This window comes from Poecilia reticulata, chromosome 17, assembly GCF_904066995.2.
Source record: "Poecilia reticulata chromosome 17, P_reticulata-male-v2, whole genome shotgun sequence".
In the NCBI taxonomy this organism is placed as follows: Eukaryota; Metazoa; Chordata; class Actinopteri; order Cyprinodontiformes; family Poeciliidae; genus Poecilia; species Poecilia reticulata.
Window position 1 is genome coordinate 2682711 of NC_088846.1, and position 101115 is coordinate 2783825.

General features: G+C 37.6%; 1 protein-coding gene across 6 annotated transcripts; it reads right to left on the minus strand.

Annotated features, from left to right (window-relative positions):
* Positions 1–1187: 1187 nt before the first annotated feature.
* On the minus strand, positions 1188–93280 carry pik3r2 (phosphoinositide-3-kinase, regulatory subunit 2 (beta)). 6 transcript variants are annotated; one of them, XM_008433459.3, is made up of 16 exons: positions 92819–93280; positions 52984–53793; positions 21172–21264; positions 19308–19376; positions 18813–18962; positions 17701–17911; positions 17496–17581; positions 17310–17412; positions 16567–16665; positions 16307–16487; positions 16091–16210; positions 11172–11314; positions 10915–11091; positions 10748–10819; positions 10489–10659; positions 1188–10088 (listed from the first exon to the last, which is right to left on the minus strand). In XM_008433459.3, exons 2-16 carry the CDS (start codon positions 53300–53302, stop codon positions 9893–9895), a joined length of 2190 nt encoding a protein of 729 aa, XP_008431681.1. In that variant the 5' UTR covers positions 53303–53793; positions 92819–93280; the 3' UTR covers positions 1188–9892. The 6 variants fall into 6 exon arrangements, with proteins under 6 accessions (XP_008431681.1, XP_008431685.1, XP_008431680.1 ...); XM_008433463.3 differs by lacking the exon at positions 92819–93280 and adding an exon at positions 55747–56493 and having other exon boundaries at positions 18813–18959; XM_008433458.3 differs by lacking the exon at positions 92819–93280 and adding an exon at positions 55747–56490.
* Positions 93281–101115: the final 7835 nt, after the last annotated feature.

The window sequence follows — 101115 nt, forward strand, 5'->3', positions numbered from 1 at the left end:
CAGTAAAAAGCACATACTGTATGCTCCAATACAAAAAAAAGAAATGTATGTTACTTGAAATATATTGTGTATATAACACTGTGAAGTAAATCACACTACTGATAAAGCCTATCTGCTGTGTGTTAGTTTCAGAGTGCTGGACTGTGTGTACAGAAGTAAACGTGCAGTCAAAGTGTTGGTCCATCAAACTAAACTAAGAAAATGTTCTGCTCACAAAGCGTATAAAGTAAAAGGCTGAGGAAGGCTGCATGCATCATGGGGGTTCTATTCATGCGTAAAGTACTTATGAGCAGTCAGTTACCTGTAATACCTTCAGTAGACAACAGTAATCACCATCCTAGTAAAGAGAATGTGGCACACAGGCCTTTTTGATGAAATAGTCAATGTAAATTAATACTGTTTTGTGTTTGTGTGTGTGTGTTATTTACTAGTTCTGTTGCAATTTGACGCGGTTGCGGAGGGGGGCAGTATCACTCTGCTGTTGCTAGGAGACGGGTGTGGAACGGATGTGTCTTTTTTTCTAATGGCTTTGTAGCGACACTGCTAACTGAGTTACTTTGTAACAATTATTAAATAAAAATGTTACGGACTCAATACAACATATTGCTTGATGCTCATGCTCCCGACGCAGGGGGAACAGATTTTCACAAAGGAACAGAATTTCAATCCGCGTTTCCCCATCAGATATGGTCCCCCCTGCATCTTCTTGCCGCTCCGCCCCAAATCACAAGCACACGCTTGTTCGGCGCGCTTATCTGGGGAACTACGGACACCGTGAAAGCTCAAACAACATCCTTCGGCAAAGTTGTCACAATTTCTTTACGATTTTGCGTGAAATTATTATTAATAATAATAAATTATATATATATATATATATATATATATATATATATATATATATATATATATATATATATATATATATATGAACTGCTCAAAAAAATAAAGGGAACACTCAAAATAACACATCCTAGATCTGAATGAATGAAATATAATTGCCAATAATTTACATCTGTTGTCTATTCCATTTGCACAACAGCAGGTGAAATTGATTGTCAATCAGTGTTGCTTCCTAAGTGGACAGTTTGATTTCACATAAGTTTGATTTAGTTAGAGTTATATTGTGTTGTTTAAGTGTTGGAGTTATATTGTGTTGTTTAAGTGTTCCCTTTATTTTTTTGAGCAGTATATATATATATATATATATATATATATATATATATATATATATATATATATATATATATATATATATATATATATATATATATACGGAACCCCATACCAACTTATAATTAAGTTGGTATGGTATAATTATTATAAATATAACATATATTTATTTATTATTATTAGTAGTAGTATTAGTATTATTATTAATTTCGCGCAAAAACGTGAAGAAAGTGTGACAACTTTGCTGAAGCATGTTGTTTGAGCTTTCACGGTGTCCGTAGTTCCCCAGATAAGTGCGCCGAACAAGAGTGCTTGCTACGCGCGTGTTTTCTCAGTGCTCATCACGAGCACGCGCGTATTTTTGCCGCGTGGACGGGGCGGAGCGGCAAGAAGATGCAGTGGGAACCGTATCTGAGGGAGAAATGCCGATTGAAATTCTGTTCCCTTGTGAAAATCTGTTCCCCCTGCGTCGGGAGCATGAGAGGTGAATCCGGCGGATCTGACCATTTTCACGGCACTTCTGATCGATTTCTCGATAAAAACTAATCATATCAGTATTGTAACTTTTAGTTTAATCGGGAGCTACAAAATAAAAATACATAAGTAAATAAACGAGGTCTTGTGTGGAGGTCTGTTTTGTGTTTTAAACGCAAAGAGAATTTATCTTTTTTCAGCTTTTGTCTCTTAAACCTGACAAATCAGTCAACAAACATAGGTTTCCAACAAACATAGGTTTCCAACACGTATTGTGCATTTATAATTTTTCATTTCTGGTACAAGAGGAGGGAAGCTGGCTTATAGCAGGGCACAAAAATAAAGACTTACAGAAAAGATCAGTGTAGACTTTTTGGTAAATCCCGTTCTAATGTAAAATATGACAGATTACTGGATTAAGGAAATGTCTAGTATGCTATCACACATAATTTTTGAGAATTTGAAAAGTTACTTTTTATTTCCCAAAGTTATGGGGGAAGAGGAGAGAATGGATATTTCAGCTGCCTGAAATAATCTGTTCCCCCTCTATAAAATGGAAACAAATTTACCTGCAAATCTTTAACTGTGTTTAATCCTCTCACTATCAACAATAAACCCTGTGATTTTGATAACAGTTGCTCTGTATTTGTCAAAGTTAGGAGGGCGGAACAACATATTTTAGCTCTTTCAGCCGCCTGAAATAATCTGTTCCCCCTACATAAAATGAAAACAAATTAATTTACCAGCAAGTCTTTAACTGCGTTGATTCTTCTCATCATCAACAACAAATCTTGTGGATTTGGTGACATTTGATCATTGTTTGCCAAAGTTAAAATAACAAAACAGCGTAAAAAGACCTCCACACAAGACTTCGTTTATTTATGTATGTATTTTTATTTTGATAGCTGCCGATTAAACTGAAAGTTACACCACTGACATGATTATATGAGTAGTTTTTACCGAGAAATCGATCAGAAGCGCCTTGAAAATGGTCAGATCCGCCGGATCCACCTCTCTGGCTGCAATGCGTGCTCCCGGCACAGGGGGAACATGTTTTCATGGGGGAACAGAATTTCGCACAAGACCGGAACACCAGAACAGACACAAGCTGACAAAGGTGAATTAAACTTACTAAAAGTCAAGTACAAGGAATTGCGGGAGGAACATAACAAAGCCCGACAGCGTATAGAGGAGGAAATTGGGGTTTTATAGAAGAAACTGAGTATGATGGTGCATATGGAGGAGACTGAATCACACTGTGCTCCATCACCTCAAATACCAGAAGTGACCCTCAGGTGGGAGTTTCGGATTTGTGGGCAGATTGGAGAAGCTGGTCAGAGGGATAAATTGCCCTATACGAGCCTGATCAATCAAAATGAATCTGGGCAGAGGAAAGGATATTCAAAGACTGAGATCCTGGAAGCAGTCATACATGCCATAAGCCCAGGGCTCCACCTGAGAGAGAAAGTTGACTCTTCCTCTGACCTCCTTCATCAGCTGATGAACATTTTACAAGATCCAAAAGAATCGGCACAGAACTTCCTATTTAGAGCTATAGAACTGAAGGAAAAAATGTACCCCCACACAAAACACTCAGTCCCACCACAAACAAACCAAGTTCCTATACAGAACTTTCACCTACCCCAACACCTTACTACATGAATCCACGGAGCAGAGAAAAACTTCTGAACCTCATAGGTAAGAGATGCATTGTTCATTACTGGCTGTGCCACTCCAATAGAAGTATTATGGGACACTGGTGCTGAGGCATGTCTCATTAATGAAGAATGAAGACAATTACACTTACCACACCAGCGAGTTAGACCTCTGAATGAACTTCTGGAGGTGAATACACTTATTGGGCTTGCAGCAAATCAGACACAAATTCCTTTTCTGGGTTGGGCGGAAGTGGAATTTAGACTGGGTAAAGACTCGCTCTCAGCAGAACCCCTGTTGGTACCAGTTCTTGTGTCAAGTGACTCCAGTGTGGCACAATAGCCAATAATTGGCTACAGTGTTATAGAGGAAGTGCTAGGAGACAACACACTTCAACACAGAAAACCTGAAGTCATCCAAAATGTGTGTGTGGCCTTTGGTGTAATGTCCAAACTGCAGAGACAATGGTCAAACTAATTCAGACATCAGATAGCCAGGTTGATGTGGATTTTGTGAACACAAGGAGAAGTCAAATTAAGTTAGCAGCTGAGCAAATCACCATCATACATGTTAAAGTGAATACTGGAGCTCAGTTCAGAGGGGAGGATCTTCTTTTTGTTCCCTTGGAGGAATCAGTACTGCCAGAGGGTGTCAGTGTTGAGGAGGGTCTCATGACTGTTAATACAGAAAGGTCAGGATTTGTATCAGTCCCAATTTCCAACATAAGTATAATGTTACTCTGTATCAGCGTGCAGTCCTGGGGTATCTAGTAGCAGTAAAGACAGCTTATACTGTAAATGCGCAACAGTTGAACATCACTGATGGTGAACAACATAAAGATGACACTTCAACCCAGAACAAAGTCTCTGATTAGCAACAGCAAAGCAGAAAAACAGAAGCCAATACGGTGGGATCCTCAGTTGACCTCAGCCACTTAACGGAAAGCCAAAGACAGACTGTGAGACAGATACTGAGAGAAGAGTGTCATGCATTCGCTTATGATGAAGGTGACATAGGTTTAATTCCCTCCCTGAAACTTCACATCACTCTGTATGACACCACTCCAGTGAAGAAAACATATGTCAGTTCCCAAGCCATTACATCAGGAAGTTAAAGAATACCTTCAAGATCTACTGAATAGAGGCTGGATAACTCAGTCAACCTCCCCATATGCATCACCAGTGGTGTGTGTGAGCAAGAAAGATGGGGCTCTGAGGTTGTGCTGTGACTACTGGGAATTAAACAGAAAATCTGTCCCTGACCCCATTCCCTGGATTCAAGACATGCTTGATTCTCTCACTGGTAGCTCCTGGTTCTGTGTATTGGATCAGGGGAAGTCAAGGGTTTCTGGATGAGAAAAGTCAGCCCTTAACTGCTTTCATAACACCATGGGGTCTGTACCAGTGGATCAGAATCCCCTTCGGTTTGAGTGCTGCCCCAGCAGAGTTCCAAAGAAGCATGGATAAATGTCTGGTTGGCTTAAGGGATGTGATATGCCAGCCCTATCTGGATAATAATTTAGTTCACAGCCCAAGTTTTGAGGCTCATCTCAACCACATGAGAACTGTGTTGCAAAGATACCAGAAGCATGGCATGAAGTTGTGCCCAAAGAAGTGTGTGGTGTTCAAAAGAAAAGTGAGATTTCTGGGACGTCTTGTCTCTGGTGAGGGCTACATGATTGATCCGGAAGAAGTGGCACCAGTTCAAGCTTTGAAGGAGAGAACCCCAACTGTAGGAGATCTGAGAAAAATGCTGGGATTTATCTCCTAACATACATACCAAACTTCTCAAGAATAGCTAAACCTGGACTGACCAGCTTCTGGTCAGTCCACCTGAAAATCAACCTAAAAATTCACCATCATGAAACCATAAGGCCAGGCGGAACATCAGCACTGCAAGAAATAAAGGTAACCTCCCATCAAACACTCCCATTCACTGGACACAGAACCATCAAGAGACATTAAACACACTCATTGACAAACTCACTGAGCCTCCCATCCTTAGGTATCAAGATCTCACCCAACCAACCTCCTTCCATGGAGGTTGGTTGGGTGCACCCTACCTGGGAAGCATGTTGATGCTTCCCAGGTAGGGTTGGGAGCAGTTCTATATCAGAGACAAAATAACAAAATGGTTATCATCGGGTACGGATCTAGAACATTGACCCCACCTGAGAAAAATTATCACATGCATTCAGGAAAATTGGAATTCCTAGCACTTAAGTGGGCAATATGTGAAAGATTCAGAGATTATCTGTACCATGCACCTCACTTCACTGTATATACAGATAATAATCCACTGACCTATATTCTCACCACAGCCAAGTTAAATGCCACAGGTCATAGGTGGGTTGCCCAACTTGCAGATTTCAATTTCACCATTAAATATCGACCAGGCAAATACAATATGAATGCAGATGGCCTCTCTCGCATGCCACTGGAGATAAATGATTTATTGCAGCAATGTACAGAGGAGGTGACTCAGGATGTGATTAGTGTGTCAATTCAGGGAGAGACTGAGCTTCGAGATGCCCCATCTGTCTGCAGCTCACATCAAAACACTGGATTTAGTAAGTCAAGAACCAGAAGATTTGTGACCCGTTATTGAACTGGGAGCCACCAGCAGAGTAAGTGAACTAACAACTAAAATGTCTTACATTTTGATTTCTGCATTTACTCCACTGCTGCAAATGTAAACCATTGGACCACAAGGCGTTTTGGTTGACCCTGATCCATACACAGAATGGATTGTATAAAATGAATTTCATCTGTGCTTTTTCTTTGAAAGTGGGTGCTACTTTTTTTGTTTGTAGGCATTGTTCCAGCTTCGTTAGTCACCTTATGTATGTGCCAGCAGAGGCAGCCTTTGGAGATGTCAATTGAGAGAGTTCAAAGGAGTTCTTAAGTCATGGTGATGTCTAAGTAGAGAAGCATGGAACAATCAGCTGGTGACCAGAAAGGAGAGTGCACCATATCACTAACAGACTTCACTGACAACACTTTTCAGAGTGGAAGTTGTTGCTGGAGGAAGAAGACCTAGTAAGCAGGGCTGCATGATATTAGGAAAACATGCCATATGCAATAATATTGGTGAACATTTCAATAAATAAACAAAAAATTAATGTGTTATTGTCTTTCTGCATATTTTCAAAGGACTTTGAAGATTAAATGATTTGTCTAAATATATGTTATATATACTGAATATGTGAGAAAATCAAACTAAACTTAGTGGTCTACAATTTGTCTTAGAAATCTCATTTGGGAGAATTCTTTTTAGTTGGGTTTTGCTCATACTGAAGGATGACATTATGCATTTCTATATTTCACAAACAAACGCAAAGCTGATTATTGGTAATCCTGGTTTTATTTAAAAATGAAAATTTTATTGTGAAGACAGTCAAACTGTCAGTTCATCCAAGAAGTAGAAATATATGTAGTTCATTTATAGTGAATCAAGAGACATCAAAAGTAGCATTAATTGGCTATAGAAGGTCAGAGCTTAACAAAATGAAAAATCTAGATATACGTATTTATTTACTGAGTATAGCTTTCTAATAACTTTGAAAAGGAGAGGTTCATATTTTAAGAAATAAAATTTGAATCAGCATTATTGTACTCAGAAAAATGAAGAAGACTCCAGAGAATTTTCAGTCAAACAAGAACAAGGCAAGAAACGTCTTTTTAAATCATTCAAATTTTTTTGACTCTTCGTGGGTATTGGATAGTTACGTTAATTGTTGATAGAAGGATAAAATTTAAAGAAATGCATGCAAGGCAGTTTATTCTCACCAATGCTGAGCTTATAAGATATATATTTGACATATAGAACCATTTTTATTTATTCTCCAAACTGGGATGTTGCTGCTGCTTGTTTATGTCAGGTCAGTCCTTTGCTGTCACATGTACTTCACACAACCCACTTCAAGATATCCAAGAAAAAAAAAAGAATATTGCTGGAACTTGGGAGGCTAGCAAAGAACTGCATAAGGCTAAAAATGGATACTGTTCACATTTCTAACTCATCTGTGTTTCATTCCAGATAGTTATAGAAAAAACCCAAAGCTTTAGTACACAACGATAGAGAACCAAGCTACTGTACAGCTGCAACTGAACAAAAAAGGATGTAAAAACCTCAGATGTTACAGCAAAGCCGGTCATTCTCTCCACTACACATACACACAACAACTAGGCTCATTTGCCAGATATTCCTTAACCTTAGATATGGCAAATGTGTGACACGACAACATGGTGGCGATGGCACCATCTAATGGTGACAACAAGCACAACACAAACCCCTCAGGATAACAGAAGGCACTCCCTCAGCACTGTAGACCTCTAACCAGAAGCTTGGCTGCTGCCTCTGCTTTCATTCCTGGGATCTACGCCGTACAAACAACTATGCAAATGACTCTATAGTACAATGGATCCATCTTAATTTGAGCTTCCCAGGGTCAATTCAGCTCAGTAAGCGGCGACACTCAAAGAGCTGTGCTCAAGTTCGAAGCAAAGGTCTTCACAAACAACTTCTGATGCCACCTCTTCGCCTGCTGTTAGGAGCAGAACACTGGTGAAGATCGCATATTGGAAACATTTCTAACCCTGACAAAAACACATGAAGCAAAGAGTATTAAACACTCGATCATAAACGACTGGTCTGCTCCAGGTTACAAAAATATATATTTTACCATTCTCAGTCATTTGTGTAAGAAATTATGAAAGATTTGTGTCTGAGAATCAAATTTAAAAGCAGCCTTGTAACTTGTCTCTGCAGTGCCTCCACTGACCACAAAAGGAACTGCATATCTCTGTATCTGTACAACTGTCATTTAAAAGCGATGGTGGTGACAACAATTAGTCCCTTGAGCCAAACGCACACAGAAACAGTAAGAGGAGATCAAAGCCACAGTACAGAAAAGTAGACATGGACTGATCTGGAGATGGATCCTCAATCTAAAATTTAGTGTGCCTGGAGTACCACACAAATGATTTTCAACCATTTGTCCAATTAAAAAAAACAAAACAAAAACAAATGAAGACCTCCATACACGTCATAGCGGGTAATCTCTTAGCTGAATGGCAAAAGGATGTGTTCTTTTATTCCTGTTGTGCTACATGAGAACACTTCCTGACATTTGACAGATCATCCAAATCCTCAAACAGAACCTAAGAAAACAACAAATTTTCTGAAAACATAAAGGAAACTAGGGAACTCTATAAAGTCACATACATCTAAAGCATGTGTGTCTAAAATATACTGTACACAACATATATTACTGCCTTCTTTTCTCTCTTTTTTGTACATTAATGTTCTCCAGGTTTGAATCAGATGAAAAGCATCAGATTAAATGAACAGTCAGGTGCAGCAGAGATGTACCATCATAAACTCTGTTTATCTGAGAGGGGATTACACCACTGGGAGTCTATTCCAACTTTACAGGAAACTAATTCAGTACCGATGGTAGAAGAATCACAGAGGTCGATACTCAACAAGCGCTGGTACCGCAGTGAATCTACACGCAAAAGAAGTTGTTAGTGCTAACAGTGCAGAGTGTCAATAGCTACGGGTGCTACAGTATTAGAGGAGGAAAAACAGGAAGAGGCGTCAGATGCAGCACACCTGAATCATAGAACTGTGTTTGTAAATGTACCTCACAATCTAGCGTACTGTGATTCAAAATGTATATTCTGCCATTGACAAAATAGCAAATATGTACCTTGCATTTGCTCCTAATCATCGTTTAATGTTTTTTTTCCTCATTAGTTCAAAAAGAGACCTAATGAGAGAGCCACACAGCAAAGCAGATGGAAATAAATGAGTCTATAAAAAATATACCTGCCTGTATATCTTTTAAAGCTGTAGCCACATTGTTATTATTCCCAGTCCTCTCCTTTCAACCCTTAAAATGTAAAGTGACAGAAGCTTGTGGTCACTCAGTACTATTCCTGTGTGCTTCTGGAAGGTAAAACCCTTAAAAACCCACAGCCCAGCCCCGACCTGCTGGATCCTCTCAGGTGGCTGACGGTGGCTTCAGGTGGGAAGTGAGCAGCCATTCCTTTATGGAGTTAAAAAGCATACTTTTGTCTGTGTTTCCAGAAAGTCTGGAGTTTACACATAGGACATTTGTTTAAACACAGATACTTTGTGCTCAAGACAAAAAAAAACAAAAACAAAAAAAAGTTCAATATTTCCAATAGTTTCACTACATGCTCTTTCCATCTCTTTTGTGCAGCCTTAAAAAGACTTGTTTGTGCTTATTTTGTTCTCCTTTAACACATGTTGTCTCTAACATCTCTGTGTCCAGTCTACCTTCCTGTGGATGTTTGGGGCCTTTTGTAGATTTTACCCAGTAGAGCTGTGACTGGCTAATGTAGAGGCTCACTTTTACTCTCTCAGCCAGTAGCTCTGTGTCAGTAGTGATGTGCTTTTTGGGAGGAGTGTTTTTTAATGGACTGGGTTCTGTTAGGGAACTATAGATGTTTCAGGTTCCAAACAAAAATACACTTCTTTCCCTGAAACAGTTGACACTGTCCTGGACTCCAGAGGCTCGGTGCCCCACTGCTGGTAAATCTACAGATCATCTGGGCTGCTGGTTCTACTTCAGGTTCTGGGAGCGGGCCAAGACTGGATAAGCTAGATTTACATTCAGATGGTCGTTGTGTTGGGCCAAGGAGACGTTTTTGTAGTGGAGTATCAGCTCTTGGAGAGACGAGTACAGATTGTAGGGCTCAGCAAATCCATAACCTGTGCGTGTCTTGTAGATGACGCAGTGCTTTGTGTCGCCATCAACACTGAAAGGAAGAGCAGAGTTATTACCAGGTTACAGTAACGGTGCAGTACAGGAGCACTAAACTCAAGCAGTTTCTAGGTTCCCAGTATAAAAGATTCATAAAAGATTTTTGTGCCTGATAAGTATTTCAAGGGACAGCATTATGTGTTTTTCAGGCACATAGTAGCATTTTATAGCATAATCAACTATGAGGGAGTCATGGGGGAGGGCTGCTCTGTGAGGCAGAAGCTTGGAAACCGCATCTTACAGGAGGAGCTGAATCTTGAAGGCGAGGCTAGGTCCACCCAGGTGTTTCACATTTTGTCATAATTTTTTTTGTACTTTAATGTGATAGTACACTGGATCTCAGTGTCAGATCAAGGATGTGAAATCCATTCTTATTTAGAAGAACACAAACTTACACAACAGAACAGGCATAAGAGCCCTTCTGTGATTGGCTTTCCCTGATGAGAAAGGTTCCATCACATTTGTCTCTCAACATTTCCTCCGCCTGGGAGCGCCTGATGTCACCTACATACCAGGTACAATCGTCATGGTGAGGTGAGCTGTCATCTTCCTCCAGAGAATAGGAGCTGAACAAAAAAGTCAAGCGTTAGTGTTGTAGTGCCACTCTTAATGGCTGGTTTTACTAAGCATCCAGATCTGAGCTGGAACACTTACTCATCAGCATCGATCTTTATGCCCAGCCATTCATTGATCTTCTTCTGCCTTGTTCCCTTCTGTGTCAACCATCTGAAAAACAGAAACCCCCCAAAGGCTGCTGAGCGTGTCTGCAGTATGTGTGTCTCCTGCATGCCCTCATTGGCCAGAAGAGAGCTGGTGCTTACATTAAGTACTGGTCCCTGATCTTGCGAAGCTGCATGAGATCTGGCTTGAGGCTGTTCATCTTCTTGTCAATCTCTCTGTTGTCAGACACCTGCTCCTTCAGGTCTTGCTCCAGTTTTCGCTTGCTGTCATGGATTTCCTTCACGCGGGACTTCAAACGCTCAGAGTTGCTCTGAATCCTGATTTGAAAAAATATCACAATTGTTGCCTAAAACCACAAGCTGGATGAGGATGAATAAGAATGCAAGTCTGAACATACTTTTGAATTTCCTTCTCATTGCCCTCTCTTTGGAATCGCTCCAAAGACTCTCGGCTGTATTTCTCCTGGGTCTCAAACTGTTCTTCAAAGATCTTGATGGTTTCATTGAAGGCTTCAATGGCTGTTCGCTTCATCTGCAGCTCCTGCAGGAAGTGTTAAACCAGTATTGCAAACAGCTACAACTTCAGAATGATTGAAATTTTCCACCACACAATGATTTCAAGTCTTCAGCTGAAATGCCAGGAAAAGTTCTGGAGTCACTACTGTTTCTCTGGCTGTTAGAAGGGTCACTAAGTCCTCATCCATCCCTTAATTCTACACATATACATCACAAAGGTTTACCGTCACTCAAAGATGAGGAGGAAATGATGGTGTTTTGTTGTTGCCTTGCATAAATGTCAGTACAATTATAAATCTACAAATGAAACCAGCCTCTCCTGGTGTTGACAGGTGACTGACAGAAAACTGCTACGATGTGTGTTGCTATAGTAACCGGATTGTAGCGCATACGTAATCAAATAAACTAAATAAATCTTTGCTGTTCTGTTTGAATGACTGAACAGAAAATAATTGCTAGTGGTTACTCTAAATGGAGTTCTCATAAAGGTCCCAGATAGCACGCGATGTTAAATCAACGTTGAAAAATAGTTAGAATCGTTGATGTTAGGTTGAAGTCAACAAATGACGGTGGATCAACCATCAAACAACCATCCAATCAAACCGTTGAAACTGTGTCATTAAATCAATGTTGAAATCTGATGACTGAAATGTCGAGGTCTGATTAATGGTTGATTTTTGGTTGAAGTCGACAAATGACGGTGGATCAACCATCAAACAACCATCCACCTTTAGCCAAGTAACTAACGTTGAAACTGTGTCATTGAATCAATGTTGTTTTGTCGTTGAAATCTAATGACTGAAATGCATTTGTCTGATCAACATCTCATCAATGTCAGCTGTTTTGCTGCACCACTTCCCCTCCTCTCCCCCTTATCCGTGCTCTGGGTCAGAACATTTTATTACTGAGCGGGGGTTATGTTTTAAATTGAGCACTGTAGAGGATAGTCGGTGCTGATTCCTTTCTGTACATTTCTAACTTGTTCATAATAATTCTCATTGACTGTTTGCGTGGGATATATTGACACAAAAACATCTACAACTTACTACAAGGAGTGGAGCGGTCCACCCCCACCATTTGCATGAGTGGGATGGCCCAACCACACAGCTGCTTCGCTGTTGGCTTGTTGGCAAAAGATGTTAATTCAATGTTGAATTATTATCACAAAGGTTGCATGTATGGTTGATGTCAACAACTGACGGTGGATCAACTATAAAACACACTCTAAAAAGAAAATAGTTGAACCAACTTAATTGAATTGCTTCTGCAGGTAACAAGCAATTTAATTAAGTTTATCGAACTGAATTTATTAAATTTATCCAACTTAATTTATTAAGTTTAACCAATTCAATATATTATAATCATCCAACTCAATTTGTTAATATATTTTTTAACAAATGTATTAAGTATGTTTAAGATAACAGATTTAAGTCAGTCTTACTCAAATCATTTAGTTTACTTCAAAAATGGTAAATAAACTTACATAGCACTTTTCCAGTCATTTTGACCAATGAAAGCACTTTACACTAGAGTCACATTCACACATTTATTTAATGCACAGATCAGTTGGGGTTAAGTGCCCAGGGGTCACATTGGCATGTGGCAGGAGGGAGCTGGAATCGAACCATCATCCTTCCGATCACAAGACAACTGCGCTACCCACAGAGCCACGGTGGCCTACCAGGGAATCTGTCCCTGTTAGCTTGAGTCATTGTGTCAGACAAGGGATACAAACGTATTGCACTTAATTATTTCAAGTAAAGTCAAAGTGAATCCAGTGTGTTTCAGCACTGGTCCTCCAAGCCCTGCAAGTTTAGACATTTCCCTAATTGGGCATACATGATTTTAATTGATGTCTGATTAACGGGGTTTTGCTAAAATGAAATGTTCAATCAATGTAAGCTGTTTTTCACACCCCTCTACACACACCCCTTTCCCCCCACCACCCACCCCTCTCCTGGGCCCATCTACCCCTCAATCTCCTCCCCCCTTTCCACTCTCCTCCCCTAAAAACCAAAGTCATTTTTAAACTTTTGTACACAGTTTACCCATCATCTGCCAATGATATTGTGTTTAACACCAGTGAAGAAACTTTTAGTGGTATGTTATGTAGACCTATCAGACCTAAAAATGTACATAAATCCTTAGCTTTCATTCAATATGAAATCAACCCAAATCTGCATGTAGATCCGCATTCAGATGATGGTTGAGTCAACGTTGATTCCTGACTGATTCAATGTAGAATCAACACAAATATGCATCCAGATCCACAATCAAATGAGTGTTGAATCAACATTGATTCAATGTAAAATAAACAGAAATATGTGTGCAGAACCACATTCAGATGAAGGTTGAATCAATGTTGATTCCTAAATGATTCAATGCAATATCAACACAAATATGCATGTAAATTGACATACAAATGATGGTTGAATCAATATTTATATAATGTCAGTTATGGTTGAAACCCTAACGTTGATTCAACATACAAGTCACCGACCACTTTCAATGTTGTTTCAATGTCAGCATTCAACGTTGATTCAATGTTTCTGGCTGACATTGATTCAATGTTGTTTCAATCATTCTGTGCTATCTGGGGTTACACTGATTTGACAAGATAATATAGTTAATGAGAAAGATGTAAAATTTGAAACAATTATCAAAATTATGATTGTAAATTAACTGGTAGTCGACAGTTTTGGGTTGTTTTGCATGGAGAAAACTGAAAAACTATAAAAGCACAAATGCAACAGGTGGACAGGTGTGTATTAGTGTTATCAGGTGATATCTGTCACCTGATAACACTGTTTCACACAAGGAGTACAGGGTTTCCCCTAGAAAACTTGCTAAGCCCGGTAGTCAGGGCGCCGAGGCGGTCCACTGGCAGTCCATCGTGTTTTTGTATTAAAAGATGTTAAGTAGACAATAAAAGTAAAAATATCACTGGCTAATTATATGTTATGGGAAAACATCATCAGTGAACTGCTATATAAACCCACAACTAGCCTTAAAAACAACTAATCAAAAAATACAATTAAAATAAATATCAATTATGTCCACTTCTGTCAAATACAAAATAAGTCAGCGGCTCCATCAGGCCCTCCAGAGCTTCAGGGGTCCCATAAATGCTAATATTTTAACATAGACAACAGATATATAAATGTAGCATTTGTTTATTGAGATTATCATTGCTGTTAAATTTGACACAATGGTTTTAGCATATATAAATTAAAATACTTTAAATTTTTTAACATTTATATTTAAGATTTTAAGGAGCTGGCAAGTTTACTTTGTAGAAGTTTAAAGAACAATATTCATAGTCAGATTGGTTTGTTACCATAGCTACAATCTGATGATGTGAGTTTAATCTTTGAGATTCAGCTCCGTTTGTTCACAAATACAAATTAGTAAGCTACAGTTATAGTTTATTGCTTTTTAGGTTTGCCAGTTAAACAACTCCCCCTGTCCTAGGTTTCACTAAATCTAACACAGAAGTTGTTAGAGGTGCTGATGTTTTTAGCAACAAAAGGGGCCCCTAAGTCATATTCTGCTTCAGGTCTCAGCCGATTTTTTAAATTTTATTTTATTTTCCTAAAAAAATAAATAAACAAGAGAGACTTAGCCTGGCGGTGGCGGGTCGCCAGGCCTATACTGGTGTTAGGATTCGGGTTAGTGTGGGTACTCTTTCCTATAGAGGATCTTCGGGGGAGAGTTCTGACAGGCTGACGCACCGGCAGCGGATTCCGAGTGATTGACTGGTGGACCTTTAAGAAGCAGTGGAGCAGTCACTCATCGCTCGATGGTCCCACTTGTTGGTCAGAGTCTAACCGGAAATCATGTTGAGGATGTTTTTAAGTGACTTCAAGTAATATTTTGGTCTTCCCTCAGAAACCGATGAGCTGAAGGAATCAAGCCAAGAACCAAGTCTGGACTACAAGCGCGTTTCCTGCCAAGACCGAACATCTCCGCCTGCCGCTCTCCTCCCTCTCCATCACTGATCATCAAGAGAGCTCCCGGATCCTAGCCTTTTCCCTCCGTGCAACCACCATCCAAAAGACGGTAAGCGTATCCCTCTAAACCAATCAAGATCTCTCAACTCCGGTCCCTACTAATGTCTCCCTTCTCCGAACAGAACCTGAGCTGACCTGCCTACCCATCCTCTGGAGCACAATCAGACTGTACCTTTTGAAATGCATTAAACTTTCACTGAACAGTGTTCTCTGGTGTTGTGTGAACTTGCATGTGGGTCAGGAAACTGAAATCCAACATGATAACTGGGGGAAACCCTGGAGTATGCTAAAGTGTTCTATCAGTCAATTCTTCAATTTTATCTGCCTTATTTAGTGCTTCCAGTTACCGTTAAGCAACAGATTCTTTAGGCTTGACATTATTAGCCATTTCTTTATTCTAAATTCACTTATACACTGTAGTAAATAAGGGAAATCTTTTTTTTCTTTGTTTGGAGTAAATCTAGAGAATTTTACAACTTGTTGGTCCGAATTTGTATAAATTGTACACAATAATATATTTACAACTGGAAGTAAGAGCAAAACACAGAATGAAATAATGTTTGCTACTCTGTTACTAAGCCACACCAATTCCCTCTGGTGATTTCAGCAAGTTTTGGATTATTGAGGGTTTCATACCTCAGAGAGAATATTTCTCTTTTTTTGTTATATCTTGGGGAATATTTTACTTGGCTAGAATGTTCTAAACAGCTCAGTAAGCGTTTGTCAGGAGCATAGTTCCATTATCTGTAGAAGATAATGGAACTCACTGGAGTTCACTGAACAAGCGCTACCTGTGAGGTGCGAGTGTACTCCTCATACAGAGAGTCGTACTCGCGGCTCTTCTCTTGGTATTGCTCATGGTAGACCTTGAGCTGCTCTCCCACTTCCTCTATGCTGTTCTCCTTAACCAGCTGAGCAACAGAAAGCAGAGGAAGAAGATGAAATCAGTGGTTCAATGCTGAAAATCTAAATGTTTGCTTTAAACTTCAGTCACCAAATGGACCAACCTGCTGGAACTTGGAGATGGGGTAGAGCAGTTTGGTGTCCAGTTTGGCGTTGTACTGAGCCAGGGACTCATGGTGGTAGTGATTGATGAGCTCCACCACAGACTGGAAGGTCAAAGGCTCTGAGAAGCCATAGCGACCCTCCTGGTGATAAATTTTGATCAGTTTATTGTTCCCTCCTTTTCTGCAGGGGGAGACAGAAATCTGATAAACAGGATGGAACTGAACCTTGGATGTGTGTGTGTGTATCTCTGCAGCTCTACCTGAGAGTCAGAGTGTATTCGCCCTCCAGTTTGCTGGAAGCGTCTCGCACCAGAAAGGTTCCATCTGGAGTGTCTCGCAGTTTCTCATTCACCTCCTCTCTGCAGACATGGAAGCAGGTTGGATCTGTGAACATCAGTTTTCAAGTCCTGCCACAAAGTCTCTATTGGACTGGACTTTGACTGGGCCACTCTAAGCCCATGAACATGCGGCATTCTATTGCAGCTCTGGCTGTATGTTCAAGGTTGTTGCCCAGCTGGAAGGTGAGGCTTTGTTTTCCAGGCACATAGTGCCATTTTATAGCACAATCAAGTAACTGTGTTACTTCCAGTTGTTATAAAAATGCTGTAGATATCAAATAGGTCTTAAAAAGAAATTTGACTTTTACATATTATCACTTGAAATTGGGCCTCTGTGTCAAACTCCTGCTCTTTCTGAAACTCCACCTTAATAAAGTCATCACAATATGGCTCCTCTATTAACCCTTTAACAAAGTTTTTACTGTATACATTTTCCATAATACTGCCCCTCTAAGTCAGTTGAATCCTATAACAGCTCAATCCAAGTTCCAACAATTCTGACCAGCTTTCTGAGAAGAAGCCTCCATCATATTGCCCCATGGAAATGATAGAAAAGTCTTATAAAAACACCGCTAGCTTATATATCAAAATATATAATTTCCTTCGACTTCACCAATATGTCAATCTGTCAAATAACATACTGAATATCTGTTTGGCTTGCTTACCTGGAAATATCTCCCCAGTACCACTCAGCGTCGTTCAGCAGGCTGCTTGTGTCCGTCATATCTGATGGGGTTATTTTTGATTTGGTTGGTTTCGCTGGAAGAACTGGAAAAAAAGCAGAAATTCTTATTGAAAGCTGGTCAATCTGATGGAATCCCAATTTATGATCCTAAAGATAAAGAGTTTACCAGGAGGAGGGAAGTCTTGCTGTGCAGTTCTCTCCACCAGCAGCCTCTCCACCACTAGGATGGGAAAATCCTCCTCCCATGAATATCTGAAGGTCAACAAATCAGTCAGCCTGGCTTCTATCTCAACTCCTTTCCTTTGCTTACAGTAGCACAGAGGCCCAATCTAATATACTGATCAGCTTCAATTCAGGGTCAAAGAGCTCACCCTTGGGCAGAGGGGCTTGTCCGAATCAGGAGGGGGCCAAAGATCCTTCCCAGAGTGTGAGTGTCCAGGCCGTTACTGGCCTGTGCCTGGAGCACCTTGGTCAGATGTGTGAGCAGATACTGCAAGGTGAGATGATGGTGGAGCGGGACCACCGTGGAGTTCTCCAGAACCAGACTCACCTCTCTGTCATGGCTACCAGCAACAGCTCCATCTGCCAGATATTTAGGCAATTATCAGTAAAACTTAATTGCCTTATGTAGAGCTACTAATTGTGTAAGTATATTTGACTGAATGATTTTTAAACTACCAGAAGATTATTTCATTATTAGCCTTTATTTCACTAGGAAAATCCTATCGAGATTATAAATCTCTTTTTTGTGTCACTTTTAAAATTTCCAGAACTTCAGCTGTAGTAATGACTGGAAGATATTTACTTTCAAATGACTCATTAGAAAACAGCATCATCTTTGACATATCTGCATTTAAAACAAGTTTAAGGTGATAAAGACTTGTTTGTAAATTAAAGCTGACTTTATTTCATTAAAAACACTTTAGATACTAAGAGACCAGAACCATCTAAAACAGTATCACCAGCATGTATATATCACCAGCGCTTTTAAATGCTGTTGTTTTATAATGAAGAAAAGTGTCCCAAGATCTGATCACTGAGGAACACCAAGATGAAGTTAAACCTCCTACTTGAACATACTACAATTTATTAGTTAAACAGTTGTCAAACTACATAAGAGTTTGATCTGACAAGTCAATAGAGTGAAGTCTGTAATAAAATCTCATGATTCACTGTATCAAATGCTTTAGAAAATTTGATAAAGAGGGCTGCACAGTGTTGCTTATTATCCCAAAAAAAGTCAATAAAATCACTAACCACTTTTTGTAGGTAAAATTCATTATGTATCAAATTTTATGATAAGTTGATGCATAAAATTAATTGTGCATTACATTTGAGCAGAATGAGTGAAGAGTCCTTGTATACTTCAAAAACATGAAGGTGTTTTCCAAAACAAAAAATATTTTTACAATACAAAAGCTATCCTTTAGGAACTTTCATCAGTAGAACCATATACCGCATGTCTACTCAGTGTGGGACCCACCTAGAAACTGCTGGTGAAGCAGCTGCTGCATGGCTGCAATTTGAAGTTGCGGATAGACGCATGCAGGGATGACAGGTGATGGGAGGTCTCTCAAGTAGCGCAAGACGCTCTCAGACAGGAAACCCATGTCACTCTGAGCAGCATCGCCTTCTGAAGCAGACAGAATGTCAGGGAAACTATCAAAGAAGGAAGTTTATGACTAACTACTGGTAAACATGAGACAGAATATTAGAGCTTCAGTGACATCTTCATTGAATCTCTATGACCCGGCCACCAGGTCACGTCTGCTCCTGTGCAGGGAACAATATTAACATTACTATTGCAACTTAGCGTCTTTGTTGCTATATTCAGAAAAGTTTCAAAATTAGTATTGGCAGCTCATGCTTTTTAAAGATCAGCCAGAAAACTGCGATCAGTGCACCCCCAAATCCAAAAATGAGATTTGAGTAAGTATGTATTCATTTATATATTTTCCAATCCAATCACTGTACTCACCAGTGCTCAGGGTGTATACTGAGCTGTCTGATGTACTTGCTGTTCTGTACAATATTTTGCAGTCCAGACCTAAGAAGAATAGAAAGCACACATCAGTAAAAGTTCAAAGAAAGAAGCAGAGAAATAAGCTCAAGAAGAAGAGAAACTGATGGCTTGAATTGGAATAGTTTAAAATATTATCTTCTAAAAAAGATGGATCCAGGGCATGTGGTTTTCCCTTTGGTGGTTATGTAGCAGCATACACAGTAGGGCTTCAACAGAGAAACTGGTCATTTGACAACGTTAATAGATCAGAAAGTATTTCTGACCGACTAGCTTGAAAAAAATGGGTTTAGAAAGTTTGCATCTACAACAACACAAACCTCAGGCAGTTCCTGGAGACAGGTCTGTCTTACAGGTAGGAGTGAAAAGCACACAGCGTGTGTGGAAGAGGCAGTTCTACAGCACAGCTCTGGTATTTCTGTTTTGAATTCAGAGACAGCTTTGTTGTTTTTTGTTTTAAACACTATTTCTTTTGTTTCTCAAGAAGCATTTGTCTTTAAAACTGAGTAAAAATATCAATAATAGGGTCATTAAAAATAATTTTCTATTTATTTTTGTCCCACTTCTTGAGAATCACTGATTTAACATAATATAACTGACTGGGTTAGTATCAGAATACATTAAAGATCTGCTGTTGTATTAACCTTCCAGACCTCTTAGGTCTCCTGGTTCGGGGAAGGCAGAGCAGACCAGACATTAAGAAGCACCATTCAGCTTCTATGCACCACAAATCTGGAACAAACTTCCAGAAAACTGCAAAACAGCCAAAACACTGAGTTCATTTAAATCTAGACTAAATATATACTGTTTAGAGCTGCTTTTGATCCATAATAACTGAACTATTGACCAGTATGTTTGATGTGTATTGATGATTTATGAAGAATTGTTTAACTGTAGTACACTCTAAAAAATGTTTTTTGGGCTGAAGTTCATCTGATGGACTTATTTACATTAATTTAATTATTTTGCTTTTGCTATGCCAACTTACCTTTTTGTGTTCATTTAACTTAAAACGTACACTAAATAGTTGAATCAACTTAATTGAATTGCTTCTATGGGTAACAAGCAATTCAATTAAGTTTATCCAACTTAATTTATTAAGTTTATCCAACTTAATTTAAGTTTAACCAATTCAATATATTCTAATCATCCAACTCAATTTGTTAATTTTATTTAACAAATTTATTAAGTATGTTTAAGATAACAGATTCAAGTCACTCTTACTCAAATCACTTATTTTCTTCTAATAAACATTTAAAATCTCTTTGTCTCAATTCTACAGAAAGTCAACTCAAACTTTTAAGTAGTTCCAAACTAAATATTTTGGAAAACTCTTTTTACAGTGTCCTCTAAATATACTCTAATTTAAAAGCTACAAATCTTTTCCTTAAAGGACCTTTTTGCTTTAACTTTACTTGAAATAATTAAGTTCAATATTTGTAAACTATAAAAACTTGGGCTTACATCGCTGCGAGGGGAAAAAAATGGCAGATTCACAAAACTAATTAGCCGGAAGTCATGATCTTGTTCAGAAGTTATTGCATCTTTCATATTTGCTTCCTTCTAACAGATTTGTTTTCCAATTTTATTGTACAAGATGAATGCCTCATTAAAGTAGAAAAAGACATGATCATTAATAATACACTGGGTGGCCCTTTTCATTTCAAGAGTGTGTCAAGAGAAAAAGAACTAAAGAGTCCAAAAAGGAGGAGGCAGAACTGCAAATGGAGTCCTGCTGGGCTACACCACCCTCAACTTAAGGTGGATGAATAGTGTCAGCTTGGTCACAGGGTGAACAGACAGCCGGATGACGTGGATGCACCTCTGTGTTCGATGGCTTGGATGAGTCTGACCAGGGCTGGGGGAGCCGTCTCTGGTGGAGTGAACTGCTGGCTGAGGTCTGGCACTGGAACAGCTGAAACAACAACACAAACCTGTTACACTCCGCCCTACACGAGCCTGCTGCTCACTACCACAACTTCCACAGATTTCCCTGTAGAGAAAACCAGATGAAAGATGAGTTTTGTGTCCCCCTTTTTCTCCTTAAGAGGTGGACACACTGGATTTCATTTGAAGAACAAAACTGGATTTCATATCTGCACCTTGCTTGGTAAAAAACAACAACAATGCATTAAAATGATCTAATGTCTACGAAGAAAACAATTGAATCTTCAAATTCAAAACTTCTTTATTTCAGGATGTGTGGTGTTGGTGGTGAGGGAGAACGCAGGCAGACCCAGGTTGTAGATAAGAAATTATGAATTTAATAATGAAACAGCTCAACAGTCCAGACAAGGCAGGCAGCACAGAGAGCGAGGAAAACTGCAACTCTGGTAGCAACAGATCTGTAACGACTGCGAGAGAGCTGACGCTGGCTCAGGACTTAACAGTACGACTGAGTAGACACTGCTACGACAACTACAACATTAGACAAGGACCCGACAAGAGACAAAGACAACAGGTAGGCTTAAATACACAGGGAGGGTAATCAGGGAACGAGACACACCTGGGAACAATCAAGACAGGACGGCACAGAGACTCACAGAAACAAAACCAAAATAAACACAGAAAAACTCAAATCCTCACACTTTATTGATCTCAAAGGGAAATTTAATTTACTTGAGTAACAAATTAGTTTGCTGCACGTAAACTGATGAAAGAAACAACTCGCTAACAGGAACAGCAGGAAAAGAAGAGAAAAAACTGCAGATGGTGGGGAAAAAAATCGATCTACTTCACAACTCCCTAAATCAAACCTTTTCAGCAGGGAGAAAAGAAGAAAGAAGAAAAAAAGAGAAATCTCATTCACTCCCTGTTCTTCCCCTCCTTTTTCTTTTCTTTTTTCCACTCTGGCTTTCTATCTCTCTTCCCCAGCGCTCCATCCTGTTCGGGGTTTCACCTCGGCTCTTTGCGTGAGTGAAGCACAATAAAGGATTAAACCTACTGAACAAGCAGAAGCCCGGTGCCAGGCCCGGCTCAGCCCAGTCAGAACAGCCAGAGTCTCCTGCTCCATTCAGGACTTTGGGTTGAAGGGTTGTAGAGGGAGTGGGCTGCTCCACTGGATGTGGGCAGTGGTGCCGGCCTGGCCTGGCTGAGGCTTGGCAGCCGACGAATGTTCCTGGCTCTGCTAAACCGCTGCTGATTATTAATTTGGGGAGTTCAGAGGAGAAATGCCATTCAGCACATTCCCTCCACATCCTCTCTCTTTTTCTCTCTCTAAAAGCCCCCATTTCATTTTCTTTTTTACTTCTTTTTCCTCTCCCTTTGCCTGGCTCCATATTGGCCAGTTAACTCTGAAAACTCTGCTCTGAACTGCCTCTGCCTCACAGCAGACCTCACTTCATTCTCAACATCATGTCACAGGATATGCTTCTAGATGCATTATACCTTCTGCTCAGTGTTAGCAAAACACAGGAAACCAAAGAATCATACACTTTTAACTAGGGATGCACCGGTTCACTTTTTTCACTTCCAATACCAATACAGATATCTGAAGTTTAGTATCAATCAATACTGATACCAATCAGATACTGAAAAACTGTTGGTTAACTTAAAAGGCTTTTTTTTACAACACAGACTTAAATGTACAGACTTACAAATTTATTTAATACAGTAACTCTGCACCAGGACAAACACTTAAATACATCAACAGTTTCACAAGCTTGGTCTAACATGTAAAAACAACAACTTTCATTTGTTCAGACAGGAGTATAACAATCAATGTTAAATAAATGATGAAGAAACTGAGACAGGTTGACTATCTTGGTCAAACATGTAAAAAATAAACTTCACCAAACCTTCTTTCAAATGGTTCAGAAAGTCCAATGAGGAATTCTAAATATAATGTAAAATAAATAATAAAGCATGGTGTTGCCCAGAGCACAAAGCATAGAAATTGACTGAATAGATTTGTCTCTATGGCTTTAGCACACAGTCACTAATACCCAATCTAGAATTGTTTTCAATATCAGGGCCGACACATATATTAATATTGGATCAGTGCATCTCTACTTTTAACTCCAAACCTAAGTAGGGACAGAAGTTTAACACATTACTTTTGTTTAATTTTGTTTCATTAATTACATAGATTTTAACATGTTAAAAATCTGAATGCAACCAATTGTACTTCTCTGTTTAACAATAAATATCTTGAGCTGGAAATTTTGTATTTGTATGAACACCCTGTGCTTACGGTCTTACTGCTTTAGAGACCAAAGCATCACAGGAAAGTCCTGACCTTAATCAGAATCTGTGCTGAGTCTCAACAATTGCTCTCCATCCAATGAGCTATAACTTGAACTATTTTACAGAAGGAGTGTACAAAATTTTCTGCTCTACAGATGTTCAATACTGTGATGGCTTATATTCAAAAGCTAATATATGAGCCTTATTAGAACACTATTCTAATGCATAACATTTTATTGTTCATGGTATTTAAATAACCAGCTTATAAATCTAAACATTTAGGAGTTAAAATTTTGATTCCTCTGTAAGCCATGATATTCAGCTGCAAAACTTAGTTTCTGTAGAAGCTAAGAATGCTTACATTTTCAGCCTTTTTTAAAAACTTGGACTTAGAAAATGATGGGTAAAACACAAAAAGGAGGATAAAACCTGCCAAGCATTTTAAAACCATGTCAGTGACTCCATGAAAGTTGGCAACAAGACCAGTTGGCGTCTGGGTCATGAGTTGATACTCAGGTTTCACTACTCCATGTCTTCAGTACATCCCAACTATGTCGACAGGCCTAACCCTATCCCTAACCCTAACCCATCACAATGACCGGGCACACTGTAAAGCCAGAACAGAATACATCAAATACCTTAGGCATTGGAAAAAGATGCCACAACTGTGGCAAACACAGAAGAGGGTTACAAAAAGTCTTAATACTCGGACGAATAATCTTTTAGAGAGTTAGTAGCTGCATTTCCATTATAAATGTGAAAAACTATCAATATTCTGCTAATGTAAAAAAAAAAAATAAATTTCCAACTGCAGTTTCCGTTAAATAGAAAATTTAATTAAAATCAATTAAAATCAGATTGTTTATAAAGTTAGTTATTAAAAATGATGGTATTGTTACACAAGATATTGTAAAGGAGCAGTAATATGTAAAATCTACTTTATTGAGCTTTACATTATGTTATGTTATTCCCTCATCAAAAACATACTTGGAGCTTTGATTCTTTTCATCAATGTTGCCATCTCCCATGGCAACCATTCAGCCTTGCAAAACTGCAACTCCTCCTCCAAGATTCTGAGCTTTGGACTCATAGAGCAGGCCTTCCCCTGTGATTCCACCTCTCAGCTCCTTCAGACTAGTAAGTAGCTATTAGCAAAACACCTGATAGAACTGCACAACTGCTGAGTTCATTATTGCCGCTACGTCTCAGAGCAATGTTGGTAAATACATTGTTAAAGGGTTAATAGACAAGGGTTTTTAGCCTTGATTTAAAACTCAGGGTTTTAGATGTTTTGCAGTTTTCTGGAAATTTGTTCCAGATTTGTGGTGCGTAGAAGCTGAATGTTACTTCCCAATTAATGCACACTACAAAGCTGCTTACTCATGTAAGTGAACAGCAAAAATGAAGAGAAGTTTCAACAATTCTTAGAAATATTTTAATCCCATATATACTAAATATTCAAGTGTATATCATTGTTAGGGGTTTTATTTACTGCTTCCTTTGCCGTCTCTGACATGCTAAAAGAAACAGAAATAAAGAAGAATTAGATAGCGGTGTGCTGGGTCTCAGGATGTTTGGTGTTGGTGGTGAGGGAGAACACAGGCAGACCCAGGTTGTAGATAAGAAATTATGAATTTAATAGTGATGGGTCCGGCAACACCGATGCATCGGCGCATGCATCAAGCCCACAGACCAAAACCCGTGTCGGTGCGCGTATTGGTTTCAGCAAGTCACGTGACCGATACAGGAACTGTTTCAAAATGACATTAACGCGCCAAACTGTGTTTATAAGAAAGCGAATCTGTCAATCTGTCAAATGCATTTGCCAAACAAATTCTTGATCTTTTACGGAACAGCGTCAACTATGGAGCAGCTTCAAAGGAAAGGTTTCCACAGTGTGGGACCATTTTTGATCTTATATTGGAAAATAAATGTTTTCATTTTTGTTGTTTCATCCTGTTCTTGTAAGTTTCTACTTGATCTATCTGAACCCAAATTCAGCTGAAATTGACTCTTAGTTTACTTTCATATTATGTTCTGCAGTGTTGCATATGTTTCACTAAACTGTCTTATTTAAATAAATCCACATTTTCAATGTTGAGGCATTATAAGGCCAGGCATGAGAATGAAGTTCCAGATACACATAGATAAACTCAGAAATAGGCTACAGCCATTCTACAAATGACTCAGTTGCATTTTATAAATTATTTCATATACAGTGATCCCTCGCTGTAACGCGGTTCACCTTTCACGATATCGCTGCTCTGCAGATTTTTTTGTGCAGTTTTTTTTTCACAGTGTTCTGCCTCCTGATTGACCATGTGATTGGTAAAAACAGTCTCCGCGCTTCTTCTCTACCTGAGTGCCAATAAAGTTACAGTATTTAATACAAATTGGACATTCAGGAGATGGAAACTGAAACTTTGAATGTCAGCTGGAAAAAAACTGTGGCCAGAGGCAGCAAAACCGGACCGGAGGTTAGACAAGATCCATCGCTCTGCCGTAGATACAGCTGTGAATCTCACGGGGCAGGTTGGAGGAGACGCTTTAATGACATGACTCCGGATCACATTAATGCCCGATTGATGCACATGCACATCAGCTGCTCTGAAAACAGGCTTTGATCTTTGTTTTCAATGTAGAGTATTTCATTATGATGTATAATAATTGTAAAAACTAAAGGTAACTACTTCACGGATTTCGCCTTGTTATTTTTGGAACACAACCCCTAAGAAAAACAAAGTTCGCTGTAAATGTAGTGTTCACTTAATTTTTATATACAGCAGGAGAAGTTTTGTCAAAAAAGCTTAACAGACTAAATTTCAAAATGTTGTAAAAACTTTTTTTTAAATAAAAATTTGTAGAAAAAGAAACAGTTTATGCATCCTCATTCCAAACACATTCACTTAATTTTTCACTTTATGGTACATGTTCACATTATTTATTGACTGTATATTAAATATATTTTTAATTTAACTGAAGATATGACATAATACAAAATATTATATTCAATAAAATACAAAGACTTAAATCTTATTGTATAGACTAGGTTATCAAATCACTACAATGCCTGTAGGAATTTTTAATGTCCAGCAGGTGTCAGTATTGAGTGACACAGTATCGACACAGAATCGACACAGTTTTGCTATGTGTCGAAACGATACATGACGCCTCATCTACCCATCACTAGAATTTAATAATGAAACAGCTCAACAGTCCAGACAAGGCAGGCAGCACAGAGAGCGGGGAAATCTGCAACTCTGGTAGCAACAGATCTGTAACGACTGCTAGAGAGGTGATGCCAGCTCAGGACTTAACAGTATGACTGAGTAGACACTGCTACGACAACTACAACGTTAGACAAGGACCCGACAAGAGACAAAGACAACAGGTAGGCTTAAATACACAGGGAGGGTAATCAGGGAACGAGACACACCTGGGAACAATCAAGACAGGACCGAGAGACTCACAGAAACAAAACCAAAATAAACACAAAGAAAACCTCAAATCCCCGCACTGGGAAAGTGAATCCATCTGGTTCTGTAAGTGGGCGACACTCTTGTCTTGTCCCCTTTAAGCCTCTCTGTATAACTTTTGTTTTTTTCTGTCTCTACCGTCTCAGGACCCTCTCTCAGTCTCCTACATCAGCTCTTTGAAAATGTTTTCTCTATAGCGGGGTGAGATCAGGGAAAATAGGGAGAATGAGACGAGGCCTCTCCTTTCAGAGCGCTGCCTTGCTAACACGGTTTATGAGCTGCCCAGAGACAGTACAGACTGTGTGTATGTGAATCAGGGAGAGAGCTGGGAGGACAGAAGAAAGAGAGGAGCACGTTAGGCAGCGAGAAGGAGGACAAAGGGAGGAGTTTGCAAAAATGCCAAGGCCTGGTTCACTTCAGCAGGCATTTAGAGGGAGGCCAGGGAGGGGAGAAGGAGAGGAAACAGCTCTCCCTAGGTTACCAAATCTGTTTCTGTAGAGTCAAACTGTTGGGCTGTTAAATTTACATCTGTTGCTACGAGAAGTATTGAAAATGCCTGTATGAAAGATAAGATGATTGTGTGTGTCAACCTTTGACATGATTGTCACTTATTAAAGAGCACACTTTTCATTTGGTAGGTTTCGCCCCAGCAAATTATCTTAATGAAGCCTATTGGCAGTAGTGATGCACAATTCACTTTTTCACTTCCAATTCTGATACTGATACCTTAAGCTTAGTGTCAGCTGATACCGATCCGTGTTTACTCTTTACACCATGGTTTAGACTTAGATATGTGATTCTATGCATCATAATTTCAGGGATGGAAACATCTTGCCTCCTGTCCTAACATAGCATGAACTTCACTTTTTTTGCCTCTCGTGGCATTTATTTAGAAAGAAATAAAACAGAAAGGCGGGGGAGGACATGCAACCAAGGAGCCAAGTAGCAGTGTTGTAGTCAAGACCACATAAACCGAGTCCAAGTCAAGACCAAGACCAGCACCCCGTGCTACATGACAATAAAATTAAGTGTACCTATCAAAATGGCTTCTCAAATTGATCTGAAAAGTCCACAATTCCATAAAAACACCTAAATATTAAATATTTAGAGCTGAAATAAATTTAACCAGTATTAATTCAAACTCTTCTTCATTCTGCTTTGTTCCCATCTCTGTGCTACAATCCACGGTGGTCTCCTGCCATCCCTAAAAAGATAACGCCCTGGGTGGTTGCCCATATTGCCCATGTCAGAAACCACAACTGTCTCCACCATTAAACATAGCAATTAAGGCAATACATTAACGGTAAACAACGCTCAACTATGAACACTGTCCAAGGCGCAATGAGCAAGAAGTAACCAAGCAGAAGGAGCACCGTGACTGTTCTCTGCAGACATTGCAGCCAATGTCTGCCATGACAGGAGACGAAAACAATCAATGAGCAATGAGCATGCGCTGCGTTCTCACGTTGTTGTTTTATTTATTTGTCAATTAAATAAATCTATATATTTTTTAATGAAATAAAATAATAGCTACTGCAGTGTAAGCAGAGCATGACGAGAACAAAGAACGGCTCTCAGTGAAGCTTCAGTCCTATAAGACTTAGTAAAAATCAGTCCAGAAGGTTCCTGAATGTCATATCACTATATTGCAGACTTTAGTTACAGCGTTGTCCCATGCGACATGTCAGTCAACACCTCCGCACAATAATTCAGCGCATGAGTGACAACTTTTTTTCATCGCAGATGCAACATGTGTGTCTCTGTAGCTTTGCTAACATCATGTCCACAGAGCTTGCCTTTTTAAACTTCCTTTCCAAGTGACGCTAAAGTTGGACAAAGTCTGTGAAAGCGAAGCGCTGCTGAATTTGCATGTCGCCATATCTTATGATTTATGTAGCAGAATTATATTACTGATGATTAGACATACCGCTCAGAGAAAACCCCTGCGCATGTCTTCTAGCTCCGCGTGCGAGTAAAGGGGGAGGCGATGGATGACAACAGACACACGTAAGTCATGTTATTGTTTGGATTTTACGGCGCCACCTTAAGACCCTGAACTTCACATTTTAACGGAAAAAAAAGTGCAATGCGACTTGGATGTAACAAGTAACGTGACAGTTTTGTAGAAATGTAGTGAAGTAGAAAGTACATATACTTACTGTAAAATGTAGTGGAGTAAAAGTAACAAGTATCCATTATTAAATCTACTTAACCCTTGTGCATGCGAGGACTGAGCAAACGTAGAGGACTGTGGCAAATGATACAAGTTTTACGTGTGGGGTCTGTTGGACCCCATTTCTAAACACAAGGGTTAAGTAAAGTACAGATACACGAAAATTATACTTAAGTACAGTAACGAAGTACTTGTATTTTTTGTAACTAAGTACTTGTACTTCGTTACTTCCCACCACTGCTGAACCGATACAGAAAAACAGGGCTGAATGACTTAAATGTTTCTTTTTTTTAAAACGCAGACATGAATGCACTGAATTACAAATTTATTTGGTAACTCTGCACCGGTACCGCACACTTAAATGCACTAACTTTGGTCAAACATGTAAAAACAACTTTCATTTGTTTAATACTCCAATTAGGAGTAGAACATCCAATGTAGAATAAATGATAAGAAACGGACAAAAACAATAGGTTCACTATTTTAGTCAAACATGTAAAAAACAAACTGCAACAAAGTATCATGATTTGCAGTTGTTGTTGATTCTGACCCAAAAGCAGAGAGGCAGAGGCGCCGTATAGGGGTAGAAAGTTATGACAATTCTAATGGCCCCTGACCGACAGGGGACCCTCCACAATCTATTTATATTTTGTTCATAGAAATAAAAAAAATTGGGGCCTTGTCAATTACAAAATTAATCATATTGTAATTTTCTAATCAGGGCAGAGAAGAAATGAAATGTTACCCCTCCCAGACCAAAAAACACATATCCATATTTGCCCTGAACCTCCCCCAGATCTGCATAAAATGGTTCGTTCCTGCTTCGCTTGGCGGTGATGGTGTTAAGCAGTAGTCTATAGAAGACAAGAACGACTGTGGGAGTTACTATGCTGCTAAGAAAAATTATAAAATTAAGTTTTCAAGAAAAAAAATAGAGGGAGAGAGAGAAAAAGGTAAGAGTGTCAATTTGTAACCCAGTTTTTCTCCGAGAGGTGGGTTAGACTGTGTGAGATTATCAACCATTCAGCAGTTAGCTTAACTACAGACTACTGTTTGCCTCCATTTCACTAGCATTTAATGAATGAAGGAAAAAAATATCAAGATATTCATATATTAACGTGTCCCTTGTAACCTTTACCACACTTAACAGATGAGTCAGTCAGTAGCAGCTCTAACCCACGTCCCTCCTGACCTGCCCTTTCCTAAGTGAAATTAAAGCTGCAGTATGTAACTTTTCACATATTTGTTAAAACTGTCATTATGTTGTGACAGTATGGTTTGAGAGATAAATGTGAAAAATCTACTTCCTCTGCCTTCTCCCAGTGCTCCCTAGTAACAACCAGTCAGTGGCAGGAGAGTTTCAACGCTGTCAATCACAATTTCATGTGGCTGCTCATCCACCCTGCCCCTAGCTATGTGCTATGCTGTAGCTAGCATATCCTGTTGTGAATGCTCAGTCTAGTTAGCATAGCTACCAATGACGGCAGATAAACGATTTTCCTGTAACGATATGTTGTTTCTCCACCATTAGCACATTTAGCAGTGAGTGAATGAAGTTGATTGACAACACTAAGACCCTCCTCCTGGTTCTGATTGGTTGTTTTGATCGGATGTAGCATTTGTAGCACCGGTATCACACCGCTAACTGCGCCACTGGACCAGTTCTAGGCTCTAAGGAGTGGGGAGGCAAGAATAACAACACTTTTTAAATAGAAAAAGCCGGCAATTTACTGAATGCAAAACACACACATAAAATACAATACATGAAACCCCCCCAAAAAAGGAAAAGTATATCACTCCTTCTTTTTACTCTTTAGTTCACCTAGTTTATTTTAGTAAAACTAATCTAGTTTAATTAGACCAGTCTCTATTCTCCTAGGCTATTTTAGCCGGACTAATTTAAGTTAGTTAGACCAGTCTCTTTTCCTAGGTTACACCTATTTTAGGATTCCTATTTTTTTCCTGAGTTAACTCGTTTTCTTGTCTTTTACAGGTAAGGAAATACCTTCAAACACAATTAAATCAAAGTGGACCACAATTATTCAAATCACATTCAGAGACATAACATATGAAAATCAAAGTATGGCACTTTAAATTCAAGTGCAAGTCCAAATATAAGTTCAGGTACTCAGTTCAATGAAAAGCTTCTGTTTGATTCAGTCCAGAAAAAAAAAATTCAATCAGTTCTTAATCCTGTTCAGTTAGGTTTGAACTAGTTCCTGATATTCCTACCGTTCCGGCAGCGAATTACCATACGCAGGAGAGTCCCTCCCTGATACTACTCCTTTCTTTAATACCTTCACACTCTCTCAACATGCTTCTTCTCTCATTTTCATATTTATAACACTCTAAAATAACATGCTCTATTGTTTCAAACTTCTCACAATAATACAATAATCACACTTACCAGTTTTATGCTTTTGTATTTTAAAAAGTGAATAATTAAGCCCTGTATGTCCAAACCTTAACCTTGTTATTATTCTTTCCTCCTTCCTATTTCTTCCTCCCTTTCTTTTCCTTCCTACAAACTTTTGAATTTTATAAAACCATCTTCCTGTTAAACCTTCATCCCACCTTCTCTGCCATATTTTCATCAGCTCCTCATTGATTTTACTTTTCTCTTCAGATTTACTTGTCCTAACAGTAAAACTAATAGGATTATGTATTGCCTTCTTTGCCGTTTTATCAACCCTCTCGTTACCTACTACCCCTATATGTGCTGGAACCTATACAAAAACAACTACTAACCCCATATTTTGTATTCTAAATAGAGTATGATATATTTCTAATAAGATGTCCATCCTACAATCCGTATTGTTATATTTTATGCTTATCAAAGCCGAGCTAGAATCGGAGCAAATTATTGCTTGCAGTGGTTTTACATCCTCTATCCATTGTAATGTCAATAGTATAGTTATATTTCTCCTGTATAAATTGATAACCCATCCGTAATTCGCTTTCCTATTTTCAAATTAAATTCTGGGATTGCAAATGCTATTCCTATTTCTCCGGCTATTTTTGATGCATCTGTGTAAATTTGGACATGTCGATAATACTGATTTAAATGTGACTGCACTGAATATCTATCTACCACATTTGATTTGTCTTGTTTCTTTACCATTAATGATATATCTACTATTGTTTCTGGTAGAATCCAGGGTGGTATAATTGATATTGGTTCTGTTTGACTAATTTCTAAAACATCCATTTTAAATTCCTTTACGTCCTTTTCAATTTTCCATCTATAACTTCTTATCTCTTTCTTTTCCTTTTCCCAACATGACTATAAAATTTCCCGAATTGGATGATCACATTTATTACCTATCAAATTTAACCAATAATTAATTCCTAGTTTAGTTCTCCTTAGATCTAATGGCATTTCTCCCGTTTGTATTTCTAATGCTGCTGTAGGTGTTGTATTGAATGCTCCAGTACACAATCTTAATGCTTGATGTTGAATATTGTCTAATTTATCTAGATGAGTTTTAGCTGCTGAACTGTAAACTAAACAACCGAAATCAAAGTCAGATCTTATCATTCCTGTATAAATCTGTTTTAACGATTGTCTGTCTGCCCCCCATTCACTACCAGTCAAACACCTTAATATATTCAACTTTCTCTTACATTTATCAACAATCTTTTGAATGTGAATATTCCATTTTAATTTTTCATCAAACCACAAACCTACAAAATTTATACTCTTTACCTGCTCTATTATTTGATTATATAATTTTAAATTCTATTACTTTGTTTGTTTTTTTCTGAGAAAATATAATTACTTTTGTTTTATACACTGAGAATTTAAATCCCCATTTCAGAGCCCACACCTCTGTATCAATAATGACCTTTTGTAATTTCTTTACTATAAACTCAACATTTTTCCCTCTTTTCCATATTGCTCCATCATCTGCAAAGAGTGAACAACCCATATCCTTTCCAATATTTTTGAATATGTCATTTATCATAACCAAAAACAATAATGGACTTATAATACTACCCTGTGGCATTCCATTTTCCACTACATATTTATCTGAAACTACTTCTCCAATTCTTACCTGTAATTTCCTGTTTGTTAAAAAAATCTTTAATCCATTCATATATTTTTCCTTTAACCCCCAATTTGTGTAACTTAATTAATAACCCCTCTACCCACATCATATCATATGCTTTTCAATATCGAAAAATACTGCCTCTACACTTTCTTTGTTTACTTGAGCTCTTCTAACTTCATGCTCAAGACATAATGTTGAGTCATTAGTGCTCCTCCCTTTACAAAAACCACTTTGATAATTAGAAATATATCCATTTTTATTTAAATAATACACTAATTTATTATTAATCATTTTTTCCATTATTTTACATAAGTTTGAAGTTAATGCTATGGCCTACTTCTGGTTTGGAATATCTTTTTTCTGGTTTAGCTATTGGTACAATAATAGATTCCTTCATAACCTTGTAATTTTCCCTCCCCCATATTTATGGAATAATTGTTAATATATTTAACTTATCACTTAGTTGACTTATCTTTCTATACCAAATTTTATCTTTACCTGGCGCTGTATTTTTGGTCTTTTTAAGCACACAATTTCACAGTTCACAGCAGACATGCTTAGTGCCACTGAGTCCATCTGTCATACAGCATGTAAGGCAGTCCAAATCAAATCTCACATCATGGCATAGGAGAGATAGACATTTTTATGCTGATAAGCTCACAATAACTTTGGGTGACAAAGACACATGTTAATGTTTAATGTGACTGGCCCCACGGATGGACAAATTCAATGCCAGATCTCTAGAGTCCAGTACTTTTCAGTAAGCAGATGGATTAGCCCTTTATTAGCTGTGCCTCCAAAGAGATAAGGCTTATGATATGTTGTAAGAAAAGATTAAAGGGTTAACCCAAAGTCACAGCCAAAAGGGAGTACCTTCTAAACTACTGGAAATTGGAGGGTGACAGTTAAAGATGTAGTTCACCAGGTTCAGAAGTAAGAACACAGACTAAATTAAAAAGCTTCAGAAACTACCTGTCTGACAACATCAACTCAAGTTTATTTGTATAGCACATTTTCAGCAACAAAGCAGTTCAAAGAAATTTACATCACAAAATGATCATACAGTCATCGATTATGAAACAACCAATAAATTTACATTTTGTAAAATGCCATGATCCAAATGATCAAGCAAAACTACATCAAATATGAGAGAGGTACTGCCAGGTAACATCAGTACTTAATGGCGGCTATTGTTGGTGTCCTGGTTGTCCACAATCAGGTACTAGTTTTTTCAAGGCTATTAAATTATTGACCCAGACTAGGTTGGTTTGGGGCGATATTTTTTGTCTAATAAAAGAAATTATAAGCTTTTAAACGAGTTTTTGATTTTACTGAAGTCATTTTTGTCTGACAATAGAACGTGTTAAAAAGATTTGAAACATTTCATGACAGGCAAAACCAGAATAACTCTTTAAGGAAGGAAATGTGGCACTGTAAAGGAGGCAGTACAATACAGTCTGAGTGGGGATTCAAATTTGCCAATTTAATTTGAGCATAAGACATGTTCAAAGTCTGGAAGTGAGTGCTTTCCTTCTGTGGCTATTTTGAACAACAGTCTTATGAAAATGTTGGAACTTCTCATTAAATATTTATTTCTTTTAAAAATGTCATTTTGATATGTAATTTCATTTCTTATCTCTGGACAAGAAACTAATTTAACAGCACCTTACACAATTAATCTTGCTTTATTCATTAAACAAAGGAATTAAGCAAAATGTATATTCTAACCGAGGAGAACATCAGGAAAGGTCACAAAGGTTGAATTTAGGGTTAAGGTTGATGACTGATGGTCGATAAACCATCAAACAATCGTCCAATTCTAGGCAATTAACTAATGTTGAAAATATGTAATTGAATCAATGTTGTTTTGTAGTCAAATTTTAATAGTTAAAACGCCAACGTCAAATCCAGTGTTTTCCAACACTGGTCTTCAGGGCACACTGACCTGCAAGTTTTAGGCATTTCCATTATTAGGTACCATAATTTTAATTGATAGCTGATTAACAGGGTTATGCTGAACTGAAAACATGCAGGTCAGTTTGACCTAAGAACCAGGGCTGGGAAAAACTGCTTATCAATTTTGAATCAAAGTATGCTGTTTGTCGCACCCTTCAAAGTAGATTCAATGTCTCTGCCTGACATTTTTTCAATGTTGTTTTGCTCATATTGTGCCATCTGGGTAGCCAAATAAAGCTAGTCTTAGCCTCTGTTCTGCTGAAAGAATAATTCAATTTTAAGCAAACCTGCTTAAAATTAGGCAAGTTTTAGTTTTGACCATATCATCATTTTATGCATATTTTCCAACTCCAAGCTGTATAAACTTGAATGCTTATCGAATATAAACTTATTAGCTTAATGTATTTGCTTTATGAGGGAGAGTGGGACGTAAGGAGACCAACACCCAATATCAAGGTGTGCATAATTATTAGGCAGCTTCTTATCCACAGGCAAAATGGGCCAAAAAAGAAATGTGTCTCTGAAAAGTCCACAATTGTAAAGTCTTTCAGAAGATATTGAGGCAACCATCAAACGTTTTGCTGCAAAGTCAACAGGATCACAAGAAACGTGTTGAGAAAAAAGACATGCATGAATTGAGAAGAATAAAACGTGAAGCTACCAGGAACCCATTATCGTTCAGTGTGGTCATATTCCAGAATTGCAACCTACCTGGAGTTACCAGAAGGACAAGATGTTCAGAGCTCAGACACATGGTCAAAGTTAACAATGAAATGTCTTAAAACTTACATGGAGGTTCAAATATTTACAATAATCAATAAACAAAAGAAAACACCATAAAGCTGTGCATTCAAAGACGACCAAGGCCAGTCTGTACAGATTGAGGAGACACCATAACATCTACCAACAGAGCAGGTTAACTACTGTAGTAGTTTGAAAGGCGTCTTGGTCCAGTTGACGGCTCAGTTTGAAGCTTCAGGTTTTGGTGTTGAACCTCCCAGAATCTCAGCTGCTGCAGATTGTCTGAAGATACAGAGGAAAGTACAAATAGACAGTTAGTGTTAGAAAAATTTATGTTGATTTTCCTGAACAGCTGATGCACTGACAAACCTGACTGTGACAGTAAATTAGTGAACCTGAAAATTAATTGAATCATCACAATGTATGTAGAAATTTTTCTTTTTATGTGGATCAAATATGTATGCATTAAATGTTTTGCTGTGGAGTCTATTTTTGCAGTGGTGCTTTAAATAAATGCATAAAATATTTATTTTCTTAAGTATGTGTTTATTAGCTGTCAATTGTGTCAAAATATCAATTAATAAATTTACTGCTTGTGAAAATCTAAACCATCTGAATATATTTTACCATCTACATTAGTCAACTGGAAATGAAGACGAATAGGAACAGCAGGTTTGTCCTGGTTTGCAGATGAGGTATATATTTGTTTAAGGGCTGATGAAATGGGATCTCTGTGGATTTCAGAGATCCAGACACAAACAGTTTAATCTGAAGATTCTGGAGGATGTGTGAATAGGTCTGTCACCATGAAAAATGTTACTGTATGATAAATTGTTCCAGAAGTTCTAAACAAATGATAATATAGTTCTTTTGAGGCCATTTTTGAAAATAATATAATGGTAATGACAAAACAATAATGCAAGAACACATTCTCAAAGGTCATTAAACTTTAAATTCAAATGAACATTTAACACTGGAAGTGGAAGACATTTTTAATATCCAAAATAAATAAAACCAATGAATTTTGAAGTCTTTTTAAACAAAATTGCTTTTCAAAATAAGGTCTAGTTGAGACCAAAGTACCAAACTGAAGACTTTTATCATCCAGTTTTTGGTAGAAAGAGAGAAAAAAAGAGAAACTATAAATCATGCCAATGGACATGATTGAGTGTTTTAATGTATCATTTGATTAATTGATTATTCTGACAGGCCTATGTATGAACATTAGACTAAATCCTTAAGTATGTTGAAAAAGCAACATAAATGAAATACCTTTCATTATGTTCTGGTGAATAAAGTCTAGCAGCAGATGATGTTCCTGCAGGTCTACTTCTACCTTCATTACTGCTGAAGCAACAAAATACGGTTTCAGTGATAGTGACCAATATCCATTACTGCACTAATCTCCTGAAGATGCTTGCCGACTTCGGCATCATAAAATTAGATCAAAATGGGTTAAAGTTAAGACTGAAGACAGACTATCAAACTGTGCTGAGTGACAATAAAAATCCACGCTTAGCTGCGAAGAGCTAAAGTAGCATAGCTGACATAAACATTAGCTCCCTCCAACAGAAATATATGAGGAGGGCAGAGTATCAAAATACCAGACATATAAAACGGAACCTGAAATCATTTATAATTACTCTATGTCTCATTATAATAGGAGAGCAAAGCCTGCAGGTTTAGCTTCTACTTACTTCAGAGGGCAGACCACCGGGACACTCCATCTTGCTTCTGGGTTTGCCTGCCTATTTTTCCGGCCAGCCAACAATTCCACCACCCATTGGTCGTTTTTCAGACCACTGAGTCTCCTGTATCGCTCAAAATTGCACAATCTGTTTATAAATAATTTTAGGATATTATAAGGAAGTGCTGAGATATACCATTTTACACCGAACTAACGTATTTGCCACTTTGGCACAAGCACAGTGAAAAACTTTAGAGGCTAAAAACACTAGTTTACTGATATAAATTTGTTATAAAAGTATTACTGACTGCACTTTAAAAATTAGATATCTTTACGTCATTAAAGGTAAATTTTAAACAGTAAAGATTTCTTGGTTAATGCCAAGTTGTCATAACAAAGACATTTTGAATAATGTCAACTTTGTATTAAAAATGTCATAATTTACCGACTGACGCTTTATGAAAACAGTCATAAATATTCATGAAGGCTTATTCAAGTTCATGACAGGTGTTATGTCATGTTTATGAAAGTGTCATGACAGTCTTATTCACCCCCTTCAAATAAAGTGTTACCGAGAATTGTTCTGATGTTTTGCTATGTGAATGTGCTCCTGTTCATGGAAATGCAGAGACTATTTCTTTTCATGAATGAGATGAGAAAGATTTTTCTTTGATAGTACACATCCAAGGTTTCCCCCAAAAAACTTGCTAAGACCGGTTGTTGGGAGCGATAGGGCAGTCATTCATCCAGCGGTCCGTCGTCTTTTTGAATTAAAAAATGTTTAAAGTTGGCAGGAAATTTGAAAATATCACTTGATAATTATGTGTTATTGAAAGATTGTAAGATTAATCCCTTAACACCAACTACAAAGTCTTAAAAATTGTAAACATTTTAAAAAGACTTTAAAAAATAAGCAATGCTTAGCCTGGCGGGGGCAAAAGTAAAGCCTGGTGGCTCGCCAGGCTTACAATGCACTATGGAGACACCATGACATGCAACAATCGCCAATAACTGTTTATCTGCTGCAGTGTGGTTAATGCTAATATTTAACTTTCCTTGAGTGAAAGGCAGCATAGACCATTTATAGATCTCCAGTCCATCACAAGGCAACATAGGCGGACACAGGACAAATAAAGAAACACACTGAAATATGGGGGAATTTTTCTGCCATAATCCAAGAGTACACACATTCAGTCTGAAAGCAGAATTTCATGTCTTTTGTTCTCAAAACTTGTAATACTTTTGCTTAAATTTTTATTTTGAAATCAGGACTTCATGTCTTTCTTCTCAAAACTTGTAATGAGTGTACTGAAAACTTCTCCTCACGCTCACACTTAGTCTCTGCTCGGTGCAAATCTTCACTTGTAAAACTCTCTCCTGGCGGATGTGTAGTGTACTACGGAATAGAAAGCTGACGTCGTTTTTCTCCCTACAACCAGTGGGTGGCGCAGGTTACTACAATCAATACTAGCCACACAGGTATGGAGAGCCATTTCAGCCAAAATTAAATAAATAAATAAATGGGTGAAATAAATAAAAAATGAGTAAAATAAATCAAAAAATGAAGAAAATGAGTGAAATAAATAAATAATTTGTTAAATAAATAATTTAGCTTTTTCATTAACCCATTTTTTCATTTATTTATTTTTCATATTATCAATTTCTCAATTTCCCTTTTTTCATTAATCCATTTTTCATTTACCCACTTTTCATTAATCTATTTTTCATTTAACCATTTTTTAATTTAACTTTTTCATTAACCCCATTTTTCATTTCTTTATTTTTCATATTATCAATTTCCCAATTTCTCTTTTTCATTTATCTATTTTTTATTTATCCCTTTATCCATTTACCCATTTTTCATTAATTTATTTTTCAATTAACCACTTTTCAATTTCCCTTTTTTATTAACCCAATTTTTTCATTTATTTATTTTTCAGATTATCAATTTCTCTATTTCTCTTTTTCATTTATCTATTTTTCATTAATCTATTTTTCATTTGTCCATTTTTAATTTATCCCTTTATCTATTTACCCATTTTTCATTAATCTATTTTTTAATTTAACCATTTTTTGATTTCCTTTTTCCATTAACCCGATTTTCTATTTCCCAGTTTCATTAATCAATTTCTCATATATCCCTTTTTTATTTACCCAATTTTCTTTTATCTATTTTTCATTCAACATTTGTTTGAAAAATCTTTACTTTTCCCATTTTCCAATTCCCCTTATTCATTTAGTATTTCCTTATTTTCTTATTTATCACATTCTATTTCCCCGCAAAACTTAGGAAAAAAATAAATGCAAATGAGGAGAGGCACGTCATCAGGCTACAACTTCCCCAATTGGTTGGTTAGCGTCACACCCATACTTTGCTTCAAGAAAGATGGCGACCTACTAACGGGTTATCAATAAGCTGAAGCGCATTAACTTCATTAGAAAATAGTGTTATTACTGAGTTTATTTTTCGTGTGGCCGCTCAGACAGTGCGTGTTTCAGTTGGCGGCTCTCATGGACTCAGAGCTTCACCGTCGGGAGTTTTTATAGTTTGAACGAAGCGGCCGCTGAAGTTGGCTTACGATTGAAGGTTCGGGACACCTTCGTAGCTACCAGCTGTGATCCAACTATAAGGAGCAACTTTACTGTACATCGTAAGTGAACTGCAATATCCAGAGGCAGCTCTATGGAGCATCGAGCTGAAAGAATGAGAGTGGAGAGCCTTGGAGATCTGCATCGGAGGCCATCTTTCAGACATGCACCGCTGCTGTCCGTCCAGGATCCTCCGGTTGCCCAGACGTTGCACGGTAAGCTACTAACGCTGATGTTTGTTTTCCAACTACAGTCATATTTAATCAATAGGGCTCAATTACGATCGTGGAAGGGTTTGAGTTGATCTCGGCAGTAGGTGACAAGCTGAACGTCTCCAGGATGTTGAGACCAGCACGTCCTCTGATCCAATACATCTTATTAAGGAAAAAATCAACAAAACGTGTTCAAATTAATGGCCCAACAGGTTGATTAAAGACAGTAAAAAGGTAGGAGTGGTTTCGAGTCATCGCCTTGTTTTACCTTTGTAAACAGACAACCTGAATACAGTGACCTTTAGTGAGGGTTCAGAATGGAGAATGGATAAAAGCTGAACTCCTGCTACAATCTTTGCGTCTCTTGGTTACATCCCTGAGGTGTGCCAAGTGTGGCCCACATGCATATGCACTGTTGAAAATGAGAAGCTGACATTCACAAATGACATTGAAATAAATTCTAGTCCAACTTCTGGTTTGTTGCTATTCCTCTGGATCCTGTTGGAGGAAAAATATCCCAACTTCACAAGATGTGGCTTTAACCCAACTCCTGTCAGTCTGAAGCTTCTCATATTTAGGTCATCAAACCAAAGTTCAGATCTACCATAACTGGTTCCATCGCCACCAGGTCAAAAGTACAGCTTTTTGGTGCAGCACATTCATTAATGTTTCCATCATGTATGTTTTCAGATGCAGACCATCCTGCAGGCCTCTGGTCTCAGTGTTTTCCTTCAGACTCCCAGTGGGCTCACAGCTTCAGGATGACCAGAGACCTTCACCTTTCTGGAGCAGGAACACTCGGCCAAATGCACTGGTGACACATTCATTTAAAAAAATGTGTCTGTTCTTATACCATTGATATGCATTAACCGTCTGTATTTTACCGTTTTGAATAAACAAACTGTTTGATTATTATGAAATCTGTGTTCCTTCTAATATGTGAAGTTCTAATTTAATCAAATCTCATGTTTTCATGTCCCAGAGACAATAAAATGGTTCGTTTGTTTGTGGCTTAAAATAAACGAAACAATCTTAATAGAACAAAGCTACAAAAATAGAATACAGATTGAAAGTTTTGGACCCGTTTTATTTTTTGGTTTCATTACACTGAAGATTCTTCAACATGAAGCTAAACGTTGTCGTACCTTGTATGTACGACAACATAGAAATGAACAAACATGACATATTGGGTTCTTAATAGCAACCCTAACAGTTATTTTACACAGCTTGGTTTATTGAATATTGATTGTGTTCATTTACGGACGCCTTCAATTGGAAATCTGCAATCTGAAGCGTCAGTGAAATAGTTTAACCAGTCAGTCCTCAGGTCGTCTGCCCTGCATGTTTCAGGTGTTTCCTTCTGTCACACCAGGCCTCAGTAAATGTCTGATGGATGAGCTAATGCTATCGTTTGTATCAGGTGCTCTGGAAAACACTTTAAAATGTTAATGTCCTGTATAACAGAGTGATATAGACAAAAGTTTTCATCTCACTGTGTCATTTCCACTCTACAGCTGAAGTTCATCACATTTCTGGATGTTCTGTGTTTCAGTTAAATTGAAGTTAGCAGGTTTTTAATCAGGGCCACAACACCCTGTGTGTGTTGGGTTTAAGAAAAGAGGCTGCTCTGTTTGAGCAGCATTCATTTTTCCTCTGATGTTTGGGTGAACTCTTCTCTGTGGAGGTCGGCCGTCTCTCTGGTTCTTCCTGAAGGAGACCCATCAGGAGTTCTGGTGCTGCTCACAGTGCAGACGGTTCTCCTCACTGTCAGCCCTGGTCCCTCTCAGCCAGGATCTCCAGTCATTCTGTTCCTTCACCCTTGAATAAACATAACAGAATATGTTCTGGGTGTTATGATTCATTTGTTAATTGAAACAATGTTTAGTATCAAGATTAATTTATTTCCTTAACAGTTCCTTCTCCTGTTCCCTCAGAAGGGCAGAGTTTAGGAGTGACTAATTACATTTACTTAAATATAGTTGAGTAACTTTTTGAAACTCAAATGAACTTTTAGGAATACTCTTACTATGTGAACTTTTTACTTTTACTCAAGTCATTTTATTATGAAGCATCACTATTATTTAAACTAATTTTTCATTTTGTCTTTAAAATACCAAAATTTCCACTGAACTTAATATTTTGGGCCTTCTAATTGTGTAATTTTTTTTAGATATGAAATAATTGATAACTTGATCAGTTACTCGGTACTGAAACTTTTTACCAAATGCTTCTTTACTCTTGTTTAATTTCTTATTCAGCTACGATTTACTTTGAGTAAAAACATGTTGAAGTGCTACTGTTATTCCTAGAGGATAAATTGTGGGTCCTCTGTCCACCTCTAAGGAACAGTAACCACATGTTGAGGCACACGTTGACCAAAAACAGGGAAACTAAGGTGGGCAAGTTAAACATACAAAGAAATACTTAAATTAATAGTCATATTTACTTTAAATGCATGTGGGCCACACTTGGCACACCTCAGGGATGTAACCAAGAGAGGCAAAGATTGTAGCAGGAGTTCAGCTTTTATCCATTCTCCATTCTGAACCCTCACTAAAGGTCACTGTATTCAGGTTGTCTGTTTACAAAGGTAAAACAAGGCGATGACTCGAAACCACTCCTACCTTTTTACTGTCTTTAATCAACCTGTTGGGCCATTAATTTGAACACGTTTTGTTGATTTTTTCCTTAATAAGATGTATTGGATCAGAGGACGTGCTGGTCTCAACATCCTGGAGACGTTCAGTTTGTCACCTACTGCCGAGATCAACTCAAACCCTTCCACGATCGTAATTGAGCCCTATTGATTAAATATGACTGTAGTTGGAAAACAAACATCAGCGTTAGTAGCTTACCGTGCAACGTCTGGGCAACCGGAGGATCCTGGACGGACAGCAGCGGTGCATGTCTGAAAGATGGCCTCCGATGCAGATCTCCAAGGCTCTCCACTCTCATTCTTTCAGCCCGATGGTCCGTAGAGCTGCCTCTGGATATTGCAGTTCACTTACGATGTACAGTAAAGTTGCTCCTTATAGTTGGATCACAGCTGGTAGCTACGAAGGTGTCCCGAACCTTCAATCGTAAGCCAACTTCAGCGGCCGCTTCGTTCAAACTATAAAAACTCCCGACGGTGAAGCTCTGAGTCCATGAGAGCCGCCAACTGAAACACGCACTGTCTGAGCGGCCACACGAAAAATAAACTCAGTAATAACACTATTTTCTAATGAAGTTAATGCGCTTCAGCTTATTGATAACCCGTTAGTAGGTCGCCATCTTTCTTGAAGCAAAGTATGGGTGTGACGCTAACCAACCAATTGGGGAAGTTGTAGCCTGATGACGTGCCTCTCCTCATTTGCATTTATTTTTTTCCTAAGTTTTGCGGGGAAATAGAATGTGATAAATAAGAAAATAAGGAAATACTAAATGAATAAGGGGAATTGGAAAATGGGAAAAGTAAAGATTTTTCAAACAAATGTTGAATGAAAAATAGATAAAAGAAAATTGGGTAAATAAAAAAGGGATATATGAGAAATTGATTAATGAAACTGGGAAATAGAAAATCGGGTTAATGGAAAAAGGAAATCAAAAAATGGTTAAATTAAAAAATAGATTAATGAAAAATGGGTAAATAGATAAAGGGATAAATTAAAATGGACAAATGAGAAATAGATTAATGAAAAATAGATAAATGAAATAGAGAAATTGATAATCTGAAAAATAAATAAATGAAAAAATTGGGTTAATAAAAAAGGGAAATTGAAAAGTGGTTAATTGAAAAATAAATTAATGAAAAATGGGTAAATGGATAAAGGGATAAATAAAAAATAGATAAATGAAAAAGAGAAATTGGGAAATTGATAATATGAAAAATAAAGAAATGAAAAAGGGGGTTAATGAAAAAGCTAAATTAAAAATGGTTAAATGAAAAATAGATTAATGAAAAGTGGGTAAATGAAAAATAGATTAATGAAAAAAGGGAAATTGAGAAATTGATAATATGAAAAATAAATAAATGAAAAAATGGGTTAATGAAAAAGCTAAATTATTTATTTAACAAATTATTTATTTATTTCACTCATTTTCTTCATTTTTTGATTTATTACTCATTTTTTATTTATTTCACCCATTTATTTATTTATTTAATTTTGGCTGAAATGGCTCTCCATACACAGGCACACCCGCTAGAAGGAAATCAGTCCTCATTATGGACTCTCTGGCTGAGAGGTTGCCAGGCAACTGTGCCAAGCAGAGAATCTGAGTAGAGCCTGTGAGCGAGAGAAGTTTTGAGTACAAGCATTACAGGTTTTGAGAGGAAAGACATGAAGTTTTGCTTTCAAAATGAAAATGTAAGCAAAAGTATTAAATGTTCTGAGAACAAAAGACATGAAATCCTGTTTTCAGACTGAAAATGTTTGCTCTTGGATTATGGCAGGAAAATTCCATTAAATGAGCAAGTGAAGATCTGCTCCGAGCATAGACGAAAGACATGAAGTCCTGCTTTCAAAATAAAAATGTAAGCAAAAGTATTACAAGTTTTGAGAACAAAAGACATGAAATCACTGTGCAAATATGATCAACTAGAGATGTGCCGATCGATCGACCACGGATCATAATCGGCCGATTTCCATGAAAAAGTGTATGATCGGTGATCGCTGATCACCGACTCTTGCTGCCGATCACCTGCATCTCATTTTGCAGCCTGCATGTGCAGCTCATCTCCTCTTTCAAGCGCGCAGCAACAAGTCCTAAGCGATGTGGCGAGGAACTATAACGCTCTGAAACTAAATAGGATAGTTTGCGTAAATACCTCGGGGAGGAGGAACGTCAAAATGCACCAACTCAACAAATCTAATATGAGGTTTAAAAAATAAACATTTGATCAAGTGTGTCCAAGGGCGTAAATCCCATATCATTATTTCACCATAAACAGAAAAAAATTTTAAGAGCAATTTTGGGGGGTCAGCAAAGTTACAGTAAAATGTGGTTTAATTTTTTTGTGTGTATTCAAGGTGCACCATCAAACATGACTAGTAAGAAGCAATGAATAACAAAAGTGTTTTTCTCATTAATGTTGAGACCCATATAAGTCAAACTAAGATTCAAATGTTGCTTAGATATGAGTTTGGTTCAGAGTCACAGATCTAATCTCTGCTACACCTTTACAAAAACGTATGGCTCTAAATAAAAAGTTTTAATAAGTAACTCCACTTAATAAAATTCCTCATAAATATTGATTTATTGCAGCGGTTCTGAATACAAGTCATGTGTTATTTAAATTATAAGTTGCTTTAAACTTTTCTTTTTGTTTTTTCATGTTAAACCCTATAAATATGTAGGAATTGAACAATTGGGAAGTATCTTAACTTAAACTTAAAGGTCAGCTCCACAGTTTTCTAGAAAAATATTCAGATTTTATTTTGTGGTTTTAAAAGCTCTACATTGAAGATGGTAAGAAATAAAGGCATACTTTTTTTTTTACTGTCAGCTCCAATAGCCCCTCTGCTCTCGGCTCCCATACAGAACTGTCAGCTAGTGCTAACGCTCCAGTTTCAAACGCTTCTTATTAAAGTAAGAGTTAGAAAGCTAAATATAATTGAAATATTGGCTACCTTCGACAGAAAAATGAGCCAAGTTATGAAAGCAATGTAGAGTTTTGCTAGTTTTGATTTCCAAGGCATAAGATGGCAGTTTATTCAGCCAAAGTAATAAAATAGCGAACTGTTTATTGTCAATGTATTTCTTCCCATTGAGCAGTGAAAGTAAATAAAACGTGTTACATGTCTTTTGCCTCAAGAATTTACTTACTGGAGGGGTTTTTGTTTGTGCTGCAGAGCCACAGCAAAAGCTAGCTCCTCACTTCAGCGGCTCTAGGAGCCTCTGCCGTTCAGCAGTGCTGCTGTTGCTCCTCCTACACTTTGTACTGAACCATTGTTCTAACAATGGTGGGGGGGTACCTAAAAATTAATTCTTATTTTTTTCTTAGAGGAATGGCAGATTTTCTTCATTATTGGGGCCTGCCTATGCAATGCATGGCAGGAACCTATTGTTCCCAATAAGCAGTCTCTTTATTTATTTATTTATTGGGGCCTGCCCATAGCAATGCATAGAACCGCGATGCATACACAGCTGCCTAAAGATCGGTGAGATGAGCTGGAGGCATTAGATTCAACGTTTAAGACACATTAAGTCAACGAAGTATTAACCAAAAGTTGTGAATATTTACATAAATGCGATTTCTTGTTTTTCTTTGCTTAACAAATTTGTGAAATACTCAAAACCTTGGAGGTTTTATTTAGCAAGTATCAGTTATTATTCAGATACAAGACTTCTCTTTTCTCTACTTCAGGGCTGCATCTTTCAAAAGCCTGACCTACCAATTCCAATTCTGGTTGATTTTTTTTGTCTGAAATGTCTCTAAATACTGCAAGAAAGTTGATGAATTGGCAACAGGGGGATGACTATTGTTAACCTCGAATGTGCAGACATGACCTGGTGGGCCGGCCTGTCAGTCAAATCTCTGTCACAGGAGAACAAAAGATGACAGTGGTTGATTTTTAGACCTTTGATGAGGTAGATAAGATCAGTGGATAAGATCAGCTTCACATGTAAGTATCAGCCGATCACCAATCTCCCAAAATGAAGGAAATCAATACTGATAAAATGGCTGGCTGATAAATCGGTGCACCCCTACTCCATGATTTCCTCAAACTAGCCCAAGCTAACTGGCCCTGGAAACCAACCATTCTGTAAACAATCACAGGACGAAAAGTGGGATTTTTGACCCTGTATTCTGACGCGAACGCAGCTTGTGAGCGACAGATCTCGACAGCAATCAACAGTTTGCATTTTCAGTGTCTCACGACTCACGGGAGTCGAAATCTTTCGATTGCGGAATCCCAGGGGGGGGGAGTGGAGGTTCGGGGGAACGGGCAGGCAGGAGGTGTTAACGATTCTACTTAGCATACGAATAGCCTAGCATATGCAAAGGCGCTTCAGCAGACCCATGTGGATTCTCAGTCATTGGATGAAAAACAATGACATCACAGTTCATCATTGACATGTGATTGATTGGTTGGTTGATGTGTGCCCATTGGATAGCACTTATGTCTTTATAAATAAACCCAATCATTAATATTTTTAATGCTGTATTTTAAAAAATCTATATAAAAAATAAATGCTGTATTAAAATATATTCCTTTTATATTGCTTATATGCAACATGTTTATATATGAGGAACATAAAAGAGGCACAGAAGTTTTTTTTTCTCTTTATTTCATTTTATTTTTTTTACTGTTTGCACACAAAATAAGACATAAATGCTTGTCCATTTCTGGACCATCTGGCAGTGTTTTTTTCGTCCAAACACAATCCAACATTATGTTGCATTCAGGACAGGCCCAATGTCTCTCCTGTAGTGTAGACCTGACGTATCTTCCTGTAGTGTAGTCCTAATGTCACTGAGCTCCTGGTTGGGGGTACTTGGGGTCCATCCTGACACCGCCTCATAGCTGCCATCCTCCCGGAATGCCACCTCCTCTGCTGCCAGTACTCTCTGCCTTCCTCCATCAGCTGTTAACACAGAACAGACAATCATTATGAGCTACAGGCATATTTTAGTCATTATGAAACTACAATGAAATTGTTTGGCAACTTCCAGCTTAGTATGCGCACATAAGACATTAAAACAAAAACAACAATAACAAAAAAAACACATTAAATTAATACATTCTTACAGAAAATAAAAACTTTAATTAAAAAGAGAAAACACTTGGAAACAATTGGAAGAAAAAAGAATTAAAAGCAGTTAGTAAAACATAATTCAACAAACTCAGAGGTATCTGCCTTGATGGATTTTAATAAATCACAGTACTTGAATCATTCAAGGAATTGTGTCATCTCTAGATCTTACTTGCTTCTTTCTTGAGCTACATCTGGATGACTGGCAGTAGGTCCTGGATGTAGCTGGAAAACATTTTTGTGCATTGTCAATACATAGCATTATTACATTATGTACATAAACAATATTGAAGCATAAAATATAATCAACATTCTTAAATAGTAAATACTCACACACAGTTGCATCTCTGTCCTCATTACGGACATCAGAACATTCGTGAAGAGTTCTGATTGACACAAATGTGACTCCCATTCTGTGGAGTGTCTGTGGAAATAAATGTAAAATTAAAAAAATATTGTAGCAAATATATAGCTTTCTCAAAAATACATAAGTAAATAAGTTAAAATTATTCTCAACCAGCCATTGTACAATCGGGAATCAACGGAGTGATTGTACATAATATATACCGACTACATGGCTCCGTCCTTATATCCGTCCGCCATGTTGTCGATCTCTACTGCTTAAGACACTCTGCCTTGCTGTACTGCATTATAACAAAATAAATAAAATAACCGGAAGATCAGTTTTCCTTACAAATATTCACTAAATGTGAAATCATAACTTAATGAATTTCACTTCGTCTTGGTGGACTACGTAAGAGCGCCTCGGCACCGTGGGCTGAGGCCTGGCTGTTGAGGCTTGGCCATTTTTCAGGTCTGAAAAAAATAAAAGAAGATGCGAGTATTTTTAAGAGTTCAGAACATCACAAGTAATAAAAAGTAGATTACGAAATCTCACCCTACACTTGTTTTGACATATGAAAACGACAGACCGCTTTCTATAAGAAACAAACAAAGCAACTCACCTCGCTGCACGTGCTCGCTATTCATAAAAGCTTTCTTACCGTGAGAGTCTTGTGTCATCTGTTGTTTTCCGCCGGGACATTGCTTAATATCAAAACGATACTGAAAAAGTAACTCCGTGAAATAAGTACTTTTTCCACCATTTCACACAACGCACTGGCATTTTCGTTCATGTTGGGTTTAGCAGTAGCACCGGCGCAAATCTTCCTCTGGAGTTTAATGGCGGCTGCTTGACCGACTATGAAAGCGCATTACTGCCATCAACTGGACTCTGGAGTGTTAAATGAAAGTTGACAGAAAAAAAATACATTCTAAAAAGTTCTTTTTTCAAAAGTTACGTGACAGTATATTTTATTTTTCTTATAATTAATTGCTAAAATGTTTTTAAATGTGTAGATGCTTATTTACTCAATTCTACTTTTAGCTGTCTTCTTTTTAGTTTATACAGAATATAATGATTCATCATCCATTAGTTATATTTAGTGCTTAACTAACAAAACTTTAAAAAAAGAATACAAATGTTTCTACTCTATCAGAAGGTATCACATACTTTCAACCATTTTGTTCTTCAATTTAAACTCGAGAGTAAAGCAACTGAATACTGATAAATCTGTAGTTTCTTAAGTCCTGTATTGTGATGTGGAATGGTGTCACTAACACTCCAATATAGCATGACTCTGGGTCCAATATAGCATGACTCTGAGTCCAATATAGAATGACTCTGGGTCCAATATAGCATGACTCTGGGTCTTTAAAGCAATCAGTGAACATTAACATTAGTTTGAATATAATTCACAAAAATACTTTATGTACAATGAACCACTCCGGAACATGCTTTTTTATTATTATTTTTGTTTAAGTTGTGCAATTCCTCCCATCACCAGATAAATCTTCAGATGGGAGGAATGTCAAAGTAAGATCACGTTTAACAAAAGTCTATTGTATGTATTCATGTATATTCTTCTTTTATATCATCAATTCAACGAAAACTAAGTTTTTCAGTGCTCCTAACACACGTGTAATATATATTATAATGGATAAGATAGATTATTGTTTTAATATTCTTTCTCCAAACACCAAACATACTTCTTCATGGCATACTTCTATAACTGAACCATACCTACAGACGTCTCAAAATGTGTTAAACTGTTTGGCCCATTGCACTGCAACACCAACATGTATTTACATCCCCATTTGAAGGAGTACATGTTGGAAGACAGGTTTTTTTGAGCCAGTATTCCAGTATTTGAGAATATTTCATCACAAAGTCCAGATTAGGAGACAATTTCAGAAGAGTCAACAACAACTCAGTGTTGTTTGTTCTGAAGATCCTGCAGCTTCCACTTCTCTTCCTAACATGGCGCCTCCTCACCCTGACTCTCATACTGATGGGAGGAACCACAGAGCTCTGTTGTTAAAAGCACATCTTCTGAAGTTGGGATATTTTTTATCCAACAGGTTACAGAGGAATCACCTGAGGGCTATCAAACCAGATGTTGGACTGGATTTTATTTCAATGTCATTTGTGAATGTTAGAGCCTCATTTTCAACAGTGGGGCTATAAAGGTTGAAAAAGGTTATCATTTTGGAGAATGTCTCATCAACATCAATATTTCCAAAAAGGCAAAAATAAAATTTGTTTGATAAAGGAAAAGCCTATCAGACTCTGAGCCCGACAGCACCAAACTATTTTTTATATTAGACATTTCATTTAATTTCACACAATTATCGCAGTAGAAGCCATTTGTTTGTTAAATACTTAATGAAACATATTTACTGTATTTGATGTTTGTTGTAAATGATGTATACTCACAAAGAACAAGGTAATTAGTCCAAGTTTGTCGTTTATTGAATGTTCAGAAACTACAGCGGCTGTGATGCACCAAGACAAAGTTAAAACAACCCGAACAGAGGATCAACTCTAAACCACTCACACATTTTTACTCTTCGTCTCTCTCTGTCATTCCTGCGCTCCACAAGCCAACCAGAGATTATGTTAAAAACATTCAGCCCGTTACAATATTAGGTTTGCAGGCTTGATATTTAGTTTTGCGAATATTAATAAACACTCCCTGAACACAGCGGTGGTTGATTAGTTAATTTTAAACTCCTGCTCTGCTAGTTATTTTGGCATGGAACCGAAACGCACAGAATTACGCAACACCTTGTTGAAACAATGATCACTGAGCATGACTCTGGGTCCAACATAGCATGACTCTGGGTCATGCTATATTGACCCAGACAATAAACAATAAAGTTGCTTTATTGTTCTTTAATAAAGTTACGAACGTTTTAAACGAGCCAGAGGAGGACGTGCTGGTCTCAGCGTCCTGGCGGCGTTCAGTTTGTCTCCTAATGCCGAGATCGACTCAAAACCTTCCGTGATCGACGTATTGCAGCCCTGCTCTAGCAAAGCACGAAGAGTTCAGAAACAATATGAAATGGGAAATAAGTTATTTATTTTGTACAAGCATGTGACGCGGCTGCACAGTGGCGCAGTTGGTAGAGCTGTTGCCTTGCAGCAAGAAGGTTCTGGGTTCGATTCCCGGCCTGGGGTCTTTCTGCATGGAGTTTGCATGTTCTCCTTGTGCATGCGTGGGTTTTCTCCGGGTACTCCGGTTTCCTCCCACAGTCCAAAAACATGACTGTCAGGTTAATTGGCCTCTCCAAATTGCCCCTAGGTATGAGTGTGTGTGTGCATGGTTGTGTGTCCTGTGTGTCTCTGTGTTGCCCTGCGACAGACTGGCGACCTGTCCAGGGTGTACCCCGCCCCTCGCCCGAAACGTTGGCTGGAGATGGGCACCAGCACCCCTCCCGACCCCACTGAGGGAAAAAGGGTGCAAGAAAATGGATGGATGAAGCATGTGACGCATTAATAAGGCTTCGTAATAACAGACGGCATACCGAGTTTTCATTTCGACTCTGTTGGACAGCACGGACTTCAAACTTTATAAAAGTGGTGTTTTTATATTGGTTTTGTGGTTATTTACTTCAAAATAAAGCCAGAAATAAGATCGATCATTTCCGCCTTATTTTGTGGGGTCTAAATGTACCACATTTCGAAACAACCAATGAAAATGTGTTGACGGTCTGTTCCTAGGTAGAACGGAGACACGCGGAAAGAGACGAGGGGGGGGGGGATTTGCATACGGCAAGAGACTAGGGTGCAGTGATGCTGTGGATTTTACTAAGAGTGTTTCGATGAGTTTTTGAGACTATAAGTGTGTTAGTTAGAGTTTGTGGTGTGTGTAGGGTTAGTAGTAGTTTTGCTAGCTATCGCTACATGGCTTCATAGCGAGCGCTGACGCACAGTGAAGAGAGACTGGGATGGCCATTTAGACCTCGACTGCAAAGGGTTAAGTCGTGTTTTAGATTGTTCTTGAATACTGCGTACCCCCGCTAAATCTTTTAGGGGTACGCAGTGCCCTGCCGTATCCCCTTACTTTCACCCCTGGTTATAGGGAAACATGGACACACAGTGTTTTTGACCATTCTTGGCAGTGCTCTACAATTTTCCACTCTGACAAAAACCTCTTGCCGATAGCCCTCAATCTCCATGCGCACGGCAGAACTAGGTGTCAATAGCTGTCGAAAATCCCACTTTTCATCCAGTGAATAAATTATTAATAATTTGTTGTTTATTATTTTGTTTTAGTGAGATACACTGATATAGTAGTTTATAAACACCTACACTGGTTCAGTGCAACACCCATCAAAACAGAAACATCGGTAGGTTGGCTGATAAACAAACCTGTTGGATTTACGGTATGTTATACTGACAGGGCATACCAAACCAACAGAACACCAGCATCAAGCAGAGATGGACTAAAATCTAACATCTAAAATAATGTGAAAGATCTTACTGTGAGATGGTTCTGGTATGGGAGTAGCTGGGAGAGGTCGCTGGGACCTTGGTTGACTTGATGGATGGGCCATTTTGATGGGACCAACAAATTCGACGAAGGTCCCTGGGAAGTCGCCTCTCTGCTTGGTGCGTTCGTTGTATCCTAGGAGCCAGCCTAGATGCTCCGGGTGCTCCTCAAAGCCGTCCTCAAAGCTCTGCACTGACATCAGAGAGGCCTTGCTGACGGTCAAGAGGTCCCCTGGCTGCAGGTCCAAGTCCTCTTCCTGGTCCTTGGTAAATGTGTAGAGCACACGGTATTGAAAACCATCTGTCGCCATCGGAGGAGTTCCTTTTTTCGAAAATTATGGAATCCTGCTCAGAAACTGAAGCTGCTGCTGAGTCACTAAAGGGAGGTGTTGGCGCTGTGGTTTCTAGGCTGGGGGGGGCTGAAGGAAGGAGGGGAAAGTCACCCAAAGCTTAGAAGCATTTTTACTAGTTTATAACGTAGCTGCTGTAATGACTGCAGTGGCAGCAGCTTCAGAGCTGGCCAGTGTTGCTGGACTGCTGTACTTTCCTCAGCTTGATTCCGCGGTTCAGCCAAATGATGGAGCAGAGGGAGAGCATCGGCAACATACTCCTTTAAGCAGCAAAAACCTTGAGACTTGTCCTACTTTTGTGTTCTGATGAAAGATTACAAAAAGCCAACAGCCCAGTGTTGGTGGATCTCCACGCTCTAAATAGCTGTCGAAAATCAGGAGGAAAAATGTTTGGAGTAGAGAGCTTTTTAATCCTTTAAGTTTGCTGAAATTCAGGAGAAGGAATAACTGATCTGCGTAACAGAAACAGGAAACAAAGAATAAAAAAAAATAAGTTAAACAAGTGATACTAATTTGAAAATAATAAAAAAAGATGTTACGAAACAATCACAGTTACGGCTAAAAGGATGACGCTGATCGATAAATACCCAAAGAAAGGCGGCACAGACCTACGTGAAATGAAGCTAAAGCGATGCATGAAAATGGCGAACTGCGACAGCTCCATGTATCTGTGCAGTCTACACTTATGAAGGAGAGATCGGATGATGATGCTGCGTCATAGCCAACAGCAGACTGCGACCTGGACTGGAGCCTTAGCTAAATTCATTCCCTCCGCAGAACACCTTCCACAGGAACGACAAGTTTCACTATGAAATAACCTTTCTTTCAAAACGCACACCAACAAGGCTGATGAACAGAAGTGGAAGGAAGGATTTTGCAGTATGAGCATGCAACCAAAGACATGAACCACAAATCAGCTAGAATGTTCCTAAATTGGCAGGGCGCTTTGCCACAGTTGTTCCTACACGGGACAGAAAAGCAGTAACTGTGTTGATTCAGATCTATTTTGGTTTGCTTTAATCAAAACACTTCAGTCACTCTCTATCACATTTATTCTATGCAACATAAAGCTAGTTAAAAACAAATAGTCATTAATGTGTAAAGATTTCTATATGTAAATGCAGCAAATACATCATCAGGGGTTATGTGTAATTGAAAACCACAATATACATAACTGCAAAGCCAAATGAAATGCACACAGCATATATAGTTTGTGCCGAGCATCTAAAAGAAAACAGCTTAAAAAGGTTGTTTATAGTCATAAATAAGAAATCTCTTCTAACTCATCCATCCATCCATTTTTTAACACCTTTGTCCCTTAATGGGGTCGGGAGGGGTGCCGGTGCCCATCTCCAGCTAACGTTCCGGGCAAGAGGCAGGGTACACCCTGGACAGGTCGCCAGTCTGTCGCAGGGCAACACAGAGACACACAGGACAAACAACCATGCACACACACACTCACACCTAGGGGCAATTTGGAGAGGTCAATTAACCTGACAGTCACGTTTTTGGACTGTGGGAGGAAACCGGAGTACCCGGAGAAAACCCACGTATGCACAGGGAGAACATGCAAACTACATGCAGAAAGACCGGGGCCGGGAATTGAACCCAGAACCTTCTTGCTGCAAGGCAACAACTCTACCAACTGCACCACTGTGCAGCCCTCTTCTAACTCATTCTGCCTAATAAATGAAAGACGATTATTTTTAAATTATCAGTCTAAAAATCACAGACAGAAAACAATATTATAGAATCCCTTATGGACCAATCAGAAGTCTATTTAGCAATCTAAGAATGAGACTCAATACAAACTGCTGCTGCATTACATTTCAAAATAGAAATTATGAGACAGATGAGAGATTACCATTTCCAGATTAAGTACAACATCTGTAGTTTGTGGACCTGGCAAGGACAATGGTCCTATTAAAGTCTAAACAGAATGAAATGATGTCTGAGGAGCAGGAACAAGTAGGAATAAAAAGTGTGGCAAAATAGTGACTGCGATCATCCGGTTGTTTTGGTTTATTTGCTAAAACGAAATTTGGGGTCTTTTCCAAAATGGCTAAATCCGACAACCTGAAGGCCTGGTCTGCGAGGCCTGGTGTACTCCATCGTTTCAGAAATCTCCACGAATGGACAACATTTGCAATGATAGTGCACAAAATAATCAGCTAAACGTCCAGTCTGCATGCATGAATATAAAAGTGCATGCTTCTAAACCTTAGACTAGTTATTCTCTCTCCCCCGTGGCATTCCAAATGAGCACACACGTTTACTGAAAACGCCTTGTGAATATGAAAAAAAACTATATATATATATATATATATATATATATATATATATATATATGAAGAGAATGTTTAAGGTTAGTGTAATACCCAGATGCAGGATCGTGCAAAACTCACCCCACTTTTTTGCTCAGAGAGAAGCTGGACAGGCTCAGCAAGACTCTCAGTCCCACATCCTCCAGATCGACAAGCAAGAAGTGCCAGGCTAGACACGTGGCACTGGCATACCCAACCACAGCCCGTAATCCTCACACCACCATCACCCCCCCAACACCCACCCAGAGCCAAAACTCCTCTGCCTCATCTCTCCACCTGCTCCTCACCCCCCTAACCTGAGCCCATAAAACATGCAAAAAGTCCAGCCTTCTACTGTCCCCTCTCCCTTCGCTGTCATCCTGAGAAAAAGTCCTGTTGTTTCTCCAGTTGCCATGTTTTATTTGTTTACGGTCAATGAAAGCCAGCACAAAGACGGCAAAAAAGAAAAAAAAATCAAAGATTTCAAAAAAGCTTAGCACAAGTTTAATAGTAAGTTCCAGAGTAAAACAAGTCCTGCGAGGTTGTAAAGAGTCTGTTACGGTCCAAGTGTCTTATTTCTGCATTACTGGTCAGCACAGCAGCTTGTCAGCTCGGCGTCCACAGATCCATTCCCTTTTAGACACCTTCAGTCTGGGTAGAGAGCAGCTAAAAGCAGGAAAACGGCAGAGTGGGACACGAATGGAGCACTTTCCTACCAGCAGTAGAGGGAGACCACAGGAAAATAAATAATGAATAGGCAGCAAGAAACTCACTGTTGCTAGAGAGAGGGAAAGCCAGTCCTGCACTCTGATTGGTCAATGGTCTGGCCATGTGCTCCACAGTCACCAAAGAAGCCGGGCAAATCAAGAAAACGTTCTAATATTAGAAAATGTTTCTAGGCAGTGATCAAACATCCAAGCAAAACAACTCCCAAACTGAGCTTCTTCAAGTCTTTCACACCTAGGTGTCAGCTCATGATTTCAGGAGAAATGGTAATTTTAAATAAATTCAACTATCCAAGGCTTGGAATGTGAAACATAACATGGAAAGACTCACGCCTGCATGTGATTTGAGAAATCTTCATGAGTCTTGCTGTAATCATGCAGTAGAGACAAATAGACTTTGTCTGCAGTAACAGTAAAGTGAAAAATGCTGCACAAATAATCAGTAAGATCAAATTTAAGAATAATATAAATCAGTGTTTCTCAACCTTTTTTGGGCCAGCGCCCCCCTAGCCTTTATCCAGGTCCCTCACCGCCCCCTGATAAAGAATTTGCAGGCTAATTTGCACTGACCATTATTTTATTATTAATATTACTATCACTATTGTAGATATTTTGATTTTTATGCTTGTTTCTGTATTTATCATCAAAAATAATTTCCCAGAGAACAAAAAAGCCATTGGAATAGAAATTATTTTCACAGGTGTCTACGAAAAATGCAATGAACATTCAAGTTAAAATTGGTAGGCCTAACAGCAGCCAATCAGAGTGGAAAAAATATTCTTATTTTGTGCCATTTTCTAGTTGTTAAATCTTGCACAAAATGAGCAGATAAAAGATGTACAACATGCCAGTTTAAACTTTTAACTATTTGCAAAATGACCGAGCTCTGCAACATTAAAACATGGATTGAACTGTAACTACATTAATCATAGCTCTTCTTCTCTTCAGTGTTTCTGTCGGTTTCTTGTGGTGCAGCTCTGTGCTGCCTTCAGGAGAATGGGACATCAGAGTATTATCCATAAAATTTCACCCACATGGCATTTACTGTGCAAACCAGAGCTTTCAGTGGAAAAACAAAAGTTCCAGGTCCTTTTAATGCCATACAAATATGAGACAGAAACATGGATCATATCTTTATATAGACCTGTCGATTGATTTATAGATTAATAGTTTTACTGGACTCCGGTTTCCTCCCACGGTCCAAAAACATGACTGTCAGGTTAATTGGCCTCTCCAAATTGCCCCTAGGTGTGAGTGTGTGTGTGCATGGTTGTGTGTCCTGTATGTCTCTGTGTTGCCCTGCGACAGACTGGCGACCTATCCAGGGTGTACCCCGCCTCTCTCCCGGAACGTTAGCTGGAGATAGGCACCAGCAACCCTTCCGACCCCACTGAGGAACAAGGGTGTTAAGAAAATGGATGGATGGATGGATGGATAGTTTTACTGGGCAGAAATTACAAAGAACAAATCTGGTTCTTAATCAAATCCTAATGAGTCAAATTCAAAGTGTCATAGAGTCATCAGCTTCATGACATTAACATTGACATGAAAAATAATATTGAAGAAATGAATATATCAAATCTAATTAAAAACATAAATAAATGATAAGTTATTTACTGTTATGGTCTGTAAGATATATTTATTCTCAGTATTAGATGTGGTCTCAACAGACCAATGACATCTCAACAATATTATTTTACCTGGAAATAGTGTCTGTTTATTATTGCCATACAGTCCTCTATATTAATTATTGCTCGAAAAGTCTTGCCATACCAGTTTATTCCTCTGTATTTACTTTGGTTTCTTAGTTTATTCTTGCATTTTGTTCTTCATTCATTTCCATTTAGTTTCATTTGATTAGTATTATCCTCTCTTGGTTTATTGTTGTCCACTTTAGTTTCTTTCCTGTTAAAGAAGAGCTACCATTCATACAGTTGTGCCATGCATGTTTTAATGTTACGAAATACAGTTTTAGCAAGTTGTTCAAAGTCTAAACAGGGGCATTTAAGGTGTAAAGTTTACCTTCGACCAAACGCCCCCCAAAGGCATCCCAGCGCCCCCCTTTTGTAAAAATGTCTGCCAGCGCCCCCTGCCGTCCTCTGAACGCCCCTTGGGGGGCCGTACCACCCACATTGAGAACCGCTAATATAAATAAAGCTTTTCAGATAAACATTTGTTTGATTTGCTCTTATGATTTTATAAACTCCAAGCTTGAATCTTTTTAAATGTGCTATTATGAATAGCAAATTGATTGTGTGCTTCATTGAAGGGATCAACTGTTTTATATACCAATATTCCTGAGATTGAACTATTCTCTTTCACTGGATGATTTTTCTGTTATATGGTATCCTCTGAGCACAGAAATCAAGGCGGGAGGCGCTAATTACAAAGGTACAAAAGCTAAACCAACCTGATGAAGGAAATATGTGCAGAATCAAAAATGTTTCCAGTCTGAGCCACAGACTGGTATGTTCATTTGTTCATAATTTAGGTTAGTATGAGACGCATAGCTGACAGCACAGTTAACTGGATAAATACCAGTGGTCTTTCTGTGTGGAGTTTGCATGTTTCACCCAGGCATTTGTGGGTTCTGTTTCAGGTTCTCCAGCTTCGTCACACAGACTGTTAGGTTAACAGGAGCACCCCCCACTGACTTCTGGAGATAGGCAACAGCCCCCCAGCTGGCTCATCTACCTGCAACAATAAGCAGGTAGAGACAATGGATGGATATGAAATAAAAAAATGCATTTTGTAGGAGTGAGGCTGGCTGCTACAGAACTGACTGGAGATTCAGTTTTGATTCTTTTTACTTAAAGGACAAGCTGGTGTAGCCACTGAGAATACATAGATTTTTTTTTTTTTTACAAATCCAGTATACCATTCAGATGTATATGAATGGACCATAAAGCGGAGCTGTTGGGAGATCTCTTCTGTTCAGAAGAGCTTTACAAGACAGTACCAGTCTACTGTCACATCTCAAATGCTGTGCGGTGTTTAGAACCAACAGAATGCCCAGGCAGCTGCATGTGGACTTAAGCTGATGTTTCTTTCAGTACCATTGAAATAGTGCTGAGAACTTGATGTCATTTAATTATTTATTTGTACAAACTACTGGTACCAGCACTCTGCATACAATCACTGGATTATCAAAAGAATTTATAACATTAATTTAAGTTTTAAGTTGTTGCAGCTCTGCTTTTTGTTTTAAGTCCTAAAGAAATTTCCAACTTTAGTTTATTAACTAAATTTGTAACATTTAATTTCTAAGGAGAACATATCCCAGATAGCACACAATGTTAAATCAACGTAGAATTATAGTTAGAATCGTTGATTTTTGGTTGAAGTTGACAAATGATGGTGGATCAACCATCAAACAACCATCCAATCAAACCGTTGAAACTGTGTCATTGAATCAATGTTATTTTGTGGTTGAAATCTGATGACTGAAATGCCGAAGTCTGATTAATGGTTGATTTTTGGTTGAAGTCGACAAATGACGGTGGATCAACCATCAAATAACCATCCACCTCTAGCCAAGTAACCAATGTTGAAACTGTGTCATTGAATCAATATTGTTGAGGTCGACAACTGATGGTGGATCAACCATCAAACAACCATCCACCTCTAGCCAATTAACTAACGTTGAAACTGTGTCATTGAATCAATGTTGTTTTGTGGTTGACATCAGATAAATGAAATACCAACGTCGCATCCAGTGTTTTTCAGCACTGGTCCTCCAAGCACTACAAGTTTTAGGTATTTCCCTAATAGACCCTTTTCACAGTGACGTCAGACAATGGCCGCAATAACTCGAAGCGGTGTATCTTTACTTCCGGTGTGATTTTGCCTCAGGAAACCTGACTGAAAAATTCACGGATACTCATTATCTTAAGGATATAATAAAAGGTAAGGTTAATAATAACAGCATTTAAGTGTTAGATAGCTGTTATTACTCATTGTCAATTCACCATTCTCTGACTGTGTATAAAATAAACAGCCTCCGATCGGAGAGTAAACCAACTAGCAGCAGCTTTAGCCACAATTTGGAAAATATATACACCGCTGTCAGTCAGTGTTGTAACGTTAAAAAGTTCACTTTCTGTATCAACTTTAATAAAACAGCATTTAAGTGTTAGCCGTTATTAGTCATTGTCAATTTACCATTCTCCAAATGTAATTAAAGGAACCAGCCTCCGATCGGAGAGTAAACCAGCTAGCAGCAGTTTTAGCCACATTTGGGAAAATATTTACACCGCTGTCTGTCAGTGTTGTAACGTTAAAAGGTTCACTTTCTGTATTAACTGTAATAAAACAGTATTTACATGTTAGCTGTTATTAGTCATTGTCAATTTACCATTCTCCAGCTGTATTCAAAAGAACCAGCCTTCGATCGGACAGTAAACCAGCTAGCAGCAGCTTTAGCCACAGTTAGGAAATATACACGTACACCGCTGCCTTTCAGTGATGTGTTGTTAAAAGTTTCACTAAAATCACTTACATCTTCCAACACTGTTGCTAAGAAAAGCATTTTAACTATTGATTTAAGCGCTATCTGCCAACTAATTTACATATTCTGATGTGATTCATAATTTCTCCATTTGTTTTGTTGTCCATCTTTCTCAACAGTAGCCGACCTAACAACCTACCATGTCTGAGATGGTCTTGTCAATCAGCTGTGGGACATCTGCTGCCTAGTCAAACTATCATGGGCCTCTTGATTTAAAAGGAGAAACCAGTACAGAGCTTCCCTGCTCCTGCAAGTCACACTGTAGCTGTTAGAAATGAAATCTTTGTGTATCAATTCTGTAATTAATATCTGTATGTATCTATTAATAAATGAATCGATGTTGTGTAGAGTTCTGTAAAAACTATTGCAAATAGCTTCTCTTGAGTAACCTACATATGTGCAACTTTTACATTTAAATTGCTTCTTTTTGTAAATTTTACACATCTGGCAACGAAGTATGTGGAGGAGAGGAAATGCTAAAATTAAAGCTGCCATTGTGGAACAAAGACATACGGTTTGTGGCTGTTTCTTTAAAACATCTATTTAATAATTATATTAAACACTGTACATGATTACTACATTACACAAACATAATTACCGCAGTTAACAATTTAAGTTATTTATAGAGAAAATGTATTTACAAAAGGCATATCAATTTTATTTCAACAGTATGTACTCAGGGTTTACAACTTAAGAAGACATCCATGTAGGGTCCTTGGCGTGTGCCAGTCTGCAGTGAACTGGTGGATGACAGAGACAATGGTGTACTGTAGTGAGCAGTTTGAAGCAGAAGTCCCACCATGTGATCCACAGGGTTTTCCCACCTGAGCACAAACTTCATGCACTTTGTTTCCACAGGCACCACAGCAGAATCAAGTGTAATCTGTTAAAAGGGATATAAAGTTGTTATTCCTATGTTATCAATTTTGTACTGCCAAGTCTACAACTGCAGGAAGACAAAGTAAAAGAAACAAGAAACTTAACCTTCTAATCATAATTTGCTAAATATTCATTGGAGAAATGTGAAGTTAATGAGCTTTTATATATATATATATATATATATATATATATATGCAGTGCAGTTATGCACAGCCAAGATACTGCGCAGAACCCTCAAGCTCCCAGGCTCTGGTAGAGGACCCGAGCTCAGAGAATGAAAGAGAGAGAGACCACCCGCGGAGGGTGAGAAGGGAATTTATATTTTTAGATAGATAGATAGATCATCACATTGACAGCGTCTTCCTCCTCATGTCTTGATCGTAGCAAGAGTTTAACTTCTCAGGACGTGATGGAGTAGCGGGTATTTGGCATAACTGTCAAGTTTTGGACTTGTGGCTACAGGTAATCTCGCTACTGAGCGGGTGTTGAAACTAGCGTAAGTGATGAGGGTGTAATACGATGATGCATTTTACATGACGGGTGGCAATCCCAGTCTATACTATAAAAATCTGATTAAGACTAGAGCCTAAATATGTTCTATTTCCAAAACAGAAAGGCTATGTAATGTTAGCCAGCTAACAAATTACTATTGCTATCCTATCATATCAACTAACAGCTAGAAAAAACCAAAACACGTACCTTCGTACACCTGTCCAGGGTGTACCCCGCCTCTCGCCCGGAACGTTAGCTGGAGATAGGCACCGATGTTGTGACTTTTTTACACTTATATGTTGTTCAGTATGATAAGTGACTGATTTACAATTATATGTTAAGCATAGATTACATGATTATTATTAATTGAATTGAACATGATTGTATATAATTACAAGGATGAAGTGAAATATACAGTATTTAAGTGCAAGACATGATTTATTTGAATAGAAGAAGTCTTTTATTTTGAAGAATGCTTAAGTATCTGGTTCTGTTTTGTCACTATCTTGCTTTGTTGATATTTTGGTTGTCTTGGTTACGAACAGCTGTTGCTGTTATCAGCTGTCGCCGTTTTCTCTCATCAATAAAAAACTGAACAGAAAGGTTCAGTAAAAGACATACGAGCCTCCGTTTTGTTTGAAGAAGCTTCACTCCGTAACAACCAGCAACCCTCCCGACCCCACTAAGGGACGGGAGAGTTGCTGGGCAAAGGGTGTAAGAAAATGGATGGCAATTCAACATTGAATTGACACCCACTGGTGTCAATCAGCGAGGAATTTGTATAGTTTAGATTATGTTGATGAAGAAAAACTGTTTGCAAATAGTGATATATCTTCAAAACGTATTTGTGGCAGCTGCTTTAGAGTCCAGAAACAGCGTTAACTACACACACCGGAACTAAAGATACACTGGATCAAGTCAAAACGGATGTTGTCTGATATCATGTGAAAAGGGTCTATTCAGCACACAAGATATTAATTGACGTCTGATTAATAGGATTTTGCTGAACTGAAAACAACTAGTAATCTAAATGTTCAATCAATGTAATCTGTTTTTCACACCCCTCTCCCTCCACCCGCCAAAGACACACACACACACCCCTGTGCCCCCACCGCTCACCTGGCCCCATCTACCCCTCAATCTCCTCCACCTTTCCACTCTCCTCCCCTCCTCCTTGGGCTCTGGGTAAAAGAACTTTAATTTTAGATGAGGGTTTTTCCTTTTCACATTTAATTTTTTTAAAGATTTTTTTGGCTCTAGTGGCCTTTATTTGATAGTTAATTGACAGGAAAGTGGGTAATGAGAGAAGGGGGAAGACATGCAGCAAAGGTTGCCAATTGGAGCTGCGTTGAGGACTAATGCCTCCTTAGGTGGGTTGTGCTTAACCAACCACTGTGCCACCACAGCACACCCCATTTTAGGTGAGGGTTAATCACATTTTAACTTAAGCACTATGTGTTGACAACATTGAGTTGTGATTCGTTCTGTACCCAGATTGCACATGATGGCAATTCAACATGGCTGCACAGTGGCGGAATTGGTAGAGCTGCTGCCTTGCAGCAAGAAGGTTTTGGGTTCGATTCCCAGCCCAGGTCTTTCTGTATGGAGTTTGCATGTTCTCCATGTGCATGCGTGAGTTTTCTCCGAGTACTTCGGTTTCCTCCCACAGTTCAAAAACATGACTGTCAGGTTAATTGGCCTCTCCAAATTCTCCCTAGGTGTGAGTGTGTGTGCATGGTTGTTGGTCTTGTGTGTCTCTATGTTGCCCTGTGACAAACTGGCGACCTGTCCAGGGTGTACCCCGCCTCTCGCCTGGAACGTTAGCTGGAGATAGGCACCAGCAACCCTCCCGACCCCACTAAGGGACGGGAGGGTTGCTGGGCAAAGGGTGTAAGAAAATGGATGGCAATTCAACATTGAATTAACATCTTTTGCCAACAAGCCAACAGCAAAGTGGCTGTGTGTTTGGGACATCCCACTCATGTAAATAGCAGTGGTGGACCGCTACACTCCTTGTAGTACGTTGTAAGAAAGTAGTAAGTAAGAAAATGTACAGAAATGAATCATCACCCACTATCCTTTACAGTGGTTAATTTAAAATGTGATAACCCCCACTCACTAATAAAATGCTCTGACCCACAGCTCTGATAATGAGGAGAGGAGGGGAAGGGGTGCGGCAAAACAGCATAGATTGATTCAACATCGATTGGACATCGGCATTTTATTCATTAGATTTCAACCACAAAACAACATTTATTCAATAACACAGTTTACATTAGTTACTTGGCTAGAGCTGGATGGTTGTTTGATGGTTGATCCACCGTCAGTTATCGACATCAACCAAAAACCAACCATTCTGACTAAAATTCAATGTTGATTTATCATTGTGTGCAATCTGGGCAGTTTGTTGCACCCCTCATCACCTCCTCATCTCCTCCTACTCCCTCCCAAACCTCCCCCCACCCACCCGCTCCTCCCAACCTTCCCCTCTTTACCCCCTCTCATCCCTTCTTCCCTCCCCCATCCTTGAGCTCTGGGTCAGAACATTTAATTACTAAGTGGGGGTTAATCAAGTTTCAAATTAAGCACTACAAGTTGAGACCAGTGGGTTGTGATTCCTTTTTGTACATGTTCTTGTCTGTAAATATTATTACTCACTGTACATAATGTGTTGACACAAAAACATCTACAAGTCTCTACTAGGAGTTGTACAGTCCGACTCCCTGTTTTTACGCTAGTGGTTTGTCCCAACGAAACAGCCACTTTGCTGCTGGCTTGTTAGCAAACGGCTTCTGAATTGAATTCTCCTCTGAGCAGTTTTATGGTAAGTTTTTCAATATTACTTTGATATTAAATGTGTTTATTGAAAATTAAGGGCATTGTTTTGTGCACATAGTAATCCTGGTTATTTTGGGGCAAAACAGATATTTTTAATAATTGAGGTCATGTCTCCTTTTGTATTATTTTGATCCCACCCACCACTCCAGGCCTAAGTATGAAATCCTGCGAGATTTTGTAGGGCCCCACTCTAGATTTTTTGTTTGGTCTGGGAGAGCATGTGGTGGACAAGGAAGTGTAAAGCTGGCTGCTCCAGGTGGGCTTTAAATTGTGATAGTAGTCACCAGTGGTGGGAAGTAACGAAGTACAATTACTTCGTTACTGTACTTAAGTACAGTTTTCGTGTATCTGTACTTTACTTAAGTAGATTTAATAATGGGGACTTTCTACTTTTACTCCACTACATTTTACAGTAAGTATCTGTACTTTCTACTTCACTACATTTCTACAAAAGTGTCGCGTTACTCGTTACATCCAAGTCGCGTTGCTCTTTTCTTCCCTTAAAATGTGAAGTTCAGGGACTTAAGGTGGCGCCGTAAAATCCGAGCAATAACGTGACTTAGTGTCTGTTGTCACCCATCACCTCCACCTTTACTCGCACTCGGAGCTCCAGACATGCGCAGTGGTTTCCTCTGAGCGGGAGGAGATGTTTGTCTATAATATAATAGCGCTGCATAAATTGATATGGCGACATGTAAAATTAGCAGCGCTTCGCTTTCACAGACGGTGGGGACTTCGTCCAACTTTTAGCGTCACTTGGAAGGAAAGCTTAAAGAAAGGTAAGATCTGTGCTAGCAAAGCTGCTGTACTGAGACACATGTTGCATCTGATGAAAAAAAGTTGTCAGTCATTCGCTGAATTATTGTGTGGAGGTGTTGACTGAGGTGTCGCATATATGGGACAACGCTGTGACCAAAGTCTGCAATATAGTGATATGACATTCAGGAACGATCCGATTCTTCTCGACGGATCTTTACTAAGTCCTAAGGACTGAAGCCTCACTGAGAGCCGTTCTTTGTTCTTGTGTACACTGCGGTAGCTATATATATATATATATATATATATATATATATATATATATATATATATAGACATTCATTTAATCGCTGAATAAGTAAAAGTTGAACGTATGAACACAGAGCATGCTCATTGATTGATTTCGTCTCCTGTCATGGTGGCAAACATCGCAGTGGGAGGGAGGATGAAAACAGTCACGGTGCTCATTCTGCTTAGTTACTTGTTGCGCCGTTGGACAGTGTTCATAGTTGAACGTTATTTACCATTAATTGCGATGTTTCAGTTGTGGTTTCTGACATATGCAATATGGGCAACCGCCCAGGGCGTTATTTTTCTAGGAATAGCAGGAGACCTCTGCGGATTGTAGCACAGCGATGAAAGCAAAACAGAATGAAGTGAGTTTTAATTGATACTGGTTAAATATATTTCAGCTCTAAGTATTTAATATCTAGGTGTTTTTATGGGAATGTGGATCTTTCAGATCAATCTGAAAACCAATTTTGATAAGTAAACTTAATGTTATTGTGTCATTTAGCGCGGGGCGCTGGTCTTAGGTTCGGTGGTCTTGACTACAACTCTGCTACATGGCTCCTTGGTTGCATGTCCTCCACCCCGCCCGCACCTTCTTTACATCCCCTTTCAGTTAGATTTCTTTCTAAATAAATGTTGACTTAGGAAGTTCATGCTATGTTAGGACAGGAGACAAAATGTTTCCATCCCTGAAATTATGATTCATAGAATCACATATCTAAGTCTAAACTGTTACAGAGAATAAACACAATAAGAACATGTTTAATCTGTGGTAGTGTTCATTAAAATGGCACATTTCTGATGTATTAAAATTAAATACGATCGGCACACTTAATGATATTAGCGATTAGGTAATGCATTCAGCGAGTACTTTTACTTTTAATACTTAAGTATTTTTAAAAACCAGGACTTTTTTACTTTTACTTAAGTAAAATGTTAATGTGGTACTTTGACTTTTACTTAAGTACATTTTTGACTGTGTATTTGTACTTTTACTTAAGTAAATTTTTTGAGTACTTTCTCCACCACTGGTAGTCACTTGTTTTTAACTTTTTATTATGATGTGCTTAGATGTGCCTCTGTTCCAGAACAGCTGAGTTAGATGATTGCATGACCGTCTGCAGCCATCAAAAAGTGCAGGAGGTTGTTAATCATCCACAGATTAAATCCAGGTGAGGCAGAAAGGAAACACTTAAAACATGTAAGGCAGGTGAAACACTGAACTAATGACTGATTCAGACTGTTGATTCTTGGATTGGTAACTGGTTAAACTGAACTGGACTATAATTACTTGTGTGGGATCTTTATCAGCATATGGACATTTTTGAATGGATTTAATCAACATATTTGGAAATATTTGTAGTTGACGGAAGATTGAACCAGCTAACATGAGTGCAGCATCATAAACGTGCAGCATCATAAACACTACACTATACTGCAGCTTCATAGGTAAATGTAGTTGTATACATGAACATCCATCCATCCATCCATTTTCTTGCACCCTTTTTCCCTCAGTGGGGTCGGGAGGGTTGCTGGTGCCCATCTCCAGCCAACGTTTCGGGTGAGAGGCGGGGTCACCCTGGACAGGTCGCCAGTCTGTCGCAGGGCAACACAGAGACACACAGGACACACAACCATGCACACACACACTCACACCTAGGGACAATTTGGAGAGGCCAATTAACCTGACAGTCATGTTTTTGGACTGTGGGAGGAAACCGGAGTACCCGGAGAAAACCCACGCATGCACAGGGAGAACATGCAAACTCCATGCAGAAAGACCCCAGGTCGGGAATCGAACCCAGAACCTTCTTGCTACAAGGCAACAGCTCTACCAACTGCGCCACTGTGCAGCCTGTATACATGAACATTAAGATGAATATTAAGATAAATATTAATTTAACAATGAGTGTACATGTATATGGTTTGTATTTCTCAGACCTGTAACCAGTACACTGTTTAATCTTTCAATGTCTTTCAGAACTTTTCAAATGTTTATCATCTTTCTAACCGGCACCTTCCTCACTTTGATTTTTGTGTTTTTCAGCCACTGCTCTGCAGTTTGACCAAAAGCTGACTCTTGAGGACTGCAGCTAAATTGTCAAGAAGTATCTTCATTACATGCCAGATTGAGAGGAAGACATCGCAAGGAATCAAAGTGACGCCAACCAGAGTCAAACTGGGGTTATCACCACTTCTACTGTTTCCCTAGTTCATACAGTACAAAGCTTAACCTCATGGACTTTGTTCTTCTGTGGACCATAGACTGTTGTTTTGACAGTCAAAAAGTAGTCAAATATATTTAAAGAGCTGTCCCTCTTTTCTTAAATAAAATGTTATATCAAACCCATGTTGTCATTTTTAACCTTTTGTACAGTTTACCCATCATCTGCCAATAATATAGTGTGTTTAACACCAGTGAAGAAACTTTTAGTGGTATCCCAGATAGCACAAAATGATTGAAACAACATTGAATCAATGTCAGCCAGAAACATTGAAGGATGTTGAACGCTGACATTGAAATATCAATGTTGATTCAACCATCATTTGTATGTCAATTTACATGCATATTTGTGTTGATATTGCATTGAATCAGTTAGGAATCAACATTGATTCAACCTTCATCTGAATGTGGCTCTGCACACATTTCTGTTAATTTTACATTAAATCAATGTGGATTCGACACTCATTTGACTGCGGATCTGCATGTATATTTGTGTTTATTCTACATTGAATCAGTTGGGAATCAATGTTGATTCAACCATCATCTGAATGTTGATCTACATGCAGAATTGGGTTGATTTCATATTGAATCAAAGCTAAGGATTTATGTACATTTTTAGGTCTGATAGGTCTACATAACATACCACTAAAAGTTTCTTCACTGGTGTTAAACACTATATTATTGGCAGATCATGGGTAAACTGTGTACAAAAGTTAAAAATGACAACATAGGTTTAACATTTTATTTAAGAAAAGAGGGACGGATCTTTAAACATATTTGACTTCTTTTTGACTGTCAGAATAACAGTCTATTGTCCACAGAAGAACAGAATCCACGAGGTTAAGCTTTGTACTGTATGAACCAGGGAAACAGTACAAGTTGTGGTAACCCCAGTTTCACTCTGGTTGGTGTCACTTTGATTCCTTGTGATGTCTTCCTCTCAATCTGGCATGTAATGATGCCACTTCGACAGTTTTACTGCAGTAATCAAGAGTCAGCTTTTGGTCAAACTACAGAGCAACGGCTGAAAAACACAAAAATAAAAGTGAGGAAGGTGCCGGTTAGAAAGATAAACATTTGAAAAGTTCTGAAAGACATTGAAAGATTTAACAGTGTACTGGTTACAGGTCTGAGAACAAATACAAACCATATAGTTCCCCATGTACACTCACTGTTAAATCGAAAATGTAATGTTTATGTATGCAGCTACATTTACCTATCAAGCTGAAGTCTAGTGTAGGATTTATGATGCTGCACTCATGTTAAAATGAGGGAATCAATATTTAAAATAAAGGCTGTTTATCAGAAAACCTAAAGATAAAACTCAGGGAGGATCAGGGTTTATTTAACACACCAGAGACAGATAAATAGAGCAAAAGGTGATTTATACTGTAGTTGGAAAAATTTATAATTTATGCAGAATAAACTTACATCAAATAGCTGGTTTAATCTTCAATCAACTACAAATATTTCCAAATACGTTTATTAAATTCATTACACAATGTCCATATGCTGATAAAGATCCCACACCAGTAATAATAGACCAGTTCAGTTTAACCAGTTACCAATCCAAGAATCAACAGACTGAATCAGTCATTAGCAGGTTTAGTTCAGTGTTTCACCTGCCTTACATGTTTAAGTGTTTCCTTTCTGTCTCACCTGGATTTAATCTGTGGATGATTAACAACCTTCTGCACTGCTTGAGGGCTGCAGACTGTCATGGGCACAAAACAATGCCCTTATTTTTCAAATTTATACTGCATCAGTATAAATTTGAACATATTGATAATAATTATTTAAATATAATTGTACTGAATAACCACCTATGATGTATGATTTATCTTGTTTCTTTTCCATTATTGACATATCTACTGTTGCTTCTGGTAGAATCCAGGGTGGTATAATTGTTATTGGTGTTGTTTGACTAATTTCTAGATTATTCATTTTAAATGTTTTTATTTTATTTTCAATTGTCCATCCAAAACTCCTCATTTCTTTCTTTTCTTTTTCCCAACATGGATTTAAAATTTCCAGAGTTGGATGATCACCGTTATTTCCTTGCAAATTTAACCAATAATTACTTTCTAATTTTGTTCTTCTTAAGTCTAACGGCATTTCTCCCATTTCTATTTCTAATGCTGCTGTTGGTGTTATTTTAAATGCTCCAGTATATAATCTTAGTGCCTGATGTTGGATGATGTCCAATTTAGCCAGATGTGTTTTAGCTGCTGAACCGTAAACTAAACTACCAAAGTCTGTTGGATCTTATGCCTGTGTAAATCTGTTTTAGTGATTTTCTATCTGCTCCCCAGTCACTGCCAGCCAAACATCTCATAATGTTCAAAATTTTCTTACTTTTGTCAACAATTTTTTGAATATGTATATGCCATTTTAATTTTTCATCAAACCATAATCCTAAAAATGTTATACACTTTACTTGCACTAACTCTTGATTATATAATTTCAATTTTATTTCCTTGTTTATTTTTTTCTGAGTAAATATCGTTACTTTCGTTTTATCAACTGAGAACTTAAATCCCCATTGCAATGCCCATTTCTCTATTTCAATGATAACGTCTTGTAATTTTTTAACAATAAAATCTACGTTTTTCCCTTTTTTCCAAACAGCTCCATCATCAGCAAAAAGTGAACAACTCATGTCTTTTCCAATTTCTTTAAATACGTCATTTATCATAATTGAAAATAGTAATGGACTTATAATACTCCCCTGTGGAGTCCCATTTTCAACTACATATTTTCCTGAGATAACTTCTATTCTAACTTGTATGTTCCTGTTTGTTAAAAAGTCTTTTATCCATTTAAATATTCTCCCTTTAATACCCAACTTGTATAATTTTATTAATAATCCATCCACCCACATCATGTCATATGCTTTTTCTATATCAAAAAATACTGCCACTACATTTTCTTTATTTACTTGAGCTCTTCTAACTTCATGCTCTAAACATAACGTTGGATCGTTTGTAGTCCTCCCTTTACGAAAAGCACTTTAACATTTTGACATATATCCTTTACTATTTAAATAATATACTAGTCTATTATTAATCTTTTTTTCCATTATTTTACATAGATTTGATGTTAACGCTATTGGTCTGTAGTTTTCTGGGTTTGAATGATCTTTTCCTGGTTTGGCTATTGGTATTATAATTGATTCCTTCCAATTTAATGGTAATTGTCCCTCCTCCCAAATTTTATTAATTGTACATTAATTAATTGTACAAAATATAATTGTACCAATACATCTTTAGATTTTTCACTCAGTTGCCTTATCATTCTATACCAGATTTGATCTTTACCTGGTACCGTGTTTTTTGTCGTCTTAAGTGCATTATTCAATTCCGTTTTTGTAAACTCAACATTCAACAAATTATTTGTTTCTTCATCGCTCTGTAATAAATCTTTATATATAATTTTTGTATGTTCTCTTCCTTTTCTTCCCTTTTTTCTAATATTATTGGAACTATGAATTTTACTAAACGTTCTTGCCAATATTTCAGCTTTGTCTTCATCTCTTATAATATTTGCATCATCTATTTTTAGTATAGGATATTCAAACTCTCTTTTTATACCATTCATTCTTTTGATTACTTTCCACATTTTCTCAATTTTTGTTTCTTTCCCTATCGTATTACAAAAATTTCTCCAGTATTCTCTTTTATTGCTTCTTTGCAACTCATTTGGCCACCAATTGCACCATTTTCTTATCATTGTTACTCCCTGATTTCTTTATGGAAAGATCTGCTACTTCCGTTGATGCAAATTATTAAATTTGCATCATTTATATCCATATTTATATCTACTTTTTCCAAGTTTAATTGACTCAAATATCTAAATTTAACCCTCCTATTATGTTGCGGGTCAAATTGACCCATTTCAAAGTTTTAAAATATTTTAAAAATAGTTGCAAGTATTTTTATTGCATGAAACTTTTTCTATTTGTCTTAATAGGTGAACTGTACATATAAATTGAAAATGTATTCATTTTACACATTTGCAGCCCCCCCTGCGTCTACTTGTTACATCGATACTGTTCGGGTCAATTTGACCCGGCAGTCAAGTTAAAGTGCAAAAAAAGATTAAAAATGTCCAATTCTGTTTGTTTCCTTACAGCTATGAACCTTATTTCACCACACACACACAAACACAACACACCACACACACATACACACACACGCAGACACACACAAACCCACTTTCTCCCTACTCTCTTTACTTCACAATAAACTGCGAGAAAGCAGGTGTTCATACAACTTTTGACGGGAACCTATTCTGTTCCCGTGGGTAAACTCCACCCACACTGAGTGGGCACTCAGTAGAAGTGGAGGGGAACATAAATACTCTCTGCATGACTCATTTATCTTGATTTTAATTGGCGGGTCAATTTGACCCGGAACAGTATGTGTGTCTCAAATTCAATTATAAAGATCACCCTTTGAAAAAAAATAATTAAATGTAATATAAAAAAATTTACCAAAGATCACTTTCAAGGAAATTATTGTTTTTTTGTGTCTAGGTTTTTTTCAGTGGACATAAAAAATGTAAAGCCCATTTTTTATGTCCAAATGAGTAATTGAGTAAGTTGTCGTCATTAATCCTTAATTTCTGAGAAATAAAAAACATAATTGCACAAATTTTGATTGAGATGGTTAGTATTAGAGTTAATAATCAGATAAAAAAAATGTTTTGGAGGAATTTTTTGGTTCCTGACACTATTGCATGATAAAACACTCCCCGGGTCAAATTGACCCACGAACATTATTGCTATACCTCAGAAACGAACATAACAGGAGGATTAATCCAGTCTGCTTTATTAAAATTTAACTTTTTCCCAAGCTTTATATTCTTATTATTTAGATTTAGTCCTACTCTTACTATTATGGGGTAATGATCACTACCTATTGTAGATTTTTTATCAATGAACCATTCACAAATACCAGCTAAAACATCCGAAACAATTGTTAAATCAATAACTGATTCCATCCCCGTTCTTATATTGATTCTTGTTCCCCTTCCATCATTAATACATACTAGATTTTTCATTTCCATTAATTCTTCTATAACTTGTCCGTTTTTATCATTACATTTACCCCACAATGTACTATTTGCATTAAAATCTCCACACCAAATTACTTTCCCTTGCAGATATTCAGTTAATTCCTCCATTATATCAATCGTTAATCGTTAATTACATGGATTACAAAAATTTATTATTTTGAATTTACCTTCTTCTTCCCATATCTCAATTACTACATATTCTAGTTCTTTCCCTTTTCCTAATACCTGATATTGTATTCCTTGTTTTATAAATATTCCACATCCTCCTCCACCTCCTTCTGGTCGATCTCTTCTTAAACTATCATATCCTTTGATCACAAAATCTAATGTTGTTTTTAACCATGTTTCCTGTACACAAATAATTTCCGGTTGTTCTTCAAGCTTATTGACAATCTTTAAGTTCCTGTCTGTTAGCGATTAGACTTCTTGCGTTCCATTGTAATATTAACATAACCCGTTTTCACCTGATGGTCCTGGTCTCCTATCTTCCTCCAACTTTTTATTTATGTTTTCACATGATCCTTCTTTAAAGCCCAAAAACTTTTCAGCTCCTCTCACTATTATTTTAATCTTCTCAGTTTTGTGTTTGGCTTGGTCAGTGCAGTTGATAACATAGGCTATGAATAATATTAATTTTTCCACTGGTATTGTGACATCTTCAGTCTGTACTTTGCTTTGCTGTGTAGTTTGACACACTGTTTGTTCAATCTCTCTTGTTTTCTGTTCCTTCACATTTTTAACTGCTTCTGCATAGCTTGTTTTTAGTTGTTTTAATCTGTATGATTTCTTTTGCTCTCTTCCTTACTTCACATCCTCCAAACGTGACTATGATTCCCTCCACAGTTACAACATTTTTCTTGTGCTTCTTCTTTACATTCTTCTAACTTATGATATTCCCCACATTTTGGACATCTCTGCTTCCCTTTACATACTGCTGCTATGTGTCCATACCTTTGGCATTTGAAGCACCTAAGTGGTGGAGGTACATAGGACCTGACCTGATAATTGAGGTATCCTATTTTGATGTTTTTTGGTAACTCTTTTTCTTCAAACTCAATAAGGATTGATAAACTTCCAACTCTTTCTCCATTCACTGTTTTTGACTATCTTTTCAAGTTATTCACTTTTGCTCCTGCAACACTTCTCTTAATTTTATCAAGATCTTCATCTAGAGGGATCCCATAAATCACTCCTCTAATTTTTTGACTTTCTCCCATGATTTTTTTCTCCAGCACAGATCTTTTGCTAATATTATCCACACTTAAAGCCTTATTCTTTTGTTCAACATCTTTACATACTACCATTAGGTTTCTGTCTCTCAAAATCTTTACCATTTCAACATCTCCAATTTTCTTTTTAATTTCCCTTGATACCACAATGGGGCTGATTTTATCCTGTTCTTCCTCGTTCTTAAGTTTTAATATTAAATTCCTCCCTCACCACTTTCCTCCTCACTATCCCTTCTTCTTCTGAGCTACTTCCTTCCAGTTCCCGTTTATTGCCTTGGCTATCACCAACTCCCTTTCTTTCACCTTTTTTATTTCTTCCATGACCTCTCTCTCTCCCTCTTCCCACTGATGTCCACCCTTCAAACTCTCCTTCTTTCTCATTTCCTACTTCCATTTCCATCCGAACCATTCACATACCAGTTTATGCCAAAACCACCTTTTCCACAAACAATGTTTCTATTTTTGATTTTTCCGCGTCGCTCCAACACACAGCTCTCCAGGTTCCGCGTCTCACAGGTGCAACCAATCATCGAGCCGCCAGAGCCCGCCCTATTTTAAAAACTCAAATCTCACAAAATCTCGCAAGATTTCATACTTAGTTAGGCCTTGAGTGGTGGGCAGGATGAAAATACAAAATGAGACATGACCTCAATTATTAAAAATATCTGTTTTGCCCCAAAATTACCAGGATTACTATGGGCACAAAACAATGTCCTTATTTTCAATAAACAATTTAATATCAAAGTAATATTGAAAAACTTACCATAAAACTGCTCAGAGGAGAATTCAATTCAGAAGCCAGTTGCAAACAAACCAGCAGCAAAATAGCTATTTGGTGTGGACAAACGACTAGTGTAAAAAGGGGGAGTCGGACTGTACAACTCCTAGTAGAGACTTGTAGATGGTTTTGTGTCAACATATTATGCAGTCAGTAATAATATTTACAGACAAGTAAGAAAATGTACATAAAGGAATCACAACTCAATGTTCTCAACATGTAGTGCGTAATTTGAAACATGATTAACCCCAACTTACACAGGACGAAAAGTGGGATTTTTGACCCTGTATTCTGACGCAAACGCAGCTGGTCAGCGACAGCAATCGACAGTTTACATTTTCACTCACAGGAGTCGAAATCTGTCGATTGCGGAATCCTTGGAAGGGCGAGCGGCGTTAACGACTCTACTTAGCATACGACTAGCCTAGCATATGCAAAGGCGCTTCAGCAGACCCACGTGGATTCTCAGTCATTGGTTGAAAAACAATGACAGAGTTAATCATTGACATGCGATTGGTTGGCTGATGTGTGCCCATTGGATAGCACTTATGTCTTTAAAAATAAACCCCGCCCCAATCATTAATATTTTTAATGCTGTATTTTAAAAAATCTATATAAAAAATAAATGCTGTATTAAAATATATTCATTTGATATTGCTTATATGCAAAATGTTCATATATGAGGAACATAAAAGTGACAGAAGTTTTATTTTATTTCATTTTATTTTATTTGCACACAAAATAAGACATAAATGCTTGTCCATTTCTGGACCATCTGGCAGTGTTTTTTTGTCCAAACATGAACATTATGCTGTGTTCAGGACAGGCCCAACATCTCTCCTGTAGCGTGGACCTGACATCTCTCCCTGTCTTGTAGTCCTAATGTCACTGAGCTCCTGGTTGGGGGTACTTGGGGTCCATCCTGACACCGCCTCATAGCTGCCATCCTCCCACAATGCCACCTCCTCTGCTGCCAGTACTCTCTGCCTTCCTCCATCAGCTGTTAACACAGGACAGACAATCATTATGAGCTACAGGCATCTTTTAGTCATTATGAAACTACAGTGAAATTGTAACCAGTACTTCCAGCTTAGTATGCACACATAAGACATTAAAACAAACAAATACATTAATACATTCTTACAAAAAATAAAAACATTAATGAAAAAGAGAAAACACTTGGAAACAATTGGAAGAAAAAAATAATTAAAAGCAGTTGGTAATAAATAGTAAAACATAGTTCAACAAACTCTGAGGCAGATAATTTGCTTTGATGGATTTTAATAAATCACAGTACTTTAATCATTCAAGGAATTGTGACATCTCTAGATTAGTAATACATCTTACCTGCTTCTTTCTTTAGCTACATCTAGATGACTGGCAGTAGGTCCTCCTTATAGCTGGAAAACATTATTGTGCATTTTCAATACATTACATAATTACATTATGTACATAAACAATATTGAAGCATAAAATATCATCAACATTCAAAAATAGTAGATACTCACACACAGTTGCATCTCTGTCCTCATCACGGACATCAGAACGTTCCTGAAGAGTCTGATTGACACAAATGTGTCAATCAGACTCCATTCTGTGGAGTCTGTGGAAATAAATGTAAAATTAAAAAAATATTGTAGCAAATATGTCGGTTTCTCAAAAATACATAAGTAAATAAGTTAAGTTAAAATTTTTCTCAACCAACCATTATACAGTCGGGAATCAACGCAGTGATTATACATACCAGCTTCATGACTTCGTCCTCATATCCGTCCGCCATTTTGTACCCAGATAGCACAGAATAATTGAAACATTAAATCAATGTCAGCCAGAAACATTGAAATCAACATTGAACGGAGACATTGAAACAATATTGAAAGTGGTCGCTGACTTGTATGTTGAATCAATGTTAGGGTTTCAACCATAACTGACATTATATCAATGTTGATTCAACCATCATTTGTATGTCAATTCACATGCATATTTGTATTGATAATGCATCGAATCAGTTGGGAATCAACATTGATTCAACCTTCATCTGAATGTGGTTCTGCACACATATTTCTGTTTATTTTACATTGAATCAACCTGAGTGAAGTTGGCCCCCCCACCTTCTTCAAATCAGACAAAATTGGTGTCAAACATTTGTGCTATGTTTGTGCTGGTTTGTGCCGCTATCATTTTAAAGATGTAAAGAAATTTTTCTAGAGGTCATCCAAGGTCAACACCCCACACCTTCTTCAAATCAGACAAAATGGGTGTCAATCAAGATCCGCAGTCAACTGTGTTGGTTTGTGCAGCAAAAGTTTTTGTTTGTGCTGCTTTGGCTTTGAAGATATTAATGAAAGTGTAAAGGGCAAAAGGTCAACCAGCCCCTCAACTTTTATGAAATCCAACTTTCTTTATATCTTTAAAATGATAGAGGCACAAACAAAAAATTTTGCTGCACAAACCAGCACAAAAGTATCACTAACGTTTGACACTAATTTTGTTTGATTTCAGGGTTTATTTAACACACCAGAGACAGATAAATAGAGCAAAAGGTGATTAATACTGTAATTGGAGAAATTATTTATAATTTATACAGAATAAACCTCCATCAAATAGCTGGTTTAATCTTCAATCAACTACAATTATTTCCAAATAAGTTTATCAAATTCATTACAAAATGTCCATATGCTGATAAAGATCCCACACCAGTATTAATAGTCCAGTTCAGTTTAACCAGTTACCAATCCAAGAAACAACAGACAGAATTGGTCATTAGCAGGTTTAGTTCAGTGTTTCACCTGCCTTACATGTTTTAAGTGTTTCCTTTCTGCCTCACCTGGATTTAATCTGTGGATGATTAACAACCTTCTGCACTTCTTGATGGCTGCAGACTGTCATGCAATCATCTAACTCAGTTGTTCTGGAACAGAGACACATCTAAGCACGTCATGATAAAAAATGAAAAACAAGTGATTACTATCACAACAATTTAAAGCCCACTTGGAGCAGCCAGCTTTACACTTCCTTGTCCACCACATGCTCTCCCAGACCCCCGCCCTATTTTAAAAACTCAAATCTCACAAAATCTCGCAGGATTTCATACATAGGCCTGAAGCGGTGGGCAGGATGAAAATAATACAAAATGAGACATGACCTCAATTATTAAAAATATTTGTTTTGCCCCAAAATAACCAGAATTACTATGGGCACAAAACAATGCCCTTATTTTTCAATAAACACATTTAATATCAAAGTAATATTGAAAAACTTACCATAAAACTGCTCAGAGGAGAATTCAATTCAGAAGCCAGTTGCAAACAAGCCAGCAGCAAAATGGCTGTTTGGTTGGTACAAACCATTAGTGTAAAAAGGGGGTGTCGGACTGTACAACTCCTAGTAGACTTGTAGATGTTTTTGTGTCATCTAGTGATGGGTCCAACAACACCGACGTGCCGGTGCATGCATCAAGCCCATAGACCAACACCCGTGTCGGTTCGCGTATTGGTTTCACCAAGTCACGTGACCAATACAGGAACTGTTTCGAAATGACAGAGGATGCCAAACTGTGTTTATAAGGAAGCGAATCTGTCAAAAGCATTTGCCAAACAAATTCTTGATCTTTTACATTGTCATCTATGGAGCAGCTTCAAAGGAAATGTTTTTGCAGTGTGGGACCATTTTGATCTTATATTGGAAAATAAATTTGTTTTAATTTTTGTCGTTTCATCCGGTTCTGTCAGTTTCTACTTAATCTATCTGAACCCAAATTCAGCTGAAACTGACTTTTAGTTTACTTTCATATTATGTTCTGCAAGTTAAGTGTCGCATATGTTTAACTAAACTGTCTTATTTAAATAAATTCACCTTTTCAATACTGAGGCATTATGAGGCCAGGCATGAGAATGAAGTTGCAGATACTAGATAAACTCAGATATGCAGCCATTCTACAAATTACTCAGTTGCTTTTTATAAATTATTTCATGAACCCTCGCTGTAATGCGGTTCACTTTTCACGGTATCGCTGCTTCGCAGATTTTTTTGTGCAGTTTTTTTTCCACAGTTATTTGTCCTAATTGACCATATGATTGGTAAAAACAGTCTCCGTGCTACCTGAGTGCCAATAACGTTAAGGTGTTTAATACAGATTGGCCACTCAAGAGATGGAAACTGAAACTTTCAATGTCTGCTGGAAAAAAAAAACTGTGGTCAGAGGCAGCGCAAAACCCGACCGGAGGTTCGTTTGATGAGATCCGTCGCTCTGCCGTAGATACAGCTGTAAATCTCGCAAAGCAGCTTGGAGGAGACGCTTTAATGACACGACTGCGGAACACATTCATAAGGCCCGAGAGATGCACACGCACATCCGCTGACCTGAAAACAGGTTTTGTTCTTTGGTTTCAATGTATTTATTTATGCTGTGTAATAACTGTAAAAAATAAAGGTAACTACTTCACGGATTTCGTCTATTATGGGTTATTTTTGGAACGCAACCCCCCCAAAAAAACAAGAGTTCGCTGTAAATGTAGAGTTTACTTAATTTTTTTCTACAGCAGACGTTTTGTCAAAAAAGTTTAACAGGCTTAATTTCAAAAGGTTGTAAAAACTTTTTTTTAAATAAAAATATGTGGGGAAAAACAGTCCATGCATCCTCATTCCAAACACATTCACTTAAATTTTCACTTTATGGTACATGTTCACATTCTTTATTGACTGTATATCAAATATATTTTAAATGTAACTGAAGATATGACATAATACAACATATAATATTCAATAAAATACAAAGACGTAAATCTTATTGTATAGACTACGTTGCTTGTAGGAATTTTTTTTGTATAGATATTTTTATTCAGAAGGTTAATCCATACAAAATCTACATCAAATGTACAATACTACCTTCTGTTTTTTTGTTTTTTTTGTGTGTGTGTGAAAACACTTCAAAAATAAAACCCACCCCACCCACTCTCTCCATGTAAGAACATATACAGTAATATAATTTAACACATAACATATTTTTGAAAGGCTAAAGTCAAGAGAAAAGAAATTCAACAAAAATATTGAGCAAAAATTAAACATAAGAATTGAAATAAGACAGTGAAAATCAATACATATCAGTTTCTCAGGTCTAGTCTGGTAAGAAGGTCCAGAAACTGAATCCAAATCTGGTTGTACTTAACCCATGTCCCCCGTATTGAGTGAGAAATGTTTTCAGTAGTACAGTATGACAACAGTTCATTGATCCAATGTTTCTGGTTTGGAGGCTCCATAGCTTTCCAATTTTTAAGTATACCCTTTTTTGCTGCAGATGATGCTAACAAAACAAAGTATTTCTTGCAAGGATACAATTTCAAGGACATAAGATCCCCAACTATCCAAATCTTGGGATCAGCATCTAAAGAAAGTTCACAAACTGCTGATGATATCTGAATTACATTATTCCAATAGGTTTGCAAGTGTATACAACTCCAAAGCATATGAAGAAGATCCCCTACACACATTTTACACCTTTGACATTTGTCAGTGGTGTTGGCATTCAGTTTATTCAACCTGTATGGGGTATAATATATGCGGTGCAAAATATTAAATTGAATTTGTCTATGCTTAGTTGATATCAATATTGTTTGAGATGAATTTAGCAATCTACTCCAGTTTTTGTCATCATATTTGCAGTTTAAATCTGACTCCCATTTAGATTTTATTTTGTTTTCATAAACTGGTAAGTAATCAAGAACAATTTTGTAAACACAGGAAATAAGTCCTTTTGTGGTGGTACGTTTAGTATCTAATAAACATGTTTCAAGTAGAGTTTCCTCTGGTTTATTTGGGAATATCTCTGTTTGGCTCTTAATCCAGTGTCTGATCTGCAAATATTTGAAGTAATTGTGCCTATGTAAGTCATAAAATTCAGATAATTGACTAAAGCTGGCAAAGACATTGTTGGTATAAAGATCGCCAACTAATATAATGCCTTTTCTGACCCAAGTTTGTAATATACCATCTGCTATAGGCTGAGGAATGTTAGGGTTACCTATAAGTGGAGCCTTAACCAAAAATTCTATGTTTAGATTTAAGAGGGCATGTAGTTGAAGCCATGCATTAAAGGTAGCTAAAATTAAAGGATTTGATGTGATTTTAGAGAGTTGTTTTTTAGAACCCAGAAAGGGGACAATTGATAGTGATGTGGATTTTAGTTCTTGTTGTTCAATTGAGATCCACCTAACATCGTTACCATTTGAATGCATCCACATCCATAGTATACGGAACTGAGAGGCCAAGTAATACACTCTGAAATTTGGGAGATTTAATCCACCTTTAGCATAAGGTGCCTGTAAAGTGAAAAGCTTAACTCTTGGGACTTTCTTTTGCCATAAAAATACAGATATTGCTTTATCCAAATCTTTAAAAAATGTCATTGGTACTTTTAAGGGGACACATTGAAATAAATAAATAAATTTAGGTAATATAGACATTTTAATTGTATTGACTCTACCAATCAAAGACAGTGGGAGATCAGTCCATCGTTCCAGTTCCGCTTTAGTTTTATTTATTAATGACGTGTAATTCTTTTGGTAAATCTGCTCATACGATGAGCTAATATTAATGCCAAGGTATGTAAAACCATCTGGGCACCATTTAAATGAACCAGGAAGTAATTGTGTCTCCTGCTTTGTCATATTAAGTGGAAACGCTTCACTCTTGGAATAATTGATTTTGTAACCAGAAACTGAGCTGTATGACCCAAGGCATGTCAGTAAAGATGGAAAAGATTTAAATGGTTGAGAAATAAATACTAATAAATCGTCCCCATATAGCGCAAGTTTATGTTCATCTGTACCTACCCTCACACCTGTGATAGATAAGTCAGAACGGATAGCAATTGCCAATGGTTCTATGGCAATGGAAAATAGGCTAAGAGAACTTCCTCTTTCTTTTAGTAAAATCAATAACATGCAACAACCTCCTAATATTGTCTGCTCCCTGTCGATTCTTAACAAAACCCGTTTGATCTGAATTTATAATTTTTGGTATTATTCTCTCCAGTCGAGATGCTATAATCTTAGACAAGATCTTGTAATCTGCGTTAAGAAGGCTGAGGGGCCTATAGTTACCGCACTTTTGTCTATCCTTTCCAGGTTTGGGGAGTAATGTTATTGTTGCAAGTTCTAAGGATTGAGGAAGTTCTGTCCTTTGGAATGCCTCTTTGATCATGTTTGTAATAGGGATAAGTAATTTGCTTATAAAGGTTTTGAAGTATTCAATTGGGAAGCCATCTGGTCCTGGAGCTTTATTATTTTGTAATGATTTTATAGCAAGACAGACCTCCTCTTCACTTATCTCGCTATCCAATATGTCTTTGTCAGTTGTGTTAATCTTAGGTAAATGTAATCTTTTCAAAAATGTATTTGTATCTATTTTACCTTTGTTAAGTTCAGATTTATATAATGTTTGATAATATTTTTTAAATTCCAAATTTATATCTTTTATATTTTCTAAATGTCTACCATCATCTATTTTAATACTCTGAATAAATTTTTCATTATCTTCCTTTTTTATCTGCCACGCCAGTAATTTGCTTGTTTTGTTGCCAAATTCATATTAGTGATATTTAGTCCTTGCCATTGCTGCTTCAGCTTTACTTGTACACAGATTATCATATGAAATCCGTTTTTGCTTTAAGATGCTCAGTAATTCTGGTTGTTTTGTTCTTGCATGGTCAATTTCCAAAGTCCTTATATCTTTTTCTAATTGAGAAATGTGTTCCCTTTTTTGTTTGTTTTTATATGAAACATATGAAATTATGTGCCCCCTCATGTAAGCCTTGAGCGCTTCCCATATATTTGAATGTGAGGAGGTATTTGAATTTACTTCTAAATAGATATCAATTTTGGTATTCATGAAAGTGACAAATTCAGGGTCCCTAAGAAGATATTCTCTGAACCTCCATATAGAGGAAGAAACAGGTTGATGAAATTCTAATTTCATTTGTATGGGGTTATGGTCTGAAATTGTGGCTGCTAAGTAAGTACATGTTTTAATTTGTGATATAAGTGGGAGAGAGGTCAAAAACATATCGATTCTTGAATATGAGTTGTGGACATTAGAATAGAAAGAGTAGTCTTTGCTGGTTGGGTTACATAGCCGCCATACATCCCCCAATCCCAGTTCCCTCATGCCTTGAGCCAGAGCTACCGCCGATCTAGATAGTGCAGCAGATTTAGTAGAGGAACGATCCATGAGTGGATCTAGAACCAGGTTGTAATCGCCGCCCAATATACATGGAGCTTCAACCATTGCTAGTTTTAGAGTTAAATCTTTAAAAAATTCTGGGTTGTCTAAGTTTGGGCCATAAACAGATACACGTATTATTCTGTTTGTATTTATTTCACAGTCTGTCAAAATCAATCTGCCAGTTCTGTCTTTTTCCATATAATTTAACCGGAATCTAAGGTTTTTATTAATAAGTAAGGCTACACCTCTGGCTTTAGATGAAAAAGAAGAATAAAATACTTGACCAACCCAATCTCTGCGTAACTTTAAATGTTCTACATCTGTGAGATGGGTCTCTTGGATAAAGGCGATGTCTGTGTTTTGCTTCTTAAAGAATGTTAGAACTTTCTTCCTTTTAATAGGGTTATTAATCCCTCTAACATTCAGTGAAATACAGTTTAGTAGTCCTGTCCTATTCATTTTAAATATTGTGAGAAAATGCTCTGACTAGGTGATAACATGAGATGTATAATTTGGAGCAAAAAAAAAAAGAAAAGAGAGATCTCTGACTCTTGCTAATAGTTTACAGGCTTCATACACCACAAATTGAACCTCATGGAGAGAGTGTCCCACAAACCCCAAACTAAAGAAAAAAAAAAAAAAAAAAAGAACCCACATTTAAACCCCAGTAAACCAAAAACTGAAAAAAACAAAAACAAAACAAGTAGAAAACAAATCGTGGGTTAACTCTGCTTCTAAACATTTATGGTATCCCCAGCAGAGAACAATTTTTCTGAAAAAGAATGTTACGCTTGCTCCATCAAGAGAGACAAAAAGGAAAAATACTCACGGCTATAACGCTACTTAAAATCTACCGTTAACAGTCTTGGTGCGTGGTCATCTTGAAAAGGAAATAGTCTATCCCTCATCCTGAACAGTGGACAGGAAGGTCTCCACCTCAGATGGACCTGAAAACAGTTTAAATCCACCTCCGTGTCGAATCCTCAGTTTAGCAGGGTAGCGGCTGGCGTATTCAATGTTTTTCTCCCGTAGTTTTTTCTTCACTTCGTTGAAAGCGAGCATTTTGCGTTGGATCTCAATGCTGTAATCCGGATAAAATGAGACTCGATTATTATCCAACTGCACCGTTCCCTTGTTCCTGGCCAAACGAAGTACTTTGTCTTTATCCCTGAAGGTCAGGAATTTCACGAGGATAGGTCTGGTCCGCTCCGACGGCCTCCCCAGGCGGTGTGCCCTCTCGATAGTAACCGGGGTTAGGAAGTGTTCCTCCCCAAGAAGCCGCGGGATTAGTCGTTCCACATATCCAACCATATCGGTACCTTCTGACTGTTCTGGGATATTTATGATTTTGACATTTGACCTCCTGCTCCGGTTTTCCAATTGCTTGTTACCTACAGAAGCAATTCAATTAAGTTGGTTCAACAATTTTCTTTTTTAGAGTGTGTTTTATAGTTGACCCACCATCGGTTGTTGACCTCAACCATACATGCAACCTTCGCAATAATAATTCAACATTGAATTAACATCTTTTGCCAACAAGCCAACAGCGAAGCAGCTGTGTGGTTGGGCCATCCCACTCATGCAAATGGTGGGGGTGGACCGCTCCACTCCTTGTAGTAAGTTGTAGATGTTTTTGTGTCAATATATCCCACGCAAACAGTCAATGAGAATTATTATGAACAAGTAAGAAATGTACAGAAAGGAATCGGCACCGACTATCCTCTACAGTGCTCAATTTAAAACATAACCCCCGCTCAGTAATAAAATGCTCTGACCCAGAGCTCGGATAAGGAGGAGAGGAGGGGAAGAGGTGCGGCAAAACAGCTGACATTGATGAGATGTTGATCAGACAAATGCATTTCAGTCATTAGATTTCAACGACAAAATAACATTGATTTAATGACACACTTTCAACGTTAGTTACTTGGCTAGAGGTGGATGGTTGTTTGACGGTTGATCCTCCGTCATTTGTCGACTTCAACCAAAAATCAACCATTAATCAGACCTCGGCATTTCAGTCATCAGATTTCAAGCACAAAACAACATTCATTCAATGACACAGTTTCAACGGTTTGATTTGATGGTTGTTTGATGGTTGATCCACCGTCATTTGTCGACTTCCACCTAAAATCAACTATTCTTACTATTTTTCAACGTTGATTTAACATCGCGTGCTATCTGGGATGTTATAATGCAGACCTATCAGACATAAAAATGTACATAAATCCTTAGCTTTCATTCAATATAAAATCAACAGGAATCTGCATGCAGATCCACATTCAGATGATGGTTGAATCAACGTTGATTCCTAACTGATTCAATGTAGAATCAACACAAATATGCATGCAGATCCACAGTCAAATGAGTGGTGAATCAACACTGATTTAATGTAAAATCAACAGAAATATGCGTACAGATCCAAGTTCAGATGATGGTTGAATCAACGTTGATTCCTAACTGATTCAATGTAGAATCACCACAAACATACATGCGGATTCAAGTTCAGATAGTTGAATCAACGTTGATTCCTAACTGATTCAATGTAGAATCAACAGAAATATGCGTGCAGAACCACATTCAGATGAAGGTTGAATCAACGTTGATTCCTAACTGATGAAATGTAATATCAACACAAATATGCATGTAAATTGACATACAGATGATGGTTGAATCAACATTGATATAATGTCAGTTATGGTTGAAACCCTAACGTTGATTCAACATACAAGTCACCGACCACTTTCAACGTTGTTTCAATGTCAGCGTTCAACGTTGATTCAATGTTTCTGGCTGACATTGATTCAATGTTGTTTCAATCATTCTGTGATATCTGATAATGATACACTGGGATGTGCATTTCTAGACTGAACTGAGTAACATTTAAAACAGTGTTTACATTGATTTCTTGTCAGCTTCTTTAGTTCTTTTATTTTCAAAAAAGGTATATAACCGAAAACTTTTTGTGCAAAATTTGCAACAATATTGCTTATATTTTAGTTTATCAGAAGATATGAAAAGTGAATAAATTTTTACATTCACAGTACCGAAGGTGAAAGTTTGTCGTATCTCCTGGTCGTTTGTTATATCTCGTGGTCTTTTTCTGATAGCAATTTTTCTGGTGCCTCCGCCATTTTTCTTTTCAATGTCACAAACATAGACACAATATAAGGATAGACGCCTCATGGACCGTTCCCGCCTATTGTCGCTGACGAGATTTAGTTCGGCCATCTTGGAGCGGTACACCACTCCACTCAGCTTATGTGTTTAGCAGGCACCATGACGTATCAGCGCATTTAATCGATCATAAAACGCTTTTTTGTTACTGGAAACCATATTCAAACATCTATCAAAGCTACATTTATAATTAATTGTATTATTTAAGTATGTTTTTAATACATAGTTCAGCATATTTAAATATGCTTAGTGGCTATAACAATAGAATAGGAATGCAATATTCTGATACTGATGTATGATGAGCATATTAAAAAGCACAGTCGTTCATAATTTATTTAATAAATTATTTAGTAATATCAATACATATTTATATAACTATATAAACACAAATAAATAATGATTAATAATGGCATAAAATAAATAATGATTAATACTGAATAATATCCCAGATAGCACACGATGTTAAATCAACGTTAGAAAATAGTTAGAATTGTTGATTTTAGGTTGAAGTCGACAAATAACGGTGGATCAACCATCAAACAACCATCCAATCAAACCGTTGAAACTGTGTCATTGAATGAATGTTGTTTTGTGCTTGAAATCTGATGACTGAAATGCCGAGGTCTGATTAATGGTTGATTTTTGGTTGAAGTCGACAAATGACGGAGGATCAACCGTCAAACAACCATCCACCTCTAGCCAAGTAACTAACGTTGAAAGTGTGTCATTAAATCAATGTTATTTTGTCGTTGAAATCTAATGACTGAAATGTATTTGTCTGATCAACATCTCATCAATGTCAGCCGTTTTGTTGCACCCCTTCCCCTCCTCTCCACCTCATCCGAGCTCTGGGTCAGAGCATTTTATTACTGAGCGGGGGTTATCACATTTTAAATTAACCACTATAAAGGATAGTGGGTGCTGATTCCTTTCTGTACATTTTCTTACTTGTTCATAACAATTCTCACTGACTGTTTGACACAAAAACATCTACAACTTACTACAAGGAGTGGAGCGGTCCACCCCCACCATTTGCATGAGTGGGATGGCCCAACCACACAGCTGCTTCGCTGTTGGCTTGTTGGCAAAAGATGTTAATTCAATGTTGAATTATTATTACGAAGGTTGCATGTATGGTTGTGGTCAACAATTGACGGTGGATCAACTAAGAAAATAGTTGAACCAACTTAATTGAATTGCTTCTGTAGGTAACAAGCAATTCGATTAAGTTTATCGAACTGAATTTATTAAATTTATCCAACTTAATTTATTAAGTTTAACAAATCCAATATATTAGAATCATCCAACTCAATTTGTAAATTTATTTTTAACAAATTTATTAAGCATGTTTAAGATAACAGATTTAAGTCAGTCTTACTCAAATCATTTAGTTTACTTCAAAAATGGTAAATAAACTTACATAGCACTTTTCCAGTCATTTTGACCACTGAAACCACTTTACACTAGAGTCACATTCACACAATTATTTAATACACAGATCAGTTGGGGTTAAGTGCCCAGGGGGTCACATTGGCATGTGGCAGGAGGGAGCTGGAATTGAACCATCAACCTTCTGATCACAAGACAACTGCTCTACCCACAGAGCCACGGTGGCCTACCAGGGAATCTGTCCCTGGTTAGCTTGAGTCATTGTGTCAGACGAGGGATACAAATGTGGTATCGAACTTAATTATTTCAAGTAAAGTCAAAGTGATTCCAGTGTGTTTCAGCACTGGTCCTCCAAGCCCTGCAAGTTTAGACATTTCCCTAATTCGGCACACATGATCTTAATTGATGTCTGATTAACGGGGTTTTGCTGAAATGAAAACACGCAGGTCAGTTTGCCTTGAGGACAAGGTTTGCGGAAGAACTTGTGATTTAAATGTTCAATCAATGGAAGCTGGTTTTCACAACTCTTTCCCCCCAACTCCCACCCCTCACCTGGGCCCATCTACCCCTCAATCTCCTCACCCTTTCCACCCTCCTCCTCTCCTCCTTGGGCTCCGGGTGAAACAATTTTAATTTTAGGTGAGGGTTTTAAATTTTCACATTTTATTTTGTTAAAGATCTTTTTGGCTCTAGTGGCATTTATTTGATAAGTTAATTGACAAAAAAGGGGGAAGACATGCAGCAAAGGTTGCCAAGGCCAGGAATCGAGCCTTCAACAGCTGCATCAAGGACTAGGGCAGGGGTGGGCAACTGTGTCTCTACTTCAACACACTTGAGTCAAATAATAAGGTCGTTAGCAGGACTCTGGAGAACCTGACTGCACTGAGGAGGTGATTCAGCTATTGGATCCAGGTGTGTTCTACAAGGGAGACATCTAAGAGTTGCAGGACACCGGCCCTCGAGGACCAGGATTAGCCCACCCCTAAGGCCTCTATGTGTCCAATCTGTGCAGTTTGTTGCACTCCTCATTACCTTCTCATCTCCCCCTACTCCCTCCCATAACTCTCCACACCCACCTGTCCCAATCCTACAGCCGTTTTGCTGCTGGCTTGTTTGCAACTGGCTTCTGAATTGAATTCTCCTCTGAGCAGTTTTATGGTAAGTTTTTCAATATTACTTTGATATTAAATGTGTTTATTGAAAAATAAGGGCATTGTTTTGTGCCCATAGTAATCCTGGTTATTTTGGGGCAAAACAGATATTTTTAATAATTGAGGTCATGTCTCATTTTGTATTATTTTCATCCTGCCCACCACTCCAGGCCTAAGTATGAAATCCTGCGAGATTTTGTGAGATTTGAGTTTTTAAAATAGGGCGGGGGTCTGGGAGAGCATGTGGTGGACAAGGAAGTGTAAAGCTGGCTGCTCCAAGTGGGCTTTAAATTGTTGTGATAGTAATCACTTGTTTTTCATTTTTTATCATGACGTGCTTAGATGTGTCTCTGTTCCAGAACAACTGAGTTAGATGATTGCATGACAGTCTGCAGCCATCAAGAAGTGCAGAAGGTTGTTAATCATCCACAGATTAAATCCAGGTGAGGCAGAAAGGAAACACTTAAAACATGTAAGGCAGGTGAAACACTGAACTAAACCTGCCAATTACTGATTCAGTCTGTTGTTTCTTGGATTGGTAACTGGTTAAATCGAACTGGTCTATTATTACTGGTGTGGGATCTTTATCTGCACGTGGACATTTTGTAATGAATTTAATAAACTTATTTGGAAATATTTGTAGTTGTTTGAAGATTAAACCAGCTATTTGATGGAAGTTTATTCTGTATAAATCATACATTTTCCCAACTACAGTATAAATCACCTTTTGCTCTATGCAGATCCACATTCAGAGGATGGTTGAATCAACATTGATTCCTAACTGATTCAATGTAGAATAAATACAAATATGCATGCAAATCCACGTTCAGATGAAGGTTGAATCAACATTGAATCAACATCTTAGAATTTCTCATTATTTATTTTGTAAAGAGGAATGGTCAAAAATACCTTCATCCAGGATCCAGGAACTCATTAAAGGCTACAGGAAGCAACTAGAGGCTGTTATTTTTGCAAAAGGAGGATCTTAGTCCAATAAACCTAATTTCAATACTGAAATATTACTGTGTCCATAAGTTATTGGTCGTATCAAACTGAAATATCTGTTACAAACATCCAAATATTTAGAGATAAAAATAAATAAGATTAATAGGGGTGCTCAAACTTTTTCATATGACTGTATATTTGTATATCCAACTACAGAGAAGACGGTGCCTTACCAGCCATGATGAACCTCGCCAGTCTACTAAATATTACTGATCTAGGCATCACAAAATACAAGACGGCATGTAATTAACATCAAGTGATCTAACTTAAAAACAGTCATTAGACTTTATGAGCAAAATATTAGGCAGCTACTTTATCCTTATGTTGCCTTGCCGATGGATACATGTTGGCCTCAGTCTAAAATGTCCATATGGATCTGAAAAACCTGCTGCAATGCCGGTTTTTGGCCTGTTCTTCAGGCTGTTGGCCTGAAGAACAGGCCAACAGCACCAGACGTGACTATTCATTGTTCCTGCCAGAAATGTTGACATGACCGTACCTGAGATTTCAGTTATGGTACTGTTTTTCAAAAAGACAAATTAAAAATGAAAACTTGAATCTTTAAACAAAGTCGCTGTTTTTTGTAGAGGACATATATACATCGTTAAAGTTTATTTAGGTTTAAATGTTATCAACTCGTATAACTAGGCTCTTTCACTTAAATGTGTTCATGGCAATGAAAAGAAATGCCCAACTTAGCACCCTTTTCCAAGTATCAGTTAAAGCATCAGCTAACATAGGGCCCTATGTAATACGTTTTATTTTCCAAATTATGTTGTTTCCCCCAAAAAAACGTAATTTTTTTGGGGGGGGGGAATTAAGTTTTTTTTTTCCCAAAGTGAGGTAATGTTTGGGGGGAAGAATTAACCCACTTTTTGGGAGAGGTATCCCAAAAAAAGTCTGTAATTATGGAGTAAATAAAAAACAATCCAATAAATCAATAGCCTGAGTTCCACATTTTTCTGTTTAGGTTCTACAGAAATGTGGTTCAATAGGGCAGATATTAAACCTTTTTACAGTCAATTAATGCACTGTATGTTCAAAACGGTAGTAGTTACTATATATACAGTTCCTAAGTCAAGAAAATAGATGCCATAAAAAATATTTTTTGCAACATGTCCAGGCTGCTAGAGAGCAAAAAGGGTGAATAGAGTACAGCAAATGTAATTTATTTAATCTTTTTTAACTTTTAAAATCTGGAGGTGTGAAACTTCCTGGGTTATGAAACCCAGGAACCTCAGAGGTAAGGATCTAAGTTCTATCAGGAATACACATAAAACTACTGCTAATCATGCCAGAATCCGAAATGGTAAAAATTACTAATTTCACTCACATATGGCTCCTCAGTGCTCATGCCCGGAAATAGAAAAAAAAAACAACAAAAAACATTTTGATGCTATTTTTAATTGTTTTTCTTATAGTTCTTTAAGAAAAAAAACAGAATAGGCCAAAATTGGTATGAAACTGCTGCTACAAATCTTGATAAGTGCAACTTTTAAATAATCTTCAGTGTCCCAATAATACATAGAAAAAATGTTGAAGCAAAAAATGTCACTGCCAAAAGAGCTAATAAATTTACACTAGTTTTCTAAATGAAGTACTACAAGTTAAATTTTCTATTTATACATTAAGATAAAACTACGTTTTGCCTCAGGTCATGTTTTACAGAGAGCAGTAAGAGGGAGCAGTGTGAAGGAGGATGGACTTTTTGGGTGCATTCTGGCTGACTCGGTAATTAAACCACATACAGCTCAGTTGTTTTATGCAAAAAATAGCACGATATAGAGTCACTGTTACTGCTAGACGGAAACCATATCCAAAAAACAATCATCTTCTCTACTACGCAAGGCCTACATCATGTTCTCGCATGAAGTATGTGCATGCATCTTAGTATAAGACACACGCACGCACGCTACAGGCTGACTAAATGGGATTAAATGTAATTTTACGGTCGCAAAAAAAGAGCAAAAAGCTGAATGTTAGCAGTATGAGGAAAAATACGAACAACAAACACCAAACGGACAACTTTAGCAACTACTTACACTTGGTTAATGATTTATTTGGTTATTGGAGCCATGCTTATATAAATACACAAACTCAACGGGGTAAACATTTAATTTTAAATGTGTTTAAAGTACTTTATTTAGCTATTAACTGTAAATCAACATTCTATACACGTCATTGTCGAGAAGCGCTAGCACAGAGGAATGTGCGAATAGACCAAATTATACTTTTTCCAGCAAAAATTTTAGAGCAACAGAAAAAAAAAACACAGGGGGAAAATGTGGAAAAATAAACTTTAGCATTGACAAACGACGCAAGCATGGCTCTGCGTCCACACGGCACAGTAACAGAATTGAACTTCCACCATTTTTCAGTACATTGGCAGCTGCCTTCCCTGCTGTACTGGAAATGTGCAATAAGTTGAGGAAAAACTCACCCGCGGATGGTTTGTTGAGTCTTCTCGCTTTTTCTGCAGTGGGGCTTTAACAGACTCGATGAAACCGAGAAGAAATTTCCTGTGTCCCTGCTGCAAACGGTTGTGTTTTTGGTGTGTCCAAATTTCCTGTCGACAACTCTGATTTAACTTTTAACTGCACCGTACTTCTCCGGTCCATAACTCCCTGGCCCTATGCTCAGCCATTTTCCAGCTCAGCACGGCGCAGGGAAGGAGAGTGCGTGGGAACTACTGAGCTGTGAACGAAAACGAACGAAACCACGCGGAAAAGACCGAACGATTTCGGAGAGCTCCATCTTCTAAGCTGGAAACCTGAAACTACCAATCAATCTCCATCTGTACTTGCCTGCACTTTATTTAACGTCACTGTAAACTACCTCGTACTACAAAGAACTATTGTTTGTATACGTTTTTGAGGTCTGTGGTCTATTGCTTTTCTTAATGCTCCATTTCTACTCCTGTCTACAAAAGAAAAACAGATTTTTTTTGTGTGTGAGTATTTATAACTATTAAAATAATTAAAATTAAAATCAAACATGTTAGTTAATATGTTTGATCATAAATGATAAGTGCTTTCGTTTCTTGCCCCAAATCATACCTAAACATTTTCAGTAAGATGATTCTTTGTCAAAACATAAGAGCCAGATGCAACTTCATAAACTCTAATAATAATAAAGCCACCATAGCTTTGACAAGGTAATTGACCCTTCTGTTTTCCTGTAACTCAATAGAATATTCCTTATCTGGGGTCTATGTTTGCAATGAACCTAAAGCAGCAATATCTTAACAGGTTTTAGTTGGGTATGCATTACTTGCAAGCATCGCAGCACTCTCTAGCATAATGTTTTTCCTAATATCACACTTTTCCCAAACGCACATGTGACACAATTATCAAGAACACCGGAGCTCCTCAAGGGTGCGTTCAAAGCCCCTGCCTTTTACCCTGTAAGATGCCATGCAGGGTCACCCACAGCTCCATCATGTCTGGCATCACCACAGCACTAAAGCCCTAACACCGAGGAGTCAAGATGCAGGAACTAACTAGAATACATTTAGAGAGCAGTGACATGATTCCAAATGTTGATTCAGTCAACAGTTGTTCTCATTTGTTGTGAAGTGTCCAACAGAGAACATCCAGGGGTGAAAGTAGGCGGGTACGGTCGGGTACTGCGTACCCCTAAAAGATTTAGAGGGGGTACGCAGAATCTGCAAGAGAGGGGAGCGGCTGTCTGCTGTAAAAAAAAAAAAAACAAAAAAAAAATCAATGAGTGCATGTGCAGCCACTAATCAGCCAAGACTGATTAGTTTTTCAAGAACAATTTAAAACACGGCTTAATCAGTTAATAAATAGTTCCCGCCCACCCCCAATTTCATATTGTTTCTGAGCTGTTCGTGCTTTACTAGAGCAGGGTGCCATACGTCAATCTCGGCGGTAGGTCACAAACTGAACGCCGCCAGGATGCTGCATGAGACCAGCACGTCCTCCTCTGACTCCTTATCAAAACGTTCGTAACTTTATTAAAGAACAAGAAAAACAAAAAATCAACAAGGTGTTCATATTAATGACGCAACAAAAAAAATATCAGTAATTATTGTTTCTACAAGGTGTTGCGCAAATCTGTGCGTTTCGGTTCCATTACCAAAATAACTAGCAGAGCAGGAGTTTAAAATTAACTAATCAACCACCGCTGTGTTCGGGGAGCACTTATTAATAATTGCAAAAACAAATATCAAATCTGAAAACCTAATAGCTTAACGGACTGAATGTTATGGCTTAAATGACAAATAGAGACAGAGAATAAAAAGGTGTGAGTGGTTTTGAGTTGATCACCTGCTCGGGTTGTTTTACCTTTGTTTACCTTTGCTGTGACGCATTACAGCCGCCACAGTTTCTGAACGTTCAATGACAAACTTGGACTAATTATCTCATTCTTTGTGAGTATACGTCTTTCACAACAAATAAATATGTTTAAGTATTTAATAAACAAATGGCTTCTACCGTGATAATTATGTGAAATTAAATTAATTGCCTAATATTAAAAAAAACAACCAGATAGCACAGAATGATTGAAACGACATTGAATCAATGTCAACCAGAAACATTGAATCAACGTTGAACGCTGACATTGAAACAACATTGAAAGTGGTCAGTGACTTGTGTGTTGAATCAACGTTAGGGTTTCAACCATAACCGACATATCAATGTTGATTCAACCATCATTTGTATGTCAATTTACATGCATATTTGTGTTATTGCATTGAGTCAGTTAGGAATCAACATTGATTCAACCTTCATCTGAATGTGGTTCTGCACACATATTTCTGTTTATTTTACATTGAATCAGTTAGGAATCAACATTGATTCATCCATCATCTGAATGTGGTTCTGCACACATATTTCTGTTTATTTTACATTGAATCAGTTAGGAGTCAATGTTGATTCAACCTTCATCTGAACGTGGATCTGCATGCATATTTGTTTATTCTACATTGAATCAGTTGGGAATCAATGTTGATTCAACCATCATCTGAATGAGGATCTGCACACATTTCTGTTGATTCTACATTGAATTAGTCAGGAATCCACATTGACTCAACCTTCATCTGATTGTGGATCTATATGCACATTTGGGTTGATTTCATATTGAATGAAAGCTAAGGATTTATGTACATTTTTAGGTCTGATAGGTCTACATAACATACCACTAAAAGTTTCTTCACTGGTGTTATATTATTGGCAGATCATGGGTAAACTGTACAAAAGTTTATAAATAACATAGGCCTGATATAACATTTTATTTAAGAAAAGAGGGACGGATCTTTAAACATATTTGACTCCTTTTTGACTGTCAGAATAACAGTCTATTGTCCACAGAAGAACAGAGTCCATGAGGTTAAGCTTTGTACTGTATGAACCAGGGAAACAGTACAAGTTGTGGTAACCCCAGTTTCACTCTGGTTGGTGTCACTTTGATTCCTTGTGATGTCTTCCTCTCATTCTAGCGTGTAATGATGCCACTTCGACAGTTTTACTGCAGTCTTCAAGAGTCAGCTTTCGGTCAAACTGCAGAGCAACGGCTGAAAAACACAAAAATAAAAGTGAGGAAGGTGCCGGGTAGAAAGATGATAAACATTTGAAAAGTTCTGAAAGACATTGAAATGTTAAACAGTGTACTGGTTACAGGTCTGAGAACAAATACAAACCATATAGTTCCCCATGTACACTTACTGTTATATTAATATTTATCTTAATTGTTCATTAATATTTATCTTAATGTTTACATATACAACTACATTTACCTATGAAGCTGCAGTCTAAATCTCACAAAATCTCGCAGGATTTCATACTTAGGCCTGGAGTGGTGGGCAGGATGAAAATAATACAAAATGAGACATGACCTCAATTATTAAAAATATCTGTTTTGCCCCAAAATAACCAGGATTACTATGGGCACAAACAATGCCCTTATTTTTCAATAAACACATTTAAGATCAAAGTAATATTGAAAAACTTACCATAAAACTGCTCAGAGGAGAATTCAATTCAGAAGCTGGTTGCAAACAAGCCAGCAGCAAAATGGCTGCTTGGTTGGGACAAACCACTAGTGTAAAAAGGGGGAGTTGGACTGTACAACTCCTAGTAGAGACTTGTAGATGTTTTTGTGTCAACACATTATGCATGGTCAGTAATAACATATACAGACAAGTAAGAAAATGTATATAAAGGAATCACAACCCAATGTTCTCAACATGTAGTGCGCAATTTGAAACATGATTAACCCCCACTTAGTAATAAAATGTTCTGACCCAGAGCTCAAGGATGGGGGGAGGGAAGAAGGGATGAGAGGGGGTAAAAAGGGGAAGGCTGGGAGGAGCAAGTGGGTGTGGGGAGTCTTAGGAGGGATTAGGGGGAGATGAGAAGGTGATGAGGGTTGCAACAAACTGCACAGATTGCACACAGGGAGGCCTTAGTCCCTTTCGCAGGTTCGATTCCTGGCCTTGGCAACCTTTGCTGCATGTCTTCCCCCTTTTTTGTCAATTAACTTATCAAATAAATGCCACTAGAGCCAAAAAGATCTTTAACAAAATAAAATGTGAAAATTTAAAACCCTCACCTAAAATTAAAATTGTTTCACCCGGAGCCCAAGGAGGAGAGGAGGAGGGTGGAAAGGGGGAGGAGATTGAGGGGTAGATGGGCCCAGGTGAGGGGTGGGAGTTGGGGGGAAGGGAGGTGTGAAAACCAGCTTCCATTGATTGAACATTTAGATCACGAGTTCTTCCCCAAACCTTGTCCTCAAGGCAAACTGAGCTGCGTGTTTTCATTTCAGCAAAACCCCGTTAATCAGACATCAATTAAGATCATGTGTGCCGAATTAGGGAAATGTCTAAACTTGCAGGGCTTGGAGGACCAGTGCTGAAACACACTGGATTCACTTTGACTTTACTTGAAATAATTAAGTTCGATACCACATTTGTATCCCTCGTCTGACACAATGACTCAAGCTAACCAGGAACAGATTCCTTGGTAAGCCACCGTGGCTCTGTGGGTAGAGCAGTTGTCTTGTGATCGGAAGATTGACAGTTCAATTCCAGCTCCCTCTTGCCACATGTCAATGTGACCCCTGGGCACTTAACCCCAACTGATCTGTGCATTAAATAAATGTGTGAATGTGACTCTAGTGTAAAGTGGTTTCATTGGTCAAAATGATTGGAAAAGTGCTATGTAAGTTTACTTACCATTTTTGAAGTAAACTAAATGATTTGAGTAAGACTGACTTAAATCTGTTATCTTAAACATACTTAATACATTTGTTAAAAATAAATTAAATTGAGTTGGATGATTATAATATATTGAATTCGTTAAACTTAAATTAAGTTGGATAAATTTAATAAATTCAGTTGGATAAACTTAATTGAATTGCTTGTTACCCACAGAAGCAATTAAATTAAGTTGGTTCAACTATTTTCTTTTTAGTGTGTGTTTTATAGTTTATCCACCATCATTTGTTGACTTCAACCAAAAATCAACCATTAATCAGACCTCGGAATTTCAGTCATCAGATTTCAAGCACAAAACAACATTGATTCAATGACTCAGTTTCAACGGTTTGATTGGATGGTTGTTTGATGGTTGATCCACCGTCATTTGTTGACTTCAACCAAAAATCAATGCTTGAGCACCTGCCCCTTTTGCTCCTTGCCCCCTAGTGCCCTTTTGGTCAAATCTTTTTTTTTTTTTTTGGCATTATTTCCTAAGCCCTCTTCTGACACATAAAAACATGTACTAAAATGATTTGCTTTTTTGTATAACATAATAAGCCGGTCACCTTGTTACCTTTGACCTTTTGCCCATGACGCATGACACAATTGCCTCTCGCGCAGTGAGATAAGGCGGCTAACTACGGAGCTCAACGTAGCGAACGTTCCAGATTACAGAACAGTTTATGGTGAATAAAGTGACGTAGTCAGATGACGGAAAACGTTGAACGTATCGTTTCTGCTTCAGCACGGAGTAGCGGTTTAAGCAGAGAGGTAATGAAATACAACAGACACTGACAGGCCTCTGTGTCTGCCTTTCTCTGAAGAACTACTGAGCGGGAAGAGACAGCCAGGTGAGGAAAAACTGTTCTTATCAATTCAGTATTTTTATCATATAGACATTAGGCTGTTGTTGTTGTGCTATTAGCTAGCTGGTAGCTAATGACTTTGCTAGCAAAACTAGATAACTAAAAAGCTTCTTCTCTGTATCTTTAAAGTCATTCTTTAGTATTGCTTATGCAATAGGGGCACATCGCCCATCCAAAACCTGTCATCTCCATAATGGAGATAAAATGTCTTCTAATTTCCTTTGCTGCATAATGTACATTGTACTTATTCTAGCGTTAGGTAAATGTATCTTGAAGGAGAATAACACTTAAAAGTGCAACAAAGATATTCATTTAGAATTAAAAATAACTCACCTTGTATTACCAAGATAGATATAATGAATGTAATAAAAGTTTGTCATTAACGAAGGGGAAAAAAACTCAATCCAGACTTTAAGAAAGTTTAGGGTCTGGTTCGCAGAGTATGTTTCCTAATTATTCAATGAAAAAAAACTAACCTCAGCTCAGTAAAATAAAATTGTAATCAAAACGTTTGGAATTGTAATGATTCCTTTTAAAAAAAACAAAAAGTTTTGTTTAAAATACTTTTTTTTAATTAAACAACTCATTTTACTCATTTATTTGCACACATCAGAAATCTTTTGTTTTGATTTTAGGCCCTGCTCAAGACGTCATGTGAGAATCACAAGCAAAATTTTGAGTCACAAACACCAACTTAGAATAGCAAGAAAAGATTTGAGAAGTGCAAATAAGTTTGTTCATGAGTCAAAAATGTGTGATTTAATTTTTTTTAAAAGTTTTTTTAAGCAAAACTCAGTAGGCTTTTCTCATGGTGACATGCATTAACAATTCAATATTTGCTTTTGTTTTTTTTCTGCAGTTACACGTTAAAGTTTGATGCAGCTCTGCTTTCCTGAATGGACCATCTTCATCTCCACTGCAAGTGTAGCAAACAGACAGCTTTTTTTTTTTTTTTTTAATAAATTACTGTACACTAAAAGGCTGCATTGTGCCCTTGTTTATATTTTTAATAGTGTAATTCTGTAAAGACAAAATATATCTGCTTGTCTAGCTCTGATTTACATATCTTGCTAAATTGCGGGTTTGAATATTGCAATACTTTCCTATAACAAAGTAGACCTGCAGAAAGAAATTACTAATGAAATATCTTACATATGCATAGTTGTATGCTCTATATAGAGATGTTCGTTAGCTTTGATTGTATATCTCGCAATTTTGTAATTTATCATTGTTTATTAAACTCTGAAAGCTATGTGGCTTTGTTAATATTTTGTCCTTGAATGCGGTTAGATGTCCTCTTTTTTGTTGAGCACCTGCCCCTTTAGTGGTCTGCACGGCCCTGCTACACAGGATCGATATAACCAGTTTAAAAGCTAAAATGGTTATATGCCAGACATGGAAAACTCGGATGCACTCCATGCCATGATGTTCAGAATTTAGGTCTCATGGCATCTCAAGGTGTCAACATTGCTGCCAGTGGGCTGAGGGAAATACAGCTCATTTCTGTAGCAATACAAGAGCTACCCAGCTTTTATCGCTTCTCAAAAAATTTCATCAACACAGAAACTCCAAAGCACACAAAGAAGCAATTGTATATATATATATATATATATATATATATATATATATATATATATGTGTGTGTGTGTGTATACATATATGCACATACATACACACTTTGTCATAGTACCCCCAAGAATTTAAAACTACTTTCACCCCTGGGAACATCACGTCTGTAACAGCAGCCATAATACTTGTGGTTTTGAAGGTTTCTATGTTGAAGCAAGAATTTGAGTTGTAGTTAACAGTGTAATAAAAACAGTAAAAAAAAAAAAAAAAAAAAGTATACCATTCTCAATAATCACGACAAAAATCTTTCTACATTTACCAAATAAATCTTTGGTAATCAACTCAAAGTCTCTTAAGGTTGGAACTCCTCTTTGTCATTACCCAAATCATTAAGTGAGCCTTACTCTAATTGCACAGATTCTGATGAATTCATGTCTGATCTCTCTCACAGATCCACTCCAAAACAGTAATATTACTGTACGTCTGAATAAACATGTTCTAAGATTGCTTTAATTTTAAATCTGTGCATGAATAATTGTGGGCTTATTGTATCTAACATTTTAAAGATCATTTTGTTGTCTCATATTTCAGGGTCTCCACATTCTCTCTATGCCATGCTGCATTGATGCAGTAATTCATGCAAAAGGAGCCCCAAGTATTCAGTGCATAGAATTTTACTGACACTTATATATTTTTCTTTAATCTAATGTACTATTTAAATTTCCTGATACACTGAATTTGGGCGTTTTAATATCCGTCAGTTGTTATCAGCACATTATGAGAAACAGGCTAAGCATATTTCACTGTGTGTAATAAGGTGTATGAGTTTCACTCTCTGAAATAAGTAATGCAAACTCTTGATGATGTATTCAGCCAAATTAGTCATTTAGCTACATGCTCACTAATCCTCAGTGTTCAGCTCCATATTTAAGCCTCTTGAGGTAAAAGGAAAAAAAGTTTAGATTCAGATGTTTTTCCAGATTCTTTATGTTGCCTCTAAATACAACTTAGTGTTGCTGTGGTTTCCCTGTTTTGTTTTCTTTCTGGAGATAGATTCTGGGGTGTTGACTTGTGTTCTCTTTA

Coding starts and splice junctions, on each gene's coding strand:
- pik3r2 (XM_008433459.3), bottom strand. CDS start 53,302: ATGGCGACAGATGGTTTTCAATACCGTGTGCTCTACACATTTACCAAG. Junction 16,211..16,306: donor CCATCTCCAAGTTCCAGCAG/GTTGGTCCATTT, acceptor TCTGTTGCTCAG/CTGGTTAAGGAGAACAGCAT. Junction 11,092..11,171: donor AATGAGAAGGAAATTCAAAA/GTATGTTCAGAC, acceptor TTTTCAAATCAG/GATTCAGAGCAACTCTGAGC.